Genomic DNA, 129,541 nt, shown 5'->3' on the forward strand with positions numbered 1-129,541 from the left:
GGGCCGGTGTCCCCCAGTCCCGGGGGGTGGGGGCACTGAGGGGCGGGGAGGGAAGGGCCGGTGTCCCCGAGTCCCGGGGGGTGGGGGGGACTGAGGGGCCGGGGGGCAGGGCCGGTGTCCCCCAGTCCCGGGGGGTGGGGGCACTGAGGGCGGGGGGAAGGGCCGGTGTCCCCCAGTCCCGGGGGGTGGGGGGACTGAGGGGCGGGGGGGCAGGGCCGGTGTCCCTCAGTCCCGGGGGGTGGGGGCACTGAGGGCCGGGGGAAGGGCCGGTGTCCCCCAGTCCCGGGGGGTGGGGGGACTGAGGGGCGGGGGGCAGGGCCGGTGTCCCCCAGTCCCGGGGGGTGGGGGCACTGAGGGCCGGGGGAAGGGCCGGTGTCCCCCAGTCCCGGGGGGTGGGGGCGCTGAGGGGCCGGGGGAAGGGCCGGTGTCCCCCAGTCCCGGGGGGTGGGGGCACTGAGGGGCCGGGGGAAGGGCCGGTGTCCCCCAGTCCCGGGGGGTGGGGGGGACTGAGGGGCGGGGGGAAGGGCCGGTGTCCCCCAGTCCCGGGGGGTGGGGGCACTGAGGGGCGGGGAGGGAAGGGCCGGTGTCCCCCAGTCCCGGGGGGTGGGGGGACTGAGGGGCCGGGGGCAGGGCCGGTGTCCCCCAGTCCCGGGGGGTGGGGGCACTGAGGGGCGGGGAGGGAAGGGCCGGTGTCCCCGAGTCCCGGGGGGTGGGGGGGACTGAGGGGCCGGGGGGCAGGGCCGGTGTCCCCCAGTCCCGGGGGGTGGGGGCACTGAGGGCGGGGGGAAGGGCCGGTGTCCCCCAGTCCCGGGGGGTGGGGGGACTGAGGGGCGGGGGGGCAGGGCCGGTGTCCCTCAGTCCCGGGGGGTGGGGGCACTGAGGGCCGGGGGAAGGGCCGGTGTCCCCCAGTCCCGGGGGGTGGGGGGACTGAGGGGCGGGGGGCAGGGCCGGTGTCCCCCAGTCCCGGGGGGTGGGGGCACTGAGGGCCGGGGGAAGGGCCGGTGTCCCCCAGTCCCGGGGGGTGGGGGCACTGAGGGGCCGGGGGAAGGGCCGGTGTCCCCCAGTCCCGGGGGGTGGGGGCACTGAGGGGCCGGGGGAAGGGCCGGTGTCCCCCAGTCCCGGGGGGTGGGGGGGACTGAGGGGCGGGGGGAAGGGCCGGTGTCCCCCAGTCCCGGGGGGTGGGGGCACTGAGGGGCGGGGAGGGAAGGGCCGGTGTCCCCCAGTCCCGGGGGGTGGGGGGACTGAGGGGCCGGGGGCAGGGCCGGTGTCCCCCAGTCCCGGGGGGTGGGGGCACTGAGGGGCGGGGGGAAGGGCCGGTGTCCCCCAGTCCCGGGGGGTGGGGGGGACTGAGGGGCGGGGGGAAGGGCCGGTGTCCCCCAGTCCCGGGGGTGGGGGCACTGAGGGGCGGGGAGGGAAGGGCCGGTGTCCCCCAGTCCCGGGGGGTGGGGGGACTGAGGGCCGGGGGACAGGGCCGGTGTCCCTCAGTCCCGGGGTTGGGGGCACTGAGGGCCGGGGGAAGGGCCGGTGTCCCCCAGTCCCGGGAGGTGGGGGCACTGAGGGGCGGGGGGGCAGGGCCGGTGTCCCTCAGTCCCGGGGGGTGGGGGGACTGAGGGGCGGGGGGAAGGGCCGGTGTCCCCCAGTCCCGGGGGGTGGGGGCACTGAGGGGCGGGGAGGGAAGGGCCGGTGTCCCCCAGTCCCGGGGGGTGGGGGGACTGAGGGCCGGGGGGGCAGGGCCGGTGTCCCTCAGTCCCGGGGGGTGGGGGGACTGAGGGGCGGGGGGAAGGGCCGGTGTCCCCCAGTCCCGGGGGGTGGGGGCACTGAGGGGCGGGGAGGGAAGGGCCGGTGTCCCCCAGTCCCGGGGGGTGGGGGGACTGAGGGCCGGGGGACAGGGCCGGTGTCCCTCAGTCCCGGGGGGTGGGGGCACTGAGGGCCGGGGGAAGGGCCGGTGTCCCCCAGTCCCGGGAGGTGGGGGCACTGAGGGGCGGGGGGGCAGGGCCGGTGTCCCTCAGTCCCGGGGGGTGGGGGGACTGAGGGGCGGGGGGGCAGGGCCGGTGTCCCCCAGTCCCGGGAGGTGGGGGCACTGAGGGGCGGGGGGGCAGGGCCGGTGTCCCTCAGTCCCGGGGGGTGGGGGGACTGAGGGGCCGGGGGGAAGGGCCGGTGTCCCCCAGTCCCGGGGGGTTGGGGCACTGAGGGCCGGGGGGGCAGGGCCGGTGTCCCCCAGTCCCGGGGGGTTGGGGGGACTGAGGGGCGCGGGGGCAGGGCCGGTGTCCCCCAGTCCCGGGAGGTGGGGGCACTGAGGGCCGGGGGAAGGGCTGCAGTCCCCCAGTCCCGGCGGGGGGCTGATGGCCACCGCGGCCTCTTCCGAGGCACATGTCCTGGACCCCAGAGCTGGGGGCTGGGGTGCTTAGAGGCTGAATTTCATGTTTTTGAAACTCAGAAGCGGTCACGGGCTTTAACGCAGGGTCCCTGCGCTGCCAAGAGCCAGGACACCGGAGGAGGCGGCGGGCAGCGCCGCGGGCCCGTCACCCTGAGGCCGGGGCTGCGGAGGAGCGGGGCTGGAAGGGCTGAACCCCGGGGAGGAAGGGCCGTCCGCGCTGCGCGAAGAGGGGCTAGCTGCGGTCCCCCTCCGCCGGGGGACAAGCTCGGGCGCGGTCGCCGGGGTCCCTGCCGCCGGCTCGGGGCAGGACCACGCGGGGACTCGCCCGCCCGCCTCCAGCCCCTAGGCCAAGCGCACTACAGAAAAGTCGCGACGCTCACACACCAGGGACCCGAGCCCAGAAACCGATCTTCCTCGCGGGCCTGAAAGAGACCGCCCTCTGGTGAACAACCACTTCCCGCCTTCCCCCCAGACACGTGGCCGGCGCTTCGGGGAGATGCCCCTCACAAACATGGCCGCCGCCCCGCCTAGATGCTGTGACCACGGAAGCAGCCCGGTAGGTGCCCCTCACAAATATGGCCGTCGCCCCTCTTAAACGGGACGGCCACGGAGACCGCCGGAAGGGTGCCCCTCACAAACATGGCCGCCGCCCCGCCCTCTGCGTACATCAACGACTTTGTTGGGTCACATGCCTGGGGACGCCGGGCTGTGATTGGCCAAGCTTCTGGTGGCGTCAGACGCCGGGGCGCGGGCAGGGGGCCGCCGGTTTGCAGGTCCTTAAAGAAGCGTTAGGCCGGGTCGCGGGGGTTTGGGGCGGTGCTGGGGGCGGCAGCGCGCCGCTCACACTCATGAGGAGCCGGAAGGTGAGGGGCCGAGGCCGGGTGGGAACTGCGCCGAAGAGGCTGGCGCTCCGGCCGCCCATTTTCTGGGGAGCTGAGGAGTGGCCGCAGTACGCCCAGGGCCGAGGGGCGGCCTCTGGTCGGCACCCATAGGCCGCCCCGGGGTACGGGTCTCCCAGACTACGGCCCTGGGTAAGGGGGTTCCCAGACCGCGCCACCGGGTGGGGGCGGGATATCCTGCGTTACGCCCGCGACTAGGGGGCTCCCAGATCACTGCCGTGGATGGGGGGGTTCCTAGAGCACGCCACCGGGAGAGGCGGGGTATCCTGAGTCACGCCCCTCGGGTAAGGGGCTCCCAGACCACGTCCCGGGGGGGAGGAGCGGGGGGAGAGCATCCTGGGTCACACCCCCCTCCTCCCCGGGTGAGGCGCTCCCAGACCACGTCCCGGGGGGGAGGAGCGGGGGGAGAGCATCCTGGGTCACACCCCCCTCCTCCCCGGGTAAGGGGCTCCCAGACCACGTCCCGGGGGGAAGGAGCGGGGGGAGAGCATCCTGGGTCACACCCCCCTCCTCCCCGGGTAAGGGGCTCCCAGAGCACGCCCCGTGGGGGGAGGAGCGGAGGAGAGCATCCTGGGTCACACCCCCCTCCTCCCCGGGTAAGCGGCTCCCAGAGCACGCCCCGTGGGGGGAGGAGCGGGGGGAGAGCATCCTGGGTCACACCCCCCTCCTCCCCGGGTAAGGGGCTCCCAGACCACGTCCCGGGGGGGAGGAGCGGGGGGAGAGCATCCTGGGTCACACCCCCCTCCTTCCCGGGTGAGGGGCTCCCAGAGCACGCCCCGTGGGGGGAGGAGCGGGGGGAGAGCATCCTGGGTCAGACCCCCCTCCTCCCCGGGTAAGGGGCTCCCAGAGCACGCCCCGTGGGGGGAGGAGCGGGGAGAGCATCCTGGGTCACACCCCCCTCCTTCCCGGGTGAGGGGCTCCCAGAGCACGCCCCGTGGGGGGAGGAGCGGGGGGAGAGCATCCTGGGTCAGACCCCCCTCCTCCCCGGGTAAGGGGCTCCCAGAGCACGCCCCGTGGGGGGAGGAGCGGGGGAGAGCATCCTGGGTCACACGCCCCTCCTTCCCGGGTGAGGGGCTCCCAGAGCACGCCCCGTGGGGGGAGGAGCGGGGGAGAGCATCCTGGGTCACGCCCCCTTCCCCCCCACCCTGCCACCCTCCCCCCGGGTAAGGGGCATCCAGGTCACTGCCCTGGATAGAGGGGCTACCAGACCGCGCCACCGGAGAAGCGTGGTATCCTGGGTCACGGCCCCTGGGTAAGGGGCTCCCAGACCACGCCCCCCACCCGGGTAAGGGGCACCCAGATCACTGCCCTGGATAGGGCTCCCAGACCCCGCCACCGGGAGAGGCGGGGTATCCTGGGTCACGCCCCCCGGGTAAGGGGCTCCCAGACCACGTCCCAGGGGGGGCAGCGAGGGGAGAGCATCCTGGGTCACGCCCCCCGGATATAGGGCTGCCAGACTACGTCCCAGGAACGGGGCTCTCCTCCAGACCTGGTCTGGACCCCTGGATACCGCTGCCGCCACCGAAGCCCTCAGTTCTTCAGCTTGGCTGCAGTCAGCTCCAGCGCAAAGTGGGGTGGGAGCGGACTGACCGGGGCGCTGGTTCGTGCACTGGGGACCTGGCGGTGGACCCGGGCCCACAGTTGGGTCTTGGGGTGGGGGTGTTTTACCAGCCTGACATCTCTGTCTTTTATGGAATTGTTTGGCCCGTTCACATTTAAAGTTACTGATGGACTTGGATGCACATATGCCATTTTACTTTTGTTTTCTTTAAACATGTCTGTTTTCTGTTTCTTGTTTAAATGGGTTAAAATGAATATTTTCTAATGCAGCATTTTAACTTAATTATTTATTCACTATTTTTTAACATTTTTCCCCAGCAGTTGCTCTAGGTTTTACCATATGCGTTGTAACTTAGTGGAATCCGCTGCAGATTTGTAGCCGCTTCGTTCCAGTGAGCTAGTCCCTTTACCCGCGGCCTCGGGATGTGACCATATTCCATCTCTTAGTGTTAGGAGCCCGCAGTCCCTGCTCCGACTCTGTGGGCATTCCTCAGCCCAGTGCAGCCTTGCTCCCACCCTGTCCTTTGTGCTGTTGTTGCCGAATAAAGCACGTTCCTTTATGAGTTGTAGACGTGTTATTGTCTACAGCTGCTTTTTCAATCAGTCAGAAAGGAAGTACATATGCATGTCAACAGGGTTCTGTAAGGACAGAATTGCTTCCCTGGTGCGCTCTCTGTGAATTTGAATTCCCATGGGGATCACGGAACTTCCTTTAGTGTTCCTTGTAAGGCGGGTCTGCAGGCAACAAATTCCCTCAGTTTACCTGAAGTGTCTGTTTTGCTGTCCTTTTTGAAGGATAGCTTTGCTAGATAGAGGATTCTTTGGGGATTTTTTTCTTTGACAACTTTAAGTATGTTTGTATCCATTGTTTCTGCTAAGTTAGCGGTTTATTTATCGAGCTCCCTTGTAAGTGAGGAGTCGCTTTCTTCTGTTTTCAAGATTTCCCTTGTCTTTGGCTTTCAGCATTTAAACAGTGCTGTGTCTGTTTATGGAGCTCGTTGCATTTCTCCTATTGGGAGTTCAGTTCTTTGAGATTCCTGTGTGTGTCGGTGGTTGTTTTTCAATAAATTTGGGAAGTTTCAGCCATTATTTCTCTGAATATCTTTTCTGCTCCTTTCCTTCCTGGTACTCCCATTACACGTATGTTGGTGCACTTAAGTGTGTCCAGTGTTTTCTCAAAGACTTCCTTTTTCATTATTTTTTCTCTCTGTTCAATTCTTTAGTTGTGCTTTCTTTTAGCTCTTGAACATGTTCATAATGGCCACTTTTAAGGCTTTTTCTGATAAACTCAACCTGGTCACTCTCATGGGCACTTCTGTTGCTGGCTTTTATTCCAGTATAGGGGTCTGCTTTCCTGTTTCCTTGCATGCTCCATGATTTTTTGTTGAAACTGGACATTTCAGATAGTATAGCAATTCTGGGTTCCTGTCTCCCACCCCCACCCCCATGGCTTGTCGTTGTTAGTAGGCTTTTTATTTGTTTAGTGACTGGGCAGATTATTCTATTGGAGTCCTTATTTCCCCCCTCTCGCCAGGCGAGGGTCTGGTCGGCCTGCCCGGGGAGCACTGGGCACGCCCACATTCACCATGGGTTGGTGCTCTTCCTCTCCTCCCAGACCACACCTTGGCTGTTAAACTCCCATTAAATGCCTTTTGATTGTTCAGTTGTTTTCAGCAATAGCCTGGGGCATAAATTGCTCTGCAAACTAATCTGTCACTGGCTGGCTTCTTTGGAGGCTGAGGCCTCGTTTCTCCAGTTGTGTTTGATACTTGTTCCGACCCCGGGAGGCCTCCTCCAGCTTTGTTTCCCTGCTTCCCACCTGTGGACTCTCTGGCCTAAAGTTTATCTTGATTCTTGTTGTGACTGCCTTTTTTACACATCCTCTACTGTTCTTGAGAGCCCCCTAAGGCCAGACCTTCCTGACACTCCTGCAAATGAAGTCAGTTCCGTAGGGAAGAGATTAAGAGCTCCCTGTGTTAATGTCTGCCTCTCCCTCAGGCAAAGTCTGTGAGTCGGTGCTCAGTCTAGGGACAGGGAGTGACTGGCTTCACTGCAAGACACCTCTCATCCTGAGTGCTCTCAGAGAGGCACGGTGGTGGTAGCAGCCTGAGAGCCCCTCGGCTTGCTTCTCCGGGCCTGGAGCCACCTCCACAAGCAGGGGCGGGGATGATGGGGCCCCAGTCTTCTTAGTGCTCTGCCCAGGGTGAAGCCCCTGTCCCACAACTGGGGTCTGGGCAGAAGGAAGCCCCCTCCTCTCAACCACACTCCTCCCCCAGGACTTAGCCTCAGAACAGGTAGGATGGGGACAGAATGAGAAAGGCTGACATCCAGGGGTGCCTGGGTGGCACGGTCGTTAAGCCTCTGCCTTCGGCTCAGGTCATGATCCGGGGGTCCTGGGACCGAGCCCCGCATCGGGCTCCCTGCTCAGCGCGGAGCCTGCTTCTCCCTCTGCCTGCAGCTCCCCCTGCTTGTGCTCTCTCTCTCTCTCTCAAATAAAATAAAATCTTAAAAATAATAATAATAAATAAAAATAATGGCAAAGAATTAAAAAAAAAAGGCTGACATCCTGCCCCGAGTGGGGGGAAAGCCCTCTGTCAGAGCGGTAGGGCGCCCTGTGTTCTCACCGGTGGCGGTCTAGAGTTCACATACCGCTGAGTTTTGTAAGTGGTCTTGAGTGTTTCTTCATTTGCTCTTTGCCCATAGGACCATTTCCAAAAGCCTTAAATGGTTTTTCATACTTCTGCCAGTTCTGTAGGGGGTCAGTGGGGTTCCTCATGCTGTCCTGTTGGAGGTCGGTCTTGTCCTGCTCTTTTGGGAAACCACATTTTTACCTTTGACATCCCAGTTTTTAACAGTCTTGGAAGGTGGAAGACCTCAACAATGGGAAGTTTTTCCTTTGGGGATTAAGTGGAAGCAACCAGCTCTCCGAGGCAGAAGAAACTGCTCGATCCTTGATGTGTGGGAGCGGGCACCTTGGAGGGGGTTCCACCGTGATTGAACTAAAGCCGGCACACCGCCAGATTTGCCTGCAGCTCCCGAGTGGGTGACAGGTGGGACCCAGAACAAGCTCAGCTCCTGAGTGTCGGCCTAGACGCACCAAGTTTGCGTCTTCAGGGGTCTGGAAAGTCGGAGATGAACACACCCACCCGGGGAGCCAGGTGCACCCCGAGACTACAGTCCCTGCCTCAGGGATAAAGACAGAAGGCATCTAGAAGCACACTGCCTTGGAGAAGACCCAGGACAGCTGCCCCCCCTGCTCAGCCCTCTCGGAGCAGCCAAGCAGCTTCATGCAGGCAGCTCTTGGAGCTCGTATGTGGGAGAGCCGTGCGAGATGACGCAGGGCAAGGAGGACTTGGAGGCCACACATCACTTGGCTGACCTCAAACAGGCTCCTCACCAGAGCCATCCTCGTCTTAGGGAGGCTGCTCCTTTGGAAGCTGTTTAAGCACCAAGCACAGCGCCTGCTACATCAGTACTCACTGATACTCGGTGATAGCAGCAGCTGTCCTCGGGGCCAGTTGTCCGGTCCGTCCGTCCGTCCCCCCCGCCCGCGCCCCCAGCCAAGCACAGTCACACGGGAAAGTGTTGGGAGGAGGACTTGTAACAGAGAAGAGAAGACAGTTGGTGGCCTGGGACAAACGTGGCCATTCCCTCCAGGAGGGGAGAGGGTTTCAGGAGGTGTGCTGGTGCAGGGCAGGGAGGAGGGGCATTCTGGAACCTCTTCAGGCTCTGCTCCCTGTGTGTGGCTATGACCCCACCGCTGCCAGGCTTCAGCAAACCCCGCTCTCAACACGGCGTGGGCCCAGACCCAGTGCACCCACCGGCAGGCCCTTTACCTTGTCCAGAGCTCCTTGCCCCAGTGTGTGCACAGCTGGGAGGGTACCCTGTCCTTCCACAGGCCACTGCCTTTCCTTTGCCTTGCATTTTGAATCCTCGCCGGGAACGCTCCTGGTATCTCACAGCCTGGGTGAGCCGCCACCTCTCAGGGCCTCTGGAAACCTCTAGGGCTGCAGGCGGGGATGGGTGAGAAACCACTGTAGAGATTTCTAAGCTAGCTCGTCTCCTTTTTGACTGCTTTCCTCTTCTGTTGACATGCTGCCCTTCACCCAGCCCCGGGGCCCCCAGTTCTGGGGCCTGCTGTGATGAGAGCCCTCAGGCCTCCCACCTGCATGCCCACCCATCCTCGCTCACTACTCTGTGTGACTCACTTTATTGTCAGGTTTCAAGCTGAGCTTTAAATGTATCGTTTTCTAAGTGCATTTCTAAGTGCATTTGGTATCTACTCCAGAACGGAAAAAGGAATTAGTGGAAAAACTGGTGAAATTCAAATCAAGTCTGTAGTGTAGTGAGCAGGGAGGGCTGCACCAGTGCAGACTTCGTTTTGCCAGATGCACCATGGGTTGTAAGTTTTTTACTGTTTCAGTTCATTCCTTCCTTGTCATTAGAAGACTAACTTGCATTCGGAGTAAAATGGACACAGACCATTGATAAGATTAGCCAGAAGTTAACTGCTTTAAACCAATAGAATCAGGACTGTTTCCACGTATAATTTGAGGAAGGGTGGGGTGTGGGGGTGGCTTTTGTTTTTCATGTCACCTTTTTTTTTTTTTTTTTTTTTTTAAAGATTTTATTTATTTATTTGACAGAGAGAGACACAGCGAGAGAGGGAACACAAGCAGGGGGAGTGGGAGAGGGAGAAGCAGGCTTCCCGCCAAGCAGGGAGCCCAATGTGGGGCTCGATCCCAGGACCCTGGGATCATGACCTGAGCCGAAGGCAGACGCTTAACGACTGAGCCACCCAGGCTCCCCTTCATGTCACCTTTTATCAAGAACTTGGACACCATGTAAAAGTTAGAAAACGTTCTGAGAAAGGGTATGTGCTGCTTCTAAACACATTTGAAGTTTACTTGGTATCTACTAACTCCCAGATGGAGGTTCCTAAAAATGTGTAAGGTAAAGGAGACAAACCGCCCCAAGCTTCCAAGACTGTAGGAAAGAGTAGATCTGCATCTTTTACCCAAAACAGTTTTGTTTGAATTTGCACAAGGCCACAGGTGTTTTTCCGGAGAGATGATGGAGACGGGTAGGAGGGACTCTCCGGCTTCTTCAGGTAGGAAATCCCTGTGTCCACGCTCACGTGTCCTAAGCGCACTTTCTGACACTGTGGACCTGGTCTAGCTCACAGGTGCAGTGCGGTCCTCAGCGCGCCTCCGAGCCCGCCGTTGCTCAGCCAGGTTGGCCTCTGCTCGGGAAGCCGGCACCGCCAGGACGGTATGTCAGGTGAGCCTTGTTACCACAGAGACGCCGGGACTTGCCTGCTGCGTCCACTTTTGTACAAAATGTTGGCCCTGAGGTGTATCGGGAAAGAGTTGTGTTGCTTACACCCCAGGGAGAAGACCACAGTGCTGCGATCGCTTTCGGAGAGAGCTGCGCTCACCCCGCGGCGGGCATGCGTGTCTCTCCTCCGTCTGCACACGCACCTTTCCTAGTCACTCTTGTAATGCCGCCTCCCGCGTGAGGTCGGTTGGCACGGGGCCCCGGCCCTTCACCCCTAAAGTCTTTGAGAGGAGGGTCTGCCCACGTCTGCCGCACAGTTGCCAAGCAGCCCTAGTGCCCAAGGTTGCTGGAAGGTTGAGCTCCCTCGGGCCGCGCTCACAGGTCTGGTTGGGACTTGGTTTGACCCCAGCAGCTAACAGGTTCACTTCCGTGCGCTGCTCTAAAAACCGTGAAGTCCCTTTAACAAATAATGGCTGAGCCCCTGCTCTGTGCCGTAAAACAGATCCTGCCTTCGTGCAGCTTATGGTCTAGCAGAGATGTGTGGAAACTGGATGTTTTGTTGGCATTTTATAATCTGTCGATACCCGCTTCTGAAGTTCCCTCAGGAACTAAACGCCCCTGGGGGACCTGGCAGGGGTGGGAGCGGCGGCGGGTGTGCGTCTAGATCTCTCCCAGCCTTTGGAGGCAGTGACCTAATAACCCTACCGTACAAGTGTGGAAAGAGCACCTGTATTGTCTAAGGGGTGAGAAGGAGTACGAGCCTCTGGGACTGAGACGTTCTGAATTTGCTGTGTGCCCCATAATCCTAGATGTGTCTGGTTTCCCCTTACACTTTCCTCTTGACAGACCTCGTCACACAAAGCCGCCGACAGGCGAACTTCCAAGAAGTTCAAGTATGACAAAGGTCATCTCGTGAAAGCAGAATTACAGAAACTCGTCCCTAAGAGCGATAGTGCCGCTTTGCCCAAAATACCACCCGAGAGCCCTTGTAACAATGAGCCTCTGGGGTTTGCTGAAGACCACGTGCCGCCTGCAGGAAAGGGAGCTGGTGCTCCCGCACAGCCCGAGGCCGCGGGGCCCCCGCTCGGGCCCTGCACAGCTGTGGGCGACGCTGGCCCGGCAGAGACTGAAGACGGCCTGTGCCTGCCCGCCCCCGGGGCTCTTACAGGGGAGGGGCCTCACGGCAGCCGCGCGGCGCGGGCCAGCTCAGCGCTGCAGGGGGAGCAGGCCCCGAGGCCCCCGCTGCAGACAGATGACAGCGTCTTTCTGGACGAGGACAGCAACCAGCCGATGCCGGTGGGCCGGTTCTTCGGGAACGTGGAGCTCATGCAGGTAAGACGGGCGCCCCCACGCAGGCCGCACGCTCGGGCAGCGCTCCCCACTCACGGCATGCGTGTGGCGCTGCCTCAGGACAGACACATGCCCGCGAGGAGGAGACACCGGCTACCTGGGAGCAGCCCCCGCCCCGTCCTGAGCAGAGGATCCTGCCAGAGCACCAGCTTCTGCTGGGAGGTCTCTGCTTCCTCGCTCGGCCCTCGGGCTGCGGGCTGGTGTGTGACTCTGGGCCTCCCCCTCAGCTGTGGGCAGGACGCAGCCGCCCCATGCTTGCTGGGCATCCTCTTCCCTCAGGTCAGCTGGGGGAGCGAGCCCTCACCCCGAGGGCTGACCGGTGCGGTGCGCTGGCCGTGCCTGAAATGTGTTTTCTTCCCCCAAGGACCTTCCACCGGCGTCTTCGTCTTGTCCTTCGATGAGCAGGCGAGAATTCAGGAAAATGCATTTCAGAGCCAAAGATGATGAAGATGATGATGACGGTGCAGAAATGTAGAGAATAAAGTACATGGTGATTTCCTTGCATATTTAATACAGTTAATAGTTTGACAGTAGCAAATGACGAGATTTATATAAAGTTTATCTCCCAAGAAAATGTATTCTGAACCAGACGTTGAAATGGACCCGGGAAAGTCCTCGTGCACACCACCAAACCCCTGGAGCGTTGACACTCGCGCCCAGAACCATCTCTGAGTCTGCTCAGCCGCTGCTCCACGCACATGCATTTTCTTGTGTCTGTGTGTCCGTGACGACGGTTTGAGTCCCCCGAGGGGCGTGGGGTTCAGTGGGAGAGACCTTTCTGACGAAAACTCCTCACTTAAGCCCTTTAGTTTTGATAACACGAGTTTATTTTCCATTATCAAAATCTGATCATTCTTGTGATTGAGTCAATGCCAGTTCTTAAAGAACTCTCCTTTATTTCTGTATATGAAGCTAATGTTTACCTTGAAAATTTTGCAAAATACATATGAGAAAGAAATAAAATATATTTTGAAAATATTTTTAAAGAAATCCTTATGTTCCTAAAACTCTATTCCTTTCAAAAATGTTTGCGAGCCAAGTGGAGAAAATGAATCCTTACCTGTGTTCTGGGTGTAAGGCTGGGTCACCAGGGGGGAGGTGACACCCTTGAGTGCCACCCCAGAGTGGAGAGCTGAGGCTGCGCACTAGAAGGGACACGGCACCCCCTTGTGTAGGGTGTGGGGTTCCTGAGACAGCAGCGGTGCTCCGCACAGTCCTCGCCCCGTGTGGTGACGAGGCTGTGCGCTCCCCGTGGTATCGCGAGGTACGGAGGTTGGGGTGAGGGAACCCCAGGAGGGAGCCTGGCTCCGCCGTGGCCAACACAAGGAGAGAGGCTGCCTGCAGTCAGGCAGACGGGGATGGAACATCCGCTCGTGAGGAGCCACAGTCCCTTCTTGAGCTATGGTTGCGCCCCCGCCCCCACCCCGTGTCCGCGGTTTTAGGTACCCACGCTCAACCGCGAGTCGGAGGCAGATGTCCTCCCTGTGGCGCGTCGTAGCCCAGCGCTGTGTCGCCTGCCCACGGCGCTCACCTCCGTCTCCGCACGTCGGCAATCATCATGTCACATCCTCCCAGGGAGAAGGGTGAGTGCAGGCCAGGGAGGGCGGGAGGCCACGGTCATCTAACCTCACGGCAGCGCATTGTTGTGATTGTTCTGTGCGACTCTTAGTTCCTTCCTGTGCCTCAGTCACACTTACACTCGATCACAGGTGTGTGTTCAGGAGAAGAGTTCGCACCTAGAGGGTTCGGGACCAGCCGCGCTTTCAGGCATCCACTGGGGGTCTTGGAAAGGACCCCCCGCCGTTAACACGTTTCTGGCTTAGTTACAACAGCAGCTAGATTTAACACTATGAAAATGTCCCGTGAGGCACGGAGGGTACCTTACAGGAAAGATCGTTTGGTTCACGCAAGTGGTGAAGGTCCTTCAAACACCCACGCGAGAGATCTTCCCCCGCAGCCCCTCCACTTCGACGTGATCATCTTCCCATTAGCAGCTGTGACCTCCGCCTACTCTGGATAATTTGGTGGTTTATTGATCAACAAACTATTTATATCAGTTGAAATTATTGCTCCTAAAGGGATTTTGATGGCAGCCAGGGAAAACAACTAACTACTAGAGGTTACTGTAGAAATAACTAGGAATCACGGCACCTGGGTTCGCGGTGACCAGGCTGCCTCAGATTCCAGGGGTCTCTGTGCCCCACGTACTGGCTTCTGGGAGAAGCATATGCCTGAAGCGAGCACACCCGCAGGAGATGTGCGGCCACATTCCCACCAAAACGCAAAGTGAAAACTGCGTGCTGCTAGGGGACCAACCCCTGCTCGCGCCCCGCGGAATCATCTGCGGTTAGGAAGATGGTACAGTTGTGTAAGTCTGCTGGTTACTCCCAGGTGAGGGGGGACGTTAGCAGGTGTCCCCTGCGGAGCCGGCACCGATCGGCGGAGCTCACGCGCTGCGGGACAGCACAACAGAAATGTCACCCTGAGGCCCGTGCGGGGTGACGTCGGCCACACGGAAGGAAGCAGGCTCAGCCCTGGGGACCAAACGAAGTTTCAGGAAGCCTATTAAAAGAGCTGTCAACTCTCACCCACTTTAGTTGTGAGTGCTCGGTGATCTATCCTGCCTCGGTCGTCTGCCAGTGTTTAAAATGAATGCCGGCTCCAGGCCCCATTACAGTGTGAATTTCTAGAAACACTCTCTAACGTGGGTCTTCACACAACGACGGGCCCGTGGTTGGGTGAGCGGTGTAGGAACTAGGAGAGCCGTCCTGCCGCGCCGTCTTCAGCGCCTGTTGTGCAGGGGACCCTCAGACCCGCTCCTACAACTCCCAGGACTCAGGAGAAGCCACGATACTCACGGTCCCGTTTGTCACGGGGAAAGCACACACGGGGCCAAGTGCCAGAGGAACGGCCTCCCGCGGTGTCTCCCGGTGGCGGCACAGACGCGGGCCACATTCTCCAGCCACCCGGGAAGCTCCCCCGGGCCTTACTGGGATCAGTCACACAGGCTTGGAGTGCGCATCTGGCATTGAAACCCCACCCCTACCCCCCCCCACCCCCCCACCCCCGTCTCTCCTCATCAGCCCCGGCCTTGTTCACACCCCTCACTGGCCTCCTTCGGCACTGACCCCCCCACTCCCCACCCCGACTCTGCACGGCCGGCTCCCTCCTCTGGCTTCCCTGCCCCGGCTCCCCATCCTGGCTGCCATCAGAGGCTGACTGCCGGCCGCCCCCTCCCGTAAGCTGCAGGACCGGGGTCTGGAGGTCCTCCCTCTGCAGCCTTGCCGACCAAAGAGCCTGCGGCAAGTGGAGGGCCTGCCAGTACGAGGGACCTCATGCCCAGATGTCACGGCAGTTCTGCACCCGCAGATCACCAGACCCTACACTCCCAGCTCCTAGATTTTTCCTCCCTTCTTTTGTTGAAAACAGACTGCAAGCCCCTATTTTGCGAAGAGGTTGTGCCACCAACTCTAACCTGGGAGTCTGAGGGGGACATAACTGCCTGGTGACCCCCTCCCGTCTGCAACAGTCACCCAGCACCCAGGCCGAGGGCCCCGAAACAAGTAAACTCAACCGCATCGCAGCCAGGAGAGCCTCGCAGCTCTTGCTCGAGTCAGACTGGATTTCCGCGTCCTGCATCCCGAGGGGATGTAAGTGCCCGTCAGAAAGGTGAGCAGGAGCTCGCGCAGGAGCGGAGGGCAGTGGGGGAGGCAGCAGAAGTCCTAGCAGGTCAGATCTCTGAGCCCAGCCGGGCGGGGGGCCCCTGCCCCGCTGCTGGGCTGGAGGAGGGTCCGCAGGACAGCTCAGCAGACTCAGTATCGGGCTCACGTCCCGACCCCCCCCACTGGTGCGCTTCCCCGCGGGGCCAGGTGAACACCACGTGCTAAGGTCCCACGTGCAGGACTGGCTCATCCTAAGACATCTCTATTTCAGTGAAGAAAATGGAATGATTTGCGTCATTTTTTAAAAATCACTGACCCTTTATTTTTGTCCTTATTTTTATCATTCCCAGCAAACTTTTGACACGTCTACTTCTGAAAAATCTTTATTGGTTTTTACGATTATACAAAAGTAAAAATTCAACTACGATCTGTAGGACTTTAAAAAAGTAAATTTTAAAAGATTGAAATAAGTGCTTATTTCAAAAACTTCAAGTTTTATGAAATACATGATTTGGAAAATTAGCCCTTTATAATCCAGTGCACCCCCACCACGGCCCCAGGGTTATTGTTGTCCAGATGGCACATTTCCTCGCAGACTGTCCCACGTGCACTAACACGCACGTGCGACACACACGCAAGGCAGTTATGAAACCAGCAGGGCACACTCCGCGTGGTGAAGACACTGACCACCTGCCCCTGACGCACAGCCCCCCGTTTCCATGCAGAAGCACAAAACTGCTACACGGCTTTGCATAATGTCGGTGGGTAGGACTGAGTCGTGACATCTGACCATTTCTGATTTACGAGAACGGCCATTTCCTGTGGTTCAGCACAAGACCACAGAGAGCCCTTCCCCTACGGACACACATGTGGAGGGTCTCCCGCTCTCCGCCATCATAAACGGTAGCGTGTGTCCTTGCACGTGCTTTATGGAATACAAACAGTTTACCCCAGATGGGCTGCAACTCTTGGGAGCAATCAGAAAAGCCCAGAGGATAGAGCTCTGCATTTGTCGTGGGAGTGGAGACCCAGCCGAGAGCTGACATAGACTACTTGTCCCTCCAGCCAGCGCCGCCACGTCTGGCCCGACGCCGTGTCAGTGGGGAGGCCACCCTGCGTGCGCACGGCAGCGGGACCTTCGGGGCAGGAGGGGCCCCTGAGCTGAGGACAGGGCCTTGTCCCTGCAGACCCACACGCGTCCCGGCCGTGCACCAAACTGGTCCCCTGGCACCTGGGCTCTCAGAGGTGCAAAGGCCGATTCAGAAATGTGATGAGGACCTCTGAAGTGTTTCCAGGAGCCGCTGGAATCCCGCACACCCAGGGGAGGAGGCGCGTGCGGCCCGTCACTGGCACTTGCGGGCCGGCCGCCGCCTCTTCGGTGTCGTCCGCGGCCTGTAGATCCTGCGGGGGTCACAGCTGAGCTTGTGGGTGGTTTTCTTGTGGCAGGCGATGTGGACCAACTTGAGGTTGGCCGAGGTGAAGAGCAGGCTGTAGAAATACTCCCAGGCCACTTCTCTGCCGTTTCGCTCTGTAACGGCCTCAGCCAGCGCAGGGACCACCGTGCGCTTCTTTTCTATTCTGCAAAGGAAGTGAGAGCTGGTCAGCGTGCACCCTCGCCGTCCCGCGCACCTGCCAGGACACCTGCTGCGACACAGGACACTCCATACGGCCTCCGCTCGGCCACTGCAGCTGAACCACGACCGACGTGGGGGCCCACAGGAAAAGACACGAGCACAATGGTTCACGTTTCAAAAGGAGCCGCACTTGGAAACACCCCAAAGGAGCCGCATGTCCAGGACACCTCATCTTGCTGTCGGCAGGAGGAAGACTGGGGGACAGTCCTTCTCGGGGGCATCACCGCACGTGGCCACGCCCGCCGGCCCGGCCTGGTCCAAGCAACTTGGCTTGTCTCCCGTAGGATGGCTGGGGCCGTGCACATCTTTAAGTCCTGGGAAGTACGCAGAAGGAAAGGGGTGGGACCCGGTGTCCTCAGTCCCTCCTCAGCAGAACCCCAGAAATAAAGCCTTCCCCCTCGTCCTCCCTGGAGAGTGTCATGGTGAGGGCTGACGTCTGTCTTTCCAACCCTAGCCTCATGCTTGTGTGCGTCCATACTGCTTTGTGTAAGCCTGTTTCACTTATAAACAAACCATTCAAAGCCCGTGTACTAATGGGGACGGAAGCTTGCGGACCGACAAGAAGGAATCAGAAGTACCACAGCTGGAGGACCAAAGCACACAGACTCGTGTCCCCACAGCACAGAAACGCTGGATAAAAGGGAAAAGAAGGACATACTTGAGATCACAAGAAAGAAGGGGGCCCCCCCTGCCAGAAACAGAGACGTCCATGCTTGATCCGCAGGGGTGAGCCACCCTCCTGCAGCCCACTAGGGCTGTGGTCCAGAAAGGGGCCCAAGGGGAGAGCCGGGGAGGTGGGACGGAGACCCCACTGCAGCCGTTAGTGTGGGAAGGGAAGTGGCAGGGAGCCCCGGGCTCTGGGGAGGGAGAAAAAGCCAGCCCATCAGCTACCTACCGCTACACACCCAGCCCCAGAACAGAGGCTCGTGGGGTCAGTGCGGCAGGGCTCCTGCTGACCCGGACCCACTCCTGGCTGTGCTGGCCAGAGGGCTGACTGGGGGCCGGGCTTTCTCCCCAGGGAGCCAGGTCAGGCCCCTCCCTGCGGATGGCAGCGCCCAGAGAACAGGCCCCAGCGTGCAAGCACGTATCAGGCCTCCGCTGGTATCCAGTCTGCTGGAGCCACGTGGCCGAGCCTTATTCAGTGACGGGAGGCGTCGGGAGGACACACACGGTGCAGGGAGCGGGGGGTATGATTCGGGGAGCACCAACGGCATGACCATTTCCACAGTCACCCAGGAAGCCAGGACCCTCAGCTCACTGTTCACAGACACACAGTCCGACCTCACGCCGCCACACATGTGGGAGCCAAGCAAGAAATTAATACTCAGTTGTTTCAGAGCCACTGAAAGCCCTGGGTGTCCGGCAGAAACAAATGCAAAACCACTCTGTGGGGAAGGACAAGCCAGCACACACAGGACGTCCACAGAAAACAATCCTGCTGAGGATGAACTCGGAATCCAGACCCAGCAACGTCACCAGGAGCACACAGCAACAGGCAAGGACCCCCGAGAAAGACCCGGGCTACAGCCTCTGAGGCAGACCGCCGAGAGCTAGGGAGGGCTCCCTGAGACCTCTTCCGACGCCAACCGTAAAGTCCAGGGCTCCCCGAGACCACCCACAGGTTTGAGAGTTTGCTCAACAGGCTCAGAAGCCCCTGGACACTGTTATACTCACAGCTGTGGTTTATAATCATGAGAGGATGCAAATTAAAATCAGCCAAGGGAAGGGACTCACAGGGTAGAGTCCAGGAAAGTTCCAGATGCAGAGCTCCCGCCACCCTCTCCCCACGGAGGGCACAGACCCCCTCCGGCAGCGGTGGTGAGCACACACGTGGGGTGGTGCCAGGCAGGGAAGGTTCCCCAGGCCTCGGTGTCCAGTCTTTGTCGGGACTCGGACACGTGGGCATGGCTGGCCACCCGATGAGGAGCCTCATCTCCTGCCCCCACGGGACCCACAGCCCCCACCCCAATCACACTGCTAGACCACACAGCAAACCACGGCCCGCAGGGGAGCAAGGACCCTCACAGGCAGGACACTCCAAGGGCTTCAAGGTGACCTCCCAGGGGCCAGGGGCCGAGGCCACACCTCTCTTTGGACACAGCTCAATTCCTTACAGCCATAAAACAAATATGCTTAAAATGAATAAAGTGATTTAAAACAGAAATAATAATGAAAAAGGCTGGCTTGGTCAGAAGGGCATGCGACTCTTGGTCTTGGGGTTGTGAGTTCAACCCCCGTGCTGGGTGTAGAGATTACTTAAAAATAAAATCTTTAAAAAAATAAAAAATAAAAACAAATAAAAAATATAATGAAAACAGACTGGTATGGAAAGGCTTGTTTTACAAAGAACCCAGAAGCACTTCCAGGAAGGAAATACGGACTCGGTGGACAGACAGGAGGCGCCCCAGCTGCAGAGGGAACAAGTGAATGAACAACAGGCAAGCGTCCGAGGCGGCCCGGGCGCGTCGCAGACACCACGCTCTGGGGGCGCAAGCAACAGACGTAATTTCCCTGAGTTCGGGGGCTGGGGGGCTGGAGGGCTGGGGGGGCCGGCCAGGGCGAGCTGAGAGTCCCTGGCTCAGAGAGGCGGCCTCTTTCCTCACGGGACAGTCCGGCGGGTCAGGCCTGCCCTCGCCACAGCCGCCCTGGGGACCCATCCCCAGACACAGTCACGCTGGCCATCAGGGCTTCGACGTACGAATGCGGGGCCACAGCTCAGCCCGTGGCCGGACGTGGCCGGATGTGGCCAGGAACACCGCAGCAGAGCTGGAGTCTGAGCCGATGCAGCCCGGGGGAGCCAGGACGAGAAGGCCCAGCATGCAGCTGCGGAGAGTTCCAGAAGAGCCGGACAGGAAGAAGCCGAGAAGTCGTGACTAATAAATGCTTAGGAGTCTTCCAAAATCCAGGAGAAAGTTGTCTCAGAACAAGGAAGACAAGTCCCAGTCAGAACGTGAAGGAGAGATCTGCACCCACACACGCTCCATGTTCCAGGAGAAAGCCGCTCGAGAGCTGCCACCGAAGAGGCAGAAAGCGGCCGACGCCCGGAGACCCCGCTGTCCCGCCTTCCAGGTTCTGAAGGGGGACCCCTGACGCCCCAAACAAGCACGCAAGAGTCCAGGCTACAGGGACGTCTTCCAAGACGAAGAGCACAGAGCGCCCACAGACCCGCACGGAAGCCACACGTCTGAAATCAGAAAGGAGGCCGGAGGTCAGACGCGCAGGGAAGCCGGCCGGGCTGCTGGAAGGGCTTAGTGCCATATTTACAGAGAGAAACTACGACCGAAGCCACCAGTACTCCCGCTTCTGCCTCGTCTGCACTCCGCTCCAGGCTGGCCCGTCCCGCCCTTTAAAGCTGGGACCGACCCCTCCATCCATGTCCCCACGCCCCAGTGAGTCACGGAAAGTAGCAGACGATGAGCTGGAGAGCCAGGGGTCATCTTGGGGTGCTCGGTGCCCGTCAGAAGGGGTGAGACCCTGCGCCCTCCCTAGAGGGGAGCTCACCCCGCGGCTCAGGCACCAGTCAACAGTCCTAGTGCCCTGGAGGTGCGCCCCTCCCCGGCACCCGGGTAATGGCCGGCGGGGCCCGAGAATCTGCCTTCCGGACCAGGCCCAGATGCTGATGCAGCTGCCAGCCCACAGACCACACCTACGTGGCCCAGAACCAGAGACCACGCTCAGCCCAGGCTGTCCTATCAACGGCGGAAGCTTAGACCAGACATGCCTACCGGTACGGACAGGCAGGTTCCCGTGACATTCTGTTCACAGAGTGAAGCGCTCACAAATGTCCCAAAGCTCATCCCCGTAAGCATAACGTAGGATGGAGAAGCACCATGCGGCATCACCACGTGTGACCCCATTACGTCCGTTCTCAAACTCAGACCTCCAGGGGAAAGGCCTGGAGCCTGATGCCTATCAGAAGGAAGCGCACAAACCTCAGAACAGTTCCTGGGGGCGGAAGGGAATGGATCCAGAAGGGGTGGGACGGCAGCCTCGACTGTCCCCAACACGTCCTGTATGCGCTCAGTACCATCTGATTCCCAAAAGCGGTATGGCCACTTGAAGGGCATGAAGATCTCTGTCTTCATAAAGCAGAGACAAGGACGTCATTATATCCCAAGAAAGCATCTCCGCTAAGATAACGCAATTTTATTTCTGCCGTTTCTTAAAATGAGCTCGTACACATAGAAAAACAATCCTGCTGGCCTTCACTCATTCGGGTGAAAGTAGAAATGCCCTACATACTGAATCAGAGCTCCCGCTCTGAGCTCATCCTGGTTCAGGCAGGAGACCCCCCACCCCCACCCCACTGAGTGCGCCCACTGGGCCCCACAGATGGGAGCTGGACGGGATAGAGGGGGCATGCGCCAGGTCGCATGGATGTGGACGGGGCTCTGGACCAGCTCCTGTCAGAGCCTGCCACGGTGAAGGACACCTAACCGCACAGGTTAGGAGTGTGCATCTGGCACCCCACCTACCCTACACACTCAGGACAAGCTCAGCACAGGAAACACAAGGCAGCCGGCCAGCCACGGATGCCACGGCACGGACAGGCCCCCGCAGCTGCTCTTTGGGTCCGTGAACTTAGTTCTCAACCACAAATAGCCCTGACCTCCCCGGAACCCGTACTCACATGTGGTCCAGGTTCCACGTGCTGAAGAGGACCCGGCTCTCCCTGTTACCGTAGGGATTGATGGAGTGTTTGGATGCACAGGTGTCCATGTCAAAAGGACCCTAGGTCAAAAGAGAACAAGGTCCACGAAGTGAGGCCAGCTCTTACCCACTGGTCTTATGTCAAGTTAGATGAGCTGAGAGGAAGGTCCCACCCGGTAGGGGATTCAGTCTGTTTGGGCCTATTAGGAATTCTGTCTTTGGAATGGTACCCCCTTTTCCCTCGTGACCCCCAGTGTGATACTCCACATTGGCCATGGGGACAAGCTAGCTCCTGCTATTGTTAGGAAAGCCAGCTTCCTGACCGTGTGCCTCCTGGGTCTCCACACCCCGACAGACCCACTGTGTCCAGCCCTCCCCACACGCCTGCAAGCACACGCCATCACCCGCCCTCGTGGGGAATGAAGGCCCACGGCCAGCGCCCACATGCTGGCTGCTCCCTATCTGCTCCACGTGCCTTCCCGGTATTTCCCCACAACCCCAGCGCAGAGGCTGGGCATCAGAGACGTCAAATAGTCTGGACTGCCCGGCTTTGGTTTTCCTGTGGTCAGCATTCCTGGCCATGTCGCACCTTCAGTCACTCCTTCACAGATGTCTGCTGAGCACACGCCACGTGCCGTGACCCCATCCACCGTCCTGTGTTCCAGACACCCCCAAGGCTCGCAGCTCCCCAACAGAGCCCGCTGCCCCCACTTCCCCACCCTCGTGCCCTCGCGGGGTCACTTGTCCACTCCCACCGCACTGTTCTAAGGCGTCACCTCCTCCCTGAAGCCCCTGGCTCACCCCCCCCAGGACTAGCCTGTCCCCTAAGGGCCTGCACAGCCTCCCAGCTCCAAGCCCACTGCCCTCACTCGCTTACAGGCCTCGGGCCTCGAGCCTCCCGATGACGTCAGGCTGAAATCTTTTGTCTTTGCTCCTCCCCCGTGAAACACCTGGGCTCAGGCGAGGCTCGTGGAGAGTACGCGTGAGGTCACGCAGAGGCTAACTGCAGTTGGTTGGGAAGGAGCAGTGTTCTGCTGGACAGGGCCCATCACCCACGGAAGGAACTGCCCAGGCAAAGGCACTGGGAGCCCGTCTGTGGGAGGGAGGCCGCGCCGGCCTCCGGGGTCTGTACCCTCAGGCCACCAGTGGGGGGAGGAGATTTTACTGGAAATGCAAAGGGGCCCAGGTACTCGCCGGAGCCCAGGAGGCCAGGAAGGAGGCGTGGGCAGCAGAACGGCCCCTGCCCATCCTTGCAGAGGCCACCAGCTCCAAGCCCCGTGACTCATGACCCTAGTCGGTGCCTCTGTAATTTCTCCAAGTGCCCGCGAGGAGGTCCAGAACGCTGCTTCTGGCCACTGCGACCCCGCCAGGTCACATCTGGCCACAAATCCTGAAATCTGAGCTGCCATCCAGAAAGCTGCCCCGGGGGGACACGTTTCAGCAGCTGTGACACTGTCCTTCTCTTACCTGCCCATCCCCCTCCTCCCAAGGGGAGCCAAGGGGAGGCCTCCACTCCCGGGACAACCACGCACTCCCACCACATCAGCGGTTCTCAGAGGAGGGCCCAGACCAGCAGCGCCACCAGGGACGCTGTCAGAAGGGCTGCTGAACCAGCAGCTGGGGGCCGGGAAGCGGGGTGTCTTGTATCGACCGTCGGGCAGGGCAGGGGTTCCAATTCCACTGCAGTCGGAGAACCACGGGCTGAGCTGACCCTTCCCTCACGCCGACGCCCGGAGGGAAGCCACGGGAGGGCTGGCTCAGCAGCCGCCTGGGTGGCCCCGGGACCCATGGCGCACCTGGCAGCAGAACCAGCCCTCGGACGTGCAGAGCCGGCCGCCTGCCTCGGCGCCTCTGTCGAAGTAGCTGCCGTTGTACTGCGCCGCCCTGAGCTCCCGGCACATGACGTCCACGATGCGGGAGTACTCCTCCTGAGCCTCCACGCCGACCACGGAGGCGTAAGAGTTCACCTGGAAGAAACCAAGGGCCACGGCTGAACGCTGGCGCACGATGTCCCAAAACCCAGAGTCGGGCGGGCTCCACGGCCTCCGCCCCTCTGCCCACACGCCCCGCGCTCCGACCTCTCTCAGGTAGCTCCGGATCCGGCTCTCGCAGCTGTACCTCAGGTACCCAGACTTACTCCTGAATCGAGACTCCAAACCTGCCAGGAACAGACAAGGGCCCTGTGGCGTCCGCGGCCACAGGCTGGGCGCACCGCCGGCCTCACCCGAGAAGCGTGCGGTGTCCTGCTCGCAGGCCCGGTTCCCTCTGCCTGGAGAGGGTCCCCGGGCCCCCCGCGTGGGCGTCTAGAGGCCACCGAGGGCCTCTGCTCCTGCCCCCCAGCCCCCTCGTCCATGGAGCTGCTCCGACCGGCTTAAAGGCCGACCCCGAGGTGGACGCACCACGTGTCCGTGGCCAGGTGACGGACAAGCAAACGTGGTCCAGCCACGCAGGAGAATGTGTCAGCCTGAAGAAGGAAGGAGGCTGTGACACGGGACGACGCACGTGGCCCGCGAGGGCACGGTGCTGAGCGAAACCCGCCAGGCTCGGGACACACCCTGTGCGGTCGCGAGGGAGGCCCCGCGGGAGTCCGATCAGAGACCGGGCGAGCAAGCGCGGACACGGGGGCCACGGAGCGGACGTGGGGGCTGGTGTCTAAAGCCACGGTTTCAGTTGAGGAACGTGAGAAAGTTCTGGAGACGGATGGCGGTGACGGCTACACGCCAAGGCAAACGTGCTCAACCCCACTAAACTATGCACTTACACTGGTTAAAATGGAAAATTTTATGTTACGTCCACTTTTCCACAGTTCAGAAATAAAAAGGCCAGCCCCAGGGCTGCGAGAGCAGAGGAGCCAGGCAAGGCCCCGGCCCGGGAACTGCAGGGGGCCCGGGCCCCCCCGCGAGGCCGGCTCTGAGCCAGCCCTCCCACCCCCAGCCCCCAGCTACCTTCGAACCACGGCGGGTCCTCGGCCCTGGTCTCGGCCGCGATGTTCTCGCTGACGGTGTGCAGGAGGTCGGCCAGCAGCTTCTGCCGCAGCGGGGCCTGCTCGTCGGAGAGCAGCTGCTGGGCGGCCTGGATGAGCCCCGCGTGCGGCTTGTGGAACGCGCTGAGGAGGCGACTGATGTCACTCACATCTGCCACCAGAAGGGGGACCGACAGAAAAGCGAGCAGTCCTTGAGAGCCGCCGCGGGAAGACACGGAGCTGCCGGCCGTTGAGAACGGGCTCTCGCACGTCCAGCACCTCCTCGCTTCTGGAACTGCCCAAGCTCAGGATGCCCTGGGCCCCAGGCCCTGCCCAGACACCAGTGAGCCGCTCCCCTGGGCCTGCGCCCGGGTACCCGCCCCGCAAGTGATGCGGGGTCGGATGTGGAGGGGACAGCACCCAAGCAAGTGGCTGCCCTTCTCGTCCCCAAACGAAACCTCCCACATCCTTGGGCTTCCTTCTAGACCTCCCTCTGGGTCTCCCCCCGACGGTGCTGCCCCCCCGGAAGCCTCCACACACCCCTGCTCATGGCCGAGCAAGCACTGAGGACCCAGCGGAGCCAGAGTCTACCAAGACCCTTCGTGACGCCTCAGCCAGAAATGGCTGTGTGCACAAAGAACGATGCCCCACGCCCCAGCGGGGTCGCTCCAGGGACGAGGCTGTTCAGTGCTCGAGAATCAACCAGTATCGTCCGCCCTTGATGGGCTAAAGAAAAATAGTCCCATGATCACGTGAATCCGCTGATGCAGGAGGCTGCAGAGAAATTCTTCCAGGCCAAGGACTTGGTGAGAAGTTTCCAGACTTAACCTGGAGAGCACGAGCACAAAAGGAAAGCACGGACACCGTGGGCTTCATCAAGATGGGAAACTTCTGCTCCGTGAAAGAGCCTGTTCCGGGGACGCAAAGACAAGCGACAGAGGAGGAGGAAATGCCCACAAGCCACACACCTCACAAAAGACTTGTATCCAGAACACATCATGAGAAAAACCCAAAACTCAGCAGTTAAAAACTCCAATGAGAAGACAGACAAAAGACAAATGGACAAAGAGACACTTGCCCAGAGAGGACAGATGGATGGCCGACTAGCCCAGGGAAAGGCAGCCACACCGAGACAGCCCTGCACACCCATCAGGGTGGCTGGGACAGAAGACAGCCACACGGCCCGAAGCTGGACAGGGGACGGGTGCCGCCACTCTGGAACACAGTCCATTTCTCTGTTTGAGAAAAAACCACTTGGGGCGCCTGGGTGGCTCAGTCGTTAAGCGTCTGCCTTCGGCTCAGGTCATGATCCCGGGGTCCTGGGATCGAGCCCCGCATCGGGCTCCCTGCTCAGCGGGAAGCCTGCTTCTCCCTCTCCCACTCCCCCTGCTTGTGTTCCTGCTCTCGCTATCTCTGTCTCTGTCAAATAAATAAATAAAATCTTTTAAAAAAAAGAAAAAAAACCACTTGATTGAGATGGGGTCCCCACCCCTCACAACTCACCCACACGAAAGGTACAACCCCGTGCTTCCTAGTTTGTGAAAAAATGGGCAAAGGTTATATATTCCACCGTGCGAATGCACCACACTTTGTTCACCCGTTTGTCTCTCAGGGGACACTATTTGGGGTTCCACCTTTTGGCCACGATGAATAAAGCTCCTCTAAGTAATCATGCGCAAGTCTTTGTGTGGACGTGTGCTTTCGTTTCTCTGGGGTGTGCACTAGGCGTGGGACTGCGGGGTCGCAGCTGATGCTGTTGACTCATGGGGGGGCCACCAGCCCGTCCCCCACGGCAGCTGCACACTGCACACCCTCCAGCAATGGGCAAGCGTTCCAGTTCCTCCACGTGCCGCTCACCAGCATGTGACTAGCCCAGCGGGTGTGAGGGGACGCCTCACTGTGGGTGTGATTTGCATTTCCCAGATGACGAATGATATCATCTTTCCATCTTGTTTGCCATCTGAATATCTTCCCTGCAGAAATGTCTATTCAGACCCTCTGCCCATTTTTAAATTGGGTTGTCTTTCACTGTTGGGTTGTAAGAGTTCCTTATTTACTCTGGATACAAGTCCCTTACCAGACGCACGATTCGCGAATTCCTTCGTCCATCCTGTGGGTTGTCTGTTCACCCTGATGCTCTCACAAAAGTCTTACATTCTGAAGTCAAGTGTATCTATCTTTTTTCTCTGGTTGTTCACGTTTTTGGTATCATATATAAGAATCCTTAGTCAAATTCAGGGTCATGAAGATTGACTGCCCTGTTTTCTTCCGAGGGTTTTAGATTTTTAGCTCTTGCATTTAGGTCACTTACCCCATTTTGAGTTGATTTTTGTATATGGTGCCAGGTGAGGGCCCGGCCCACTCTTCGGCATGTGGATGTCCCGTTGTCCCAGCACCACTTATTAAAGAGATTATTCTTTCCCCCACTGGGTGGTCTTGGCGTCCTTGTCACCATCAGCTGATCACAGACACATCAGTTCATCTCTGGACTATCTTCCAGTCCAATGTCTTGACTACTGTTGCTTTGTAGTAAGTTTTTAAATTAGGAAGTGTGAATGCTCCTCCTATGTTCTTTCTCAAGATTGTTTTGGCTACTTTGGGTCCCTTGAAATTACATATGAATCAGGGATTAGAATCAGCTTGTCGGTTTCTGCAAAGGAACCAACTGGAATTCCAATAGGGACTGGGATGATCTGCAGATCAATTTGAGGAGTATGGACATCTTAACAGTGTTAAACCTTCTGACCCATAAACACAGTGTATTTTCCCATGCATTTAAATCCTTATTTTCTTGGAACAACATTTTCTACTCTTCACATTTTAAGTTTTGCACTTCTTTTGTTACATTTATTCCTACGTATTTTATTCTTTTTGATTCTACTGTAAATATAACTGTTCCCTTAATTTCATTTTAGGTTATTCATTGCAAATATACAGAAACAAAGTAGAGTTTTGTGTATCGATCCTGTATCCCGCAGTGCTGATGAACTCACTGATCAGTCCTGAAAGTTTTTTAGTGGATTCCTTAGAATATTCTATACACAAGATCACAGTGTCTGCGAATAGTGACAGTTTTACTTCTTCCTTTCCAATCTGGATGCCTTTATTCTTCTTGACTAACTGCCCCGTGTAAAACCTCCAGTACCACGTTAAAGAGAAGGGACAAGAGTGGACATCCTTGTCTTTAAAAATCAAACACACACTTACGATACGACCCAGCAACTGTACTCCTGACATTTATTCCAAAGAAATGCAAACTTATGTCCGCACAAAAACCTGTACCTGACTGGCCATGTGGGCTTTATACGTACTAGCCCCACACTGGAAACCAAAACGTCTCTCAGTAGGTGAGTGGGTAAACAAACCGTGGCACAGCCACGTCACGGAATGCCACTCAGTGATAAAAAGGAACAGACTACCGGTACACACACCACGTAGATGGCTCTCAGGGGCGTACTGCTGAGTGAGAAAAGCCCATACACTGTGTGATTCCATTTCCCTCATGGTCTCGAGATGACAACGTTACAGAGACGGAAAACACATCAGTGGTTGCCAAGGATGAGGGACAGCGGGGCTGCGAGGGGCAGGCATGGTTATAAAGGGGCAGCGTGCGGCAGAACTTTGTGGTGGGGGTGGGATGCCTCTGTACCTTGACTGCGAACACACGAGCCCACGCAGTGATAAAACGACACAGAACACATGCCCTGCACCAAGCTCAGCCTCCTGGTTTGGATGCTGCACTATGACTATGTCAACTGCACCCTTTAGGGTTCACTATCTTTGTAACTTCCTACGAATCTATCACTATTTCAAAATAAACAATTTAAAATTCTTTTAAAAGAAGTTTACCAAGTAAAAGGACTAGTGGTCTCAGTGGAGAGAGGAGGATAAAGTGCCAGAGAAAGACAGAAAGAAAGAGGGAGGGGGAGATAGGGAGAAAGGGAAGAAAGAGAGGGAAGAAGAGAGAGAGAGAGGGAGGGACAGAGGGAGACAAGGAGGGGGTAGGTGGGAGCGGGGAGGACAGCAACCCAGCCTGGTCTGCTCTCAACTACATCATGAAAGGGAAGGAGAAGGAACAGCCAAAGATTCTCAGGACCACAACCCTGTCCTGCCCAGTCCCCACCTCCTGCAAGAGGCCATCCCAGGTGGCATCACGGTGACTCTGCTTTCTGGCTGCCTCCTCTAGAAGGACAAGGCCCCACAGAGAAAGAGCACTTGCGACCTCGGAGCACGCACTAGACATGTGACCCCTCACTGCTGACAGCAGAGTCCCAACCACAAGGCAAAGCCACACGCACACTACTCTAGGGCGTCCTTCTGGCCCTCAGGCCGAAGAGGCGGGTATCTCCATCCTCCGGGCTCCCACTTCCTTCCCCGGGCGCCAGAAGCATCTCCTGAAATGGAAGCCACTTTGCATAAGAGCCACACAACCCTCCTAGGAGGAGAGCACATGCTTTGCCACTGGCCTACGGCTGCAGTGTGGAACCTGCCGTCCAGCTGGTGCTGAAATACAGACACCCCTAAGGAACCACCCCTGGAAATAATTGCTCTGATAAGGTCCCCAACGCGATAGCACGGCAGCAAGCACCAACACAGAACAGGCACTGAGCACAGCTTCAGCCACCCTCGGAGCCACATGGAAAGGCGTCCCTCCCGCTGGCTCTGCCTCGCCCACAAACCCGTGCAGGCCCCAACCCCCCAACCCCTCCCTTCTGCCCTCGGGAGTTACTAGGACAATGAACAGAAAATTTAAATAACTTAGAAAAGAAGAAAAGACACCTTAAACAGCCAGCTGGACCACTGGGGTCCTGGGCAAGAGGAGGGGCAGCTCACCCTGATGCTGGGGGCTTCCCCCTTTGGAGTTCTGGGCAGGAAGACCCTCCCCTTCCCCCCTTCCCAGGCTGGTGTCCATGGCAGGCCCCCAGCACCTCCAAAGCCAGTCTGGCTTCCCCGCCAAGCTCCCACGTCCCCGCCACTTACAGCCTTGCCAGGTCTGGCCCGAGGTGAGAAGCACCAGCTCCGAGTTGTCAGGGACACCCCAGAAGTAATCTCCGGTCAGCTCCGTGCCATCCTCGTAGAGGCACAGGCGGGAGCCGGTGACAGGGAGCTGCGGAGAGGGAGGGCAGGGCAGGATGCTTCCGTGTTGGGTCTCAGGCAGGCCCACCCTGGGAGCAGTAACCTGAGGCCTTTCCGCCTGCGGTCCTCACAAACGTTTTAAAGAATCAAGAGCGGGATGCTGTCCACGTCCTACAGGTGGACCAACACCTGAGACAGCGCTGGGGCCTCAAGTACCCACGTGTCGAAACAGACACCTCCTGCAGGTCGTTCTAACATACAAGTCGTGTAAAAATGTAGACACAGCGGGGACGACTTTGCAGAGTTCACCCCACAGACCTTTTCGACAGGAGCTCCTGAAGGGCTCTGAAAATCCCAGCCTGTTGCAGAAAGGACGGCTGACTGCTCCCGCTAAGCCCATACACATGCCCATCACGAGCGCACATCACCTGACTGGTGTGGAGACACACCCACTCAGCGCACTCTGCATCCGCGGCGACGACTTATAAGGAGAACATCCTACTGAAAAGGACTCACGGCCTCTGGCTGACCAGGCGTCACCGGCACGCGGTACCACTAGTCCCATAACACTTGCTGGACTCTGATCAGCTTTATGGACGTTGATGGCAACTCCGCGCGCACCTGCACCCCACACATACACACACCCACAACCCACGCTGCTCCAAGTCCAAGTCCAGCCAAGAAAACAAATGCGTAAGAATCCAGTAGGAATGATGACTGGAATCGCTGGAACAATAGTGCTAGAAGGGCCTTTCGTGGGCCTCTGAGCTCAAGTCCTTCATTTTACAGAGGGGGGAAACTGAGGCCCAGACAGGCCACGGGGCTGTGTCCTGGAGCACACAGCAAATTAGCAGACGTGCGCTAGAACCGGCGTCCCAGAATCTCAGGCCAGGGCTGCCGCGATCCTCGTGCTCAGGGAGGGAGGAGTTGTCCCAGAACCCCTCCACGGAGTCCCGCTGAATGGGGCTCAGTAACCAGAGGAGGAAGTTAGAGGCGGCGCCCGGTCCCCCGACCCTGGCCACGGGCAGCTGCACGCGGAGGCACCCGGCACTCCCACTCCACCCCGCGCCAGGCACCTGAAAGTGGCGGCACCCCTTCTGCAGCACCTCCTGGCAGCTCCACCCCGCCACCCCAAACTTCCTCTGGCTGTGCAGAGCCCGCAGCCTGAACGTCTTGGGCTTCCGGAACACCGCAGACATCCTCAGGGCCTCCGACCCCGCCGGAGGCACCTGCTTGGCGGACCGCTCAGGCGGGTCCTCGCCCAGGCCGCAGAGATCAGCTGAGCGGCGAGGGTCCTGCGCCTTGTGGGCTCTGCTGCGGGGACCAAAGTCGCGCGGAGTGCCCCGGAAACTCCATTACCCAGAAGGCCCGGGGAAGCGGAGGCGTGGCCCCGCCTTGTGCGCAGGCGCCGTCCCCCAGAGATTCCATTACCCAGAAGGCCCAGGGAAGCGGAGGCGCGGCCCCGCCTTGTGCGCAGGCGCTGTCCCCCAGAGATTCCATTACCCAGAGGCCCGGGGAAGCGGAGGCACTGCCCCGCCTTGTACGCAGGCGCGGCCTGGCCCGGCCGGCCTGGTTGTCATGAGAGCCGCGGCCGCGGCCCTGGCGCTTGGCGCAGGAGGCCGGGGCTGGTCCTCGGCGGCCGCCGCCGCTGCGGCTCGGGGGTGCGGACCGGCCGTGGACGGCGGGGGAGGCGCCACCTGAGCTCCGGAAGGCGCTGCCGAGGGGAGGCGGAGGGCCCTGGGGACCGTGCAGGCGCCGAGGTCCGGGCGGGCCTTCGGTCCTGACAGGTACCCCGAACCCCGACAACGCGCGGACCCGGGATACGAGGCCTGGCGGGTGTGGCGCGGCCGGGACAGTCGGGGGCCGGGGGCTGGGCCCAGGGCGCGGGGCCTGCCGGGGTGGGCGCGATCGAGGGGCGGGGCATCCGGCCGGGGCGGGAGCTAGTACGGAGGGTGCCCCTGCCGCGGTGGGCGCTGCCCGCCGCAGCCCAAGGTCCGGCCGGCGGTGGCCTCCAGCCCGCGCCGGATTTAGCGTCGGGTACAGTCCGCACGTCGGGACTTCCCTGTTCTGGGCGCACCGATGACCCAGAGCCCTACCTGAGCCGGGTGAAGAATGCGGCTCCGCCCCCGTGCGGGTTCAGGGCGTCTCTCCACCCCTACCCCCCGTTTGGTACCTGTTCAGTTTCAGACAGGCTCCGTGGCACTTTCAGTCTTTAAGATTGCTTGACCAAGAATGATTTACTCGTGTAACATTTAGGTTTTCATAAAAAGAAAAAGTGGAAACAAGGTTTGTCTCCTAGTCTTGTAGCAAAATTTGGGAAGTCGCTGAATTGTTGCGGTTTAATTCAGAGATGTCAGCAATCCTGATACATAACTGGAAAGGTTCGTATCGATAGACTTGGCGCAGGAACCCGCAGCTACCTTGGTCCGTGCAGGCGCCAGCGGAGCACGAAGCCGTGGGCGGCAGGTGCCGCCTGGAGGCCCGCACGCCCATGGCTGAGTATTCAACAGAGCCTTGATCTTCCCCGGAACGTTAGTGGTGATTTTATAGTCTAAGGGTAGCGTCCTTTAGTGACACCGCAAGTATCATGTAACACTCTGGAGGGTGTCCTCAGAGAGGACCCTAGGGGACAAGGTGGAAGAGCTGTGGGAGAGGGTAGCCAAAAAGGAATCCTTTTCAGCTGCTTAAAGTGAGATCATGATGTTGTCTCTACAGCGCCCAGGCATGTCTCCCACCTGGTTCCTAAATGCCAGTACTTTGTTTTGGATTTTTGAGGCAGTATAGTATATGGACACAACCTTTGGACTTCAAAGGTCCTGTTTTAAGGCTTAGAACCTTAGCAGAGGGTTTTGGTGAAGATCAGAGACTCTGGAACCCAACCAGCTAAAAACACCCTGGCTCCGTGGCTTACTAGCTGTATAGCTTTGAGCAGGGGCCTCTCTGTACCTCAGTTGCCATGTGTCTAAACTTGTGTGACAACAAACCTATATCACAGATGTTACGAAGGTATAAGTATGTGTCTAGGGCTGAGGACAGTCCTTGGCACACAGTAAGTGCTTCAAAGGTAGTGTCCATCTGCAAGCAAGAGTACTATGTAAAGGAATATATGTCTAAATACAAGAGGGGCAATATGAATGGTATTTCAGATTTTAGAATTTCAAGATATACTTACATTCAGTTGAAAATATTTAATAAGGGCCCCTGGGTGGCTCAGTCAGTTAAGCGTCTGCCTTCGCTCAGGTCATGGTCCCAGGGTCCTGGGATCCAGCCCCGCATCGGGCTCCCTGCTCCACGGGAAGCCTGCTTCTCCCTCTCCCACTCCCCCTGCTTGTGTTCCCTCTCTCTCTGTCTCTCTCTCTCTCTTTCTGTCAAATAAATAAATAAAATCTTTAAAAAAAAAAAAAGAAAATATTTAATAGATGCCTACTAATTTCAAGGTGGAATAGAAGTAACGGGCCCTGCTCTTAAAGATGATTGAAGAACTTGAGAAATTCAGAGCAGAGAGCTAGAACTATGCTTTAGTTAAGTTTGGCTGGACTTCAGAATTCGAACAGCAGATTGGGTCAGGACACAGTTGACCCTTCACCTCTGGACAGGGAGCACATCAAGAGCTCTGAGATTGGGACACAGATACTGATGACCCCAGTTGGACTTGAGGAACACAAGACAGTTGGGGGGAGTGCTCCAGGTGGGGAGACCTGGCTACAGTCCGTGGTCATCCTCTAGAAAAGACAGTGGGATGGAGAAGAGTGGATTCAATCACAGTCATCTGAAAGGCAGGATCAATGAGACTTCGCACGTGATGGATGGGAGTGGGAGGAGGAGGTGCAGGGTAAGTCCAGGCTGAAAGCCCAAGCTCGTGGGAGGAGCTGCAGGGTGCGGAGGACAAATCCCGTTCCTGGTGGGAGCACAGGTGGGGTTCTGCATCACACCTGCGTACAATCACATTCAGTGTTGGTGCTTCCTGTTTTATTCTGAGTGGGTTTACTTTAGCGTTCCTCTGATGTACCGTGGCATCCTTCAGCGAGCTTGTTTGTGTCAGAAATTACAATCTTTAATAATGGTTTATTTATTCTGTTAGTAATGCTTTTGTTCATATATTCGAAGAAGCATTGGCAAGTACCAGCCAATAATTAATTTATTGATGTAGGTCATTTGAGGTTCTGAATGAAAGAGATCTAGATCATGCATCAAGCATATTAAAATAAGCAAAATCATGCAGGATATGTTTATGTTACCTCCTATTCAGGATTACAATTGACAGAATGTCCTATCTCAGAGAACTTTTTGGAGAATTCTTTATTTTCTATCTTAGTGAGGGGGAGTTTGACTGGCTCGGGAACTGGAAATAACCAGAAGTTTATGAGTAGTTTGGGCCTTAAATGTGGCTGAACCTCAGGGTTCCCAAGGTGGCTGTTTTCCCGCGTCAGCCTGCTCTTTGGCAGGACGTCCCCACCGGTGGCCGCCAGTAACCCCCCGGAAATATTCAATGGCTACAGCCCCAACAAGAAGGCTTCTCTTTCCCTGCAGCCCCAGCAGAGTCCAGGGACAGACCACATTGGTCCCGTTTGGGTCCTGCTCTCGTGTTCCCATCCCTAAACCGGCTGCTGAGGAGGGACATGGAACCCACAGACTGACCAAGCCCAGCGCGGTGCGGGCAGAAACTGCAGCTGAAGTGCTGTTCTCAAACCAGGACGGGATGGATGCCGAGCAGGCAAAACCAGACATCACAACATCCATCCTCAAAATGATATTCAACTGTGAACAGTTTACCAAACAATGACAAAAAATTCATCCAACCAATATATAAATATCTCAAGCAGGCCCCAGGTGCACATCTCCGCCCCTGGCATATATCTCCCTATAGTCCTGCCCGCCCTGCTCGGGCCATGCATTTGCATTCAGCAGTTACCATGCTGTTGATTAAACTGTCCCCTTTCCTCTTATTTTTGTATAATTTATTAGCACACTGATTATATTAGTTTCTTAGTAATTATAAAAAAAAAAAAAACTTGGTGTTTGTATCTTAACAAAACTCTTTGGTTTTGCCATAACAAAGTGCCACAAAGTGGATGACTTAGAACAACAAAAATGTACTCTGGAGGCTAGAAACCCACAATCAAGGTGTCAGCAGGGCCTTGCTCTTTGTAAAGGCTCCACGGGAGGATCATTCCTGCCTCTTCCAACCGTCTGGTGCTGACAGCAATCCTTGGCATTCCTGGGCTGGCCTCCTTGTCTGTGTGCCTGTCTGTGTCTCTCAGGTGGACACCAGTGCTTTCATATCAGGGCCCACCTACTCCAGCACGACCTCTTCTTCACCCCATTACATATGCAAAGACCCTATTTCCAATAAAGCTCATATTCATGGGTACTGGGAGTTAGGACTGCATCCTCCTTTTGGGGGGAAACCATTCAACCCATGACACTGGTCAAATTTTTAGGACATATATTTGGAAAAAGTCAAGATAAATGGTACCTTAAGTAGAGTTAGAGGCTCCTAGGAGAAACACTTAACAAAAAAAACCTGGATTTTTTCAAAGTGATGGGAAAATTCTGATACCTTGTGAATTATTTTGTCTATGAGCAAGGCATGAGCTAACATGTTCAATGTTGTAAAATGTTACCAAGTTCCTTTATCTTAAAGTCTTTCCTGCCCTATAAACAGCCCAGTGCCCAGGATGCCCCACAAGATTGGCTTCGTTGTCGTCAGCTCGTCTGGACATGAAGATGGCTTCAGCGCCCGGGAACTGATGATCCACGCGCCAACCGTCAGCGGGTGGAGGTCACCGAGGTGGGCCAGGCTGGGGCAGCGGGCTGCCTTCATTTGACGCTTCTGCTTTGTATTACCACTCAGGCCTCAGAACCACGCACTTCTGTGCAGTGATGGGATGTTGTTTCCTTCTCTTTATGTTTTTAAAGAAAACTTGTTGGACCTTTTTCCCTGATAGCATTAACTGACGTTCACTTAAGAAATGTGTACAGAGGAGAGGGAGGAGAAGGGCCCGCGCAGTGTTGTTTAGCTGTCTTCCCTGGCTGCCCTCTGGGCCTCCCGTTCCCACCTGTGTTCTGTGCTGAGCTCCTTAGTGTCACAGCTGTGCTCCTGTGGGTAAGATTTTCGTGAACCCCAAACTTTAACCAAGAACACCTCTTTCAAATGATTATCTTGAATACTTGTACACCTTTAAAAATGCCCATTACTTGCATAACATAATACTAGTTAGTATTTTTCTGAAACTAAGCCTTTTCCTGAGAGGTCTTCAGTCTTCACCAAAGGTAGAGCCGTAAGGGGTCAGGAGCCCAAGTGCCTGATCAAGCTTCCTGCCCGTGAGGCCGGCTCCCCACCTCGGCGCGCCCCCTCCCAGCGTCCCTGCCTCTCACGCTCCCCACCATCCCGTCACCTCTTAGTATCCCTGAAGGACAGCTTTGCTGCATGCTTGAGTTCTATAAGCTACATTTGAATAACACAGTCCTAGGCCCATCTTCTGAAGGATTTTAAAAAGCATATACTTCCAAATTTTGTCCATTGTCTTTTCTTCAAACCACTTCGGAAGGGTTTTTTTCATGATCGATCACTAAGTGTCTTTATGCCTGGAGTGACCTCACCAGCGGTCATAACCTACGTGCTCGGCATTTGAGAGCCGTAAATACCTGACACACCTGGAGCCACGCTTCACCGCCATGGGGGACCGAGGCGTGTTCGCGTCACAAGCCTGTCCTAGCCGCCCTCCTGCCCCAAGCGCATCTCTCTTACGAGCTCTTCATCTCTGAAAAGCCCGGGCGACGGCGCCTCTGAGCTGAGAGTCCCTCTGATGTGAGCTCACCGCACACCCTCCCCCAGCACCCCTGCGCACCCCTGCACACCCCTCAGTTAGAGGCTGCACAGATTGTCGTGTGCTCAGCCTGCTGTTCCTCTCCGCGCTCTTCCCTCACTCGTTACTGTCCTGCTGCTGTGAGGCCGGGCACTCGTTCCGCAGCAGGGGGTGAACAGGGCCCCGGGGGTGGCCGTGCCTCTCCCTGGTGGGCACAGCAGGGGCACGAGGAGATTGGCTCCAAAGGATCGGGGAGGGTGGCTGGGGTCAGGAGTTTGTTCTGTCTGTCATATCTAATGCCTATCGTGTCTGCGTGGAAAGGTCAAGTCACCAGCTAGATCACGGCTTGGACTTGGGGTGATGTCTAGTTGGGGTTCCTTGACAAGCAGGAGGGTTTTAAAGCCAGGGTCTGATAGGCTCCCCCATGGTGAATGTAGGGAGAGGAAGGAGCCTGGAGCCCAGCCCAGGGGCAGTGCAGGCCTGGATGGAGGGGAGGGCCCCCTACAGTCATACGGGCTCAGGCCTGTGGGCTGGGTGAAGCCGGGACCAGGAGGTACACTTGTACGCAGCATCATGGGGCTCAGCGGTGGCCGTGGTGAGAGTAAGCTGTGGAAATATAGGCCAAGCGCCCTGGAGGGGCTGGGGAGGGGGTGCATGAGAGAGCTGTGCTGGTTTGCCAAGTGCTGGCATGGGAGCCAAGAAGGATGTGGGGTCACAGGAGGGGTTTCTTAAAATGGGGGGTTCTAGAGTGTGTGTGTGTGTGTGTGTGTGTGTGTGTGTGTGTGTGTTGATGGGAGTGATGGGGAGAGAAAAGCCTGGGTGGGGGCAGGCAGGCTCTGGTGCCATTCAGGGGAGTGAGTGGGGGATGGGGCACCAGCAGGGATGCTGCTCCTTTCGGGGAGCAGTGGGAGCAGTCCCATTTGAGGCCTGTTTTCTCAGTGGAGTGGGGGGCTGCTGGGAGAGGTGGCGGGGGGTTGGAGCATGGCCAGTGGGCAGGAGTGGGCTCACCCACAAGGCCGCCGGGCCCTTTCCAGCTCTTCCATCCTTGGCTGCTTCCCGCTCCCAGGGCCTTCGACGCCCCACTGTTCTAGTAACCCAGCGCTTGCCAGCTCAGCGTACATAGTATCCGTGGTCTGAGCACTGTGCTCTGTTGCTCAGTCATGATCAGATCCTGCAGCCGCGGTTCTCCAACCCGTTCTCATGTAGGTGGTTGATGTGCTCTGTCACTTAGGAGGCAAAAACTAGAAGCTCCCCTGTGGACAGTCATAGGCCTCTCCTGCCGACCACTGAACGTGCGTGGTAGGCACTCATCACTCGGATTCCCTGAGCAGGTGGCTTTCCTAAAGCATTTGGGTTCCTGGGCAAAATCCTTTGGCTCTGTCTTTCCCACCAGTACAGCCTCTTAAGATTGATGTTTTTATCTTGTGTTGAACTTCATTTGAAACCGTTTCATTTCAAACCATTTTCCAGTTGCCAAAAGCATCGGGTGGCAGTCCGAACTGCAGCTTCAGCTCCACCGAGCCCAGGGCGCCGGCGCCAGCCCCTGTAGACCGCCTCAGTGCGTGCGGGGTGTCGTGCACACAGCCGGGAACCCTCGCGGTAACTGTGACAAACACACGTGTTTGCTTTCAGATTTTGCCAGTTTCCACAAGAAATCGTTCTTCAGATGGTGGAGAGGTGTCGAATCAGGAAGCTGCAGCTGCTTGCCCACCAGTACATGATCCCAAGTAAAGTGGAGTTCTACGTCAGCGAGAGCCTGCCCGAGTACTTTGTGCCCTACCAGGCGGAGCGGTTCCGGAGGCTTGGGTAAGGGTGAGACCGAAGGCTCGTGACGGGAACTTTTAGTCCGACTCTCCCCGTGTCCGAGCGGCGGGAACGAAGGGACCGCCCTGCTCCCGGTCCTGGTCAGACTTCCGTGGGGTCGGGCGCGCTGCCTCGCGGAGACGCGCTCGGTAAGCAGTACTGTTGGGGTGTCAGGACCATTCGCCTCTGCTCCTCAGATGCACAACTTGTTTCAAGAGAACAGCTTAGAATACCGTTCCTGGGCTTTTCCCAAGGTTTTTGCATTCTAGACTTGACTTGGACTGAAACCCGTTGAGTTCAGTTTCGCTGCGCACACGTTTTCTGTCAGCATGATTCCGGCGTGTGCTCTCCCTTTCAGCTACATCTCTCTCTGTGACAATGAGAAGACAGGCTGCAAAGCCCGGGAGCTGAAGTCCGTCTACGTGGATGCAGTAGGACAGTTCTTGAAGCTGATTTTTCACGAGAACCACGCCAACAAGTACAACATATACAATCAGGTGAGATGCGCGCCCTCACCTTGACCACTCCCCACCTCCTCGCAGCATCCCAGGACCCTGCGCCCCTTGGCAAAGGCATTTCAAATCTTTTTTTAAGATGGTAACTTTTATGGCAGAACGTTAAGCTCTCTGGGAGCTGTGTGGTGCGATCGGGAGCCACCACCCCACGCAGCGGGAGCACGCTGGGCGCCTGGCCAACCCACGTGGGATGGGCCGCTCGGGCTAACTGGACACTCCAACTCAGAGGCTTTGTGTGAGGAAAAGAATCAGTTAAGCAGTGAAATGATAATATTGTGGTAATATTAGGTTTAAAATCAATGTCTCTGCTGCTTTTTACAATTTTTTTACTGTGTCCACTAGAAAATTTAAAATTATCTACATGGCTTGTGTTGTTTCTGTTAGGTGACACTCTTTCTAGATAAACCCGCTAAACTTTTGCAAGATAAATCCCCTGGTAGGACTTGGGGATGTGATTTCAAGTCCTCATTCTTATCTCTCCCTCCCTCCCATCCCATCTTTCTTTTCCTTTTTCTTGTCTTTTCTTTTAGTTTTGTTTTTGGCATAATTCATGTAGTAAAAATCAGTTGTGTCCAAAGCAGACTCTTCATTAGCGTGTATATTGACAACACTCCCCACCCCCTCTAAGAGGAGTGGAACGTTCCACCAAATCAGAGTTTTATACCCAGCAAGTGAGTTGAGGAGAGCTCTGAGATGTAGTTCCGTTGCTGGGTCCGCCGCAGCAGTGCTTGACCGTGAACCTGAAGATTGATCCCTAACTTCTTTCTACGTCGGCCCCACCAGGAAAACCCCCTCACTTAGTTCCACCGCAGTGATGCTCAAGGGAGAGAGGGTGTGGGAAGGGGAGTCCTCCCCCTTCAGGGGGAGCCACAGACCCAGACAAACTGAGCTGTGTTAACACAGGCTTTCAGTCCATTGTCGCATTTACCAGGATTGAATAGATGGGTCCCCATACTGGACTATGAGGGAACGGTTTGATGCGATGCTGTGTGAAAACTGTGGAGGCTTGGGGCGCCTGGGTGGCTCAGTCGTTAAGCATCTGCCTTCGGCTCAGGTCATGATCCCAGGGTCCTGGGATCGAGACCCGCATCGGGCTCCCTGCTCTGCGGGAAGCCTGCTTCTCCCTCTTCTACTCCCCCTGCTTGTGTTCCCTCTCTCACTGTGTCTCTTTCTGTCAAATAAATAAATAAAATCTTTAAAAAAAAAACAAACTGTGGAGGCTTGGGGCACCTGGGCGGCTCAGTTGGTTAAGCGACTGCCTTCGGCTCAGGTCATGATCCTGGAGTCCCTGGATCGAGTCTGGCATCGGGCTCCCTGCTCAGCAGGGGGTCTGCTTCTCCCTCTGGCCCTCCCCCTCTCATGCTCTCTCTCTCTCTCATTCTCTCTCTCAAATAAAAAAAAAAAAAAAAACTGTGGAGGCTTTTAGCCATTATTGTCTTAATGTACTTTAGACGTTAAAATAACCATTTGATTAGGCATTAGAATATTAACTTACATAATTTACAAAAACTATAATAATAATTCTATAGCTTGACATTTTACAATTAAGGTGCTTTGGTGTACATCATCCCTTTTGATGACAGTATGAGCAAGCAGTTTATAATAAAGGGGGGAAGTCATCACAAACATTTTTTACTTAATTTCGATTGGTTAACTCTTTCTTAGGTTGCTCTGGTTGCAGTAAATATCATTGGAGACCCTGCAGATTTCGGTGATGAAAGCAATATTGTAAGTTTGGGACGTTTCATTCTTAAAGAAGAAAATGTATTTCTAACAAGAGGGGATTGATTATTTTTGTCACAAAAAGTGTCATCTTGAAAATCTTTATAAAATTGTTGAATAATTAGATAATTTTCAGCAGCTGTGGTGTATTAAACTTTCTTTTACTCAAGAATTTTAACTGTCTCTCCGAAAGACTAGGATTCTCAAAGCCCGCTGACATCTATATATCACGCCACCTCTTAGTTAAGGTTTCGTGTTGTTCCTGTTTTCCTCTGAGACACTAATCAGAACTTTTTGCTCCCAAAGACCTCTAGAGAGAAGCTGATTGATCATTATCTGGGGCACAACAGTGAGGACCCAGCTCTGGAAGGAACTTGTACTGGGTAAGAATCCTCCCCACAAGGCCATCAGCTCCTAGACTCCCCTCAGAATTGCCAAAGTGTGAGTCAGCTCTAGAGGATTGGGGGTTTGAGAGCCTCTAAATTCAGTTCCGAGCTAGTTAAGCCACTGATGGGATTGACTTAAATACACTTAAAGATTAAGGTCACTGTTTTACTTAGCACATACATCTTCAATTATTGCCCTTTGGAGACTGCTCCATTTCTTGTGTGTTCAGGTATTACTAGAAAGTTCCTACATGCAGGTAAAAGATCTATCGGCCATCCTTTGATATTTTATTGGCACAGACAACTTTGTAGGTAAGAATTAAAGGAATTAATTGACCCAGATTATCAGTTACTAGAGCCTTCACCTTATGTCTGCTTTAAGCCCTCCCCGCTCTCATCCAGCCCGTGATGGTGTGACTCCCACCCCCCTCAGGCTGGGTCCTCGTGAAGCCCAGGCTGCAGGCCCAGGGGAGGCTCCTCCAGAAGCAAGGCTCGCTGAGGCTGGTGCGCACGCTTAGCTCAGCAGGTGGCTCCTGAGTGACCGCAGAGAGACTCTCTCCATATTTTATGCAAGCACAGGAGCCCGGCTTAAGACTGAAGAACTTTCTCATTGGTTTGGACTGCCTTGCTTCCTGTCGAGCCTCCCTGGGCCTCCAGCCTGGCTGCCACGGGGTGGACGTCAGTAGGGAGTGCTAAGAAAGTAAAAGCAGTCCCTAAATGTGTATGAAATAGTGAGGAAAGTGACCTCTCCCCTACGCAGCCCGTCGGTCTCCCGCAGACTCTCCCTGTGCCAGACAGTAACAGCAGTGCCCTCCTTACCTTTCCAGGTGGGGACTGCCACACTGTCCCTCCCTGTCCGTCGGCACCAACCCCGGGACAGCTCTTTGGCTCTGCCCTCAGTGAAGCTCCCGCTGGTAGAACATGGGCAGCCAACCCCACTGGTCGGTTTTAGGATCTCCCAAAGAAGCTCTTTGGGTTATTTGGACTCTGTTTAAATCAGTTCTTTATCAAGTTGGCCACCTGGACTGGCAGACCGCGGTTTGTCTACCCGGACTCGTCTGCAGGGCTTTCCTGGGGGTAAAGAGAGCCGTCTGTGGAAGGCTGTGTGCGGGGCCGAGCCAGGGTCACCGCGGGGGCGGTCGCGGTCGTGGGCGGGGCGAGACCGGCTCTTGGGCAGCTGCCCACGCACAGCCCTGGAGCTGTGCCTCCCACGCCAGGTGACATCATGTGTTTCTTTGTAGCATTTTCATAATAAATTCTTTGTTTTCATCTCCAGGACTTCAAGGCAAAGTAACTTTGACTTAAAAGTATAGCATGTGTTTAGGTAAAAATAGTTAACCTTGTGCCAGCACCCAAGTGTGTTGCTGCTTGGTCCTCACTAACTGATACTGTCCGAAGCCGCCGAAGCTGAGCCAAGCCCCAGGCCCGGTGGTGGTGCTGTAAGCAAACAGCCTGACTTCCAGGAGTCGGGAAGTGTCGGGGGGATGTTTGATCGTTCTGAAAAGTGATGTCGTCAGGTGTCCTGTTTCAATTTATTTTTAGACAACCAAATTTTTTATGATAAATATTTTCATTAAAATTTACCTGTATATAAAAATACCTAAGTCAAAGCTAACACCTGGCTTATTTTATGTAGCTGGTACGGCAGACAGAGACTGAAATGTGTCCTCTGCCAGCATTTTTGTTGAGTGGTTAGGCATTATTCTGAGTGTTAGACCCAGGAGAAAGCTGCCAGCCTGCTGTAGAATCTGAAAGAAAGCATGAAGTGGTAATCAGGAATGGGTTACTCGGATCACTACAGAGATCTTTTATTCCTGGAAGGATTGTTCTGATCTACCCAGGACTTGGGATAGCATGCAGCCTGACCCTGTGAGCTGAGGCCCCGGCGTAGCCCATGGGCATCTTTAGTGCTTGTCGTGCTCACTGTGGCGCTGGTGTTGAATATGGACGCCTGGACCACCTGGGACCCCCCGAGTCAGCCTCTCTGCAGATGAGGCCTGGCAGTCTGCTTTGGCTGGGGCTTCCCCTAGTCTACAGATGATTCACGGGCACTGTTATGTCCCTGGTGCCCAGAACAGAGCTGGGCACAGAGTCCACACTCAAAATATTTGTGGAAGAACCAATGCCCCAAAGGCTCAGATGCCCCCGTGCAGTGTCAGTAATGGGCGGGAGCACGAGCTGTGGGGTCAGAGACCTGCCTGCACGTAAGAGCTGGGTGACCTGAAGCCCATCCCCGATTCTTCTAAGCCTGCACTTTCTCCGGCAAGAATGCTCCAGGAGCAGGTGTGGGGGGTGCCGTTGCTGCGACCGTACCTCCGTCATGAGCCCCTAGGGCTCCCTCTGCCACCACGCTGTCACCTACGGCGAAGTCAGCTCTAAAATATGCATTTCTCTCCTTTAGGAAATCTGACTATATTTCTCCACTGGATGACTTAGCTTTTGATATGTACCAAGATCCAGAAGTTGCCCAGATTATACGCAAATTAGATGAAAGAAAACGTGAAGCCGTCCAAAAGGAACGTTACGACTATGCCAAGAAGCTAAAACAAGCTATTGCTGATTTGCAAAAGGTACTGCTCCTGGAGAAAACAGTCCTCCCTCAGGTGTGTGAGCAGGCAGTCAGTGGTCCTGACCCTGGTACAGCAAGGGCGTAGGTCGCTAAAAGCTATGGGTACTAGTGTGGGTCCAAGGGGGTAAGCGAAATAAAGTTACGGACGGATGAGCCCCTAAGTAAGATGTAAGTGTGGGCACACGCTGGGCCTCTTCAGACGTCGTCCTCAGATGCCACACTGCCGCCCTGAAGTGGTAGAAAAACATGAGATGTTTACCATCCCTGTGGACTCGTGCAGTTTCTTGGGCGCCCCCGCATGGCCCCGGCTCGGCCCCTCCTCGGCGCAGGCTACCTGGGCAGCAGCCCCGTCACGCAGGCCTCGCCTTGCAGCGGCTGGGGGGGTGCACACTTGAAGCAGCGTGACCCCGTGTGCCTCAGGTCGGAGAGCGGCTCGGGCGCTACGAGGTGGAGAAGCGCTGTGCGGTGGAGAAGGAGGACTACGACCTGGCCAAGGAGAAGAAGCAGCAGATGGAGCGCTTCCGAAGCCAGGTGTACGAGCAGCTGCAGCTGCGCAGCCTGGTGGACGGCGAGCCGGTAGGTGCCCGGGCCGCCGAGACGCCCCACAGCGCCCGCGCGGCCACCTGCACACGGCTCCGTCACCTGCGGGCGCCGGTGCAGACGGGGGGCGTCCGCTGTGCGGGCTGCGCGGGGAGGCGCTGCGGGACGCGCACTCGCGGGCAGACTCGGCGAGGAGAGAGCGGACGAGCCGGAGCCCCGCATCTCGCCCCTCCCCCCCGGCTCGGCTTCCCCGTTTGTACCGTGAACTGAGGGCCGCGCTGCCCCACGTTCGCCCCATGACGGCCTCAGGAGGGTCGTGTGCGGTTAATCCTAACGGCCTAAGCTTGTCGAGACCGTGTGTCCTGGGAGACGTCCCGCCGCGCACCTTTAGCCCACAGGCAGCTGGTGCACACCCCACGTGGCAGAGTCGTGCGGGTCAGTGCGGACTCCGGAGCCTCACTGCCTGGGCCCCGGCCCGGCCCCTTGCGGCGGGGGGATCCCCGGGTCATTCCTTAGCCACTCTGCCTCAGTTTCTGCCTCCTGGTAAAATTGGTGTGCCTTAAATGAGAGCGTCTGTCCGGCACGCTTTTCGCCCTGGCCATGGTAACCATGTCGTGATGACACAAGACAGGCTGCTTTTGCAGCCACAGGGTACACGGCCACGCCAGGGGTGGGGTCCCGCCCAGGTGCTTCCTACCCCACGCACCACGTCTTCGCTGGCAGGTGCGTGTGCGTGTTTCCACGCTGGGTGACCCAGGCGCTGTGCTTGCTGTCACGTGGGCACTCCAGTGTGCTCTGTGGGGCCATGGCCACCATGGAGAGAGGGTTGAAAGGCTGCGACAGGACTGGGGACACCGTTGATGCACATTGTCACTCCGCCTTCCTAAATGGTCACATCCCACCTGTTGCCTCCAGGCAACAGCACTGGGAGTGAGGTGTCCCGTTTTTCCCCAGATGCGAAGGCCTTCCGACCTGCCCGCCCAGCCCCTTGCTCACTCTGCCAGTCCTCACCACCAACAGCCAGTGCTGTCCCTGCTGCAAGAAGAAGGCGCACCAGAAAGCCGGTTTGCAGAGCCTTTCCTTCAGGAAAAGCCTCCAGCGCATGCCCTGGGCCCTTCTCAGCACTCCACAGGGGACCCGTCACCGCGTGCCACAGACCTTCATCTCAAGAGCCATGTAGGTGACTCGGTTTCAGATTGTGTGCGGTTTATTCAGCAGACACATGGGGAGGACCCGCATGGTGCCAAGGCTTTCCCCGTGCAGGGGATGGATCAGGGTACACAACGCAGAACCTTCCTGCCAGACATTCCAGGAGAGGGGGGTAAATGCCGAAGCCAGAACGTGGTGGCTGACGCAGCCAGCAGGTAATGACCCCTCACTGGGGGGCCCTGTCTGCAGTCAGACGTGCAGGCCTCCTGCCTGCTTCTGCCCCATTCAGCCGGTGGTCCGGGACGCCCCATCCTTCTGAGCCTCCCACCTGCTTCTGCCCCCGTCAGCCGGTGGTCCGGGACGCCCCATCCTTCTGAGCCTCCCACCTGCTTCTGCCCCATTCAGCCAGTGGTCCGGGACACCCCATCCTTCTGAGCCTCCCACCTGCTTCTGCCCCCGTCAGCCGGTGGTCCGGGACACCCCATCCTTCTGAGCCTCCCACCTGCTTCTGCCCCATTCAGCCGGTGGTCCGGGACGCCCCATCCTTCTGAGCCTCCCACCTGCTTCTGCCCCATTCAGCCGGTGGTCCGGGACACCCCATCCTTCTGAGCCTCTGCTTTCCTTTCTATAAAAATGTACAAATATCTGCTTGAAGGATTGTTTCCAGGAATAATAAACGAGACCATGTTTGTAAAGTGACCAGAACTGACTTCAGTAGGGCCTCCATACGAGTCATGTATGGTTACCGTGCTTTGAGGATTTTCTGTGTTGTAAATAGCAGAAGAGCTAGCTCAGACTGGGGGTCTCCTGATGTTTGTCACTCGGGACTTGAGAGCTCATGTAGGCTTAAGGGTTCAGTCGCTTCACAGTGTCCTCAGCGCCCGCTCTCTTCCTGTCTTTCCACTCTGTTTCCTGTGGTTCCAAGTCACCCCAGAGCTAGAGCTCTCGCGTGTGACCCTCAGCTTCACGTCTGCACGTTGTCCCCTGAAAGGGGCAAGCGCGTCCCATTCTGAGTTACCGGTCACATGCCAGCCTTTGAGTGATGACGACCAAAGGAGGCCTTCGCTGGGGCTCCAGCTGGCGGGCAAGGTGGCGCGGCCGGTGGGCTCTGGGGAGGAAGGCAGGGTATCGGGTGGGCACGGGCCCGTGTCTGCTGCAGCCTGAGGCCCAGGAAAGCCAGAGAGGACAGCACTCGTGCTGCTGGCCTCCCAGTGCACAGCTTTGAGGGTCCCTGTCATCCCCGCCGGGAGCATCTTGTCTGTGATGTCATTGCTTTAAGTCATATTCAATACTTTGGTTTAAAATGGTCTTAACTTTTCCTTCGTCAGCATGTCAGCATCTTTTGTTTTATAGCAGAGTAGATTTTAGAATATGAGAACCTCACTTGCACACATAGTATACACCCAGTTAATGTCTCAGTGGGTATTAAATGGGAGTGTCGCAGTGACACCTGCCTCGGGAAATGACTGGAATCTCTCTTCTCACCTAATTTCCCGAAAGTCTGCCACCTATGTACACGTTCAGGTGCGCATCTCTGTCTCTGCATGTGGATGGAAGCCCCAGGAGGTGGGGGTGTCGTGTCGCCCATCGCTTGGGCAGGGGGCCCGGCGAGCACCTGCAGGGCTGAGGGGGCACAGACAGCTGCCTGCCCAGAGCACAGGAAGGCTGTTGAAGGGTCGTTAGCTTGGCTGCCTGTTTTTAGTATATGTCTGCCAGATAATGAACACGTTTAAAATGAGGCATGATACTTATTTCTAAGTCATAAACTAAGAAAAAAATCAGAAGTCTTGTCAGGAAAAAATAACTTTTACTTTGTAAGCTACCTGTCCGCTGAACTGTAATTACTAGTGGTAGATAGTAACTGAGGGCGAATCTATATCGCTTTTCTGTTGGATCTACGGTGAGTTTAGAAAGGAGTGGAAACCGTAACCTAATTTTTTCAGTTGAATCCTCCTGTATAAATTATTCTGATCCGATACAACTACCACCGTGCAGAGCAGTAGGCCTGCAGTGTAGACGCGGTGTTGGCAGGTGGGCAGACCTGGGGAGCTCTGCAGCCGCCCTTCCTCCCCTGCAGCTCCAGTCCGTGCCCTACGACGAGCGGCCCCTTCCTGCCTCGCGGAAGCAGCCAGCAGTGGCCCTGGAACCAGAAAAGAGTGACAGTGATGTCAGCGAGGCTCCCAGGGGAGGTGCGGCTGGAGAGCCGGAGCCCTTGACGGAGAAGGCCCTGAGGGAGGCCGGCCCCGCCGTGGACGTGCTCGGAGAGAGCCTGGTAGGCCGAGTGCCGCGGGCGGGTGTGCGGCACGGGGAGGAGGCAGGCAGGGAGGCGCCCTCGGCTTTGTCCGTGATATTGTTGGCTCCCTTTTGGTCTTAGTGTTCAGTTGAAGTCTTTCAGTAATCGTTAATTATACAAAACAGCAGAAACAGAAGGTAGAATTTAAGATTTTATGAATGCGTGTTCATTTAAGAGTGGGTGTTTCTGTCTAGTACTGACAGAGCTGGGATTGAAAATCTGCCCCTTTCTGGAACACCTGCCCATCCCAGGGGAAATGGTGGCAAAGCAGAACAGAAGATGGAAGGGTCTCCGTATGGAAATGAGCCCAGTGGGTTTTCCCCTAGTTCCCAGCTTCCCAGTATTTCTCCTGGCGGAACTTCTCATATTCCCGTGTTTTACGGGTCTTCAGTATTCCGCATTAGGACAGGCACTTGCTCAAACACGCATACTCATTCTGTCCCAGCAGAGATTCTTCTCCGTGTGTCGGGTCGCACGGTGTTGGGGTGGGGTGGCGTCAGTGACGCGCCTGCTCTGAGTCAGGCCGGCCTCCGGTCTGTGGTAGGTCGCGGGGGCCTATTCCAAGACGTGGTCGTACCGGGAGGACGCGCTGCTTGCCCTGTACAAGCGGCTGATGGAGACGCCTGCTGGAACCGCGAAGGAAGAGCTGAAGAGCATGCTGCGCACGTCCATCTTTCTCGTGAGAAGAGCCCTCAGAGACATAGTGACCCCGGTGAGTCCCCTCTGCCCCCGGTGGCCCCGGGTGAGGTGCCTCAGGAGGTCGGGTGGCCACGGGGGTAGCACAGGGTGGCACTAGGAAGGAAGGGTCTCTAGCAAGAAGTGTGGTGGGTGAAGAGCCTGCGCAGTCTGCTCACCTGGCCGCGCGCCCTGCTCCCGAACGGGGTCAGCTTCCCTGCGCCTCGAAGCCAGGGTCCGCTGAGGCCCGACTCACGGGGACTGATGAAGCGCTCGGTTTCTGTTTTTATTTTTCATGGAAGCTGAGGGGCTTGGGGTTATTCCTGGATCCCCTGACTGTGAAAGGGGCCGCAAGAGTGAGCACACCCGGGGGCACACTGCCCGCGCGTACGCAGTTAGGAGTGTTCGGGGTGTGGCCTCCAGGCCCACGCGCGGCTCTTTCCGACGCTCAAGGTGAGGGCCCACGCCTTCCGTACGCGAGGCCCTGCGTTTGGGAAGCGGCTTTCAGTCCGCCCTCAGCAGCCCTTCCGGCAGCACGGAATCTCCAGCCTAGTGTCCACGGGTGTTACCGGCGGTAAATGTTAGGTTTTCTCTGCTGGAATACGGTTACAGGAGCTCCTCTGCTTTTGCCGCTTTTTTCTCAGGTTTTTCAGGCTTCTTTGAAATTGTTGAAAATGATAATTACGCAATATATTCCTAAACACAAACTGAGTAAGCTTGAAACCACTCACTGTGTGGAAAGAACCATCCCCGTCCTGCTCACCAGGACCGGAGACTCTTCTGCTCGCCTCCGAGTCATAGCTTCCAATTTTATTCAGGTACAAATTTCACCATAAAATTTGAAACAGTAAATAATGAGCCTGTAACTACGCTATTTGACTCTCTGAATACCTTACCAGGTTCTGTCTCTCCTAATAGCGTTATTGATCCTCCTCGTGACTCCCTGTCATACTTGCCTGGTGCTCCGAGAGCTGAAGTTTGCCATTTATTAAAGTATAGTTTGACTTGTCTAGTATTTCTCTTCTTCAACGTATGCTAGTAACTTCTAGTAAAAATATATGGAAAACTAAACCAGAATAGAAAACTGGGGGTAAAGAGATAATAAATGTGTAATGGCCTTAATCTAAATAGTTTTGTTCGTTCAACAAACATGCCTCCTCCAGGCCAGGTATTGTGGGGATACCGAGAGAGTTCTGGGAGCTCTGCCCTGACTGCGGCCCGTGCTTGGGCTTCAGCAAGTCTATGGAGTCCTCGGATTCTGTACAACATTCTGTTGGGAAGGACTCCCTAGCTTTCCTAGTTTCTCAGGGGGGTCATTTTTCCAGTATGAAGAACCAGTCATCTCATTTCCTTTAACCTGAGTTCTGGGGCAGAATGAAAAAGCAGTACATTCTATTAACAGGAAGGTGAAAATAAGTGATGCTCAAGTCCTACAAGATACTCCCTCTCAGTGTGGCTCAGAATCTGGGGGAGGTGGCGTCTTTCAAAAGGAACATTGAAAATGAGAGTGTGTCAGTCCTTCATTTAGTCATTTATTTTTTAAGAGAGGGAGAGGAAGAGGTGAGGTGGGGAGAGGGAGAGAGAGAGAATCCCAGGCGGACTCCCCGCTGAGCATGGAACCCAATGCAGGGCTCGATCCCATGACCCTGAGCTGAAATCGAGAGTCGGACACTCAACCGAGCCACCCAGGCTGCCCCCAAAACTGATTTCTTTCTATATTGCAACCCATATGCTTCAGTATTTTATCATTCCTCTTTCTGTGTCTGGCTGCTTAAATGCTAAATACCTTAATTATAGAAAGACTTACTCGTTGGCAGTGGGACTTCATGCTCTCCCGTAAGCCCACCAGCGGTCCCATCAGCCAGAAACTGTGCACTGCTACGCTCTTGGCCAGTCTCATAAAGACTAACACAATACTCATTTGTTCTGGAATTTTAGAAATTAGAAAACCTTTTTCCTGAAGTGGGGAAATCCTGAGAAATGAAATCTTAAGTTTTAGATCACATTTCTTGTAAAGCTTTCATTTATCTGTGAGTGATCATGGTTTTATTTTTTATAATTTGGGGTTTTGTTTTTAATCATTATATCTTAAATAGAAATAATGAGGTTATTAGAGATAAATTATTTTATCACTATTTTTTATTCCCTATTTTTTTCCTTCGATTTTTACTTTGAGGATTATACTGAAGTATACTAAGTTGCCTCTAGCATTTTCTAGTACAAACTAACACAGTCGTGTTGGTTTTTATAGGAAATGGCCTTGTGCAAGGAAGTTCGGTCTCTCCAAATTATCCCATCTTACCTGGTGCAGCCATTAAAAGCCAACTCTTCGAACCATCTGGCAATGAGTCAGATAGGCCTCCTGGCCCGGCTTCTGAAAGACCTGGGCACCGGGGGCACGGGCTTCACCATCGATAACGTGATGAAGGTAAGCGCACCTGTGGTGCGATGCGGCCGAGCACTTGAGATGGGCCTGGAGCATGGCGGGCATCTACTCAGTGTTTGTTGAATGAACGAGTGAGTGAATGACTTCAGAAAACCAGTCGCTGTTTCATCTAACAAAGGCTTCCTGCTCCTCGTTCTGCCGTGAGTCGGCACGTAAGTGTGGACGTTGGTCCCTGGTGGCGGACAGACTGTGAAGAGCCCGTGTCCGTAAGAGAGAGCTGCAGTGTCACTGGGGACATCGAGCATCTGGACGTGTAGAGCAGTGGAAATGGACGACCTGATGAAACCACAGACGTCCTGGGAGAGAAGCTGTCTGCCAGAGCCAGGACTCCCCCCTCCCTAATTTCGAATGTGCTGGAAGTGCGCTCTGAGCACGCAGCCGGCGTGAGACGAGGAGCTGCAGCGCCCTCACGACGGCTCGTTCTGGCGCAGCCCAAGCATCAGCGCTCTCTGCATTCCTTCCCGTCCGCGCGGGAAGGGAGGGCCTCCCTTCTCCGTGGGTTCCACGCGTGCATCGACTCAGAGACCTGGACCAGGTCCTCATGTAATCAAATGTGCCATCAGGAAAGGCAGGATCATGTCAGGCCACTTCCACTCATGTGTTTCCTCTACGGACGAATGATTTAGACACTGAAGTAAGTAAGCCTTTCAAACACTCCCTCCCTAGACTTCTGGAGCTCTGCACCCCACTTACCCCACGCTTGGCCTCATTGTCTGGGTCCCTTTTCTGGTTCTTCTTCATCCTCCTGATCTCGTTAACTTTGGAGTGTCCAGGCCTCCTCTTCTCGTTCCTGTGCACACACCTTCCCTCGCTGACCTCACCTGCGCCTTCCCACCCATCCGTGGAAGACAGAGTTTCTGTGCGTGCCCTCCCTGGACACCTGACTCCCCCTGCAAGCCGTGTCCGCCCCGCGTCCAGATGGAGCGCCTGCCCTCCTCTCTGACCTGCTCCTTCTCAGCCTTCCATGTTTCTGTAAATGGCAACACCATTCTTCTGTTGGCTCAGCAAATGCCGTGGGCGCTTCCTGTGAATATATCCAGACACCGACCGGCCTCCCAGCTCCCCTGCTGCACGAAGGTCCAGCCCCCGTCATCGCTTGCCTGGCCGGCCACTGCCAGCTCCCCAGGGGACTTTCCCTTCTGACTCGCTCTGCAGTCACGTGGACCAGCCTCTGTCTTGCCTCCCAAGTGCAGTTTTCTTGTTGCCCGGCGCACATGACTGCCCATTAGCCGGCGCCCCGCTTCAAGACGCCAGCCTTGGCCTCAGTCCCGGTGAGCGCTGCTGCAGCGACGAGGCATGGGGAGCGTTGGAAGGAGGGGTTGGTTACGGCAGGAGCGAAGTCCCCGAGTGGCCAGTGGGATCGGGCTCCGGTGTGTACGCAGCAGGGCTGGCTGCGCGCAGAGCGGGCAACACGCATCCTCTCCACGGACGAAGTCCACTCAAAGCCTGACGGGATAATGGAGGTTTGAGAGACAAGAAGGGCGTATGAAACGCCCCCTTAACATCTAAGGAAGTGAACTGGCCGGAAATGCCTCAGGTCAGGTCACTGTGCCCGGAGCCCACGTGGCACCTGTCGTGGCGAGTCCGGCGTGGGGCCAGTCAGCATGCTCCTCAAGTCTGCAGGCACGTGACTGCGCAGGAAGAAGGGGTCCCAGAAGTGACCTAGTGATGGGCACGTGGGGCAGGAAAGACTTGAGCGAGGTGACAGACGGGAGAAGACAGTGTTGGGTCCAGAGTGGAGCAGAGCCCCGGACAGGTTGAGGAATTATCTGGGGAGGGAGTACTAGGAAATGGGAGAGGTAGGAGGTGACCGTCCGAGGGTGGGACTCCTAGAAGCAGGGCCCGCGTCTGGGGTAAAACCAAAGCCTGTGGCAGGCTGAGACTGGGAGGTGAGAGGCCGGCGCCCAGAGCCCCACAGGGAGATGTCAGCTTACTGAGCATGGTATCGACGGCGTGGGATGGGACGCACGTGTCGTGGCACAGCACCGTAGAGCAGCTGAAATGGATCGTGACGAACGAACGTCCTTGACAAAGAAATGTGGAGTAGGAGGAAAGAAAGTTTCAGAAAGATAAGCACAGTACACTATTTAGAATGTCAAACAAAAACCCCATGTGTGTACCCAGCGCACGCGCACACACACGTAAACGCGCGTCTGGATGGGAGCGCACAGGCCGGCCTCAGGAGAGCCATGCCCTCACAGAGCGCGGGAAGGCCGTGGGGCCCGGGAGGCTTCTGCTGGGACTCACACCATCACCACGGTGTTTCATTTCTTAAAGATCCAAAACAAACATGGCAAAATTATAACATTGGTTAATGTGGATGGTGGATGTGTGTAGTTTCTTATATTTCTTCTTCTCGGTGATTGGAATATTTTATAATATTTAATATGAAGTCTACAGAAGGATATAACCTAAAAAATGTTCGTTGGCATGTTAAATGGAAAAAAGCGAAACACAAAGTTATATATAATCCAACGTGAGCTCCACTGCGTGTGTGAGGGAAACACAGTGAGAAAAACTCGGTGTCGTAATAGCCAGAATTTTGTGGGTGTTGTTCTTTTTCAAATTTTTATAATGTGCCTGTATTTCTTTCATGCTGGGGAAAAATAAACTCTGTTATTGTCGAATCAGTAACCACAAGAACCCCTCCCAACTTTATGTTTAGTTTTCAGTGGGCGCCCTGGAGCACAGAGTGTATGAGGTTCGAGAGACAGCGGTTAGAGTTATTTTGGACATGTATAAACAGCACCGAGCTTTTATTCTAGAGTACCTCCCTCCTGACGACAACACCACACGCAAGAATGTTCTCTATAAAACAATTTTTGAGGGATTTGCTAAAATAGATGGCAGACCTACAGAAGCTGAAATTAGGGTAAGTCAACTTTTATGAAATTATGACTTAATCCTCTATTGAAGTTATTTGGTCCACGAATAAACCGACAGATTACTCAAGGAGCTTCCTGTGCAGGAAACCAGGGAAACCTTGTCTCCCTGAGTTCAGAACCTAGCTCCTCCACGTTCTGCCTGTGAGACTCTCAGTTTCCCCATCTGTAAATAGGAATAGTGACAGCTGAGAGGACATGTGTGGTTCTATCTGTCCGTAAACATTTATCAGATTAATTTGGTGAAGGTACTTTGACCCCAGTTATATTGTTAATCTTAGTGACTGTCATAACTTATGAGAAACATAATTCATATGCCGTGACGTTCTCCCAATTCCTAAGACTACCCTAAATAGCTATTCTAATGGAAAAATAATTTTCATACCAGGCACAGAAGAAAGCAGCTACAGAAGAAGCAGAAAAACGAAAGAAAGAAGAAATTAAAGCTTTACAAGGGCAGTTGGCCGCACTCAAGGACATTCAGGCCGAAGCCCAGGTTAGGAAGGCCCCCGTATCCTTCACCCCTGCGCGTTCACGGATGCCCTGACTGCTCATCCCACGAGACAGATGGACGGCATGCTTGCTTTCCTTTCACGGCATTATGTAGATGAGATCTGTAGGCTTTGTTGCTTTTTTAAAACGGGTTTGGGGTTACATAAAAGGAATCTTCCATCAGCTGGTTTGAATTAGATAGTGACGCCAGGGAGTGGTGTGAGCTGCTGGTGATGTTTAGAGAGGAAACCCCAGGGCTGCAAGGAGGAGCTGGAGGACAGATTTCCTCTTCGGAGCTCCTAGCCTCCCTCAGAGGCAGAGGAAGAAGATAGCTTGTATGTGAAGATCTGATGCCCATGCACTGAAGAAGGCAGGTTTCAGGGAAATGTTCCCCCTCAGGAAGCCCCTGGTCCTCAGCCTCTGGGAGACGCCGTCTGGGGGGTCGGAGAGTGACTGTCCTGTTTCTGGGATTTACAGCAGTTTCACGACGTTCACTTTGTCATTCAGGTCCTTCAGCTGAAAGAAAAGGGGAGAGGGAGTGGGGAGGAGCTCATCACGGAGCATGAGGTTTCAGGGGTGCAGGAGGAGAAGGTTCCGGAGTGTGCTGCACGGCACCGTGCCTGTTGTTGATGGGATCACACTGTGCCCGCCGCAGGCTGCTAGGAGGGTAGACCTCGCGGTGAGGGTTCTTGCCACGGCTCGAAGAGAGAGAGAAAACACAACTGAGTGGGTGTTGAAGTGCCTGTGGCCCAGCGTCACCGTGATGATCCGGGACGTACTGGCAGCTGGGGCGAACAGGACGGAAGAGAAGGGCCCTGGAGGAGGGAGTGTCCTGGGGAGGGGGCCTCACCGTGGAGTCAAGGGTGGTTCTTTTTTTTTTTTTTTTTTTTAAGATTTTATTTATTTTGAGCAAGAGAAAGGGGGAGGGGCAGAGGCAGAGGGAGAAGCAGGCTCCCCGCTGAGCAGGGAGCCCGATGGGGGCTCGATCCCAGGACCCTGGGACCATGACCTGAGCCGAAGGCAGACACTCAACGACTGAGCCACCCAGGCGCCCCTCAAGGGTGGTTCTTTAAGACATTCATGTTTGGTCCGATTCTCACAGCTGCTTGCTAAAGCAGGTCCGGCAGGTCCTCGACTTTTCCTAATGTCATACAAATAGAGAAACGAATTTATTTTATTTATTTATGTTTTTAGAGAGGTAGAGACAAAGAGCGTGAGTGGAGGAGGGGAGGGAGAGGGAGAGAGAATCTCAAGCAGGCTCCACGCCCAGCGCAGGGCCCGACACAGGGCTCTATCTCTCGACCCTGAGGTCAGGACCTGAGCCAAAATCAAGAGTCAGACGCTTAACCCACTGAGCCACCCAGGCGCCCCAATGGGAAAACAGATTTTTAAAACTCAGGCGACTTACCCCAAGGACAGACCTCTCAGTGGTTAAGCCAAGACAGCCGGGCTGTGCTGCTAAACCCCTCTCTCCTCCCCGTCACGGCACAGCTCCGAGCCGCAGTGAGCCCAGCCCCAGATGCTGTGGGCGCTGCTAAGGCCACGCCCCCCCATAGAAGTCTGTGGAAACGGTGCTGGGTAGCCGCGTCCTTCGGCTTCCCCGGAGTGCATTCGCCAGCTCGTCTGCATTCGTTACGTTTGCTGAGCACCTGCTCTGTGCTGAACTCTGGGAATAAGCAGGGAGCAAAACCAATTCCTGCCCGCCCGCTCAGGGCCACTGCTCCAAGAGGAAGAGACAGTGAAAGAAAAAGCAACACAGGGTGGACCATGGGGCAGGGGCGGACGTGGGCCTACTGTCCTAGAATGATTGCTGAGGACGACGGAGTCTCTTTCTCTGTTGCTTCTTTCGTGGTGAAGTATCCGTAGCATGCTTCCCAGTTTAACCATGTTCAAGTGTGCAGGCCTGCGCCATTAAGTGCAGTCACGGGACTAGCACTGTGCCTGCCATCCAGCTCCAAAGCTTCTGGGAATGACAGTATTTTTAGATTGCCTGATCACTCCCGAGTTTTAGAAAAAAGGATTTGAAAATTACTGATCGGTTTTCTAAGCTATTCAAAGCATCCAGCTTTTGGCGTTGTTTACATTGTCTCCCTGCAAAATACACAAACCCATCTCTCTCTCTCTTTTTTTTTTTAAAGATTTTATTTATTCATTTGAGAGAGAGAGAGACAGTGAGAGCACGAGCAGGGGGAGGGGCAGAGGGAGAAGCAGACTCCCCCCGAGCAGGGAGCCCAATGCGGGGCTCCATCCCAGGACCTGAGATCACGACCTGAGCTGAAGGCAGATGCTCAACCATCTGAGCCACCCAGGCGCCCCCAAACCCGTCTCTCTTAAGAAGAGGTTTTGATGCCTAAAATGCAGTCCCGCTGAGTTTGCTTTCTGTGTAGGCACATAAATCGTGTGAGCCCCGTGCCAGCTTCACGTTCATCTACTAACCGTCCCCAGCTCTAAGACTGTGTTCTGGTGTGTGTCCTGCTCCGTGCTTGGCTGTGACGTGGGTCACTTACTCTGACATGAAGCGTGATTCTCTACAAATGCAGCAGACAGTACCCGTGTTTGTAACACATCCCTTAAATGCTACGTGTAGGGCCACCCACTGTCCCTGTTCCCTGAAACTGAAAGTCTAGGAAGGCCCTCAACCCCCGACCCGCAGGCCAGGCTGGTCGGTGCTCGGGGGTGCTGTGAGGCGCTCACCACACGGTCGGGCTTTGTAGGGACGATGGCAGTGTTCAGAGAGCCGGGGAGGAGACGTGCTGACGCGGCCCCCAGGGCTCTGGGGCGGGCGGGAGCTGCGGCAGGAAGGTCTGAGCCCCGCCACGGCTTGCCACCAGCAGGGACACTCTGCTGCTCGTAAGGGACCCCTCTGCCTGCTCCACGGCTCGGCGCTCCCCTGCGTCCTTAGCACCCCAGACGCAGGGTGTCTACCCAGGGCAGGAGCCTGGCGGGAAGAGCGCAGCCCGGCCCATCAGACTGAGGGCTGCCTCAGCGTGGGAACGCTGCTGTGGCACGTTACCCGTTTAGTCCACAAGCGTGCTGGGCACAGTGTGCGCCAGAGAACAGAACAGGCAAGAGTCTCCATCGCTGGGGACCCTCGCCTCTTTCAGGGGCGTCGGATGGTGATCAAGATACAGAAGTGAGCACGGGAGACGGTGGCGGAGCCCAGGGGGGGCTGCTGGCTGACTCCTTGCTCTGGGGGGCGTCTCGGGGGGGAAACCTGGGCAAGAGGAGGAGAGGGCCGGGGCTGGAGCACCAGGCCCTTGGAGGGACGGCTGGAGCCAGGTCACCGTAGGCACTGCAGACTCGAGATGAGGGGACAGGTGACCTAGGAAGCCGGCCGAGGATCTCAAGCAAAAGTAGATCAGCCTGCCGAGGCATTCACAGGCCCACCAGCCACTGCGTGGGAGGACCCCCGAAGCAGGCCCCCGGATCTGGCAAGATGAGGCGTGGCCTGGGTGTGCTCTAAGTCCAGCCTAGGATTTGCTGGCAGGCTGATGGAGGCTGAGTGGGGAGAAGGGGAGACGTCGGGGGTCTCTCCAAGCGTGTGCCCGGGGCTCTGGCGCCTGATCTGCGACGGTGCGGGCTGGGGCAGCGGCTCAGCCTGGTCAGGAGAAGCTGGGTCCTGGGACCCCCAAGGAGAGAAGGCTTGAACCCTTGGTCATTCGCACCGAGGGCTGTGAGCCTGGGAACCAGGAAGAGCGTGCCTAGCGTGAGGAGCCAGGAACGGGGAGGCGGCTGAGGGGATGGGTCTCCTGGGGTGCCCCAGGCATCCGTGGAGAAGGGTGACGGTCACGTGCTGCCCAGAGCCCATGGGCGCTGAGGAGGGTGAGTCACTGGGAAGCGGCAGCAGGGACAGGAGCCCGTGATGGGGCTTGTGAGGGGAAGACACACATTTGGGCATTAACGGCTCATAGAGCTCTGTTACTTGGTGGTAGAAAGTCTGAAAACAGAAGAACTTATTTTTGGCATCAAAATGCGTCCTGGACAGACTCTCACTGTGCAGCCATCTGTCCCTGATCTTTCTGTTTTTGTTCTTAGGGGAAAGAAGGCCCCTCGGTGGAGGCGGAGAGTCAGGGTAGGTACTGGGCATGGGGACTGTCCGCAGCGGCCACCTCATTCCCTGAGCAAATACCCAGGGAATGTAAGATTAACACAAGCAGGGGAGGGGCAGAGGGACCGGGAGCAGCACACTCCCCACTAAGCGTGGAGCCCGACACAGGGCTCCATCCCACGACCCCGAGGTCATGATCTGAGCCAAGATCAAGTGCCGGACGCTCAACCGCCTGAGCCACCCAGGCGCCCCTCAACTTGGGTGCTTTTAAATGTATTTCACATCAAACTGGTTACTAAAAATTTGAAAATGATTTTTACAGAAGGTTATTTTAAATCCTTTCTATTTTCGTTTCAGACACACAAGGAGGGAAAGCAGCCCCACCGCCGGCTCCAGAAGTCCCAGATAATCACTATTTAGATAAGTGAGTAGAGGTTCTTTAGCCTGTGCCGCGAGGGTTGAAGGGGCTGGCCGCGTGCAGGTGCCGCGAAGGAAATATTTCTCGAGTGCGGTGGGATTATGTAAGCTAACCGGCTCTTCCCAGTCATTCGTAAAGGTCGGGATGGCCCTCCGGACCGATGGGGCCCCCCCCGGGAGAATCAGGATGCTGTTCCCCCTTTACGCCCAGAGAAGCGAGCAGCCGTTTGTCAGAGCGCTGCTAAAGGCCCAGAATATTGTGACAGCAGAACACTTTTCCCTGTGCAGCCACACGGCAAGTCTACAGGCATTTCAGTAGAATCTCTTTGTTCTTGTGACTTAGTGTCTCTGCCTGATTATGCTGACGGGTTAGAACTTGAAGGGACCTCGCGCTAGTTTGTCACAAACGCCCGCTCTTCCTACTGCGCCCCCGCGCGCTGTGCCCCTACGGACCCCAGGCCGCCCGCAGACAGGGAAGGCGTGCGCGTCCCTGGACGACGCCCGTGCCTTCATCTCCGGCTCCTGTCCTGTTCCAGTTTGTGTATCTTCTGTGGGGAAAGGAGTGAGTCCTTCACAGAAGAGGGGCTGGACCGGCACTACTGGAAGCGCTGCCCCATGCTGACGAGGTGCGCCCACTGCAAACAGGTCAGTCCCTGCAGGGGCGGCCCGGGCCGCGGCGTCCGCAGAGGACAAGGCCTGGGGACATAGCTGAATGGAGCCGCCTGTGTGTGCGGCTGGTGCGTTCTCCCTGACTCTCACCGCAGTTCGTGGCGCGCACGTAAACGTGCAGACGCCCTCGGGGTCCGCGGGGTCCTGCCGCAGAGCAGCACAGGGAAACGATACCGCAGTAGAGCCAGCCGGGGGCGTTTCGGGCTCCTCGGCACACGCAAGTTACGTCCACGCTGTACTGTGGTCTGTGAGTGTGACAGCGTGGCGTCCAAAAAACAACGAAAGTACTTGAAAAATACTTTACTGCTAAGAAATGCTAGCCGCCGTCTGAGCTTTCCGCAAGCCCTACTCACTGACCGCAGGTCACCGTAACCAATGTGATTACAACGAACAAGTTTGAAATGCCATGAGAACACCCAAAATGTGACCCAGAGACACACAGGGAGCAAATGCTCTTGGAAAAACAGCACCAGCCTCACTCGCTGCAGTTGCCACAAACCCTCAGCCCGTAAACAACGCGGTATTGACGAGGTGCCCATATACAGGTCAGAAGTGTTTGAGCCCCTGAACCCCCACAGAATGGCACCTGTGCCCCAGCTCCCCGGGCCCCGAAGGCACCGCCTCTCCCCCCAGAGTCACCACTGTCCCGATTCCCGACACCACAAGTCAGTGTTTCTTGCTTTTTGAGTTTATGTAAATGGAATCCTACAAACTAATTATTTTGTGTCATGTTAGTCTTCCTGCTTTATAGCAGTCATTGTTTGAACAGTCCACAATCCATCCCTCCGTCCTGTTTTTGGAAATTGGCTGTGTCCAGTTTGAGGCTACCATGAGTGATTCTGGCATCCGTCTCCCAGTGCGCCTGTGAAGGCACCATTTGGGGTGCACCCCGGGGGTGGAGTGGCTGGGCGTGCCCCACTGGGCTGCAGGGCTGACGCAGGTGGGGCTCAGAGGGGCCACACGTCCACGCACCAGCCAGGGTGTGGGGGGCTGCTCCTCATCCTCACCGCCTCCCTGCTTTCTACGGATGGTCAGGTGCAGCACCTGTCCGTCCCTCCGTCCATCTGCTGGCTGCTCAGCTGCCTTCTTTTAGAAAATACCTCCTAGTCTCTTGTTCATGGGTTGTTTTTTTTTTAAGATTTTATTTATTTTTACGAGGGAGAGAGAGAGAGAGCGGGGGGGCGGGGGCAGAGAGAGAAGCAGTCTCCGCACTGAGCAGGGAGCCGGACACGGGACCCTGGGATCATGACCTGAGCCGAAGGCAGACGCTTCACCGACTGAGCCCACCAGGCACCCTCTGGTTCGCGTTTTAAAATAGATTGCCAGTCTTACTCTACTGATCTGTGGTCACTCTTGCTGTGTCTGGACCGGGGTCCTTTGCCGGCCCCAGATGCCGTAGCCGGCCTCTCCCGCTTGGGGTCCAGCCTGTCCGTCATCCTGATGTGTCCTTTAAGTTTAATGTTGTCCACCTTATGCATCTTTCTCATGGTTGACACTTCGTGTATCTTGTTTAAGAAATCTTCTCCTACCCCCCAAATTTGAATCTCCTCTCTGATGCAGTGGCCTTTCTTTTGATAAAGGGGGAGAACTGAGAGAAGGAACTTCTTGCCTCTGCCTTGGGGCTCTTGCAAGCTCCCGCGTGGGCAGACCCCTCCGTACCCTCAGGCAGGCAGTGCGGACTCTAGACCCCAGTGGAGGTGCTGACTTCTCCAGCAGGGTGTGTGAGTCTGTGGCATGAAGTTTCGTCCTGCATATAACATACCAGCGTGGCAGGGGAATCTCCTACCACTCTTCCTGGGATCCTGTGCACATTACAAGTGTGAGGGAGCCGGGATTTTGAACCCAGAGGCCACACGGCTAAGCTGTTCTGCGGCTCACTACACGTGTCCCACTGGAATTAACCGTCACTCCTCCGGCCTCACCCTTAGCCGTGGCCTTTAGATGCTACCACAGTAAGATGATGAGAGGACACGGGGTGTTGAGCAGAGCGCCAGCAAGGACGGCAGAAGCCCTGTGGGCTAGCGGGGTGAGGACGGAGCTAAGGTGCACGAGCTCGGATGGTGCAGGCTGGCGGGGGCAGCACGCACTGCGGTGTTCTCGGAGACGTGTTCTCGGAATGCAGGTGGTGGAGATCTCCAGCCTGACGGAGCACTTGCTGACGGAATGCGACAAGAAAGACGGGTTTGGAAAGTGTTACCGCTGCAGCGAGGCTGTTCTGAAGGAAGAGCTGCCCAGACACATAAAAACGAAGGAGTGTAACCGTGAGTGCGGGCTCAGGCGGTGCCCTCCGTGTCCGTAGTGCCCTGCCTGGGGGGGGGGCCCACTGCGGAGGGGGTGTCCGGTCAGGTGTGTCCTGCTCCCCGTGCAGGTCTCACGGGAGGAACTAAATCTTGTCTTACTGACACCCTTTCAGCTGCCAAACCAGAGAAGCTGGCAAACCGGTGTCCTCTGTGCCATGAGAACTTCTCCCCTGGAGAGGAGGTGAGGGCCAGCCCCGGGCAGGTGACGGTGACGAGGTTGTCTGGGCTGGACCGCGGGCAGGGGGCGGGGGTGTTCGGGGAGCACCCGGTCTGTTGTAGCGCTGCCCGAACAGGTACTGTGTTTACCTGCCTGCCCAGGTGCTTTCCTCCTTCCGCAGCGCCGTGGACCCTCTGGGGGGGCGGGGGGCTCAGCTCTGGGGGGGAGTGTGAGGGGCTCTGGCCTCCGTCTGGCCTCTGCGCTCCTCCGCGTGCTGGGGCCCCAGATGGCGTCTAGGCCAGACCACAGCACGCCGGTCCCCTCGCATGACTGAAGCCGAGCCCGGCGCCGCGTGGAAATCCCACATCACGGGTGATTGCAGGCTCTCGTCCCTCCCCCGTCGGCCACGCTGACTCCAGCTTAGTGCTCGAGGGGCAGGGCCGTCCGTCCCTCACCTCCGTGTGCCAGGCAGTGTGGCTTTGGAGACCTGCCTCTGCTCAGCTGCTTCTGCCCCGACCCCCTTCACCACTGCCACCTGCCGCCCGGCTGTGTCCTGCTGCCAGGCTCTCCCTGTCCCAGCCCTCGGGGACGCGGTGCGCACGAGACGGCTCTGCAGGGGACTGCGCCAGTCAGCCCGTACCCGCGCGGTTGTCCCAGGCTCGTCCTCCCTGCCTCAGAAGACGTCAAGTCCGTAACAAAGCACACATGGGAGCACAGGAGCCCGCAGGCGGCCTTGGCGTCCCGTCCCCGCTTGAAGGATGGTGGGCGCGCGTTTCATCTGCGCCCACCGTGTGCCCCCTTCTCGTGCTCCCCAGAGCACAGCCACGGCGCAGTGCAGAAGCGCCCGTGTCCGGGCTCCGGGGAGGCCGCCCCAGGGACCGCTTGCTTCCTGGGCGGGCTCTTCCCTACAGCTCGGAGGGGCCGGTGGCCGCAGGGCTCACGTGGGCGGGGTCTGCTGGTTGCGTCCCTCGGCGTCCTTCGATGTAGTTCTCGTCCCCTCCGTTTCCTGTGGGTTGGAGGTTAGGCCGGGTCGGACGCACCTTTGAGTTTGAGAACTTAGTTTCTCCTGCGGTTGGTTCTTGGGTGCTGGTGTGTCCTTCCATGACAATAGGGGATTATTTTAATTAAGTCCGGTAATGACATAAAGTACTCCGCTCGTTTCAGAGCCTATAAAACGGGACATGCTCAGGGAACCGAGAGCAGCTGCTGTCCCTGCTCCCCACCCCTCCTTCCTTACAGGGCTCCTTTCTTTTTAACGGCTTGGCCTTTTTAAAGGGTACATATACGTAGTTCTCACACGCACACGTTCTCTCGCGTGCCCTTTAGTTTTAGAACTTAGGAGCCTTTGCATTTGTGTTCTGACTGCTCCGTGACACCCCGTCCCCTGCTCTGGCTGCCCTGTGTAGCTGCCGGCTCTGAGCGCTGCAGCCCTCGGCCCCTCCTCCCGCGTGCCCCGCCCTGTCCCCCCGTCCCCAGCGTCCGACCGGAGCGGCCGCCCGGCTCCGGCTCGCAGCTGCAGGCGTCAGCAGGCCTCTCAAGCTTCCCGGCTGCTTTCTCAGAGTTCGGTCCCCCGTGCTGGGTGGCAAGTGGCCCCTCACTTGGCGGCTTCAGCACCCATTTACGGTCTCACGGTTTCTGTGGGTCAGGAGCTGTGGGCACAGCCGAACGTCTCCTGTGCTCAGGGTCTCACCAGGCTGCGATCCCGTCTGTGGGCTGGGCTGGGGAGGGATCGCCAAGCTCACCCAGCTGCTGGCAGAGTTCTTTCTTCGTCGTTCTAGGACTGAGGTACCTGCTTTCTTGCTGGCCATCAACCAGGGGCCACCCTGCGCTCCTGGAGGCCACCCACAGCCCCGTGCGCTCCCCAAACCTACACGGTGGCAGCCGGTCCGTGACGACGCTCGGTCTGCCGGGTCGGTCAGGAGCTGCGGCTGCCCCCGGTTTCGGCTCTGGCGGAGCTCATCTCGCTTGTCGCCTCGGTCGCCGGGCTGATGCGCCGTGTGCCTCCTTTGTTTCAGGCGTGGAAAGCTCACCTCATGGGCCCCGCTGGCTGCACAATGAACCTGCGTAAGACCCACGTGCTGCCCAGGGCACCCGCTCTGCCGCCGGGTAAGGCCCGCGCCTTCCTGCACGTCGGTGCCCGCGTGGTGGGGTCCCCGCCCTCCGTTGTCACTCAGTCTTTGCGTCCTGTCTCCGGCTCTTAGTGAGGAGGCTCGTGGCCTGACCAGAACGCTCTCTGTGAGCACTAGATGCGGGCATGGATCCTGCCCTTTCTGGAGGCTCCCCGCGGTGTCATGGACGCAGCAGACCCAGCCCCCGGGTGTTCTTAGGGTGCAGACCCTGTTCTCGGCCTCTTTCTGCATCACCAAACCAGAGTGTTTAGAAACACAAAGTTAAATGTAGATTCACAGATAATGCCCACTACCTGTTTTATAAATCATGATTTTCACTATTTTATGTCAGATTTAGAATGCCTTAGAGGAAAATATGATATTTTTCATTAGAAAATTATTCCCAACCAAAACACTGTTGGATGCACAGCTTTACGTTTGGGGTGTGCCGAGGGCGGTGCTCGGCTGACAGCCCCCCCGCCCCACAGCAGCCTCTTCCAGAAACCAGGCACACGGGCACTTGGAGGGGCCTGCCCGGGGCTCCTCAGCCCGGAAACGAAGCCCTAGTCTCACGGCCGCCCCTTTCTGCATTTCTGGAGCTGAGCTTCTGAAGCCAGCAATTGGCAAACAGCTCCGTTCTCTTCCCTCCGTCCCTGACGTCAGGCTCCTCCTCTGAGCCCTGTTCCTTCCTCTCTGCCGGCTCACGTGCGCGTCCTCCTCAGCTGGTGCGGCCAGTCCTCGCGCCTGCCCTGCTCAGCCCGGGCCCCTGCAGACTGAGGGGCCACTGTGCCGCGACCGCGGCCTCGCACTCTGTTCGTGTCTTCGTCTCCATCCTAACACGGTGCCCGTGTTTTGTGTGTCTGTGTGTCCAGCAGGTAAAGGCCCAGCCGTGGCCAAATCAGGGACCTCAGGATCAAAGGTTGGAAGCAAGATCCCAACCCCGAAGGGACTGAGCAAAAGCTCTGGCAGGACATACACGAAGCGGTGACATGACACGCGTTCTGTCTCCTTTGTCCCCACAAGGGACGGAGCAAGTTTCCTGACTGTGAACCATTTCTCCTAAAATCCGGCCTTGGACGTGGTGACCCGTCCACCGCCCCCGCTGTCCCTCGGCTCTCGGCCCCACTCGTCCTTACCTGTCGGGCCGGATGTGCAGCCGACCGAAGAACCTGCATCCCGGGGCTAGGACCAAACCCGCCGCAGCCTCAAGCAGCCGGGCGTCTGACCTCCCAGCCCAGTGGGAACAGAAGAGCATCAGTGTGTTTGAAGGGCACCGACCCCACTGCCCGGGTGGGTCGGCACGCGGAGGGCGTAACGCGAGCACAGCGCTCTCCCCTCGTGTGCTCGCCGTCACTTCCATAAAGGCTTCGCTGTGAACCTGGCGCATGGTGGTCTCTCTCACACGTGGCAGAATGCCCGCTGGGCCTTGGCCCCCCGGCAGCGGTAACCGGCCGGGAGAGAGACGGCGTGTGCGAGTCTCACCGGGCACTGTCCCTCCCCCGGGCGCGATCTGCCCGCCCCTGCCCGGCGCACCGTCTCACCCGTGTCCATGGAGCCCACGCTCCCCACTCTCACAGGTCACCGCGCATGGGTCCCCCTGCGGCACTCAGGAGCGCCAGGGCCCGTGAGGAATGTGGGGTCCGTGGCAGTCCCCCCGGCTCCGAGTCAGGGCTGTGCTCAGGGCGCTCACGTCCCCTACACGTGTGCAGCCCCCAGACAGAATTATGAAGTGACTGTCCCCTGATTGTCCTGAGCTCACCTGACCACACGTGTCGGTCGAACAACCCTCTCCTAAAACCTAGAGGCAGACGTGGCCTTGTGGACTCTGGCGTGGAGTAGCTTCTACTTCACGTACGTCACAAGTGAGCCTCCAGCCCAGACCACAGAGCGTCTGCCTCGGGCCTGTCGTGCTGCCCCTCACACGTCTACGCTGGAATTGGGACCATAAGTTGGTCCTGTGATACTTCAAACACCAAACACCACTTCCAATGAAGAACCCAGACCCCGCTCCTGGGCAGCCATCGGGCCCGGGGAGTGGGCCCGCGTGCTTCCTCTGCGGGCGGCCGTGGCGACCAGCCCGTGTGCGTCAGCAGTCTGCTGGGAGGCGCCCCAGTGTCCCCCCGCGCAGGGCTGTACTCCCCGCGGCCGAGCCTCCCGGGGACCCGAGGCGGCTGGCCCTTCCTGTCGCACCGTGCGGCCTCCTGAGCGTCAGGCAGGCTTTCTGAACACCAGCGAGAACTGGGCGCAATGGATGAGATGTGGACTAAATGATTAGTGCGTAGGTATTCTGAGTTCCCAACAGTGTAAAACAACAAAACGTATTTTAGAAAACCCGTAACAGCTGTTTGAGCGGTGTGCTCCCTGAGTACGTTCGTGACCGTGAATCTGCACGACTCATTCTCCATTCTGGGCGAACTAATACCTTCTCATACACAGCAAGGATAAGACTAAGAGAATTACCTTTAAAAACAATAACCAATTAAAAAATAAAAAGTATATGGGGAGAAATAACATAAACCTTCAGTGGACAGAGCAGAGTGCAGATGCCGACCGATGACGCACGAGCCTTCCTGGCCCGGGAACAGCGGCTCGACCTGCCGGCCCGTCCACGCGCAGACCAGACGCTTCCGTAACCAGAGCAGCGGTGACACGAGTTAGTGAAGGAACCATTCCTTCTTCTCCGATCAAAACTTTCAAATATCTGTGTCCTATTTTCTATATATTGTAACTTATGTAACTTAAAAAAATACTTGTAAAAATACTTAATTTTAGTGATTGACAAAATCGGGTGCATTTAAGACCAGTTAGCATTGTTGGTTACGGAAGAATCGTGCATTTACGTTGAAATGATCCCTAGCAGTGACTCGTGGCTACTGAAAGCCTTACAGAGTTATAGACTATTAAGGAACCACAAATAAAAGATAAAAAATTTGGAAGGAACTGTAAGATCCCTTGGCCATTTATAAATAAATATGTAAATTTGGAACAGGAATTAATAATTGACTTTTCATTCCTGAATATGTTGTGGATATTTAACTATTTATTTCTATTATTTTCATATTTCAGAATATTTTATGAAGCTAATTTAAAAAAATGTGTATAAATTAGGCATCAGAATACACATGTAAATACTTTTAATGAAAATTTGCAACTTTTTAATGTTTTAACATAGTTTTCTATTTGTCTTTATTTCAGGTACCAGAATTATAATATCTAACTAATATATTTTTGTTGTTACTTCCGGGGCTAGGGGTCACTTCACCCTGAGCATATGAACATAATAAAAAGATCACTAAAAGTTTTGTCCCTTTTATTTCAAGATTACAATTAAAAGGCAAACGGAGTGTGGTCCACTCTGGCGCTCAGGCTGGGGGCTCGGCCGGGGGAGGCACGGAGGGGACAGAGCCCGGCCCCACGATGTGGGGTGTGTGTGGACATGACCTTTCCTGCTGAACAAGCTGAAGGACTGTCAGCTCCATGTGACTTGGAGGAAATGGTTGCCCAGCTTTACCCTGTGGGAGGAAACCGGAATGTTCTTCAGACGGTCTCACGGTGCCCACTGGACGTCTCCACGCCTGGCCCCCTTGGCCAGAGGGACGGCGATCTTGCTTTCAAATGAGTAAAAAGGCAGTATTTTCTCTGTTCATGTGTGGAGTGACTTTAAGCTTTTATCAGTTTGGGGAATTGTAAAATCGCTTCCATTTTTAAGTTGTCATGTGCAGGTTTTTCCTTCCACGAAGTAGTAACGTAAAGCTGACGGCACTGCGGTTTCGACGGGACAATGACTTAGAGTGTTTTCTCTTGTTTGGTGACTAGGGCGCCTGCGTGGGGGAGGGGCCAGGTGTGCGCGCCGCAGCACGTGGGGCGAAAGAGAAGCGCTCCACTCACCCCTGCCCAGGTGCGGGAGGAGGAGGAGCCCTTCCTTCCGTGGGCTGCTGGAACTGGGTGCTCATTTGTGCCGATGCGTGTTTGCTCCTAAAAACCAGGTCCGCTCCAGAAAGCTGAGCGGCTCTCAGCCGCTCCAGGGGGCCTCCAGCCACCCTCCCCGGCAGCTGGGCCGCGACTGGAGCGGTGACCCTCCGAGCTGCTCCCCTTGGGGTCTTCAGAATGCTCACGAGGACCACGTGGGGCCAGTGAGGTTATCCTCAATGGCAGCCGGGGATGCTGGCTCCCTGGAAGGCAGCGGGCCCGGATGAGAACGCTGGATCCTGACAGACCCGGGAGGCCTCGTCCCTGCCTCAGTTTGCCCTCTATGGAGTGACTAGGCCGAGGAGAAGGTGCTGATGAGGCCCCACCTGGCCAGTGGGTCTGCAAGTTTGGGGAGGGAGCCCGCCCCTAAGCTGAGGGGTGCCCCCCGGCCCTTCATCCCTCATTAGGCTGTACCTGCAAGGGGCAGGGAGCAGGGAGACTGAGGCACGGACCACCACCTGCCCAGAAGGCCTCAGAACTCCACCGAACTTCCCAGGCCCCAGGCCCACCTGAGCCCGCTAGTGCTGGGATTGCAGGGGAGGGGCAGGGAGAGTGGGGAGGACTGAGGTCAGACACCCCGTTGGGTGGATTTCCTTGTGCACAGGAGGAGCTCATCCCCAAGCAATGCCCTTTGGTGGCCCTGGTCCTGCAGGTTGCGGACTCGCCAGGAGAGGCGTCCCTGGTTCCTCTCGGTCCTGGGACCAGTCCGGCAGAGGGAGGGGTGCAGTGTCCTGCCTGAAGATGGGGGACATTGTGGGAACCACTGCCGGGGTTCTAGATAGAGATCTTTCTCTCCCCGTGGGGTAGGGAGCAGCTTGGGGGTGCTGTTTACCAAATTCCGGGATCCTAGCAGGGGGTGGGGGGTTCCCTGGTGGTTGGGGGGGGCAGGAGGGCGAGCCTGCAGGTGTCCAGCTCCAAGCATCAGCCCGGGCGGGGCCAGGCCAGGAGCGGGGCCACTCCTGTTCTTCCTACTGAAAGTTTAAAAGTTTTGCTTTTTAACACTGCCGTCTGTAACCTACCTGGAGCTGTTTTGTATTCCTGTTCCTGAATGAGACAGAAACTTGTGAAACAAGACACAAACACAGGACCTGAACGATCAATCATTTGACTCCATTACAGTCATGAAGTCTGTGTCAAAGGCGCGTCGAGAGGCCTTTACAGAAACAGAAAACCAGAACACATTTATTTACAACGTGCAACCAACAAAGAATTAGTACCCGAAAGACACAGGGAATTCCTACGCATCATTAGGAAAGGGCCAAGCAGGCCTCTAACCTGGCTTTGTGCGTGCAAATAGGTAAGTGATTCCAGAACACGGCACTGCAGGGGTCTGCGGCTGCAACAAGTTATCGCGAGCGCAGGGACTCATGGCACACGGGACGGACTAAGATCGGGGCTCACCGGGTGCAGGGGCCCCGGGGGGAGTCCACTCCTCGCCATCCCAGCTTCCAGAGGCTGCTTGTGCCATAAAACCTACTGCATTCACAGGTTCTGCGGACTAGGGCACGGACCTCTCTGGGGGCCGTCATTCTGCCCACCACACATGTAAGAACACCACACGCCTAACATCTATTTCGCTTTTCAAAAAGGCCCTCACCACCTGGAAGATATGCGGGAAAAGTTAAAGATTAGTGATGGCAATACCAGAAAAAAAAAGAACAATACTAGCGTATCGGTGTTTATTTCACATAAAAACAGTATTTGCACTAAAAATGGTTCACAATTCATATGCTACAAATACCAAGGCAACTTAATAGCCAATGCATTTAAAATAACGTATAAACAAATTACAAACATTAAATGAACCGTAAATTCATAAATGTAAAGATTGAGTATAATTAATCATGCAATAGATAAGTTACGAGGATAAAATTTATAAAAATATTAAAAATACACTAAACAATATGCAAGTGGAAAAATGCAATTAGTAATACACATTCTTAAATGAAACGCTATTTTCTTTTTAGTATATGTGTGTGGAGTTATTCTTAGAATATTGTAAGCCCTAAGGGGTGAGCGTGGAAGCAGCTGAAACGTCAGCAGCGTTCCTGGCCTCCGGCTGTGGAAAGCAATGGCCCAGAAGGAACAGGATCCCACGATCCCCAGGGGCAGGGCATAGGTTAGGAGCTAGGAAGGAATGTAACCGTCATCCCCCCTTCCTGCTCCTCCCTTATCCCATGACTGCCTCCCTGCGTGCCTACACGTCGTCGGGGAAAATGCAAGCCTGCCTCAAGATATTTGCCATCCCTTGTACTCCTTTCCCACGCTTGGAGGCATCTGTCCTTGCTTTTCTGATAAAAAACAAAATAAAAGCTATGAGCAGAATCCAGCTGAGGCTGCCTCTGGCAGAGGCAGTCCTGAACGGCCGCTCAGATGGTTGTTCGAGAACTTGATTTCAGTGCGTGATGACATTTGGCGCCCGAACAGGGATTTTTTTCAGGACTCGATATAATCCTCATCCTGCACATCACTCCTCAAGCCCGAGACAGGGAGAGGACGTGCGCTCATCCAGGTAGGAAGTACGGCACTTGACGCCTGCGACGGAGTGACGGTTGAACTCACATTTTTCTTTCTTTCAGGCGTGCAGGATTTTACTTTCAATTTCTCTCTGATCTGTTTTTCTGTTATAAACGTGTTAGTTATGGAAACATCTTTAAGTAGGCAACAGGCTGTCCATAAGGAGCAAGTGCGCGTGCTTCTGCACCGTACAGCGTGCAAAGTAACTGATAAGGATTTAATACGATTGTTGTCAGTAATAGATCAGCATTTCCCATGGTACATGCCCTAGGGCTCCCGTTCAGTTGAGGACTGGGAACGTGTGGGCAGATGGCTGAAAAATGCACTGGGTCCTGTTACAGCTTCTCATTTGCATACATGGGATCTTTGCCGGATAGCTATCCACTCTTTACAGAAAAAAAACAGCTAAAACTAATTGGCAGGACCTCATTCCTCCCCCTTCAGATCCGCCGACGCAGCCCCCAGTCACGGCAACAGCCCCATGAATGTAGCCCCTACCACCCCACCGGAGGCTCCAATAATATCCCCCTGATAAATTGCCTTCTCCTTCTCCACCCTCCCTACAGGCAGAAAATAAAGCTGTCGAGGAGAGTGCCTCCTTTTCCTTGGTAGAAAAGATATTAAAGGAATACAAAAAAAAAAAAAAAAGGAAGCCCAAGAACAAGAAGGCTTTATTGGAGCACGTCCAGTCCTTGGAGCCCAGGGACAAGCTCCACCGCACGATCATTTAGCATCCCAGGGCCTCAAGGAGCTCCGTCGGAGCATCCGTGAGAATGGGCCCTCAAGTACTTTCACAAAGGGTATCACAGAAGGGATCAGTGGTGGTTAGGAGATGACCCCTTGGGACTGGAAAACATTGGTCAAAATGGTTCTTAACACCGCCCAATATTCTTTATGGCTACAAGAATATCGAGGCGCTGTTCAGATAACTGCCGTGGACAACTTGACAAATAACGTACCTATTGGAATTGAAAAGTTATTAGGAGAAGGGCCTTAAGGACTGTGGACGCCCAAGTTATTTGGATCGAAGGGCATTTCCGCAAATAGCAGACGCTGCCGTTAAGGCCCGGTCCCGGATTCCAGATTCTCCTACCCCATCTGGCTCGTTCGCTACCATTCGGCAAGGAGCCAGTGAACCCTATATAACTTTTCTAGAGAGACTGCAAACTGCTATAGCAAGGCAAGTGGATAATACTGATGCACAAACACTTCTAACTACTCAACTGGCCGATGAAAATGCCAGTCAGGACTGCCAAAAGGTGCTGGCGCCTGTAAGAGGCCAGCGCCCCAATATTGCGGAAATGATCCGAGCCTGCCAAAATGTGGGCACAGAGTCTCATAAGGCAGTATTGCTCACCTCCGCCTTAAGACCTCAAAAATACTTTAAACGCGGCAAAGAGGGACGTTTTCAGAAACAATGCCGACAACAAGAGCGGAAACGTCCCACTCAAAAATGCCCCAAATGTAAAATGGGATTATCACTGGACTAACCAATGCCCTTCCAAATCCGACTCGCAGGGAAACCCGCTGTCGGGAAACTTGAAGAGGGGCGCGGGAACGAGCGATGCAAACCCGGAACCAATCCTCAAACCCAAAAGCCCAAATGTGAAATGTCAACACAAAGGAGTGGACCCCCAAAATGTCCAACCACCCCTTCACCCCAGACGACACCGAGTGGTAGACTTGGTCGCCGCAGCTGCCGGCAGCACAGGGTGGACCTGCCTCTTGCTTGTGGTGTGACCCTCAATAGTGTTGGGGAAGTAAAAAAGGCCCCAACAGGCATATTTAGTCCTTTGTCAAAAAGGTAGGAATGATTTTGGGGCGCTCTAGCGCAATTACGAAAGGCATATTCGTTCTCCCTGGGGTTATTGATTCTGATTATACAGGGGAAATTCAAATAATGTTGTCTTCCTTTGCTTAGGCAGAAATACGGGCACAGCCCGAAGTAGCACATTGGCTTCTGCTTCCTTATGGGGCCCCCAAATAGTCAAAATATACGAAGACATGATAAGGGCTTTCGCAGTACCAACGCGAAGCGTGAAGCCTTTGGGGCCGTGCCCATACAGGACACGTGACCCACCTTACAAATCACAATTGCAAAAAGAACTGTTAAAGGCTTAATAGATCCTGGGGCCGATGTAGCTGTCATTCGAGCCCCAGACTGGCCAACAGAAATTCCCCTTGCGCCCCGTTCACAAACTCTTACTGGAATAGGGGGCCAAGACGGTCCCCTACAAAGTAAATGTCCTGTCGGATGCACTGATGTGGAAGGGCATCGAGCCATCGTAAGACCTTTTGTTCTAAACATCCCCGTTTCTCTCTGGGGAAGAGACTTACTGAAGCAATGGAGTCTTCCCTTACAGACAAATTTATCCTGACGGCCATCGCTACAGAAACCGCCCCCACTCAAGCTGTCTTGGAAAAACCAGGTCTCCCTGCTTGGGTGGAGCAATGGCCTATAAAAGGGGACAAACTAAAACACCTATTAACCCTTGTGGAATTAACTCGTGAGCACAGAGAACCCTCTACCAGCCTGTGGAATGCTCCTATCTTTTGTATCCGCCCCCAAAATCAGGCAAATGGAGATTGCTACATGATTTACGGGCAGTTAATGCTCAAATGATTCCCACGGGGCCCTTGCAGTTTGGTCTTCCAAATCCTTCCTTACTCCCTTCAATTCAAAATCTCATTGTGACTGATCTCAAAGATTGCTTCTTTACTATTCCCCTGCACCCTGAGGATAAAGAAAAATTTGCCTTCTCTGTCCCCACGATCAACAATCGCAGAGCTGTACAAAGACACGGATGGCAGGATCTGCCCCAGGGGATGATGAAGAGCCCCACCCCCCCGTGTCAGTCTTTTGTTAGTGCAGCCTTTTGACCTGCCCGAAATAAGATTCCCACAAATACTTACCACTACTCGGATGATATCCTGCTTGCTTCAGATAATGACACCTTCTCCATACGTGTTTACAGTTTCTTACTGATTCAGTCACTGCTGCCGGTCTGCTCATCGCTCCTGAGAAAATACAAACACAGCTCCATGGAAAACCTGAGGTATAAGCTCGTGTCGCACACAGTCACTCCTCGATAGAGGGCTATCCGTTCTCCGTCGCCACCTTTTAGCTCACTGCGGCAAGTCCTCGGACACATTAATCTGCTGCGTCCCACTTTAGAAATTCCTACTTGCCAACTGACCTCCCTTTTTAACTTATTACAGGGAGATCCAAACCCTGCGTCCACACGATCGATGATGCCTCGAGCAAAACAACTAGATCTTCTCTCCCAACGACTAACCTCTACTTCATTAGACTCCAGAGATCCCTCTGCCGGCATAACTTTCCTTGTCTTGAACACCCCTCACTCCCCTATGGGGATAATCTGCCAAGTCCTGCCTGATAAATGCCTTGTTCTTGAATGACTTTTCCTCCCAGCGCAACCCAAACATAGGGTCGCCTCTCATCTCTCTCTGATTACAGCTCCTACGAGAGGTCGGAAAAGAATAATTCAGCTAACTGGCTTTGATCCCCAATCTATCTACTTAGGTGTCAGCAAAGAAGAAATGGATAATCTATGGATACACGATGAAAAGTTCCAAATTGCAATGGCTAATTTTATGGGTCAATTTATCTTCTCATTGCCCTCAGATAAACATATCCAGAGCCTCAAATATTTCCACCTGTCCTCCTACTCTCTCATTTCTTTTTTTTTTTTTTAAAGATTTTATTTATTTATTTGAGAGAGAGAGAGAGTGAGAGACAGAGCGCAAGAGGGGGTAGGGTTAGAGGGAGAAGCAGACTCCCCGCCGAGCAGGGAGCCTGATGTGGGACTCGATCCCGGCAATCTGGGATCATGACCTGAGCCGAAGGCAGTCGCTTAACCAACTGAGCCACCCAGGCACCCTACTCTCTCATTTCTAATAAAACCTTATTTGATGCTCTTACAGTGTTCATGTCAGCTCCAAAACAGCCGCAAGAGGGGCTGTAACATGGAAACAGGGGAATACATGAAAATATGCCTATAAGCCTTTACCACACCCGCTCACAGAGCAGAATTGGCTACTGCCATTCTTGCTCTAAAGATCTTTTCTCAAGCACCTATTAATCTAATAACAGACTCCCAATTGATGGCACAATTATTGACGGACCTCCCTACCACCACTCTTAACACACACACACACATCGATCGCCCTCTACTATCTATGTTTCTTGAAGCTCGGGCATTGTTACAACACAGGTTTTCCCCATTGTTTGTCCTTCACATGCTCAGTCATTCTCATCTCCCCGGTCCTTTTACGGAGGGCAACAATTTTGCTGATTCCTTACTTACCGGATCTTTATTCTCCTCTGCCTTGGATTCTCACTCCTTTTTTCACCAAGGGGCAGGGGCTTTGGCTACACAGTTTTCTATCTCTCTTTCACAAGCAAAACACATCATACGCTCCTGTCCCGGCTGCCAACAATTTTCTACTGCTCATCTTCCTGGAGGAGTCAATCCCCGTGGTTTATCCACAAATCGACGACGGTAAATGGATGTGACCCACTTCCCCTCATTTGGACAACTACGATGGGTACATGTTACTATTGATACTTACTCTGGATGTCTATGGGCCTCCGCTCAGAGCGGTGAAGGCTCCTCTCATGTCATTAATCATCTCTTGGAATGCTTTGCCATAATGGGCATCCCCCAAAAACTGAAAACGGACAACGGCCTGGCTTGTACGTCCCATCGCATAACCCAACTCCTAAATGATTGGGGAATCACACATTCTCCTGGCATTCCCCCGAAATCCTCCAGGTCAAGCCATTGTCACACGTGCCAATGCTATCCTGAAACTACTTCTGCATAAAAAAGGGGGGATTGAGGCCCCCCAAATGAGAATAATGAAGGCACTGTTTACTATTAATCACATACAACTAGACAAACATTTTAATTCGGCTCATTCAAAGCATTTTTGGGTTGAGGAACCCCTTCCCAAACTGCAAGTATGGTACAGACTGCCCAATGGGGGACACAATGGAATGGCCCGGGACCTTTACTCACGTGGGGGAGAGGTTACGCTGCTGTGCTTTCTCCACAAGGTCCTATGTGGCCACCCGCTCGGCTGACTAAGCCTCACCATGAGCTGGCAGGAGGAATTCAAACGCCTGCTTCCATGCTTCAGCCTGATGTCGGTAACCCCACCACCCGGCATGCCATCGGCCAAGGAAAGGAAGAATGAACCAACACCTATCAAAGATATCTCATGGGGTGATGTAAAAGGGCCCGCAGCTATTTTAGGCATCATGGCTGTAGCCGCTACCGCGGCAACCGCTGCTGATCTTTGGCTGCTTCCCTCCAAACGGCACAACAAGTTCATTCACATATGCAAAACGCTACAACCGATGTAGAAGAACAGGTCAAAATTAACAAATTTGGTTAGGAGAACATCAACAGGCACTCTGGACTAGATCCCAATTAACTCGTGACTCGGAGTTTACCTCCTACTGCATTACTTCGATTCCCTATAACAAGACTTGGGGGCAACTGAAAATTCATCTTAATCAAGCCTTTTCCTCTCCTTGAATCTCTCCATTGAAAAAATATTTTTTTAAGATCTTACTTATTTGTCAGAGAGAGAGCATGCGTGCACACACAAGCAGGGGGAGGGGCAGAGGGAGAAGCAGACTCCCTGCTGAGCAGGGGCTCGATCCCAGGACCGCGGGATCATGACCTGAGCCGAAGGCAGACCCTTAACTGACTGAGCCACCCAGGCGTCCCTCTCCATTGAAAATCTAAAACTTAAGTAACAAGCACAAATACAGGAACTCCAACAAGAAAGTCAACAAGCTACCATTAATACTCTCAATGATATTTCTACCTGGCTCTATCCAAAAAACTGGTTCTCTGAGCTCAATCTCCGCTCTTGGTTTTACATGGCTATACTGCTTTTAATAATCTCCTTTCTCGTTATAGTCATCAAGGCAAGCCTCTCCTGCTGTTCTGCCTAGAGGACCCGAAACACACTTGTAGCGACCACACAGATCCTCGCCACCCCCTTAAATAGCCCACCTACATATCCCACTAAACAAAAAGGGGGACTGTGGAGTTATTCTTAGAATATTGTAAGCCCTAAGGGGTGAGCGTGGAAGCAGCTGAAACGTCAGCAGTGTTCCTGGCCTCCCGCTGTGGAAAGCAATGGCCCAGAAGGAACAGGATCCCACGATCCCCAGGGGCAGGGCATAGGTTAGGAGCTAGGAAGGAATGTAACCGTCATCCCCCCTTCCTGCTCCTCCGTTATCCCATGACTGCCTCCCTGCGTGCCTACACGTCGTCGGGGAAAATGCAAGCCTGCCTCAAGATATTTGCCATCCCTTGTACTCCTTTCCCACGCTTGGAGGCATCTGCCCTTGCTTTTCTGATAAAAAACAAAACAAAAGCTATGAGCAGAATCCAGCTGAGGCTGCCTCTGGCAGAGGCAGTCCTGCACGGCCGCTCAGATGGTTGTCCGAGAACTTGATTTCAGTGCGTGAGGGCGTATGTGCTGCTTTAGTGATGACTATGTTGTCTCTTTTAATTATTTTTAAGAGAGGGAGAGAGTGTGTGAGCAGGAGGGGCAGAGGAAGAGGGAGAGAGAATCTCAAGCAGACTCCAGGCCCAGCGCAGAGGACACAGGGCTCAGTTTCAAGGTCGAGAGATCATGACCTGAGCCAAAATGAAGAGTCGGCAGCTTAACCGATGGACCAAGCCACCCAGGCGCCCCTGGACTGCTCAGGGTCAGACCCGGGTGGGGCGGGGTGGGGCTTCACTGCTCAGGGTCGGACCCGGGTGGGGGGGCCATCACTGCTCAGGGTCGGACCCGGGTGGGGGGGCCATCACTGCTCAGGGTCGGACCCGGGTGGGGGGGGCTTCCCTGCTCAGGGTCGGACAGGGTGGGGGGGGCCATCACTGCTCAGGGCCGTATCTGGGGTTGGGGGGGCATCACCGCGTGGGCATGGGCCAGGACCCGGAGCGGGGCGGGAGGGGAAGGCCATCACGGCTCAGGCTCGGACCCGGGTGGGGCGGGGTGGGGCCATCACTGCTCAGGGTCGGACAGGGTGGGGGGGGGCTTCACTGCTCAGGGTCGGACCAGGGTGGGGGGGCTTCACGGCTCAGGGTCGGACCAGGGCGGGGGGGGGCTTCCCTGCTCAGGGTCGGACAGGGTGGGGGTGGGGTGCGGCGCCCCGTCGGGCTGTGGGTCCCGGCCCCCGAGCAGCCCCAGACGCCCGCAGAGGCCCTCCCCTCCACGAGGCACCTCCCCGCCGCTCTCCTCCCGCAGGCGCCCGGGGCTCGCGCCGTCCCCGCGACCTCTCTCCTTCCGACCCGGGCCGGAAGTGACGCGCCGTGCCCCGGAAGCGCCCCTGGAGCGGCGGCGCGATGGCGGCGGCGGCGGCTCCCGCGCCCGAGGCCTGGCCCGAGCTGGAGCTGGCCGAGCGCGAGCGGCGGCGCGAGCTGCTGCTGACGGGGCCCGGGCTGGAGCAGCGGGTGCGCGCGGCGGGCGGGCGGCTGCCGCCGCGGCTCTTCACGCTGCCGCTGCTGCACTACCTGGAGGTGAGCGGCTGCGGGAGCCTGCGCGAGCCGGGCCCGGGCCTGGCGCAGGGCCTCCCGCAGCTGCACAGCCTCGTGCTGCGGCGCAACGCGCTGGGGCCCGGCCTGAGCCCCGAGCTCGGCCCGCTGCCCGCGCTGCGCGTGCTCGACCTGTCGGGCAACGCGCTGGAGGCCCTGCCGCCGGGCCAGGGCCTGGGCCCCGCCGAGCCGCCGGGCCTCCCGCAGCTGCAGAGCCTCAACCTCAGCGGCAACCGGCTGCGCGAGCTGCCCGCCGACCTGGCGCGCTGCGCCCCGCGCCTGCAGACCCTCAACCTCACGGGCAACCGCCTGGACGCCTTCCCCGCCGAGCTCTTCCGTCCCGGCGCGCTGCCGCTGCTCAGCGAGCTGGCGGCCGCCGACAACTGCCTCCGCGAGCTCAGCCCCGACATCGCGCACCTGGCCTCGCTCAAGGTCGGCGGGGCGCGGCGGGCGGGCCGGGGCCCTGGAGGCGGGGCGGGGAGGGAGCTGCGCTCGGAGCCGGGCCGCCCCCCTGCCGGGGCTCCAGCCTCGCGGGCCTGGCTGCCCGGGCGCCGCGCTCTGCGACCCGCCATTGGGTGGTTAGCACGCTCGGCCGCCTGTCCGGTCGGGAGCAGGGCAGCAGCAGGGCCCTGGCTGAGCGTCGCCAGCCCAGACACTTGTGAGTCCGTGACCGAGCTGGGGAGGCGGCCCCCGGCGAGGCTCGGCTGTGAAGGAGCAGGCGTTCCCGCAGTGCGGCCCGCGGTGGCTTCGTGTGAGGTATTTCCCTCGGCCCTGACGACTGCCTTCCAAGGGAAGAGGTCGTTACTCTGTTTAACGGAGGCCGAGGGGGTTGCCCGCAGTCGGCAGCAAGTACTGTGGGTGGTCCCGGAGCTGCGCGCTTACTCCTCCCCAGGCCCAGCGCAACGCTTGGCGGGACAGGTGCCCCTCGAGCCCGCTGCGCGGGAGTGGGGAGCGCGGAAGTGTCCCCCCACACCTGAATCCGGTCTAGGGGCTCCTGTCCAGCGCTGCCTCCCGTGTCTCCCCCTTTCATCCTGAAAAAGGCCGATCTGTATTTCTTCTTACTCCTGCTCTTCATCCTCTGAATGCAGACTTTCTTAAGCAATAGAATGTGTCTGCGGTTCAACTGGTTTGTTTCAGCAGAAGTTACTCTTAAGATGCTGTCAGCTCATCTTACAGATACTGTTACGTCTGTGCAGATCTGAGCGCGTGTGCGTACGCGTGCGTGGATGTGTGTGTACGTGTGCGTACGCGTGCGTGGATGTGTGCGTACGCGTGCATGGATGTGTGTGTGCGTACGCGTGCGTGGATGTGTGCGTACGCGTGCATGGATGTGTGTGTGCGTACGCGTGCGTGGATGTGTGTGTACGCGTGCGTGGATGTGTGTGTACGTGTGCGTACGCGTGCATGGATGTGTGCGTACGCGTGCATGGATGTGTGTGTACGTGTGCGTGGATGTGTGTGTACGTGTGCGTACGCGTGCGTGGGTGTGTGTGTACGCGTGCATGGATGTGTGTGTACGCGTGCATGGATGTGTGTGTACGTGTGCGTACGCGTGCGTGGATGTGTGTGTGCGTGGATGTGTGTGTACGTGTGCGTGCGCGTGCATGGAGGTGTGCGTACGCGTGCGTGGATGTGTGTGTACGTGTGCGTACGCGTGCGTGGATGTGTGTGTTTGTAGTCAAGAGAAGGGGGTGCCACGTGCTTGCTGGCATTTGCAGCGCGAGGCTGTGGGGGTGACTCCCGGGGCACTGTGGCCATCCAGGGCCGGAGGCTTCGCTTTGTGGCTGAGGGGACAGAACACGTACAACCCCGTGTACGCCATCTTCCCACCTGTGGGCTCTCCCGGTTTTCCGGAAGGTCGGTGTAGCAGATGCGCAGCTGAGTACAGGTCGTGTGAGTGCAGAATCACTTGTTCCACTGCTCTTCGGATCCAGAATGTCTTCCCGGTGGTTAGGTTTGTTTTGAGTGTTCCGTACCACGTGTGCGGCACCCACAGCGATGTGCGTGGCCTTCATGTGTCCTGACACCGTCGTTCAGGGGATGTCTCCTCTGCCGCCCCTCGCCCCGCCGTTGCTAGGCCTCCATCGGTCTCCTCCACCTGAGGGGGCCTGTCCCTGTCGTGAGGGTGGTGCCAGAGCCAGCTGGGATCTCTTTTGGATCCAGGTGTCCTCCGGGGGCCTTTCTAAAATGATGCCCCGTGAGCCGTGCCACTAGAACCGTGTGGAGAGCGTTGCTGCCCACGCTGGGGTTGTGCGGACAGACACCCCTGCAGCTGCTGGGGGAAGGCAGCTGGGGTGCGGGAAACTGAGCTCGGAGGCAGAAGTGTGGGCTCCCTCAGCGTCTCGTGGCCGTGCCGCTGGTTCCCGCACCGGGTCCTCGCCTGTGGGAGACTTGCGGGGACGGCCACCGTGCCACGAGCGGGGAGGACTCCAGGACCGACCGAAGCCTTGTGTGGGAACAGTGACAGTTGTTTCACGTGCTGACGGGTCCCCGCCCAGGGTGGCACGGAGCCGCCGTGCTCGCTCGGGCCCGAGTGCCCTGTTCAGCTGGCTGCTCGCTCCCGGGACGTGCGGGCGCCGCTCTCTGCCCCGCGGCCTGGTGCACTTGTTCATGGCAGCCCAGGGCTCCTGAGAGCACGACTGCGAGAGGCGTAGGCTTGGAGCTGGCACCTGGCACTCCCACTGCACCCGGCAGATGGGACGAGTGAAGCCCCGTCCACGTTCCTGGGGAGACTTCACGCAGGAGGTAAATTCCTGGGGCGCACTGCTCCCTAGGAGCCACCAGAGTAGCACACAGGCCTCTGCCTGTCCCTCCCCTCACTTCCAGAGTGCGCCCTCCCCCAGGGAGCTGCCCCAGGCGGTGGCCCCAGACCTGGCTGCCGTGAAGGCCCGACCCTCCCCCCCACTCCGGCCGCCGGTGACAAGGAAGCCCAGAGACGGCCAAGTACTCTCCGTGCCGGATCTCCCCGGCTGGTTAGCGGCCTGCACTGAGCCCGGTTCTGTCGCCGTCCTGCTGTCTGGCCATTCAGCTTGGCTGCCCACAGGAGGCCTTGGAGCATCTGGAGGGGTTTCTCCCCGGGGGCGCCTGTCGTTGCACTGGTCTGTCACCCGTGGGGCTCAGCTGCCGAGGCGGGGCTGCGCCGAGGATGGCGGCCCCTCACGGCACTCCTGCCTGCGCCACAGGTGACGGGCTCTGGCCAGCCACGGCTGACAGGGACGGGCGGGACAGATGCGCCCAGGTCTCCCCGTCCCCTCTCGCCCCCCGCCCCCTGCCCCTGCTGGTGCCTGCGCCGACTGGGGCCACCCGGGTCACTCACAGGTGGGAGTCCCCCTGTGGTCAGGCTTCACAGAGAGGTTGAACTTGGATTGTGAAACCTCCGTCCAGCACGCAGACACACTGAAGTTTAGAAGCCCTTCCTCCGTCTTCGTGTCTTCCCGATGGGCTGCTTGGTGCCTGGCTGGGGTTCGGGTCCCCTCCGGCGGGCACACCCGCTGGAACGAAGACAGCTCCTAGCGCCCCTCCGGAGGTGGCGTGTTCGTCTCGGGGTCGCACAGCCAGGGATTTAGCACCCCTTCCCCAGCATAGGGCCCTGCAGCAGTGATGTTCCCAGAGGTGCTCGGTGGCCCAGGCCCAGTGCCATCTATGTGACTTGCAGGAAGGGGGTAAATGGGGTCTCCGTGTGTCGGCTCCAGGCACGTTTCGGGGCGCCGGTCCATGTGCAGTTAATTCTACTCTGTGTTTCGTACCCTTTGGGGGTTGGCACGCACAATCCGAACTCTGCTTCCTGGTCAGAGACCTGCCCTCCTGCAGGAGTTAAAGTCCGCACTGACGTTCCCTGTCACCTCAGGGCTCCTCCTGAGGCTCCCTTGTTCCCTTAGTGTCCTTTTCTAGGCGTGAAACCCCACTGAGTCTGCTGCACTTACCTGCCACTGTCCACATTTCTACAGGGCCCCCAACTTCCAGAACCCCGATCTGCCGCCTCCCCCTCCCCGTCCACATTCCCACGGGGCCCAGCCCAGGGCCTGAGCTGCCCTCTGGGCCCTGACCGCTGACCCTGCTTACTGCTCTGAGATGTCTGTGATTTGCTCGTTATTAGCCCTGAAGGAAGCCCCCTGACCCAGGACCCTCACACCGTTGGCCACTGTGGTAGGGGCGGCAGCCGGGGAGGCACGGCCCCCCAGTCTCCCCTCCTCGTCGGTTCCTCCTCTGCCGCCGGCACGTGGCATCCACCCGGCCGACCTCCTGCAGCAGTGATGTGACCCCGACGGAGTCCTCCAGCTGGCCTGAGCCCTTCAGACAGTGTGGCGGACCCCACAGCTGGTGTGCGCTACCCCAGACCTGACCTCAGAACACCAGCCCCTCACGGCCGCTCACAAGCTCCGGTGGTGGGGCTGATACGGTCCCCCCCGCCCCCGTCCCAGTCCCGCTCGAGCGAGGAGAGAGGTCGGTGAGGCAGAGTGGCCACAGCTGTAGGAAATCGTGTTGCCCATAGCCCCTCGGGGCCGCTTGGTCCCCCCAAGGGGACTGACGGCCAGGTCTGGCTTACGTGCTTCCTTCCTCTCATCGTCCCCGGTCCTGAGTGCAAGCTGGAAGCCGGCTCTAGCTGCTCGCTGTCTCCTGAGCCCTGGCAGGGGCTCCGCAGCGGCACCAGGTGCTCGCCCGCCTGGGAGTCTGTGCGCTGGCTCTGGGCTCAGCAGCCCCAGGACTGCCTCATTCACAGCCGGGGTCTGACTCGTCCCCGCCACCAGCCAAGAGGCGGCATCTCCTGGATCATCAGCCCTTGCTCCCCTTTCAGCTCGTGACAAAATCCCTCACCAGTCTTGTTGGGGCCTGTTACGTCCCAGTCAGGCCCAGGACTGGTGCTGGCCTAGCCCACCCAGTACGAGCGCTTGCTGTGTGTGTGTGCGCGCGCGTGCGTGTGTGCGCGCATAGCGGGGGTGGGGGGGCTGCCCTCTCACCACAGCTGCCGGAGGGGAAGCAGAGGACCTGCCCCAGACCCACCTACTAGAAGGCGGCTCCGTCAGTGTCCCTCCTGCCCGGCCCGGCTGTGGCGTGATGACCCCGCACGGTGGCTGTTCTGATGGTTTCCATCGTGTCAGCGATGCTCATGCCAGCCGTGCGTTTTTGCCAAAGCCCGGTCACTAATAGTGACGGCAGGTTCTTCTGCACGGGCCATAGCGTTTCACGAGCCTCCTTATGGCACAGACAGCAGCGGCCCTGTAGCCTCCTGGGTCAGGATGGGGGCCGAGAACCCAGGCCAGCGTCCGAGCCGGTGCGCCATTCTGCACACAGGTGGAGTTGAGCGTGCTGCATCGTCCTGCTGGGGGCTTCGTATTTCCATACGAAGAGGAATGCTTGTGACTCATGCTGTGTTCTTTCTTTTCAACTCTTTAGTTTAAGAAATGTGAGCACCACTTTGTGGGGAACCTGTTTCTCGTCTCAAGTACTTACCTGTTCATAACCACAAGTTCTCCTCGTTCTGTGCTCTTTTCTCTGTCACCTTCGTCCATTGGGATAGTTGTCACCACAAGGAACCTTGCAGGGGAGCAGGAAGCGTTTCGTGGGGGTTGTGGGCAGCCATCACCGTGGGCTGTGTGGCCGCAGTGTCAGTCTGGGCGCAGAGCGGGGGACAGGCCGTGTGGGGTGGGGCAGCGCGCGGGGAGGCAGCGTGTGACCGCAGGCCCTCCGTCTCCCTCCCAGACGCTGGACCTCTCCAACAACCAGCTCAGCGAGGTCCCAGCGGAGCTGGCCGACTGCCCCAAGCTCAAGGAGGTCAACTTCCGGGGGAACAGGCTGACGGACCGGCGGCTGGAGAAGATGGTGCACGGCTGCCAGACCAAGTCCATCCTGGAGTACCTGCGCAGCGGAGGCCGGGGCGGCGGGCGGGGCAAGGGCAAGGCGGACGGCCCGGAGAAGGAAGAGGCCCGCAGGAGACGGCGCGAGAGACGGAGGAGGGAGAGTGTCGAGGGGGAGGAGGAGGAGGTGGACAACGCCAGCAGACTGCTGCTCCGGGTCCTGCACGTGTCTGAGAACCCCGCCCCGCTCACCGTGCAGGTCAGCCCCACGGTCAAGGACGTCCGGCCGTTCATCGTGGGGGCCGTCGTGAGAGGCATGGACCTGCAGGCTGGGAACGCCCTCAGACGGTTCCTCACCTCCCAGGTGGGTGCACGCGGCCCAGGAAGGGCAGGGGCAGGGGCGGGCAGGCAGAGGGGCTGGTGGCCCGGTGTCGCTGTGTGTGTGCACAGAGCAGGGCGGACCTGGGCCTCGGTCCCGGGGGCTGCCTGTGGGGGTGGGCGCCACCTGCTCATCCAGAGACCCTTCCAGTCCTGCCTTGTTTCTGAAGTCAGCTTTGTTGCAAGCGGAGATCGGTGTTTCCTGAGTTTCTGATGTCTCCGGGGATTTTCTCGTTTCTGTAGTTCACACAGTTTCCTACAAGATAGTATGAAAATCGTCAGCTGTTCTCACACTAGACGAACATCGTGATTTGTTTTTCTATGCAGTTATGCAGTCTGCCCAGCTTTTAAAGTAGAAGCCACTTTGATGTTTGCAGACCCCCCACCGCGGTCCTGTGGGGACGATGCAGCTTTCTGGAAGTCTGTGTCCTGTGCACTCCTAGCCAGGAGTTTAGAACTCAACCATCAGTGTTTTCGAAGAAAAACGTGCTGGGGATATTTTTTTCTTAAGTCATATTTTTATTCAGTCAAATTTTAGTTCAGGGAGGGTTCTTTGAAGTCTCAGATTCTCTGTTACAGAAAGAAGAAATTCTGCCCCTGAACAGATAAGAGTTTTCCAGTGACGGTTCCAAGGATGTGTTTTGGGTGGGGGAGGCCACGGGAGCAGGCAGAGGGGCAGGGCGCAGGGCGGGCAGGCAGAGTGCAGGGCGCCCAGCGGGCAGAGGGGCAGGGCGCAGGGCAGGCGGGCAGAGGGGCAGGGTGCAGGGCGAGCAGAGGGGCAGGGCGCAGGACGGGCGGGCAGAGGGGTGGCGCGCCGGGCAGGCAGGGTGCAGGGCGGGCAGCGCGGGGCGCTTGGGCACTGAGCTCGGCGGGTCTCACGTTGCAGACGAAGCTTCACGAGGACGTGTGTGAGAAGAGGACGGCAGCCACCATCGCGACCCACGACCTCCGGGCCGTGCGCGGGCCCCTGCTCTACACCGCCCGCCCGCCGCACGACCTCAAGGTGAGGGCACATGCCCCTCCCCGTTTGCACCTGTTTTGCGTTTCCGTGAGGCGCGCACGCTCTGACGGCGTGCCTGCGCTCCCAGGCAGCATCTGACGCTGCCCCCGGCGAGTACCCCGGGTCACACACAGGCCGTGTTTGCAGTTCGTTTGAAAGTACACTCATCAGAGGAGGGAGTGGTCTCAAAGTGGTTTCCTTCATTTGCTCAGCTTTCACCAAACACGGGCTTATGTACTGACTGCAGAACCCCTCATTTGGGTTGACTTGCGTGAGCTAGGTTTGTCTGTTACTCCCCGGGGCGCGGCGGGGTCCCCGCAGGCAGTCCGGGAGCCCAGCTGCGCGCCTGGCTTGACCGGCCCCTCCCGCCTCGGCCTTCCAGGGGCCACAGGCCTGGGAGTCGCCGTGGCGTGTGGCGGGTTGAAGGTTAAGCCCAGCTTCGGGAGGGCCGGCGTGTGTGGCAGGTCCCTGAGGGGCCTTTGGGGGCCCCGCGTGCTCACGCCACCATCACAGGGAGAATGGAGGGTAGAGCCGAGAGGGGACGCTGTGCCGACGGCCACATGAGCGGACGACCGGCAGCGTGTGGTGGCCGCGGCTGTAAGGAGGGCTTGTTCCATCCGAGCTCACCACCAGGTGTTCACCCCACAGATCGTGCCCTTGGGGCGCAAAGAGGTCAAGGCCAAGGACCTGGTGCGGCAGTTACAGCTGGAGGCCGAGGAGCACAGGAAGCAGAAGAAGAGGCAGAACGTGTCGGGCCTGCACAGGTGGGCGGGGAGCCTGCCCTGCACCCCGCGGGGCACACCTCCGGCCTCCACTCCACCCACAGGCTGCCATAACCTGACGCTGTCCCTGACGGATGTTAAAATCTCCCAAACTTCGTTCCCTGCGCTGTCAGAGACTCGCGTGGGGTAAAAGGAACCGTGTCAGACAGGCCTCTTCTCTCGGAGCAGGGCTCAGACGCTGCTTTGGGGAGAACGGGCTTTCTTAAGCGCGCAGGCCCTTCGTCGGGAGGGACGGGGGTCCTGCCCACAGCACGTGCACAGGGACGGGGGAGGGTAGTGCGGTCACCGGACGACAGCAAAGCCATCAGGCCTACAGCATTTTGTCCGCATCACCAGCGGCTCGGGTGGGGTATGGGTGGCCTGCTGCACTAGGCCCACGTGAGGACAGGCTTTAGCACGTCTTCCTCCCGAGCTCGTAGATGCCCTCGTCTCACACTGATTAGTCTCAAGAGCTTGCATTTGTCCAGTGTGACCTGTAGGTGTGCGTTCCCATAGTTACGCCACCTCCGTGTTTTTTCCCCGCAGATATCTGCACTTACTGGACGGGAAGGAGAGTTACCCCTGCCTCGTGGATGCGGATGGCGACGTGATTTCTTTCCCACCGATAACCAACGGCGAGAAGACGAAGGTCGGGCAGGGCCTGTGCGTGTCCGTGTGTCTGGGGGTGCTCCACCGTGATGGCCTCTCCCCCCGCCAGACCGTGCAGGCCCCATGCCGGGCTGCCCGCAGAGGCCCCCGGTCTCCAGAGCCCGTGTCCCTGTCATGCGCGGTGCTGCACCAGGCGTCACCATGTGTGCGTTCCCGCCGTTTGGGGAGGGGACCGTCCCAGTTTGTGTGGCACCATTTTTTATAGATTTTTCCTCAGAGCACTTGCTGATGTTTCTGGTAACTTTATTCTTCCCTGAAGCCCCTTTGATTTCTTTTTTAAGATTAAGAAAACAACTTCTGATCTGTTTTTGGAAGTGACAAGTGCTACGAGTCTGCAGACCTGTAAAGAGATCATGGACGCCCTCGTGCTGGTGAGTCCGTGCTCGCCCGGTTGGCACTCTGGCCACGGGGACGGACAGCGCGCCCTCCATCTTCCTGCCTCCCCTCGCACGCACGGCTGCCCCGGTCGCCTCTAAGAGAGTATTTTTCCTTTGCAGAAAATGGCAGAAATCAACAAGTACACACTAGAAAATAAAGAGGACGGATCCCTTTCAGATCCTGAAGCCGACGCGGCCTCTGGACGGCCTCCGGGTCCCAGCGGGAGCCCAGGTGCCGAGAAGGCCGGGAGCGCCTCACTGGTGGTGGAGCAGGTCCGGGTGCTTGACGAGGACGGGCACCTGAAGGTGGTGTACCCTTCTAAGACAGACCTGGGCCTCGCCGCTCCCCACGTGACCGTGATCCGCTGAGCCCCGGCCGCCGCGTGCCCACCAGCTCCACCTCGTGCTCCTCAGCTGCACCTGTCGTGGTGACGTTAAGTTACTCGTTACGTTCTCACCCCGGTGGTTTTTAAGATCCACGCCTCTGTTCGGTTGTCTGGACGGTTCCGTCCTGTCACGGTGACGCCACATTACCACGGACTTGAATCGTTTGCCTTTCCGGCACCAAACTATTCTACTAACGCTTTCTACGAAATGACTCAAATATCAGAATTAACTGTTGAAAACATCCTGAAATCATGTGAACACAGCAGATACCTTTATTCAGGGGAAAAAAGACTGAGAGGTTTGGATACTCAGCTGTGCACCGGGAGGCCAGACGACGTGCGCTCAGTGGCTGCACCAGGATCCCCACCACCCAGCGGCTTCTAAACCCGCACCGTGCTGGCCGCGCAGCCTCGACGGGAGGGACGTCCTGTTCCGGCTTGCCCCAAATCATCATCTTTTTACGGAAAAAATATTTTTTAGGTGACCTTAGAATTGGCAGAAGCATTTTTTTCTTCCCGTTGCGGTTGGACGCATTAGGGGAAGCGCGACAGAGTCCCCTCGTGCGGCCCCGGAGAGAGGACCAGACGTCAGAACGCGCAGCTCCGGGCTCGCGCGCAGTTCCCTGTTGCGGAATTGGCTTCCGCGGACCGGCCGGGACGTTCTGCCGTCAGCCAGCTAGAGGACGGCCGGAGGGGGTGGCTGCGGAAGGTGAGCTTTGAAGCCGGCAGCCACAGAGCGCGGCCAGGTGTGAGCGGTTCTTCAGCATTTTGTGTTTTAGGTTATTTCCAGTTTTGAGTGTCTCGGGCCCTAGACCGTGAGTTCGCATTTGTTTCTGCGCGCAGGTGCCCCTCCCTGGCCACGGGGTAGGTGGCGTTTACTGACCCCCCTGCTTCATGGTCTGGCGGGGTTACGAGACACTCAGCTGGCTTTTGGTATTTAGTGACCCCGTCGGCGTCACGTCCTGTGACCTGCGAGAGACGGTTTGTGTTCTGCGGACTTGGGGAGCGTTTGCAAGAGGCTCAGTGAACCCATGCATTTAGCCATCAGAACCAGACGTGGGGTGGGGGGAGCTCACGGAGGCACGTGGTTCTCCCAGGGCTCGGCCAGCCCGCTTTGTAGGACCCGGCCCGGCTCTCCGGGCACCTCCTGGGCTGAAGGAGGTGGGCCAGATGGTGGCTTTTCCTCGTTTTGTTAGCCCCAAACCTACCAAATGTCCGTGCTGGCGGCTCCAGCTTGTCATCTCATGAGCCCTGGGCACTCAGGGCGGCGACTGCTGTGGGTGGCCTGGCTGCCGTGGGTCTGTGGCCGGGGCGGGGGGGGCACGTCCTGTCAGCTGTGACCTCAGTGCCGGCCCGTCACCTTTCTGACGCAGCTCAGCCCCGCGTGAGGTGTGCACATGTGTTTGACTTCCCACTGGGAACCAGACATCCTTCCTCTTTGCCAGTCCAGGCCACTAATAAACGTCATTTAATAACACCTGTGTTCCTCCCCAGTGAATCTTTTCTTGGCAGTATTTCGGGGTAGTGACTTTGGGGAAACAGAGGACCTGAACCCCCCCTTCCCAGCCCAGATCTTGCCAGCAAAATGCAAGAGGGGCTTAATGATCACACAGGCTCTGCCCAGAGGCTGCTGGGCCCTCCAGGTCTGGAGCGGGAGGTGGACCCCCTCCCAGGGCACCTGCCCCCAGCAGGTCTCATTCCTGAGTCTCAGTGGGAGGGGAGACTGCCCGACAACTCAGCAGGGTGCTGTCACCCCTCCCTGGCCAGGGCCTGCGGGGCCACATCTGGTGGAGGCAGCTCCCAAGGGCCTCTGCCTGCAGTCTCCCCGCACAAGAGGCCCGGCCGCTGGTGCAGCCCACGGAAGGGGACACGCACGTCCACCAGGGAGTGGGCTGGCGCACCCTGCTCTTCATCCTGAGACTTGCTGGGCCTTGGGGCGCACAGAGCACGAAGATCAGATCCAGATGGCTTTTGTCATCTGTTGTTGCCCATGGGGTTCCCCCCAACCCAGGGAGGTGTTTGTGAGGACCTGCGGGGATCACTGGGCAGTGCTGGGCTGAGCTGGGGAGGCTCTGAGGACACCGCCCCCAGACTGGTTCCCCATAGTGCCCCTCATGCGTGGACCACACCTGCTTGCTGCCCCACCTGCTCTGTCCTCCCTCCTCACCGTGCTCCAGCCTTGGCCCCCAGCCCCTCCCGTCTGACCAGTCCATCAGCAGACTCTGCATCCTGCCCAGGGGCTGCTCAGACAGTGGGACCCTGAAGCCCACAAGGCGTTTCGGAAGTCAGGGAGACCAGAACGGCCTGAGAGAGGAGTGGTGGGCGGGCAGCCGCCAGGGGCCCTCCTCTTTTCTGTCCAGCACCCTGGCCTGGCTCTTGGCAGAAGCTGCACCCAGTCTTGGAGAGACCCAGCCCCTGCACCTCAGGAGCAGACTGCCAACGTCCTAGAGCCCATGCAACCCAGCTGTGCCCCCCCGCAGTGCCCACCCTGTGGCGGCTCCAGCAGGGGCACCAGGGTAAGGCTGGCCAGATGCGGGTCGGCTGGCACGCCTCCCTCCTCAAGTGTGTCCGGACAGGGCTGGGAGCGGGGTCTTCCTGGGGACAGGTGCTGAGGCCCAGAGACTAGGGCTGGCTGGACCAGACCTCTGCCTCTTAACCAGCTTCCCTTGTCCCCCCCCACAGCAGACCCCCATCACTGCTTGGAGACCCCAGCGCAGGCCCGGCCCACCAGCGCCACGCCCTCCTTGCGGGCAGAGCCAGGGACACCCTGGGTGGTGCAGCCGTCCCTAACAGTCAAGCCAGGCTCATGGGGTCTCTGCCCTTCCCTGCCAGCTTGGCTTCTGACATGCAGGTTTGCCACGTGCCCTCCGGTGTCGGGCTCCACGAGGACACTGACTGTCCCTCATCTCCCGCCCTCAGTCCTCTGGGAAGAAGCATCTGCTAAGGTGTTTCTGGCAAGGGTCTATGGGGCTGAGACATGAGCCTGTAGTCAGTAGGTGGGGGTGAGCACAGGGCCCCGGAGGGCACCTACTGGGAACAAGGCAGGGGACGGGACTGAACCTCTGAGCCGAGGCCTTGTCCGCAGCCGGTCAGGTGAGGCAGGAACAGGCCCCGCCAGCGCCAGTCCTCGGGCCTGCCCCCGGGGGCTCACGGCCCACAAGACAGCCCCGCCAGGCAGACACATTCCAAGGCCCAGAGCCAAGTGGGAGGGAGGACGGGCCCTTCCCACAAGCCTCCACTGTTGTCCAAGTGCCCTCCAGCTGGCCTCACACGGGGCAGGTGCCCGGGCTCCTGCAAGAGGCCCTCACCCATCCTTCACTCAACAGACTTTCACTGGCTGCATTGGCACCCAGGCTCCCACAGGGCAGGGTGGGGAAGCGCCTTCCCACCGGATCCGCTCCCTCGGCGGGGACGGCCAGTTCACTGCAGGGAAGACTGGGTGGTGGGTCCCAGACAAGGGCTGAGGCCCCACTCCCCACCCTGGGGGGTTGGCAGAGGGACACACAGGCCCCCTCAGAGCCATCCCTGCAAAGCAGGAGTCAGAGGGCCCAGAGAGGGCAGGGGCCTCCCCGGGGCCCCACAGCCCCACAAGGTCCCCTCAGGGAGGACCCCTCCCTGGGGCTGCCAGGCCGGGGCCCTCTGCAGGGGCTCTGGAGGCGTGTCCCGCAGTCCCAGCTCAAGCTGGCCCTCGTCTCCCGGCCATCAGTGTCTCGGGCCGGCCGCCTGCGCCAGGCATGTGCTCCTGTGTCCCTGTTCGCCTGTGTGCCCGCACGCTGGCCGTGACCTCGGCACCCCGGGGTCTGTGTCGGGGGTGGGGGCGTGCGTCTGCGCAGAGAGAAAAGCCTTCTGTATACGAGGATCGTGTATATGGGGTTCAGTGTGTACAAAGGGGGTTCTGGTGTTCAGGGGAGTCCGCCCGAGCCCATGTCCCCACGCACGGGCGGCCAGCCCCGAGTGGGCGTGCTGGGCAGCCTTATTTGCACTTGTGTACGTAGTAACCAGTGAGATAGCCGAGGATGAAGACGGCCCAGAAGAGGGCCAGTCCGCCCAGTACCTTCATGGCGATGCCCAGCTTGCCCGAGCACAGCTTCCGGGAGATCCTAGGGAGAGAAGCACCCCCACATGAGCCCGTGTGGACCGGGGGGCTAGGCTGGAAGGGAGTGGGCCCTGGGGCAGGTGGACCCCGAAGGAGGGTGGTCTGTGTGCTCTGCTGACTCGGGAGACAGGAGGGAGCCCAGCGAGGTGGTGCAGGGCCCAGGGTGGCTGGGACTGCTGGGGCTGGGGTGGGGGGGCCTGCAGCATGGAAGCCGCCAGGAGGGGACGAGGTGGAGGGCTCCTCCTGCGGGCCGACGGGCCCTCACCTCTCCCAGGTCCAGGCCTCCTCTGGGCTGGACGCAGCCACCACGTGGACTTCATCCCGGCCGCGGTCATCCCACCTGCTGTAGTGGACGCCGCTCTCCTGGGGCTGCATGCCGCGGGGGCTACGGCAAGAGGGGCAGGAGGTGGGCTTAGGCGCTCACGGACGGGGAGACCGAGGCAGGCGTGCGGGGCCCTGACTCCCTGTCAAGCATGGTCCCGGTGACAGCAGTGGCTGGGGCTCCGTGTGGGGCTGCGCTTAAGGCCAGGGTCTGCCTGGGGGTAGGGGCGGGGGTGGGGGGACACGACGGTGGGCTGGCTCCTTCCCCCGAATCTTCTCACCTGGCTTACCAGGGGACCAGGACGCCAAGTGGTCCAGCCACTTGCCCAGGGTCACATGGGAGGAGGCCAAGCAGGAATTCCAACCCAGGGAGGCTGCAAACCCTTCCCTCAGGAATGTGAGAGGTTGTCTCCACCCAGCCCAGTCCCAGGGGGGAAGGAGCAGGCCTCTGGCAGAGCTGAGGCCACCCTGGAGGACAGCACAGGATACCGTGGGTCCTTGACCTGATAACTGCCTTCCTTCCCTCCCCATTCCTGGCAGATAAGGCCCCAGAGCGACTCCGGAGGCTGGGAAGGCAGGGGATGGGGCGGCGGCTGGTCCGGCCTGTCTGGCAAGTCGGGGGGGGGCCTGGAGCGCCAGAGCAGCGACCCAGCGTGTCCAGTGTCCTCTGGCCTGTCCAACTTGCAGCCCCTCGCCCCCGACACCGCCTGCGGGAGAAGCCGGAGCCTGGGGGCCACCTGGGCCTGCTGGGAGTCCAGGGGCTGGAGAGGCAGGGGCCTCTCTTCTAGGGACCCCCTCCCACAGAATCCTGGAGACAGGCTTAAAGGCACAGCGGGCCACTGAACGGCAAGAGGCCAACCCAGAAACTCCGGACGTGCCTCCCTGTCTCCCTGTCGTCCCTTTCCCCAACCCCAGCCCAGCGGGGAGGAAGGAAGGGAGCTTGTCTCCGAGCCCCAAGGCCTGCCTGTCAGGTGGGAGCACCCGCTTTGCCACAGCCACTCAGATCAGGGGCCGTTCTCAGGCCCAAGGGACGCCAAGTGTCTGCGGACTGTGGGCTGTGCCTTCCCAGGTGTGTCTGGGAAAGGGGCTCTGGACCGACTCTGCCAGCTGTCTACCTAACGTCCACGCCCTGTCCACCCCTGGAGCAGAGTCCCATTCTGTGCCAGGCAGCAACGTGCCACCCCAAATGACAGCCAGGGGCTAAGACAAGCTTAATACCCTGGCCCCTGGCCCCCCAGGCCAGCCGGATGAGGGCAAAGTGCTGGGGTGTAGCAGAGCTGGGGGGTTCTTGCTTTCACCAAGGAAATAGCAGCCATTTCTTTCTTCCTGCCCCGGCGTGATGGCCGGAGCTGCAGCAGCCACCTTGCAGCCCAGATACCCATGCAACACCAGCCCTTATCGTGTGGACTCTCCAAATCCACACCGATTACCCACCCTTGGGCTTCTTGGTGAGAAGAGTCAACCCCCACCTGTTCAAGCCTGGGTTCCTGCCGTGGGCAGCGGAAAGCATTCCTAACTGATGGAGACTAGCCTGGCTCTCAAGTCATCTCAGTGGAACAAAGCCACTAGAAGCTGGTGAGGTGCCTAGAGCTGGGATCCTGCGGGCCTCACTCTCCAACCCCCACCAGAGGGTCACGCCTTGTACCTGGAGACACCCGCCAAGCTGGGGACCCTCTGGGGATACCACCGCATACCTTAGACCCTTTCGCCCCCAAAGCACCTCCGAGGAGCCCATAACTTACAAAGGGAGAGTCCTGGCGTGGGGCCCGGACTCCGGCGCCCAGGAAGGTGGTCAGGTGGTCTCTGCCCGGCCAGTGGATCTCTCCCGCCTCCTCCCAGGCTGCAGGTCAAGGTCCGAGGTGCGGCCGATGCCTGCAACCTCAAAAAAAAAACAACAAAAACCCCAGAAAATAAAGAAAAGGTGAAGAGCGGCCCTTCGAGGAGCGGGAAGGGGAAGGGAGCGCTGGGGTGTCCAGAGACAGCAGGAGCCAGGCGGACATTTCCCGCACGTGGCCACCCGGCCCGGGGTCGCTCGGCCGGATCAGCGCTCCCCCCGCCCCCACCCCGCAGCTCCGGGACTCCCGGGCGGCCGCTCGCAGGGCAGGGAGGCCGCGGCCAGGCCCACCTCCTCCGTCCGCCTGCACGAGGAAGCTGCCCCCCGACGCGCGTCCCACCAGCGCCTCCGCCTCCTGCCCTCCGCGCCGCGCAGACGTGTCCCGGCCGGGAGGGGCGGGGCCTCGGGGGGGGCGGGGCAGGGGGCGAAGCCCGCACGGGGGCGCCGACCCCAGGCCCCAGGTGTTCCGGACGCGGCCGCCGGAGGGCGTGCGTGCCGCAGGGACAAAGGCTGTAGGGGCCGCAGGGGAGAGAGGGGGCTGCCGGGGAGAGGGGGCCGCAGGGGCACGGGGTCGGCAGAGGAGAGGGGGTCCCCTGGGCTAGGGTCTGCAGGGGAGAGGGGCTGCCCGGGCAACAGGGCCCTCAGGGGTCCCAGGGGTGGGGGGCGCGGGTCCACCCCCGGGCCGTGCAGGTGCCGGACTCTGGTGCAGAAGCGGGCCCTGGAGCCTCCGGGCGCTCCTGAGTCTGATCCGACAGGCGAGGCGGCCCAGGCGGGCGCCCCCGGCGAGCCTGCGCGGAGTTCCCAGCTCCGTTCCTCGGGTTCCCGCACTGGGCCCGCGGCGAGCGCGAAGCAGGAACGGCCGGCGGCGCGCACAGGTGGGTGGGGTGGAGGACGCGAGCAGACGCCGCGGGCGGGTGCCTGCGTGCAGCGCGCTGCTGTGCCCAAAGCCTGCGGGGTGCGGGACGCAGACAGGGTGCCTGGCCTCCTGGAGCCTCCACCCGCAGCAGTGATGGGAACAGGAGGAGAAGATCGCCTCCACTGTCTCCCAGAGGGGTCGCGGCCGCAAAGCGGTGCCCCAGCCAGGGGCGCCCCCACCGCACAGGTTTGTGCCGCAGGTGTTGGGAAGGGGCGGATGGGCACCGGGTCTCGGGCCTCCTAAGCCTGGGGCCTCAGGGGTGGGCCCTTGCTCAGTGTGGGGGTCTCCCCAGGAAGGAGCCAGGGGGGCAGATGGGGGCTGTGGTGGTCGCCCAAGCCCCCACGAGTCCCGGGAGACGGAAAAGCTGAGTTTATGGCCACTGGCAGAGTTTAATTCTAAAGCGAAAAGGCCGGGCCGCCCAGGGCTGGCTCCCTGAGCTGCGGCCTCCGCTGGGCGGGCTGGCGTCTGGGGCCCGGGCTGGGTCTACTTGGAGGTTATCTTCTTGGACTTGTTCGGGGAGGACAAGGCCTCTGTCTGCTGCAGGGGAGGCACTCTGGCGCCTTTCTGTTTGAGCTGATTGTAGTAGTCGGCTCTCTCAGAGATGATCCTCTGCAACAGAAGCCCGGGCCTCGGTGGCGGGGACCCCTCCTCTCCTCCCCGAGCGGGGGCGGGCGGGGGGCGCAGCAGCGGTGTGCGCTGACCTGACCTGCTCTCCCGCGGAGAAAGCTCTGGTCTGTGGCATCTGCTAGCTTCCGTGCTGGAAACACTCCCCACCCCTGCTGATCCCCCCGGGGATGAAGCCGCAGAACTCAGCGCGCCACGGGCTGGCGTCACCTCTCCCCTGCAGCAGCGCTAACTGCACTTCTTATGTCTCTGAGGATGTCGAGCGCCCAGACCAAGAGACCTCAGAGGCCATCGAGTCTGTCCCTCAAGTCCCTTCTGTCCTGCGCACAGGGAGATGGCCAGCCCCTCCCTCACCTCTGCTGCTTTGGCGCATCACTGTTCTGTGTGCAGCAGAGGAAAGGGCTTCTTTCCTGGCTACTGGCGGGTACTGATGACTCCTCCCATCCCTCTCTCCTTCCCTCCCTCCTCCCTCTCCCCTACACCAAACAGCAGGAGCCAGGCTGCAGAGACCTCTCCCCAGGTCGTCTTGCAGGTGTCCCCCCTCCCCAGACTGTTGCCACCCTACAGGGGCACTGCTGACCAGGGCCCCACCCCACGACATAGGAGGAAGGAAATCAGGTCTCGGGGAAATGTGGGTGCTGGAAGGTCATAGGCACCTGCTGGGGCAAAGGGCCATGCCGTGGGAGGCTTGGGGCGTGGGCCCCTGGTGAGAGTCCATATGGCCCTGCACAGAGCACGTGGCAGTCAGGGCTCTTCGCCCAGAGCCCTCCCCCCACCATGCCCAGAAGGCAGACAGGCTCTCTCCCGCGTGCAGAGGGAGGCTCTACTGCTCAGTGAACTCAAGAGCCAGCCCGCAGCTTGTCAGCCAAGGCCCACGGGGGTGGTGGCTTGCCCCTGCCAGCCCCAAAGCCTGCACTATTTGTCCTGCACCACACTGCCCCGGGAGGCCTCTGCTTGGGGTCATCGGGACGACAGCCTGAACCAAGGCCAGGGAAGGGGGGCCACGCCGGGGTCCTGGCTGAGCAGACGAGGATTCCAGCTGAGGCCACGCTGAGGTGCCAAGAAGCATCCCCAAAGAGGCTGAACTGGACAGAACCTGGCGGGGTGGGGGGGCTGCTCCTGCTGCTGGAGAATCTCCAGGACCCCAGCAGCTTGGTCCCCTCCCCACTGCACCCCGGAGCTGAACGCTGAGAGCAGCCTAGCCATGGGGAGATCTGGTCCCCTCTGCCTAAGCAGAGAGCAAGGATGATCCCAGGGGCACAGTGAGTGGTGACACAGCCAGGATGAGAATGGGGGTCCCCTCAGCCCCCCGCTGCAGATCAGCAAGCGTCACCCTAGAGACGCAGCCTCGGGGACCAGGAAGCAGCCCAGTGCTGGATATACCTGCAAAGCTTCCAGAATGTCATTGTCAGAGATCTCAGTGGCAAAGGACTTGACCCCGGAGGTGCTGAATGTGGCCTGGATGATCTTGTTTCTCAGCCTCTCAAGCTGTGAGCAAAGGGAAGGAGGGGGCGAATTACACCCACCCCTGAGTGAAGCCTTCCAGGAGGTAGATTTGTCCTCACTTTTCGAAGCTTTAGGAACTGGAAGTGTTTGGAGAGGCCAGCTGGTCTGCCTGTGAGCTAGAAGGTGCCAGATCAAAACCCAGACCCAGGGCGGCTGGGCATCCAGGCTTTAAGACTTTCTACTACTTTTTTTTTTTTTTTTTAATTGAAAAAGGAAAACCTGCACATGGCTTGAAAAAGAAAAAACAGTCAAGGTCTCCAAAGCACCCCGCAGGCCATCCTCCTGTCTACAAGGGAGCTGGCACTCCCTGCCCCCAGGGGAGACTCCGGGATGCCCCCAGGAACACCCTGCAGGCTTATCAGCCCCTCACTGTTAGCACTGCAGGGAACACCTGGCCGTCCCTCCTATTGTACTCCCAGCCCTTCCTCCTTTTCTTGGGATGGTGAGGCAGTCCTCGCTGTTTGCATTAACCAGCCATGAACGGGGTGGTAACCAGGAGTTAACTAGGACGGAGCTAAGGCTATCTAGTCTTGCTGCCATCAGCATCATTGTGCTGATATGCATTGTTCATCTTCTCCACTCTGAGCCCCAGAAGCACTCAGACGGGCCCCCCAAGTTATGGTGGCCGCTCAGCACCCGCTGCTCACCCTCAATGAGCAGAAGCCCTGATGATGCAGAAATGCCACGTGAGAGCCGGCCTCAGGAGAGTTTGCATTGCCTCAAAAGGGCTGCAGGACGGTCCACTTTGCCCCTGGGACAGCGTTGAAGTGACAGAGGGCATGTTAGGAGCCCCTGGACCTTGGGTGGGGAGGGGGCTTCCTTTCTTTCCAATGTGGATTGGTGCCAGCTCTGCGCCCCATAGCCTACTGGGTGTAGGGGTTACCAAGGGAAGGGGGGCCTGCCCCCTGTACTGGAGGTGACTGCTGCTGGGCAAGGGGTGGCGGTCACCTGGAGTGTCCAGCCACAGTGCCCCACGCCCGGGCTGCTGCAGGACTCACTCACGGGCCACAGCACCACTTCCTGAGGACCCCAGACCTGCCCCCACAAACTTTCTCAACACAGCATTCCAGGCGCTACCAAACTGAGGCGAGAACCAGACGGATGATGCACCATCCCCTGCTCACGCTCTAGCTGGGAGGACTGCTGGATCCCAAACACAGTTTTAGGAGAGAGCGGGTGGCGGCCGTCATTGATGCTGCCGAGGCATCCAGCGGGAGGCTGGCTCCTCCGGGTGGGGAGAACACACCCCGTTACAGCAGGCACTCTGGGGGCGGCGGGGGAAGGTGTTCTTTCAAAAGCCTACATGCACGGGACTTTCTCTCTGCTGGTTTTTGGATTCTGGTCGGCTCTTCGCTGATTTCCTTTTTGGCCTGGGTCCCTCAGCAGAGGGCACCTCGGCCTCCCTCTGTGCCTTTGCTCACGTGTAGCATGGGGGCTCAGATATGGGGTCGGGCTCTTCACATCCCAGCACCACCCCCACGCAGCTCTGGGGGCGCCAGAGGGCTATTTCGCCCCTCCGGCTGCAGGCTCCTTATGTGAGCAGTGAGGACGCTAAGAACACCTGCTTCCTAGCTTTGTTCACGAGGTTAGACTTCACTGAGCTGCTTAGAACGGTGCCCGACCCCTGCACGCACCCCGAAAACTATAAATAGACGGTACCCCTGGCCCCGGAGCGCTCCTTCCTGGCCGGCTATCCAAACCCTCGCGCCCCTTCACAGCACAAGCAGACACGGCCCGCCCCGCCCAGTGTGCAAGCCCCATTGCACCTATGCCCTCCGCCACCATTTCTGGACCGCCAACTCTGTGCCGGGGCGGGGCCACGCGGGGGAGTGAGCCTAAGCCCCGCCCCTCGGCGCACGGCCCGCCCCCCTCGGCGCACGGCCCGCCCCCCTCGGCGCACGGCCCGCCCCCCTCGGCGGTGGGCGGGCGCGGGCGCTCCGCACGCAGGGCCTACCCGGGACTGGGCGCTCTCCAGGGCCACGCGGGCCTGCTGCTCCGCCTGCTGGATCATTTCGTTCTTGCTCAGCATCTCCTCCTGCAGCCACTTCCGTCTCTGCAGGTGGTTCTGGTTCTGGCTCACTTGGGCCTGCAGCTGGCCGACCGTGGCGTCGAACTCCGAGATGGTGCGCTCCTGCTTTTCGAGTTTGCTCTGCAGCTCCAACACTTGCTGCAGGGGAGCCAGGGAGGACAGCGGAGTAGGCCCACCCGGCTCAGACGGGTCACCCGTGTTCCCCGCCCGTCCTTCCCCCGAAAGACCGCCGGCCCTCATGGAGCCAGCAAGGGCAAGGAGCCTCTGCGTGCGCTCGCGCTCCTGCGATGCGCTCACCGGGGTGCTGCCTAAGGAAGGGGGGCCCGACTCACTGCGAAGGGGTTTCCAGCTCATCTTGCCCGCGCTGTCAGGACTTACAACAAGAACAGCGGTCTGGCTGTTTAACCACACCTGGCGGTCACCTGGCGGAGAAGAATGTTGTCCTTCTCGATGATGCCCATCATCTCTTCGTGCTTCTTGTCTTCCCTGAGGTTGGAGAACTGGAAGGCAGACGGGGGGGTTGGCTCAGGGGGACTCGGGGACAAGAGGACAGATGGAACACTTGCATCCAGCTTTTCCCCCTGAGCCTCAGTATGATGAAAGCCACGGGACTTCTGCCAGGACAAGAGGGGCAAACACATGGGGAGCTGGAGAGCAGGGCCCGGAAGGCCAGATCCTAAACCAGCAGGGGTGGAGAGCTGAAAACAAGCCCAGCTCACTCTTCTGGTCCTCAAATCTCAGAAATTGGTGGTACAGGTTCTTCTGGATCTGGAACCTAACATGGGGAGGATCAGTGGATACTTTTCCAGAAACTAAGAGCTGCAGACCCGTCCCTGCCCTCAAGCAACTGGGAGCCTGTGCTGTGTTCACCTGGTGAGAGGCTGGATGTCGGGGGCATAGCAGAGGGTCTCTGGCTAAGGAGGTGCCAGGTGCAGTGGAGGGTGGACCCCCAGGCTCCAGATGGGGGATGTGGGTGCCAAATGTGGATGCCCCCGCTGTCTTCCCATCTTTTCTTTTTAAAGATTTTTTTAATTTATTTATTTGAGAGAGAGAGAGAGAGAGAAACAGCATGAGAGGGGAGAGGGTCAGAGGGAGAAGCAGGCTCCCCGCTGAGCCGGGAGCCCGATGTGGGACTCGATCCCAGGACTCCGGGACCATGACCTGAGCCGAAGGCAGTCACTTAACCAACTGAGCCACCCAGGCGCCCTGTCTTCCCATCTTGGCTCCCAGAACACCGGCAGCTAGGCCTTCTCATTCCAGGCAAGAAACTTCCAGGTTCCCCGAAGAACTAACAAGACAGCCTTCGAACGCTCGGCTGAAGTGCCCACACGTGCCCGTGCGTGTGAAGCACAAACTTACTGCCACGTGCTCAGAGACCCCACTCAGCTCTGGCACGAGTGAGGGTCTCTCATGAATGACAGACAGCAAGACAAAGGGACCCAGGGCACTTGCGGGCGATCAAAAAGATTCAGGAAGTTGAGCCCAGCGATCATGAGTGTTCCGCGGGGCATAGACAAGACACTGAATTGTGAAACAAAAGAAGAAAAAGGACGTGGGAGAACAAGAGAGATCTCGGAAGCCGTCCATGCAACAAAGCGGAGCACAGGAGGCAGCTGTGGATAAAGTGCCGGGAACATGGGCCGTAGAGCAAACGACCCAGAGATGGGGAGCAGGAGGGAGCGGACAGCAAGAGGAGGAGGAACGGGGTTCCGGGGACGCCAGGAGGAGTGTTCAAGAAACAAGACGGAGAGAAGAAAAAACAAGATAACATAACCTTCCAGAGCGGAGTTTCAGGACACCTGGGACAAAGAGCCCAGCGGTTTTCTGGAGACGCAGCAGCGCACCCAGACCGCGGTCCCAGGCAAGTGAGAATTAGGAATGCCCAGGACTCCCCCCCAGCAGCCTTGGTTGCTCGGGCTCATGGGGCGGTGCCGTCACTGTGGACACAAAGTGCTCTCCCAGCTGTGGTTTGGCATCCCACCAAATTCTACTGACGTGTAGAATAAGGACATTAGCAGAATATGCTGCCCCCACAAATTTACACCCACTCATTCGTTTATCAGAAGACTACTGCAGGATGTGCTCCAGTGAAAACATGGGAGTAGATCAGAAAAGAAGGAAACTTAATCCTGTTTGGCAAAACCTGTGTTTGAGTCCCAGGTGGGCATGAGCTGCTGACAATCATACCCCGAGCATCCCATCATGGTGGGACGGCACCGGCGGGAGGCCGACCTGCCTGTGCTGGGGGCCCCAGGCAGGGGAGGAAACAGGGAAGTGCTAGATAATGCTAGGATGGAGAAAATTCCAGAATGGGTGTTAGAAGCATGCCATTTGTAGACCTACAAAGTGATTCCTGAAGAAGAGTTGAGAGCAGTCGCCCTGGGGGATGGGCACATAAGAGGGAAGAGGATGGGACACGCCCCTGTTGTGTGACAAGCCTGCAGGACTATTTCATTCTTTAGGTTGTGTGCGTGAATAACTTCGATAAAACAAAACGTGTAGCAAGGGGTGGGCTTGGCGGAATGGCGGCCTCTCTAAGTGTGCGTGCGCTCAACCCTGGGACTCGAGCACGCGGGGATGCTGGAGAAGTGACCGAGAGCCAAGCAGCCCAGGGAGGACAGTGCGGGCCAGCGGGCAGTGCAGGGCCAGGGGGTGTGGTGTGACCCAGGACAGGCTGCCCCAGCTCGGGATGGGGGGGATGGGCGGGGCTGCTGGTGACCGCTGCGTGATGGGCATGGCCACCTTGTTGGACATGGCTTGTAACTGGTCCTTCCGCTCCCGGAGTTCCTTCTGCAGGGTCTCGTTCTCCATGTTCAACATGTGCAGCTGGGATTCCTGGACATCCACTTGGCGTTGTAAAGACGTGATGGCCCCTGTGTGAGCCGTGCATGGGAAGGAGGGGAGAGAGGGCAGGGGGCTAGGAAGCCGAGACAGAGGGGCTCTGTGGCCCCAGGCTGAGGGCTACCGCCTCCTGCCCTGCGTCCCTCGGTCCCCTGGGCCACCCTCTAACGTGCGGCTCCTGGGCCCCCAGCGCCCCACCTGTTGCGAGCGAGTATCTGGTCCTGGTGACCTCCAGTTCGGTCTGGAACTCCTGGATCACGTGCTCGTACTCCTCCAGCTGGGCTATCAGCTCCTGCTCGAAAGCCTCCTCCAGGGAGCGGGAGCTCCTCCTGCGCTGGCCGTCCTCCTCCTGCACCTCCTTCTCCTCGTCCAGCTCCACCACCTCCTCCTTCTCCTCCTCCTCCAGCTGCTCCTGCTCCTCACCCCCCTCCTTGGGTGCGGCCCCCTTCCTGCCTGCCGGGCCCTCCCCTTCCCCATCCGCCGTCTCCTCTGCCTCTGCGTCTGCAGCCTCTTCTTCCTCGCCGCCAGCTGCTTCCAGGTCCTTGCCTCTGCCGGTCACAGCATAGTCCTCCTGAAGCTGGGAGAGGGAGGGGGCACTGGGCAGGCGAGCAGGGGGCAGGGAGCACTCCACCAGCCGCCGCGCCAGCGCCCCGCTGCACCGTCTCGGGAGACCGCCACTGCCCGGCTGCCCCGCACCTGTGCAGGGCGGGCAGGGGAGCTGGAGTCCCTTTTCCGGGAGCTGCCCTGCCCCCCTGCACCTGTTCCCCTCAGGTGTGGCTGAGGGCCCACGACGCGGAGCTGCAGGGAGGACACCGGCATCGCCGGGCAGCCCCGGAGACGTAGCCGGGGCCAAGCCTGCCTGCTCAGGATCCCGGCGGCCCGCACCGGCTCCTGCAAGATGGCCAGTGAGCCTCAGCGTTCCAAACTGCCCCCTCAGCTCCCCCGGCTGATGTCCTGAGACCCGTCCTTCTGGAAGGGGACAGCAGCCTCTCCGTGTTGCAGGGGAGAGGGGGATCAAGTGTCTTCCTGCCAAGGGTGCTGTGTTGGTGAGAAGGGGGGCAGTGACCGGCAGATGGGCAGCCCTGGGGGGACGGTGACCTGCAGATGGGCAGCCCTGGGAACAGTGTGGTTTCTTGCTCCCCTGGACCCGCCCCAGGGAGTGGCCTTGCAGCAATGGGCACCCCCGCTTTGTTCTGAGAGTGGAGGGCCAGCCTGCCATGCCCACGTTGCATGTCCCTGTAGGCCCAGTGTGGGCTCATGCCTCTCTAACAGCCCCCGGGAGGCCGGGGAACGGGGAAGGCCAGCCGATGCTCCCAGACCTCTTCAGACTCCTGCTGCCCCTGCCTGCTGGTACCGCACCATCCGTGTCCAGGCAGCTTTCTCTGGTGGCATCTCGGGGATTTGGCGAAGGTCCGAGGCCCCCACCCCCCCTCCCATGTGCCCCTAGCATAATGCCAGGCTGGATCCTCAGGTATGAAAGAAATCAGGTTTTAGAAAGACCAGGTGACTTCCCCACCAGGACCTGCCTAGTTCAGTCCTCTGCCCAGACCTCCCTGCTTTATAGGCAAGGACGCTGAGCGTCCTGCAGCCAGAACAGATCAGGCGAATCCGGGCCACCACGCCCACAGGGCCCATGGCTAAGTCAGGTCTGGAGACTTCACCTGCAGGGGGCCTTCCATCCTACAGGATTTCAGAGGGGCTGGCCCTCCTCTTACAGGTAAGGAAACAGTCCAGGGAGCGACACAACCTGTCCCAGGTGGGAAAGCAAGCTGGCAGCCAAACACAGAGGTCTAGATGTCCAGCTCACAGCTCTTTTACCCACGAGGACGTGGCAGCCTTCCAGAACGGGGCATTTGCCGGAGGCCTGAGGGCCACCAGGAGCTTTGGACACTTTGGAGGCAGAGCCTGCCGCCCGGGCCCTCCACTCACCTTCATGCACTGGCGTACCCATGTCTCCTGGCCCTTGCTTTTAAGGAGGCATTTCAGCTGTTTCTTCAAGGCCTCCCTCTCCTCCTGGAGGGCCAAGACCTCCTCATCTTTCTTCTGAAGCAGCACCTCCATCGTGGACAGCCGCTGCACTTCCTCCCCCAGCGTGAGCAGGCAGTGATCCTGGGCACAGAAGCATGGGCAGCCCCTGGGTGCACGCAGTCTTCCCCCCCACCCCCGGACCCACCCTCTCTGGGCGCCTGCAGGAAGAGCAGACCTGGAAATCCCAGCCACTCCTGCCCAAGGGTGGGGACCAAGTCCTCGCCTGGGGAAACTCCTGGCAGCCTCTCTTTCAGGCCTGGTCCTGGCCAGCCCCCCAGTCGCAGTGGGAGACACGGTTCTTCGGCACGGCCCCACAACGAGCCAGCAACACCCTCCGAGAGCCACCCCCTGGGGCTTGCAGGGAGCCAGACCCTCTGCCCCTCCACCTTCCATGCTCAAAATCTCAATGCCCTCGATTCCTCAGCAGTGGAGACATGGCACCAACATGTTTGGATAGCTGGAAATGGAAGGACTTGCCGTCGGCAGCTCTGAACCGAGAGCAGCGTAAAGGAAGGCCCCGGGCCCGCGGTGCACCCTGCACAGTCCCAGGAGGGAAAAGAAAGGAACTCGGAAGTCCTCCAAATGTTTGGGATTTAAGTGCCAGGTTCCTACGTGGCCCGTGAACCAAAGAAGCAGAAGGCACAGAGGAAGTTAGAAAATGTCTTAAACAGAACGATAATGAACACTGTCAAGATGTATTGAGACTTGTGGGGTGAAACTGAGCTGCGGAGAGGACAGATTCACAGCCCCCCGCGCATCGGCTAGGGCAAGCAAGGGAACCAGCACCTGAGCATCCATCAGAGGGATCCAGGAAAGAGCTGCGGGCTACGGTGGGAGGGACCGAGCAACCAGGATGGGAACTGGAGGACCCAGCCGGGAGCGGGGGAGGGGGAGGGGCAGGTGCGGCAGGACTGCGGGGATCTCAAGGGTACGCGGAGTTATTCACACGGCTAAGCTAAAATAACCTGGCAGAAATCACCCTTCTTCCCCCGGGCCGTGGTGATTCAGACCCACGCACCTGTCCCACCCCAGACAGTGGTTGCTGGAAAGGGGATGCTCGTTTCCACTGGGGCCGCTGAGTGGACACCATGCTGCCGTGTCGCTGCAGGTGACTCTCTTGCCTCCAGTGGAGACGCGCTACCTCTTCAGCTCAGACCAGGTGGAGATGAGAGAAAGAGAAGCCTAAGGACAGCTTCCAAGCTCCTGGAGGCAGCCAAGCGGGCAGCCCTTCCCCTGGCCGCTTCACACACGTGAGCTTTCCCCTTCCCTCGGTTTGCAGAGAACATCCTTTCACATAGGCCTGTGTGGTTCTACCTCCTGATAGCCTCAGGCTTTCCCCGACGTGGAATTGCTTTCCCCAAAGTGGTCACAGGATATCGACACTTCTAAAATTGTGACATCTCTCAGAAAATGCAGAGTGTCAGGAATAAAGGTAAAATGAAGACTCGTGGGGCCACACTATCTGGACTTTGCACACCCACCAGCTGCCCAACATTTTGTGGTGCTCATTCCCATGACTGTCATTGAAGCCTGACCAGCTTTAAAACACCACCAACAACAGAAGGTGATTCTAAGACAAGAAAGAGAGAGAGAAGGCCCAAGTTAGCACTGTCAGGAATGGGAAAGAGGCTCTCTCTCCTGCAGAAATGGAGGGGGGAAGGCCCTGGGTGGCCCAGTCGTTAAGCGTCTGCCTTCGGCTCAGGTTATGATCCCAGGGTCCTGGGATCAAGCCCCAAATCGGGCTCCCTGCTCGGTGGGAAACCTGCTTCTCTCTCTCCCACTCCCCCTGCTTATGTTCCCTCCCTCGCTGTATCTCTCTCTGTCAAAAAAAAAAAAAAAGAAAAGAAATTAGGGGGTTATTAAGAGACCATTATGCACAGGATCAGGCTAATAAATCTGAAAATTTACATGTATTGGACACATTCCTTGAAAAACATAGCTTATCCAAACTGAAACAAGAGGGAGAAGGAAGTCTGAGTATCTTTCAAGGACGTGAATTTATTATTTGGAAAACCTGCCCCGTGAGGACTCTCCAGGCACACAGAGCCTCAAAGATGAATTCTTCGCCAATCTCAGGCAGACTCTTCCAGAGAATAAAATATGAAAGAGAAAATGCCTCCCAATTTTTTGATTGTTTGTTCTGAGGCCAGAATTACTCCGACACCGAAAGTAAAGAAGGGAATTACAGACAGGTTAACTGTGGGCCAGTCTCTGTCACAAACAAAGACGCAGAGCGTAACATCACAACGAGTCAACTCGTAGGTAGATCTTTGCATACCAAGCTGATTATTACTGTTTTCAAGAATATATTCTATTAAGTGGAAGTAGTGGGTCAAAAGCTATGTGGATGGTTGACATCATGATACGTGTGGCCAGCTGCATGCTGGGGGGGACGAGATCCATGCCAGCTCAACCCGCCACGCGCTGGGATGAAGATGCACAGGGGCCAGAAGGTCTGGAAAACAGCTGAGTCATGGGAGCCTAAGGAGGGTACTGGGGGTCATTTTTGGCCACGTCTGGGGACCTGCTTGGACAGCTAAGCAGATACCCCAACAAGAGCACCGGGGGGCCGGCTGGGCCCTCCTATCCTGCCGGACGTGGAGCTGGGGCATTAGGGTCAGGCTGTCTGCCCGGGCTCCGCACACACGTGGCCGTACCTTCTCGTGGATGACTGAGATATACCAGGGTAACCGCTTTTTCGGATGGCTCTGCGCCAGGACCAGGCTGCTGGGGACCGGGCTTATGATCTGGGATTCACTCCTCTTCCGCAAGTAGTTGAACTCACAGGCACTCTTACTAAAGGGAAGGAGGCACCCTGTGGGGAAGCCGGGGGGGTTCAGACTCCGAGTGCTGAGCCGCCCTGGGGCGTTCCACGGTAGTTTCCCCCTCGCAAGACGCCCCTGGGAAACCCTTCGCTGCCCAGCTGGGCTCCTCCACGCCTCCTAGTGCTGACCCCCATCGTCCATCCCTCCCCACCTGCCCCTGCGTGTGTTGAAGAAAGGGAGGGAGATCATTAAAGCAGCCCTTGGAGATCCCCAGAGCCTAGGGGTCAGGACACCAGGGGTCACAGTGATGGCCCAGACATTTGTGACGGGTTTCCTCACGTTCAGACAGAGGAGACCTCTGTGTGCAGAGATCATCTTTCGATAAACCAAAGTAAGTATATTCATGCGTGGGAACAGTGCATTCTACTCAGGAAGGGATGCATCCTGTGTAAGGGGCATAGGGTCAGGCAGGTGGTCCTGGGAAGGGAGTCCCATGGGGGCATAATCAGGGAGCCCTGAGGGGAGCAGGGGTCCTGGCAGGTGCAGGCAGAGGCCTCAGAGCTGGCCTGCCAAGGAGAGGACCCCAGGGGCATGCTCGTCCCAGCGGCGGCAGGCCCTGCCCTCACCGTCCACCTTTGTGTCCGAGCACCGCTGGCTGCAGGACGGGTCCCGGGTCACCTTCCAGGAATCAAAGCCCATGCACAGCTCCTCAGGCACCTCGGCGGAGGTGGATGAGCCTGCAGAGTGTTAAAAATGCTAGCTGATGACAGCTAGGACCACGTCTTCACAAGACCTCCCGGGCAGGGACAATGATTTCATTTCTTTTTAAACTTCAGGTAGGATTAAAGGTGACTTTTGTCGGTGGATGTATGGGATTGAACCCTGGGACTAAATCTAACCGTGATTCTGTCCTCCTGCCTGCTATTTGTGTGCCCACCTGGAACAGACTAGGTGCGACTTCATCTCTGCAAATTGATGCATCCCCTCCCTTGGAAGGACCCTGCATTCCCATCTGTAAAAATGGCTCAGCCTCAAAGTCTCCAAGAGGCCCCTCTACCCCAACGGCAGACCCCATCTCCCCTCGGCCGTCATGAATCATGTCAATGGCGGGCGCATGCAGGACACAGTGTGGTCTCTCAGCCCATCCCAGCCCTGTCCAGAATTCATGGACCTGGAGTGCTGGCTGCTCTCTGAGGTTCCAGCCCTGAGAAAGGGGAGCTTAGGGCCTGAATGGGTGGGGGCTCCTGCTTCTGACATGAACAAGGCCCCCATCACTAGCCACAGGCTCTAAGCTTCCATTTCCCTCTCCCTAACCACAATGCCATGTGTGGGGCCCAGGAACTGGGAGGTCTAGGGTGCTGCCCGGCCTGGCCACTGCCCCCTGGTGACCGCTGAGCACCTGGCTGCTCTCTCAAAGCCTCCTGTTCTCCCAGATCAGAACGGCGTGCAGTCACACCTGAGGGTGGTTGGGCTCCTTACTGGGGTTGGTTCCTATCTTTGGCCTCATGACCTCTTTACTGCAGCTTCTAGAATTTTGAGCCTTCTCCCTCTCCCCTACCCCCAACCCTACTGAGTCTGGTGAATGAGACAAGAGAAAAGCAAGAAGGCTTTTCCTTCCCGCCTGCCCCCCTTGCACCGGGCGTGCTGCGTGCTCCAGCTGGTGCTTCTGCATGCACAGTGAGTTCCCACCACTGGCCACCACTCTGGCTGACGAGCACCAGGAAGGTCGCCCCACTCCTCCAGGGAGGGAGGTGGTTTCCATGTGGGGGCCTCCCCGTGGGTGGCTCTCACCGTAACGAGACATAGACGTGGCCTTGGTGCTGAACTGAGGGCAGCCAGGGCGCTTGAGAAACGCCTTTCTCAGCTCCTCTAGTTCGGCCATGAAGCTGGTGTCCTCGGGGCTGGGGGTTTGCTTGTATTCGCCCTGGTGGAGTGGAGACAGCAAGACACTGGGAGAAGAGCCCCTGGAAGCTGCGTGCACTGACCGTAGCCATCTGCCCTGTTCCCGAGAACCGAAGGCTTCAGGACAGGCACATGCACCCACTGGAGAAACCACGGGCATCCTCCTGGGGGGCCACGGGTGGCTCTCTGGTCTCCCTGAGCCCACGGTAGATTCAGGAGCCTCCCAGCTGTGCTATCCCTTCCTCGTCCTCTCTTCCCCCGACTTTGCTCCTTTTTGAGACCCCCCCCCCCCGCCCCAGGAAGGCTCAGGGCGGCTGGCCATCTTCTCTTCCAGGCTTTCGGGTTACCAGTTCTTTACACTCCCAGAATTGGCCCATCTTCATCCGTCACCAAAGCATATTTGGAAGGCCTAGGCCCTGAGGCCTCCCGTCAAGGGGGAGAAGCAGGCCAGCCCGAGTTAGCTGTGCTGCGGCCTGGCCGTCCCCTCCGGGACCCCGCACCTTCTTCCTGTAGAAGCGGCTGATGGCCTGAGCCGACTTGCTGAGGGAGCGCTGTCTCCGGCGAAGTTTCCAGTCTGGGACCAGGTTGTCCCGGCCGGCCACACACTGGAGGAGCATCAGGCCCTTCTCCATCAGGTTGGGCACCACGCTGTGCTTCTTGGGCGGGCTGGCTCCGCCGACTGGCAACATCCTTGGGGTGGGGCGGAAGGACTGGAGGACGCCTTGGACGGACGGCCCCTGTGGGCCTCTCTGTCTGGAGCAAGGTGTCAAGGGGAGCAGGGGCTCGAGTGTGGACCTGCTGCCAGGCACAGCCCTGGACACGACCAGCGTCGGAACCTCCGCGTCCTGTGGGATCCTGGGAGGGCCCACGGCATCACAGATGTCTCCATAGCAACCAAGCGTGTCGTTCGTCTTAATTTGCTGGGATTTGTCTTCACGAGGAAGAGCTGTGTATCTCCACTTGCACTCCCTTCCGCCCATGCGGGGAGGCTCTTCCCTCTGGGGCAGCGCGCAGCCCACAGCTGTGCCCCGACTCCCCTCGGGGTCTGGCGTCCGCGTCTTGGGACTTTTCTAAGTACTTCTCCATCTCGTTTCTTCATCTCTATGCCTGATGCAGCTGTCACCACTCAAATTTGTCACCTTTCCCTTGCAGTAATCTCCCCTGAGTTTTTGTGACAGACTCTTAATTTACATTCACTCCTCTACATCCGTCCCCGCCCCGTGCCCAGCAGCCCAGCCCACTCCCTCACCTGCACTTGATCCTGTCCCAAAGCTGCACTCGGTTATCACCGCCTGAAACAAGGAGCGTGCTGGGCACCCCGGGTTGAGTGAGGATTGAGGCGGCCCCTGGGTTCCCGGAAGACCCCTGGCATGGGTACCATTGTCCTCACCCACCTGCAGTCTAATGCTCTGCACCTTCCCACCGCACGGACCTGTGCAACCCACCGTGTCCCGCCAAACATCTGTGAATTTGCTAGCACGCGGTGAGATGCGCCGGGTACTCTGTGTAGACGTGGGTCCAGGCATCTGCCCGCAGTCCTCCTCACGTGTGGGGTGTGCACACAGGTCTGTGCAAACATCCCCCGCATGCACACATTCACACACAAAGCCCAGCCTGTCTCAGATGTGGAACCACATTGGATTATGACCAGACCTGAAGCAGGGAGGCCGGAAGGCGACTGGAGCCAGACTGCTTGAGTTCGGATCCCAGCCCCGACATAGTATCTGTGTGTCCTTGGCTACTCCCTCCACCTCTCTGTGCCAATGTACTCGTCTCCACAACGGGGATACAAATAATACCCATCTCCTAGAGTCGCTGTGAGGATTTAATTAGGAAACAGGGAGAGAGAGAGAGCTTCCAGCCGCAGTGGCACCTAGTCAGTGAAGCCCCCCCCGGGGACTGTGATCATTGCTAGCTCCCCCCCCCAGGGACTGTGATCATTGCTAGCTCCCCCCCCCAGGGACTGTGATCATTGCTAGCTCCCCCCCCCCCCCCCCCCCGGGGACTGTGATCATTGCTAGCTCCTCACGCCGCCTTTGGCATCACCTTGCTGCCTGTCCTGGGCCTGGGAGCACCTGGTAGTTAAGAATGCGAACAAATGTGACTGATAAAAACAAGTCGTGCTGACCCCTGCTTTCACCCGTATGCCTTGTCAGCAATCTGGGTCCCCTGGAGGCCCTAAGCAAATCCTTCTACCCTTGCCTTTCTCCCTGTCATTTTGGTTTTTCACTGATTTCTCACTGAGTGTCCGCCAGGCACCAGACACTGACTGCCCTAGGCCCCAAGGGCACCACGGAGTCTGCCCCACAGCCCGCGTGGCACTGTGACTGAGGCTTTTCTTGACCTTGTGTCCTATCCTTGCAGGGCTGCTACTGGCTGGATTTAAGAAAAATTGCTCTGACCCCGGTTCGAACGGAAAGGAAGACTTAATTCCAGGATTACAACAGGGGAGAGAGATTGAAACTCAACGCTGAATACGGCGGGCGGGTGGGGCTTCAGCCCAGGAGCAGCGAGGGGGGTCGTGGGTGGAAATTGCTAAGAGGGGACAGCAAGGGTGGGGGGATTCTCCCTAAGGGCAGGCTGAGCACTCAGACGCAGGGCCTGGCCATCAGGGGTGCGGAAGAGGAATTCGGTCACGTGTCAAGGGTCCAGGGACTGTCTGAAAACTGGCCTGGGATTCTTGCTGAATCTGGGCTTGGCAAGGATGGACAGGGGGAGGCCATGAGGGAGGCCCCGACGAGAAGAGGGCCCAGAGGGGTCTGAGGAAGGTTTGGTCAAGGACAGAGTTTTTGTCAGCTGTAGTCGGTCAGGGACCCAGGCTGACGAGGCTCCACCTCCATGACCAGCGTCTGGGTCTGGGTCACGGATGCAGGAGGAAGCAGCTCTCAGGGCCCCTGGGTAGCTGTGCTTTGGCCTGGAAGTGAGGCCCTCGCTTCCGCTCACATTTGACCCCCAAAGCAGACCACCTGGGGTGCGGCATTACAAAGGGGTGGGGAAATACAGGCCCAACCTGGTGGGTTGCATCATAACCCCCCCCCAAAGGTATGTTGAAGTCTTAAGCCCAGGACCTCAGCATGTGGCCTTATTTGGAAATAGGGTCTTTATAGAGGTCATTAGGGTGGGCGCTGATCCATATGACTGGTGTCCTTACGAAAAGGGGAAACTGACACACAGACTCACGGAGGGAGAGGTCTCGTGAGGGTGGAGGACTGGAGCAAGGCATCTATTAGGCAAGGAATTGCCGCAGAAGTAGGGACAGGTGAGAAAGGGGCCTCCCCCGCAGGTTTTCCAGGGAGCACAACTCTGCTGACACCAAGACTTTGAACTTCTGGCCTCCCAAACTGTGAGAGCATCCATTCCTGTTGCTTAAGCCCCCAAGCCGTGGTGCTTTATTACAGCACCATGTGCCGGGCCCTGAACATCGGCAGTCGTGGGAGCTGCACGGACAATCACCATGGACAGGAGACGCGCCCCAGGGCTGGCTTGTGGACCTAGCAGGGCGTGCAGTGTCCAGGTGGGGATGGGCCTCGAGGCCACGCACACCCCTAAGAGGGGCATCCTGCAGTCTTTGAGGGGAGCAGGGTGAGGAGGACCCTGAAAAGCTTCCTCTGGGAGGCACGCTGAAGCTGAGTCCTGAAAGTCTGGTGGGCTTGGGCCAGTGGTGGTGCGTGAATTTTCAGGCGGAAGCGGTGAAATCCTGCAGGAGCTGAGGCCCCTCCCTGGCTCCGGGCGGCTCAGTGTGCCTGCAGTTTACAGGGACCAAGGGCGGCTTCTCAAACTGTGTGCTCATGGGAGTTGCCTGGGGAGCTTGTTAAAATGCCGATTCCCGGGGCGCCTGGGTGGCTCAGTCGTTAAGCGTCTGCCTTCGGCTCAGGTCATGATCTCAGGGTCCTGGGATCGAGCCCCGCATCGGGCTCCCTGCTCGGCGGGAAGCCTGCTTCTCCCTCTCCCACTCCCCCTGCTTGTGTTCCTGCTCTCGCTGTCTCTCTCTCTGCCAAATAAATAAAATCTTTTAAAAAAAAAAATAAATAAATAAAAATAAATAAAATGCCGATTCCCATGCCCCAGGCCGGGAGCAGCTCCTCACCTCTGCGGGCGTTGCCCCCACCCTGGCACTGAGTACTCTGGGGCAGCACCCGGGCCCTGGTGCTGCACCAAACCTACCTTTGACCCCTGGCAGCCATCCACGGCTCTTGCACCGGTTCAGCCTCCAGAGAGAAGGGCCACGCGGCCCTCCGAGGGGCCTCCGGAAATGTAATTCATCCACGCCGGATGGCCTGCATCTTAAGGCGACTTATCCTGCACATGACCCTCAAATTTATTGAGGAACCAGGGAGACATTTTCACATGAAGCAGTGATAAACCATTTCATTTTTACAGATTCATACCAAAAATCCACCAATAAAGTATGCAACACCAGTGACGTGCTTAACATGCTGTATTTCTCCCAGTCTATGCGAGCCCTGAGCAGGCTTCCTTTCATCCTTCCTTTGCCCTGACAAACACGGGTGTCTCCCGTGCGTCTCCCACGTGCCTGGCTCCACGCTCCCAGCTGGGAGATGGTGGAAACTCCCATCTGCTGGGTCCCTTCTCTCAGGAGGCCTGCAACCCGGAGATCAAACGAGGAGATGAACAAAACAATTGGCTCCTTGATAATGTAGAGTTCCAAATAGAATCGTAATTGCTCTGGTTGCAGATTAAAAAGTTAGAGAAGATATTTGCATACCCATAGTCACAACAGCATTACTGACAATTGCCAAAAGCCAGAAGCAACCCAATGATCCATTGAAGGGTGAATGGATAAATAAGATAGAGTATGGCCACCGGATGGAATATTACTCAGCCCCGAAAAGGAAGGATGTTCTGAAGCATGGAGGAATCTTGAGGACATCATGCTAAGTGAAATGAGCCAGCCATGAAAGGACAAACACTGTGTGATTCCACATATATGCTGTAGCTAGAGCAGCCAAACTCACAGAGACAGAAGGTGTGAGGGTGGGTGCTGGGGTCTGGGAGCGGGAGCGGGGGGTTAGTGTTGAGTGGGTAGAACTTCAGTCTTGCCAGATGAAAAGCGTTCTGGAGATGGACAGTGCATGACAATGTGAATGTCCTCGATGACACTGAACTATACGCATAAATGTTCAATTTTGCATTACTTCTATTTTGCCATGATTTTATTATTTAAGGAATAACTTTTTTAAAGGTGTTTCCTTTATTTTTTTTAAAGATTTTATTTTTATTTATTTGACAGAGAGAGAGCGAGAGAGCACAAATAGGGGGAGCAGCAGAGGGAGAGGGAGAAGCAGGCCCCTCGCTGAGCAGGGAACCTGATGCGGGGCCCGATCCCAGGACCCCGAGACCATGACCCAAGCTGAAGACAGTCATTCAGCTGACTGAGCCACCCAGGCGCCCTAAAGGTGTTTCCTTTAAAGGAAAGTTCTCCTCTGCCCTTTCCTCCTTCTCTAGCAGATGGAGAGGCGACAGCATGAGAAGAGGTTGGGAAGGGCCCAGAAGAGCTCTCTGGGTTGTCACGGGCTGAATGCCAGCAGTGCGTGTTCTAAGGTCCTCATCGGCACCTGTCGGCTCCCTGCGTGGTTTGAGCATCTCCTGTGAGCCTGACCCTCTTCTGGGCACTGGGATGGAAAGATGCTAGCCTAGTCCTTGCGCTTCTTACGTTGCAGCAGAGGAAATGCAAAAGCTGAAGAGCAGACACACAGACACATTTCGGCTCGTGGTAAGGGCTCTGAAGGAGAGAGATCCACGGGGGCCGAGCGGGAGGTAGTGGCAGATGCCGTGGGCAGACTGGAGAAGATGGGCTCTCACGGTGATGTCAGGGCCCAGAGCTGATGCCAAGGAGTCCAGCCCCGGAGAATCAGGAAGGAGAGCATTGCTAGCAGAGAGCTGCTCACCAGCTGGAGGCAGCAGTGAGCTTGGCTTGTTCCGGAAACAGCAGAGGTCAGATTCTTGGGACCTGGACGCCTCACGGTGGGGAATGGCTACGTGGAGAGTGTAAGAGCTTTGGGGGTACAGCCAGAATCCCCGAGGGTGAGTTCTACTGTACTGGTTTCCTGGGGATGCCAGACAAAACACAGTAGGCCGGGCTCACACAACACACAGTTGTTCTCGCACACTTCCCGAAGCCCAGGATAAGATGTCAGCAGAGCTGTTTTCTTCTAAGGACTGTGAGGGAGAACGTGTGACCGCCTCTTCCCTAGCTGCTAGGGGTTTGCTGGTGACCTTTGACTGTAGAAGCATCATCCCCACCTCTGCTTCATCTTCGCATGGCATTCTCCCTGTGCGTGTGTCTGTGTCCAGATTTCCCCTTTGTATAAGGACGCCAGTCATACTGGATGAGGGGTCCCCCTGCCCCAGTAAACCTCATCCTAACTCAAACAATTCCATCTGCAATGACCCTACTTCCTAATAAGGTCACATTCTTAGGTATTGGGGGTTACGACTTCAACATGTGAATTGTGGGGAGACACAATTCAACCCATAAGAACCTCCTCTTGGGTGGGGGATGGGGTAACTGGGTGATGGGCATTAAGGAAGGCACGTGATATAATGAGACAGGGTGTTACATGCAACTGATGAATCACTGAACTCTACTCTGAAATTAATATTACACTTTACGTTAATTAACTGAATTTAAATTAAAAAAAAAATAAAGACACTCCTTCGGATAGCAATATTAAGTGCAGGGGGTTCTCCAGACCCGATTCCCCAGCCCCAGAGCACCTAAAACATGCCTGGAGCCTAACAGATGCTTGAAAAATATGTGGCTGAATGAAGTACCATTTCTGGCTTTAAGGACCTGGAAGAAAAATGCAGCAAACGCGGAGGGCACTCTAGCTTCTTTTCATACTCAACTCAGTAAATATTTAAGGGCAATGGAAATGTCAGCCTCATTTTAGGTGCTGGGGACAGTGCAGTGACATCTCTGACCCTGCAGAGCTTACATTTTATCCTGAGACATTTTGCTTTACCTTTCTGGTTACTCAGCTGTGACCCAGGAAGGCATCCTGAGTTCAAAATCCAGAAACAAGACCAGATCACAACTGGACAGCTGCTTATCCAGTATCCGGTTTTCTCTTTAAACAGAACCTGGGTTTTATGCCTGGCAGGAATTAACCCAGCTAAGACAACATTCCTCAGCTGCGCAAAAGAAGGCACTGGGTTTCCAGAGAGGTCTTTAAGTGGAGAGGGGCTTCTTAGGTTCGAGCGGTGATCTTCTTACCTTCAGTTTTCCCATCTTTAAAGCAATGTCCAAAGTTCCAGACCAGGAGTTGACCTAGAGAATGAAACCATTTGGCTAAGAAAGACCAAGAAAAGAGAGAGAAGCCTGGCTCCCTGCTGATGATCTCCTAGCCCTCAAATGCTTATCTCAGGACATCTTTAATGACACAGAAACAAGACCCCAATTATACAAGCTTTCAGCGGGGCGGGAGTGGAGGTGGGAAGGTTTTCTTTTCTTACTGGCTGAAGGAAATTCATGATATGATCCCTTGCAAGAAAATTATATAAAAAAAATAAATTCACCACCCCAAAATGCTTTCAGATTACTTTTGCAGCTAAATAGGAAATTATAAAACAAGCCTATTATTGGGATGCCTGGGTGGTTCAGTCAGTTAGGCGTGTGCCTTCAGGGGCCCCTGGGTGGCTCAGTCGTTAAGCATCTGCCTTCGGCTCAGGTCATGATCCCAGGGTCCTGGAATTGAGCCCTGCATCCGGCTCCCTGCTCCGAGGGAAGCCTGCTTCTCCCTCTCCCACTCCCCCTGCTTGTGTTCCCTCTCTCGCTGTGTCTCTCTCTGTCAAATAAATAAATAAAATCTTAAAAAAAAAAAAAAAAGCGTGTGCCTTCAGCTCAGGTCATGATCTCGGGGTCCTAGGATCAAGCCCCCTGTAGGGCTCCCAGCTCAGCGGGGAGTCTGCTTCTCCCTCTGCCCCTCCCCCCGCTCATGCTCTCTCTCTGAAATAAATAAATCCTTTTTTAAAAATTAAAAAAAAAAAGCCTATTATATTTGGTTACCAGAAATCCAAAGTGAAGTTCAATCAATAGAGAAGTCAGTATGAAATAGGGAACTTATCTTGGGGCAGTCAGCCCATTTCACCCCATCACGCAAACCAATCAACTTTCTGGTCTTGTCACCTCGATAGAGAAGGACTCGATTTTCTCCACATTTGGAGGGTACGTATAGAGTTGGCTTGAAGAAAGGCGGGGTAGCACCAGGAAATGTATCTTGGAGGGGGTGGAGGCTGGCGCCCTGCTCAGCTCGGATGAGACAGGGCGCCACACCTGCGGATGCTCGCGCGCACCCAAGGCCGCGCAGGTGCCCGAGTCCAGCACCCTGGCGGTTTCAGGGCCCTCGTTCATAAAACCCCAGTGAAATTCAGATGCCCCAAAAGCCTATGATTTTTGTTACTTTTTAAAAAGCTTAATTGCAAAGCCAATTTTTGCAACGATAGACATTTATACGTGAAAAAGCCCTCTCGCCGATCAGGGAAACCCTGTAGGGGGAGACGCTCTGCAAATAGAAGCTGAGCAACCGCCCAAAGGTGAGGACGGCCGGAACCTGGAGACTTTGGCCGTCATTCCATGCCACGCCCAGGCCCCGCCCCGAAACTGGAACCACGCCCTTCCGGGAAAGGGCTCCGGCCCCGCCCCGCGCCCAGAGTCCCGCCCCTCACCCGGAGCCCAGCCCCCAGCCCCGCCGAGGCCCCACCCCTCATCCAGAACCAAGGCCTTCTCAGAAGCGCTCCGGCCCCGCCCCGCTCCGACCACACCCCAGGCCCCGCCCAGACCCCGCCCCTCACGTGGAGCCCCGCCCCTCACGTGGAGCCCCGCCCCTCACAGGGGCGCACCGGTCCCGCCCCGCGCCCAGAACCTCGCCCCACGCAGGACCAGGCGCCCTACCGCCCCCGCGCTTTCGGTTCCGGGTCGGTGCCGGGGCACAGGAGCTTTAAACCGCGGGGCGGCGGCAGGGGTACTCCGGTGTGGCCCTCAGGCTGCACTCGTACCCGGGGGCACCTCCGGCCTGCGGACCCTGTGCTTCCCGCTGGCCTCGGGTGTCTGCTCCCGCCTCCGGCGCCGTCAGCCCCTCAACCCCAGGGCCCCGTCTGTGTCTGCTGGCCCCCTGCCGTGTCCCCGGCTCTCCAAATGACGGCGCCGGCCGTCCCTTCTAAGCAGGCCGAGCGAACGCCGCCCTCAGATGCCGCTGACGCCTCGTCCGGCGCTGTCGCCAGGGCCCCCGGCCCCCGGCTGTCTTGGGGCTGCCGAGCGTGGAGCGCATGCCGGCAGCTGCAGCCTGCTTGCCGTTGTTGGGCTTCGTGACGTGGAGCGGCCGGCAAGCGGGTGTGGCCGGCGGGATGCGGATGCCCATGCGGTCGCCAACGGGCGCCGGTGGACTTGCAGGCTACCCACGACCTTCACTTACCACCTGCCGGGCGGGCACTGCGCAGGGGCTGCAGACTCGGCCCCCAGTGCTGCGAAGTCCTCGTCCTGCGCTGCTGGATTTGGTGGAGAGACCGACAAGGAGATCCCACGCGACGCCAGCGGCCCTGGGCTCCGCGCGAGAAGTCAAGCTGGGGAGGGAGCGGGAGGGTGGAGAGGCCGCGCAGAGCGGGCTTGTGGGCAGGGGCCTGAACGGGTGCGCCTGCCGCGCAGGTATCCGGGGAGGCGCACCTGGACAGAGAGGAAGCCAAGCCCTCCTAAGGCCCTGAAGGAGGCCCTGTGGGGCTTGTTAGGAACAGCAGCGAGGGCAACGAGCTTGTGGTGAAGGTCAGACTGGTGGGCCCACACGCTTTGGGTTGTGTTCAGAGTGCCTCGGGGAGCCCCCAGGGCACCGTGCGTGGAAGGCTGGAGTCTTGCAAGCATTGCCCCAGCGGGTCCTTGCACTGATTTGGAAGACCCCACCCTAGTGGGGCCAGGGGCAGAAGGAGGCAGGGAGACCCAGGGGCGGGACGGGGGCGTCACAGCAGTTCAGGCCTGGACCAGAGTGGCAGCATAGTTGGATTTGGGGTGTTCTGAATGTAGAGCCTTCAAGACCTGCTGAGTTCCTCAGGCCCAGCTCCCTAAGTCGCGCAGCTGAGTGGGACCTGAGCTCTTTTCGGGGAGCTGTGTCCAGCCGCTGAGGGTAACACTGTGAGCCGGCAGCATTCGGGACTCGCCTCCAGAGCCGCCTGGCATGATGGCAGCGGCCTAACTGGTGGTGTCAGGTGCAGCCCCGCCAGCCACGGGGGAGCAGGGCTGGTCCCCTCCCAGTGTGTACTGTCGTGGGGCTGGCTGCCAGGTTTGCTGTCGGGCTGACGGCTCCTGTCCACCCGTGACTCTCTCTCCCGAAGCCGTAACTACTCTGAAATCTGTTCCTAATGACCATGTTAAGGTTTAATCCTGACTTCAATGCACACAGACCATTCTGAAAATGTTCAGCCGAATGGTGTGTGATAAAAGTCTCCTCTTTATCACCCAAGCACGTTCGTGAGTGTTTAAAATTTGCATGTTTTTGGAAAGCTGCCAAATTGTAGTTTTAGATTATATATGATGCTGTCTTCCTGGTACCTCCCTTCTTGACTTAGGAGAGTTTGCACCCTTATAACTGAAGCATAACGTATGTAGAATAAACACATTTGTACGTGACCCATACATGGACAAGTGCCTGAGCTCCACACATTTTTGCAAACTGAACATGTGTGGCCAGCCCCCAGAATGTACCCTGTCCCCAGGACCCCCTCGGGCCCCCTGCCAGTTCAAACCCAAGGGTAACTGCTGTCAGCTGCGGAAGGAGCCCAGCAGATCGTTACTCCGACAGTCTTAACTAGTGTTGGGTACGCGGCATTCTGGCTTCCTCAGAGGCCAGCGGTAAGTTAAATCCAGTGGCCAGTCGTTTGCCTTGAGGGCAAACATTGGGATGCTGTTGAGGTGACCCAGTCAGAAATCCATCTCCCATTGCTCTGATCGGTTCCCTACCCTTTCAGCAATACTGCATCTTGATTCCTGGGGCGTCCAGTAAGGTGCAATGAGGTAGCGCGAGTCCTCCAACTTGTTTCCACGTTGTTTGGGTTATTCTAGATCCTCTGCCTTTCCGTATACGTTCAGAATCTCGTCTGCGTCTACAGCAAACATCTTGCCGGGACCGTGATGGGAATCACTTTGAGTCTGCGGATTGGCGTGGGGAGAACCGACACCCTCACGGTAGGGCCACAGCCCATCTGTGCATTTATTGCTGTCTTCCTTGATTTCCTTCATTACTGTTCTGTACTTGTCAGTGTCTAGATCTTGTGTTTTGTCAGATGTTTTTGGTGCTATTGTAACTGTTACTTTTGTGGAGATTCATAAAGGGAAACCCCACTGAAATGGAGTCCCACACCCTACTGCTCTTGCCCAAGAGTGCACCTTGCACGTGGACGGGAGGAAGGAGGGTCTCCTCGCCCCCTCCCCGAAAGCCCAGCCAGTGAGAGTCTGTCACGGTGCAGACAGTGAGAAGCCCCTACACTCTGAGCTCCCAGTTTGCTTCAGTGGACCTTTCCTTTACCACAGCCCTCCCAGCTCTCCGTTCCTTTATAAAGTGTACCTCTCCTCTGTTCTCCAGACCTGCCTGTGGTTTCCCCATCACCTGCTTGTCCCAGATGGCAGTTCTCTGCTGTTCCCCAAAAACCCATCCTTTGCTGGTAAAATAACTGGCAGTTTTAGTTTTAAGGTTAACGGTTTTTTAATTTTCTATTTCCATTGTTTCATTGCTAGTTTATAAAAATATGATTGATTTTTGCATAAAAAATTGTATTCTATGACCTTGCTAAACTCCCGTGTTCCATTCATTAGCTTTGTTGTCGATTCTCTGTAGAGATGATTTTCTTCTTTTCTTTCTAGCTGGTATGTTTTTCTTTTTCTTGTCTGATTGTACTGGCAGGGGCCTGTCCTATGATGTGGAATAGGACGGAGAAGAGCCTTGTGTTGTTTCCAGTCTTAGGGTGGGGGCCTTCGTCTTTTACCACGAGTTCGGTGCCAGCTCTGAGTCCTGTCAGGTTGGGAAATTTGCTTTCTGTTCCTACTTCGCCGAGAGTTTTTATGATGAGTGGATGTTGAATTTTATCAAATGCATTTTGTGAATCAGTTGAGACGATGAATGATTGATCCTCTAATATCCAGCCAGCCTTGCATTCCTGAGAGAAGCCCACTTGATCGTGCTGTATTACCCTTTTTAATATAGTGTTGAGTTCCATTTGCTAAGTTCCTGTTAAGAATGTTTCTATCTGTGTTTATGAGAGAGGTTTGTCTATAGCTTTTTTATGGTGTCTTTATATGGTTTTGGTATCAGGGTAACGTTTGCCTCACTGAGTAAGCTGGGCATGTTCCCCACCCCCTTGCCCCTCAGTTTCCTGGAAATGATAGAATGGGCACTAATTTCTAAACATATAAAGAGCCATTTTGAGATCCCTAGGGTGAGCCGCCACGGACCTATGGTACTAGTTTGCCCGTGCCCACCTCACTGTGACTTTTATCTGAAGCAGCCTTTTTCAGTATTCCATAAGAGGGGCTTAGGCTCTTAAGTCATAACATTTCTATTCAGAAACTGTGGGCTGACCATTACTTATGGGAAAGAAGTTCTGGAAGTACTCCTGGGACTGTTTCTGAAGAACACGGACAGTGCTTCTCCCAGAGTGCCACCTCACCTAGAGACTGATCTCTTGGCCATTCGGGGACAGGAAGGCTTAACTACAAAGGGGGCCACTGTGCTTCTCAAGCTGGAGTGTCCTTTGAGATCTGAGATTTTTCTGCAAACATTTCCTAACTCGGCATTTACGTTTTGGTGATCTAAGAATATTAGACCATATTTGGTCATTTGTAGAGGCCACATAGACTCAAGCCACTCACCGGGGTTCCTGCCCTGGCTCGGCCACTTGGAGCTGTGTGACCCTGCCATGTCATAGGAATGGGAGCTCCTGCTGGGTTTGCACCATCCCACTCAGAGTCTGTGCCGTCACAAATGGCAGTCTTGTCGCTGTTCCTGACCGCTGGGTGGACGCTCTACAGCGAGTCATGTGGTGTAATTTCAGTGACCAAACCGTGGTGTCCACCAGCCTTGAGACGTAGACTCTGATCGCCCTGACGCTGCACTGTGAGGGGAGCATCTGTGGCAGTGGGAACGGGGAAGGCAGAGTGGGGGGTCAGAGTCCTCAGCTGGGAACGTGTCCCATGGGAAACCCACACCGGCTGGGAGGCTGGTATTCACTCTGCACGAATGCTTATTACAACAAAATGTCTGCACGTCAAATACATGTTTATCTGCATTTAGCGGGTTTTGTGATTTTGGATTTTGTTCACAAGTTAGTTTTGGTTTAATAGTTATATGAGGAATTAATACCTGGTTTTAGTTATGTAGGTTATATTCACAATAAGTCAATGCTGGAAATGCATGGACTTTTTTTCCTTCTGAAGGTATTTGCATCTTATTCAAGTTTGAGAAATACTGATAGAAATTCCGTCTGCATTTACAGATTTGGAGATGGATATATTTTTTCCCTGCCTTGTGCTGTCCTGTTAAAGTAGCGTGCCTGACCCCTTTTGTCACCGGGAATAAGGCTCTGGGCAACAGCTTCCAGGCCTGATGGTGGCCTGTGGTCATGGAGAAAAACAAGAGTGGGATTTTCAGTCTGATCTGCTGTCCGTGCTGTGACTCCTTGGTGTGCTGGCCATTTTCAGGGAAGGGGGTGTTCCGCGGGAGACCTCCTAGTTGGGGCGGGCGGGCCGCCGGGTCCTGCTCTGACGGCAGTGGGCTGCAGGAGCACCCTCCTCGTGACTTCTTCTTTTTTAAGGTTTCAAATACAATTATGTATAATACTCAGGGTACTTTTTTAAAAAAAGCTGCCCTGCAGTCTCAAAATGAGATTCTCATTTCCAGAAGTGAGAAATACTTGGCTTTTTCTGTTTGAATATTGTTTGTTCTAAAGATACCTGCTCGCCATGGGGTCCCCAGGGGAGAGTGCAGCGCAGGCTTCAGGCTCAGTCCAGCCAGGTTCTGCCACTTACCCAGTTTGTGACTTTGGACTCAGCCTCTCAGAACCACTTCTGTTTTCTCTGAGATGCAGGGAGTGTGGGTCCCATTACTGTGTAATGACCAGTTTCTTGAATGGCTCCTGGTTACCAGGAAGCACGCTGGGCGTGGGGTGTTTCCTGGGGGATAAAACAGAATGGCCTGTGCGCTCCTGGGCTTAGGATCTGGGAAGAGGGATGGCTGCTGAGCAGGTAAACTGCCAGATATTTAATTACAAAGCTGGCACCGCGCCTGAGGTGGTGGCGTCCCCATGACAGCGCGGGCGAGCCGCTGTCCAGCTCATGCCCAGAAGCAGCGGTGGCCGCTAGCGTCGGAATTTACGTGCTTTAGGAGGGCGTGGGGGGGATGTGGACCCGAAGAGACTCTGGTGTGGGATTTGGCCCCGGGGCTCGGCTGACCAGATGAGCTTCTCAGGTGCAGGGGGTGGGGGGGCAGGACTTGCCCAGGCTCGGTTCCCTCCCAGGTGTGCCAGGGGAGGGGCCTTCGGCTCTGCCGTCAGCGGTCTGGACCCGGCAGCTTCCTGGGGTCTCCCGAGGAAGTCAGGTGAGGACCCCCGTCGCGGTCACCCTGCAGTGATGCTCCAGGAACAGTCCTCCAGGCCGGCTGCTGGCCTTGGCTCGCCTGTGTGTCCAGGGGGGATTGCGTCTAACGCGACCACCGCGACGTGGATATCATCAGCTCGTTGCCGGGGGAGCGCCCTCTGCGGAGGTAAGACCGCGGTGTTCCTTTCAGGGCTCTCCTACCACCATCCATGGGCTGGGGAGCCCGTTCAGGACTCTCCCCCCACCCCAGTTTGAGGAGCAGGTAAAGTAACGTGAGACACACATCAAAAGTGTCTGTGAAGAGTTATGTTCAAGACAATAGCGTTCCTGAATCCCTCAGCTGCGACAAAGGGGCTAAAAGGCATCATGCAGGAAGCATTTTGTGTTTGGTGGACCTTCAGATGCATTATTTTAATACACAGCACCTAATGCCTCCTCGTGACAGGCCCTTTTGCATTCTCTGAGTTGCAAAGGTAAATGTCGGGGAGGGAATCCCAGCCGGGTAGGGTGCACACAGAGCAGCAGGTTACCTGTCAGCAGCATGGGACAGTGAGGACAGGGGTGCAACCCGGCCTGCAGAAGAGGCTCAGGTGAGTCTGAGAGCCCAAGAAATGGATGGCTTATCTGTTGCCCACACTGAACGCCTTAAGACAGTGGCCGCCAGGTGTTTTCTGCTGCGCGGGCTGGGCTGGGCGGGTCATTGGAGTGACTGCAGTCAGCGGGCTGGAGGCCAGCCTGGAATGGCTCAACTAGGGTCCCAGCCTGGGGCTTGCTATCACCTGGGTCCCCTTCTCTGAGGTCTCAGGGCCCGCCCCTGCCACACGGCCTCTCAGCGTGCTCCGGAGCAGAAGCAGCTGGGCCTCTCCCATCTTGGGCCCTGAACTGGAATGCTGCTGTCATTCCACCGTCGGGTGGGTGCAGGTCCCTGGCCTGCCCTGGGCTCAATGTGAGGGGACTGCACAAGGGTGTGAGTACAGGGGGCGGGGGCCATCGGGGCCACCGGTGCAGCCGCTGATAGCTGTTGGGGCCGCAGGGAGAAGGCAGGGCAGGGAGGGGCAGCCGGATGGAAAGAAGGGTCTGGGCCAAGGACTGGGGCAGTGGACGGCAAGGTGTCCCGGGGGCGGAGAGGCATGGACAGCCGTGTCACCCTGAGCTGCGTGGGATGGGGGACAAGGGGGGGCTTGGGCAGGGCGCCACAGGATTGTGCCTAAGTGGGAGTGCTGAGGCCTTGGTCTCTCAAGCCCTCACTGGAGGTACCTGGCGGGTGACACCTACCAGTGTTGGGCGGTGAGCAGGTGTTTGGGACAAGGAGTGAGAGGCCAAGCCGGGGGTGGGGAAGGCCACCGTGTGGGGCCTGCTGTTTCTCCATCTCAGGAAGTCCGTTCCTTGTCTGGGCTCGTGTCCCCTTGGACTTTGGCTGGAGAGCAGGGCCTCCAGAGTCGTCTGTTCTCATGGTCCTCCATCCCTCCTCCCATTCTCTCTGGGGTCTCTTCTGCCTGTGCGCTTCACGTCCCCACTGACCCGGAGGGGCCAGATCCAGGCCTGGCCCCTGTTTGCCCCTGCCTGGAAGAGCCCTGCAAGAGGCGCTCCGTCTCTTTTCCCGGGGCCCACATCTCCGTGGTGGGTGGCGTAGCCCACGCCGAGTCCTGCGTGACCCACCGGATCAGCTTTTCCTGCCACCGGCACTGCTGACTGTCCGTTTCCATGTCCCGCCCTGAGCCCCGGCTGCACGTCCCCTCTGCCAGCCGTGCATCTACACACACGCGCACACGCACACACGCACAGTGGGGGCCGAGCACGCCCAGAGCTGGCTCCCCTCCCCAGCCACGCTCTCCCTCCTGCGCCCATCCTCATCTTTGGCTCCTCTTCCGTCACCACCTCACATCCCCTCCGTCGTCGGCAGCTCCTGTGCGCGCTGCCTGGCTTCCCCCGGAGTTCATCCCAGGGCGAGCCCGTTAGGATGGAAGTCGATCAGGCTCCCCTCGCTCAAGGTAGATGCCACCCTCCTTTCTGCCCGCAGCCCTTCTCGCTGGTCCTCAGGGCACGCGGGCCCCTGCCCGGGGCTTTGCCCTTGCCCTCTCCTTTGCCTGGATGCGTCCATCCTAGGCTCTGTCCTAGGCTCCTCCGTCCCGCTGGGGCTTTCCTCAGATGTCACCCCACAGGACCCTCGCCAACCCTGACTTAGCGGTCTGCTCCACTCCTCCCCCCAGAGAGTGGCTCCTGCGGCCCTGCGGGTGGGGCCCACCCGTTGGCTGTGGGCCTGCAACACAAAGGGGTCGGGCCTCTGGTCAAGACAGAAGCACCACGAGCAACACTGAAGCTCAAAGCCGCGACCGGCCAGGGGTCTGACAGCCTGGCCACGGGGCCGTTCCCACGAGAGGCGCAGCCCACGGTGACAGGCTCTGCACTGGAGACTGGGATGCGGGAGCCTTCGGCAGCTGAGGGGGCTCCTTCCTGGTGTCACGGCTCATTCAGGACGTGACAGTAGAGGCTGGGGTCTGTTTGAGCCGTGGCCTGGCACGTGAGGGAGGCGCTCTGGCAGGAGCCCCCTCAGCGTGGGGCCTGGGGGTCAGGGCAGGATTGACCATGTAGGCTCAGCAGGGGGCAAGCTGTGTCTGGGGGAGGAGCAGAGCTGGAGGTGCTGGAGCACATTGGAAACTAAAGGTCATGTGCAAGAGGCCGGCTGCAGGGTTCGCTGGGCATTTGGGGCAGTGTAGCGGTATTTAGAAACCAGGCAGTTACTACTGGGTATTTACCCCAAAATACAAATGCAGGGATCCGAAGGGGTACGTGCACCCCGATGTTTATAGCAGCAATGTCCACAATAGCCAAACTGTGGAAAGAGCCAAGATGTCCATCGACAGATGAATGGATAAAGAAGAAGTGGTATATATATACAATGGAATATTATGCAGCCATCAAAAGGAATGAGATCTTGCCATTTGCAACGACGTGGATGGAACTGGAGGGTATTATGCTGAGCGAAGTAAGTCAAACAGAGAAAGACATGTATCATATGACCTCACCTCACTGATATGAGGAATTCTTAATCTCAGGAAACAAACTGAGGGTTGCTGGAGTGGTGGGGGGTGGGGTGGGAGGGATGGGGTGACTGGGTGATAGACATTGGGGAGGGTATGTGCTATGGTGAGCGCTGTGAATTGTGCAAGACTGTTGAATCACAGATCTGTACCTCTGAAACAAATAATGCAATATATGTTAAGAAAAAAAAAGGGGGGGGGATGCCTGGGTGGCTCAGTCGTTAAGCGTCTGCCTTCGGCTCAGGTCATGGTCCCAGGGTCCTGGGATCAAGCCCCGCATCTGGCTCCCCACTCGGCCGGAAGCCTGCTTCTCCCTCTCCCACTCCCCCTGCTTGTGTTCCCTTTCTCTCTGTGTCTCTCTCTGTCAAATAAATAAATAAAATCTTTAAAAGAAAAATTAAAAAAAAAAAGAAGATAGCAGGAGGGGAAGAATGAAGGGGGGGAAATCGGAGGGGGAGACGAACCATGAGAGACGATGGACTCTGAAAAACAAACTGAGGGTTCTAGAGGGGAGGGGGGTGGGGGGATGGGTTAGCCTGGTGATGGGTATTAAAGAGGGCACGTTCTGCATGGAGCACTGGGTGTTATGCACAAACAATGAATCATGGAACACTACATCTAAAACTAATGATGTAATGTATGGTGATTAACATAACAATAAAAAATTAAAAAAAAAAAAGGCCCACAGTTTAAGTCTTCTGGAAAAAAAAAAAAACAAAAACGGGCAGTTGTCTGGAAGAGCCCGTGCAGGAGGCAGGCGCGGGGACAGCACCTTTCTTACGGGTACAACGAGGTGTCCTGACGCGCCATCAGCCCATCCTGTTCTTGCCGGCATGCACACTTGGTCTTCAGAGGTCAGCGGGGAGATGAGTGGATGCCCTTCTCCTCCCCAGGGGCATGGAGCATGCAGCCAGGCCTCCTCTTTTCCTTGCGGCAGCTACGCGGTCGTTGCCAGGATGCTCCCAGAACAAGCGCGCCTTGCAAAGTGGCCGGTCTGCTTTGAACCCAAATCATCTTTTGACCTTAGACTGCAACAGATGGGAGATGTTTTTATATGTTTGAAGTAATTGGCTGTATTGCTCATACCCTACTTAAAAAAATATGTTTCTGAACAAAGATATGAAAAGCACCCTTGTGCTGTAAGCGTTACCGTGTTCATTCCTCAGAGGCTACCTTTCCTTGTTTCCCATCCAGTTCAGAGGTGTCGGAGTGCTTGCGGTTGGGATTCCTGTCTCAGTGATGGGGTCAGGGCATGTTCTGCTCAGCCCTCCACAGTGGGTCGGGAATACGTAACAACTCTGGGGAGAGGGATGAGCAGGTTTTGCTCAGAGGAGTGTGTGTGAATGAATGGGTCCAACCAGAAAGGTGTGGCTGGGGCCCCGGCTGGTACACCTAGCTCCACCTGACCTCTCCTGGCCCCGCCTGGCCTCTCCTGGCCTCTCCTGGCCTGCCTACATGTGCTGTCCCCGCAGAGCTGTCCCTGCCTCAGTGAGTGCAGGAGTGTGCCGGCTCCATCTGGCCTTTTAGTTTTAGCCCGATGTCTAAACGACTTGGGCCCCCCTCCAGGTTGAGCAGACTCAAGAGGCCTGTTTTGCTGGGGCAGGGCCCCTGTGTCCTACAGCCCGGAAATCCAGAAAGCCGAGAACTGGAAGAACGGAAGCTCACGTGGCCTCCGGCCTGAGTTGAGCGGCCGTAAGCTCTCTGCTGTCTTCTGTGTTCTAAGTTTTGCAGAGAAACGTGAACGTGTTCGCCTCCAGGCAGCTGGGAGGGTATTCGTGGTCTACCCGTGTCCTGTGTAAACTTTCTGAAGTCGAGATCTCCGGCCCCCCCTTGGATGAGGGTTCCAGAGGCCGAGGCCACAGTAAGGCCTGTGAGGTCAGGCAGCTTTCGCTCTTGTGACCCCAGGCAGCCCTGAGCTCGCGGCTCTGCGGTGCCCACAGCCTCACCCCGCTGAAAACACGGGAGAAGCCCAGTGGGGCTGCTCGAGCCCGGCATGGAGGTGTAGGTCCCCCCACCTGTTGGGAGCTCCCTACGCGCATCCGTTATCTTCCTCGTCTGAGTTACTCAGAGACAGCCTTCAGAACGTGCGCTTTATTATGTTACAAAAACAAAATTTCCCGCCAAAACACAGCTAAAAAAATAACACATTTTCCCAAGATTACATTACCAAAAAAAGTTAATATCATTGGAATAGATCCATTAATACTGCTTGAAGATGCATCAATTACATTAAAAATGTGGGTGATATATATTTTTTAACTTTAAAGCGTTAAAGTGCTTTACCCTATGGAAACAGAGAAGTGGCTGTCTGCATCGGAGGTGCTGACCTGTCCCCGATCCGTGCATGCTGGGGGCCTGGGCCGCGGAAATGACTGCTCCCCAGCAGCCCAGCCCTGCTGACGAAGCTCTGCACACAGCCAAGCCTGTGGGGGCAGCGAGGGGCGCGGGGCGGGACAGGGCCCCCCCCCCCCCCCCCCAGCAGCGCGCTTTCTGGCCTGAGCTCAGGCCGGCTGGTGTCGGTGTGGACGCGTGATCCATCTCACTCTCCGGGCTGCTTCCCATCCAGAGCATTCCCTCCCGCCTCTTCACCGTTGGAAACCCCACACCCTCAGGGTTTATTCGTTCTTGATTCTTGAGTTCTGTAGAACCAGGGTTTCAAACCAGGAGCGTTGCTCCTGTCAGTTTGCAGGTTCTCCTAAGCAGGGCCGGGTTTCTACGCAGTTGATTCTCGTGGCTTGTTCTCCCCAAAGGCGCTCACCCTCCAGCACAGTGGGAGAAAGGCTCCAGGACCGCATGCGCAGCCTGGGGCCCCCACGGGAGGACGACCTCCTCCCTCCCCCTCGATGTTCGGGGCTCTGCCTGCCCTGCACCAGCCCTTTCCAGGGTACCTGGGGGGCCCCTGTGGCATTTCCGGCTGGACTCGGGCCCACAGGAGTGCGCCTCGGAGACAGCCGGGGGCCTGGGCTTGCCCGCATCCGCCGGGTCTGTGGGAGTTGGGGGATGGGTCCTAGTGCCTGAGGTGGAACAAGGGGGCACCACTGGGGGTCCCAGCGTGTGGCTGCAGGAGCAAGTGCCAGAGTCTAGCCCAGCCTTGAAGCCCAAGAAGCAGGACTTCGCCTATTTGCTCATTGGCAAACCGGCCGAGCAGGGTACTTCTTTCCCCAGCCTCGCGGTGTGTGTGTGTGTGTGTGTGGGGGGGGGAACATGAGAAAACGGGGGGGGGCATGGGCAGCCGCACACGGCCCCCAGTGGCCCTGAGTCTGCAGCCCGTCACTGCGGGCCCCTAGCGCAGCGCGTACCTTGGGGAGACTGCAGATCCCCGTGCACACGGAGCCCCTCTGGGCTAGTGAGCAGAGCCTGCTGCCCGTTGGAACGAGCTGGTTCTGTTTCCCCGGGTTAGCCCCGCTGGGGGTCAGACCCTCCTGGGTGCACGGTGGAGGGGGAGGGATGGCCGCGTCATCGCAGACGCGGCGCTCACAGCACAAACGATGCTTTCACGTCACTGTGGACTGAGGACGAGAACGGCACGACTCTCCAGGGTGAAGTCCTGGTCTGGAGATGGCCCCGAGGCCAACTGGGGCTCCCTTCCCCTGCTGGCCAGTCTCTGAACCACCATGCAGCGAGGAACACCACTCCCTCTTCCCAGGGCTGACATGGAAGAAGAAGCCGGCATTTTAGCACCCACTCTTCGTGCAGCGTGGAAAGGGACGGAGCTGGAGTTCTGAACAGACACCTCTGAACACGCGGCCTGAAGAGTCGTCCTGCCTTCTCCAGAGAGGAAGGCTTCTCCTCGGGGGCCCAGGGCAACGAGAACAAACCCGAAGGGTGCTGAGGCTGTGTCTACACCTTCCCCGTGGCCTGGAGGCTTACCTGCCTCAGTGGGGACATCGGCAGAGGACCCACACGTTCCGCAGGTGCGGCGAGGGAGCGGGCTGTGCTTGGGAAGCGCCACACGCCCGCACGCAGGGCGAGTCTCCGCTGTCCCTTCATCCCGCCCGCCTGGAACAAGGTGGTTTGCCTCGTTACCCATTGCCCGCATTTCTCTGTGGCCCTGGGTCCTGCCCTGGACAGTGCGCTCGGTCTGTCAGTGTGCTGCCCCAAGGGCTCATGAGGTTCCTTGCAAATGAAAATGGCCCCACGCCTGCCCCCAGCCCGCTGATGCCTTGGGGAGCCTCATGAAGGC

General features: G+C 57.5%; 6 protein-coding genes and 4 long non-coding RNA genes across 29 annotated transcripts; 5 read left to right on the plus strand and 5 right to left on the minus strand.

Moving 5' to 3' along the window:
* Positions 1–3,111: 3,111 nt before the first annotated feature.
* On the plus strand, positions 3,112–12,439 carry C5H1orf174 (chromosome 5 C1orf174 homolog). Of its 2 annotated transcripts, none has more exons than XM_078073867.1 (4): positions 3,112–3,240; positions 10,015–10,125; positions 10,960–11,445; positions 11,828–12,439. In XM_078073867.1, exons 1-4 carry the CDS (start codon positions 3,226–3,228, stop codon positions 11,936–11,938), a joined length of 723 nt encoding a protein of 240 aa, XP_077929993.1. In that variant the 5' UTR covers positions 3,112–3,225; the 3' UTR covers positions 11,939–12,439. The 2 variants fall into 2 exon arrangements, with proteins under 2 accessions (XP_077929993.1, XP_035945440.2); XM_036089547.2 differs by having other exon boundaries at positions 10,015–10,116.
* A 3,053-nt stretch (positions 12,440–15,492) lies between these two features.
* On the minus strand, positions 15,493–30,826 carry DFFB (DNA fragmentation factor subunit beta). 12 transcript variants are annotated; one of them, XR_013448411.1, is made up of 9 exons: positions 30,524–30,826; positions 29,352–29,478; positions 24,355–24,543; positions 23,488–23,567; positions 23,206–23,376; positions 22,287–22,408; positions 21,885–22,063; positions 21,390–21,490; positions 16,685–16,703 (listed from the first exon to the last, which is right to left on the minus strand). XR_013448411.1 is itself a non-coding variant. In XM_078073871.1 (8 exons), coding segments are annotated over exons 1-8 (915 nt in total). In that variant the 5' UTR covers positions 30,647–30,825; the 3' UTR covers positions 16,571–16,701. The 12 variants fall into 12 exon arrangements, 9 of the variants coding, with proteins under 9 accessions (XP_035945458.2, XP_077929997.1, XP_035945455.1 ...); XR_013448413.1 differs by lacking the exon at positions 16,685–16,703 and adding an exon at positions 20,692–20,834 and having other exon boundaries at positions 21,999–22,063; XR_013448410.1 differs by lacking the exon at positions 16,685–16,703 and adding an exon at positions 20,692–20,834.
* Positions 30,827–30,950: 124 nt separating this feature from the next.
* CEP104 (centrosomal protein 104) lies at positions 30,951–64,804 on the plus strand. Of its 5 annotated transcripts, XM_078073873.1 has the most exons (23): positions 30,952–31,234; positions 33,978–34,277; positions 35,113–35,238; positions 37,889–38,062; positions 38,418–38,556; positions 40,240–40,302; positions 40,603–40,679; positions 43,084–43,252; positions 43,672–43,827; positions 44,746–44,967; positions 47,018–47,212; positions 47,778–47,945; positions 48,553–48,726; positions 50,160–50,336; positions 53,020–53,226; positions 53,625–53,732; positions 57,764–57,800; positions 58,134–58,200; positions 58,730–58,838; positions 60,985–61,123; positions 61,276–61,343; positions 63,335–63,425; positions 64,300–64,804. In XM_078073873.1, the coding sequence occupies exons 3-23, from the start codon at positions 35,126–35,128 to the stop codon at positions 64,413–64,415; spliced, it is 2,769 nt and encodes a 922-aa protein (XP_077929999.1). In that variant the 5' UTR covers positions 30,952–31,234; positions 33,978–34,277; positions 35,113–35,125; the 3' UTR covers positions 64,416–64,804. The 5 variants fall into 5 exon arrangements, with proteins under 5 accessions (XP_035945446.1, XP_035945448.1, XP_077929999.1 ...); XM_036089553.2 differs by lacking the exon at positions 33,978–34,277 and having other exon boundaries at positions 30,951–31,234; positions 64,303–64,804; XM_036089552.2 differs by lacking the exon at positions 33,978–34,277.
* LOC144382003 (uncharacterized) lies at positions 44,975–45,649 on the plus strand. The gene is made up of 2 exons (XR_013448419.1): positions 44,975–45,155; positions 45,230–45,649. It is a non-coding gene; the product is annotated as an uncharacterized LOC144382003 (long non-coding RNA).
* Positions 64,805–66,723: 1,919 nt separating the features above from the next.
* On the minus strand, positions 66,724–68,566 carry LOC144382004 (uncharacterized). Its single transcript, XR_013448420.1, has 2 exons — positions 68,416–68,566; positions 66,724–67,677 (listed from the first exon to the last, which is right to left on the minus strand). It is a non-coding gene; the product is annotated as an uncharacterized LOC144382004 (long non-coding RNA).
* Positions 68,567–69,061: 495 nt separating this feature from the next.
* LOC118534040 (uncharacterized) lies at positions 69,062–75,888 on the minus strand. Its single transcript, XR_013448417.1, has 3 exons — positions 74,956–75,888; positions 72,827–72,931; positions 69,062–70,119 (listed from the first exon to the last, which is right to left on the minus strand). It is a non-coding gene; the product is annotated as an uncharacterized LOC118534040 (long non-coding RNA).
* LOC144382002 (uncharacterized) lies at positions 69,817–70,561 on the plus strand. The gene is made up of 2 exons (XR_013448418.1): positions 69,817–69,908; positions 70,480–70,561. It is a non-coding gene; the product is annotated as an uncharacterized LOC144382002 (long non-coding RNA).
* A 1,384-nt stretch (positions 75,889–77,272) lies between the features above and the next one.
* Positions 77,273–88,339, plus strand: LRRC47 (leucine rich repeat containing 47). 2 transcript variants are annotated; one of them, XR_013448416.1, is made up of 7 exons: positions 77,273–77,928; positions 83,197–83,655; positions 84,556–84,672; positions 85,318–85,433; positions 85,977–86,093; positions 86,381–86,470; positions 86,597–86,737. XR_013448416.1 is itself a non-coding variant. In XM_036089561.2 (7 exons), the coding sequence occupies exons 1-7, from the start codon at positions 77,308–77,310 to the stop codon at positions 86,843–86,845; spliced, it is 1,755 nt and encodes a 584-aa protein (XP_035945454.1). In that variant the 5' UTR covers positions 77,273–77,307; the 3' UTR covers positions 86,846–88,339. The 2 variants fall into 2 exon arrangements, 1 of the variants encoding a protein (XP_035945454.1); XM_036089561.2 differs by having other exon boundaries at positions 85,977–86,079; positions 86,597–88,339.
* A 120-nt stretch (positions 88,340–88,459) lies between these two features.
* SMIM1 (small integral membrane protein 1 (Vel blood group)) lies at positions 88,460–95,048 on the minus strand. 3 transcript variants are annotated; one of them, XM_036089571.2, is made up of 4 exons: positions 94,892–95,048; positions 93,022–93,158; positions 91,224–91,343; positions 88,460–90,962 (listed from the first exon to the last, which is right to left on the minus strand). In XM_036089571.2, the coding sequence occupies exons 3-4, from the start codon at positions 91,331–91,333 to the stop codon at positions 90,836–90,838; spliced, it is 237 nt and encodes a 78-aa protein (XP_035945464.2). In that variant the 5' UTR covers positions 91,334–91,343; positions 93,022–93,158; positions 94,892–95,048; the 3' UTR covers positions 88,460–90,835. The 3 variants fall into 3 exon arrangements, with proteins under 3 accessions (XP_035945464.2, XP_035945462.2, XP_035945463.2); XM_036089569.2 differs by lacking the exon at positions 94,892–95,048 and adding an exon at positions 93,405–93,523; XM_036089570.2 differs by lacking the exon at positions 94,892–95,048 and adding an exon at positions 93,405–93,477 and having other exon boundaries at positions 93,022–93,151.
* On the minus strand, positions 94,231–108,419 carry CCDC27 (coiled-coil domain containing 27). Its single transcript, XM_078071646.1, has 11 exons — positions 108,225–108,419; positions 107,614–107,746; positions 106,449–106,559; positions 105,715–105,872; positions 102,959–103,138; positions 101,228–102,170; positions 100,931–101,061; positions 98,611–98,688; positions 98,114–98,326; positions 96,037–96,141; positions 94,231–94,638 (listed from the first exon to the last, which is right to left on the minus strand). Exons 1-11 carry the CDS (start codon positions 108,411–108,413, stop codon positions 94,513–94,515), a joined length of 2,367 nt encoding a protein of 788 aa, XP_077927772.1. The 5' UTR covers positions 108,414–108,419; the 3' UTR covers positions 94,231–94,512.
* Positions 108,420–129,541: the final 21,122 nt, after the last annotated feature.

The sequence above is a fragment of the Halichoerus grypus genome, chromosome 5 (genome assembly GCF_964656455.1).
Source record: "Halichoerus grypus chromosome 5, mHalGry1.hap1.1, whole genome shotgun sequence".
Classification (NCBI taxonomy): Eukaryota; Metazoa; Chordata; class Mammalia; order Carnivora; family Phocidae; genus Halichoerus; species Halichoerus grypus.

What these genes read in the sequence shown, in the direction of transcription:
- C5H1orf174 (XM_078073867.1), top strand. An exon ending in CGGTATGTCAGGTGAGCCTT is followed by an intron (nt 10,126 to 10,959) that starts GTTACCACAGAG and finishes TCCTCTTGACAG; the next exon opens with ACCTCGTCACACAAAGCCGC. An exon ending in GGAACGTGGAGCTCATGCAG is followed by an intron (nt 11,446 to 11,827) that starts GTAAGACGGGCG and finishes TCTTCCCCCAAG; the next exon opens with GACCTTCCACCGGCGTCTTC.
- DFFB (XM_036089562.2), bottom strand. Translation starts at nt 30,646, where the DNA reads ATGTCTGCGGTGTTCCGGAAGCCCAAGACGTTCAGGCTGCGGGCTCTG. An exon ending in TCCGGAGCTACCTGAGAGAG is followed by an intron (nt 23,377 to 23,487) that starts GTCGGAGCGCGG and finishes GGTTTCTTCCAG; the next exon opens with GTGAACTCTTACGCCTCCGT. An exon ending in GAACCTGCCTGTCCGTACCG is followed by an intron (nt 19,944 to 20,484) that starts GTAGGCATGTCT and finishes TTCTGATTTCAG; the next exon opens with ACGTGTGGCTTCCGTGCGGG.
- CEP104 (XM_078073873.1), top strand. Translation starts at nt 35,126, where the DNA reads ATGCCCCACAAGATTGGCTTCGTTGTCGTCAGCTCGTCTGGACATGAA. An exon ending in CCATCGATAACGTGATGAAG is followed by an intron (nt 50,337 to 53,019) that starts GTAAGCGCACCT and finishes CTTTATGTTTAG; the next exon opens with TTTTCAGTGGGCGCCCTGGA. An exon ending in ACATTCAGGCCGAAGCCCAG is followed by an intron (nt 53,733 to 57,763) that starts GTTAGGAAGGCC and finishes TTTTGTTCTTAG; the next exon opens with GGGAAAGAAGGCCCCTCGGT.
- LRRC47 (XM_036089561.2), top strand. Translation starts at nt 77,308, where the DNA reads ATGGCGGCGGCGGCGGCTCCCGCGCCCGAGGCCTGGCCCGAGCTGGAG. An exon ending in GACGGTTCCTCACCTCCCAG is followed by an intron (nt 83,656 to 84,555) that starts GTGGGTGCACGC and finishes CTCACGTTGCAG; the next exon opens with ACGAAGCTTCACGAGGACGT. An exon ending in AACGTGTCGGGCCTGCACAG is followed by an intron (nt 85,434 to 85,976) that starts GTGGGCGGGGAG and finishes TTTTCCCCGCAG; the next exon opens with ATATCTGCACTTACTGGACG.
- SMIM1 (XM_036089571.2), bottom strand. Translation starts at nt 91,333, where the DNA reads ATGCAGCCCCAGGAGAGCGGCGTCCACTACAGCAGGTGGGATGACCGC. An exon ending in GAGGCCTGGACCTGGGAGAG is followed by an intron (nt 90,963 to 91,223) that starts GTGAGGGCCCGT and finishes TTCTCTCCCTAG; the next exon opens with GATCTCCCGGAAGCTGTGCT.
- CCDC27 (XM_078071646.1), bottom strand. Translation starts at nt 108,413, where the DNA reads ATGTTGCCAGTCGGCGGAGCCAGCCCGCCCAAGAAGCACAGCGTGGTG. An exon ending in GCCGCTTCTACAGGAAGAAG is followed by an intron (nt 107,747 to 108,224) that starts GTGCGGGGTCCC and finishes CCACTCCACCAG; the next exon opens with GGCGAATACAAGCAAACCCC. An exon ending in CACGTCTATGTCTCGTTACG is followed by an intron (nt 106,560 to 107,613) that starts GTGAGAGCCACC and finishes AACACTCTGCAG; the next exon opens with GCTCATCCACCTCCGCCGAG.